Here is a 126,387-nt window from a genome sequence, read left to right as displayed (position 1 = left end):
AAGACTACATGGTTACCTAGTACTTAAGCAATCTTCAAAGACAAACTGAAGCCGGGTGCTGGTGGTGCACATCTTTAATCCCAGCAGTTGGGAGGCAGAGGCTGGCGGATCTCTGTGAGTTCGAGGCCAGCCTGGGCTACAGAGTTCCAGGAAAGGCTCCAAAGCTACACAGAGAAACCCTGTCTCGAAAAATAAAACAAACAAACAAACAAAAAAACCCCAACCCACAGACTGAAGACACAGAGCTTGTCATTCTCCCTGCCCCTCCGTGATTCCTCAGTCTTCCTACCGAGCTGTGGGCAGTTTCCCAGGGGCCTGTGAAGAGTAACAGTGGATGAAGGGCTTTGCACAAGTGTGCATGTCCCTTGGACAGTTAGTTACATAACCTTCAAATCTCACACCCTGAATTATGTTCAATCTTTTTGTTGTTGTTGTTTATTTTTGAGACAGTCTTTCCATATGTAACCCTGGCTGGCCTGGCACTCACAGTGATCCCCTTGCCTCTGCCTCCTAAGTGCTGGGATTAAACCTGTGTCACCATATTCACCTAATGGTCCTTTTAATGATAATCTACGAGCAATCAAAATGGTATATTAAATCACTCAGATACTTAAAGGTGTGACCATCCTTTAAGAAGCCCACAGTGGGCCTAAGAGATGGCTCACAAGAGTACCTGCAGCTTCTGCAGGGGACCCTGGTTCGGTTCCCAGCACCCATGCAGTGCTTACAATTGCCTGCAACACCCTCTTCTAGACTCCTCCAGCACCACCAGCCACACACACGGTGCACAGATGTACATGCAGACAAAACACATAAAACAAAAACAAAAACAAATCTGAGAGAGAGAGAGAGAGAGAGAGAGAGAGAGAGAGAGAGAGAGAGAGAGAGAGAGGCCCACCCCACACTCCCAGGTGTGCTTTACTCTTTTTTTTTTTTTTTTTTTTTTTTTGGTTTTTCGAGACAGGGTTTCTCTGTGTAGCTTTGCACCTTTCCTGGAACTCACTTGGTAGCCCAGGCTGGCCTTGAACTCACAGAGATCCGCCTGGCTCTGCCTCCCGAGTGCTGGGATTAAAGGCGTGCGCCACCACCGCCCGGCTGCCTTACTCTTTTTTAAGCACCTGCTTTACCGGTTCTGCAACCAAAGTGGGCGGCGTGGAGGTCCTGGTGGCTGGTGTCAGTTCTGAGCTGTCTCTTGCTGTGCCACAGCTGGTGGGACATGTCTGGCTACCACAGGGGCGAGTCGTCCACAGCATTCTGAGGAGCCCTGTAGTTGCCATGGTGACATAAAGACCACAGGGGCCAGCAGGAGCAAATGTAAGAATGGAGGTGGATATAAGCCACAAATACCAACAAGTCTCCAAATTCCCCTCTGTTGTTGGAAATGCCAGTCACCAACACCAGCTCTGGTTTACCTTTTCTGGCTTACTTTTAAAAAAAAGCGTACGCAGTTGTTTTGTGTACGCATATACACACCTGTGCAATGGCACACACATAGAGAGAGGTCAGAGGACAACTTGCATGGAACTGGTTCTCCTTCTACCATGTGGATTCCGGGGATTGAACTCAGGTCACGAGACTCAGAGCCACCTGACTACTTGACAAGGCTTCTCAGACTTCCTGATTTATTTCTCCAGTGCTGGGCCCTGACTCGGGGGCCCTGTGTATGCTGAGCAAATGTTCTGCTGCTGCGGCCCATTTCACAAACATCTCAGCCTACTGAGAGGCACGTGACCCCCCATTTCTCATCTGCTCCAGAATGGTGCTGCTGTGGCTGCCATCCATGCAGGGTTTTAAGTGACAAGATCTCCAGGACTTGCTGCATGCGCTGGGAGACCCTCCCCGCCACCCAACACACACACACCAGTTAACAGCTGTTAACAGAGGTTTGCTTCTCAGAGATTTATGCAACCCCGCTCCATGAAGTCAGGAACCCAGGAGGCTTCTATTGTGCTCCAGTACCACATTAGTCTGTATTCTGACCTGAACTCATTTCTATGTGGGTTTTGAACATCAGGAATGGGATAGTGGGCGGCATGCCCTTTCCTTTAAGGCCCCAATCCTAGTCATTTATTTAGAATTCGATTTCATGGCCACATTTAGTCCTAAATAGGGTGGAGAAAGATTTTTATTTTATCCATAGTTTATTCTGTGCTCCAGATACCCGCTGAAAAATTCACAAACAAGGACAAAGAATGCATATCAGGCCCGTGCCATGATATGCATTCAACTTATAACATACTCCAGAAGAGAAAGGGAAAAAAAAACCAAGCAAAAACCTATGTGGAAAACACTGTCGTATGGCAATATTGCCCCCATTTGTGATAAAAAAAACAAAACAAACAAAAAAACAAAAACAAACAACGGATTGTGTAGCCTGCAGCTGGAGTGGGTAAAATTCCAATCTAAGAACTCACTGCAGACTGGATCTTAGGACTAAAGGAGGGGCTTCCCATAGAGTTGGGATGGTGTTTACCCTTCAGGGGTCTGACAGAATGTAAGGAGACAAGAATCTGAGATTTTGAAAGGATATCTTCCAGAGCTGACTCCAAGCAAAGGGTCTCAGGGATACCCACAAGAAAGGGGAACATTTTTGCGGGAGTTTTATCTGTGCATTGTATTTAGCCATGTGTGGTAATTATGCACCTGCAATTCCAAGCTTGGGGTCAGCCTCACTTAATATCGAGACCATGTACTTAGTATTTAAGCAAAGAGCCTGGGCCCCATCCTCAACATCAAAATTTAAAAACAAAACAACAAACCCCAGCAAACCACTGGTAAACTGGTTCCTTCCCAATTACAGTCATAAACATCCCCAATGGTCAGGCCAGACGGGAGACGGGTCTCCTTGTGCTCACTGGCCTCCAGCTCTTGCTCCAGCCTGTCCCAGCCTCCAGCAGGTACCACTCTCTAGGAGAGCCACAGCTGGCCAGGACCAGACAGGGCCACTCTGTGTGGCAGTCCTAAGTCAGAGGACATTGGGAAACTTGTTTCCAGGGGTTCATTCTCTTTTCCCTTCTTTTCATGAAAGGGGCTTTTGGTTTGCTCAGCCTTTGTCTGGGGAGTTCAGCTAATAAAGGGGCCATTTTACTGCAATGAATTACTGACGAAAGCAGGCCGGGATCAGCAGGAGGGCGGCCCTCTGGCTTTTCTTCAGCAAGGTAAATGGAAACCAGGGCTGGGCGCTGGAGTCAAGGGCACTTTGGAGTTCGCTGTCGTCAGCAACTTGAAGGGTCTGGTTATTGGTTAATGTGGAAACCAGGGGAGCTGGTTACAGACAGCACCAAAGAGACTTACAATAGAAAGCCTCCCTTCATACATGAAAAGCATGAACACATGAGGGCCTGCTGGCTACGAGTCTGAAACAGTGAAATCTTTCTACCTATTAAATTACGCAATCTCTGTTACTAAAAATGGGGCCTCTGTAATGAGTTTAAGCTCACCTTCCTGAGCTGAGAGAGCTGTGCCTGGGTCAAGCCAACCAAATGTCGGGGGCAGTCACAAGAAAATCACGTTCTCTAAGGCTTTGTAGGCTCCGCTTCAACATGGAATACTTAAACATACTTTAGGGGCTGGAAGGGTGGGTAGAGTCCTCACCTAACATGCACAAAGTCTGGGTTCATCCCAGCACCGAGTGTACAGGGTGTGCTAGTGTACATGTGTAGTCCCAGCACTTAGGAGGAGACAGGAGGTTTCCAAGTTCAAGGTCATTCTTGGCTACAGTGAGATAGAAGGCAGCTCCAGCCAAGCCGACCTTGTCAGTGGCTGAGGGCAGAGCTCCATGGCGGACTGCTTACCGAGAATGCACAGGCTCTGGGTTCTATTCCTGGATGGGAGGGAGAGCTCAAGGGACTTTGGAGAAAGACAAAATACTCTTAAGCCAAACATGTCTGACTTGCTTTCCCTATGTCTCATGTGCATGACATGAACAGATCTGTGAGGACTCACAGGTTCACACTGCACGCAGGCCCACGGGTTCCTCATGTTTTACTGAGGCTCCACAGCCCAGTGCAGTTAAAGTCTTTAGATGAATCAGCGTTTTGTAGCTAGCCTCTTTCAGAATGCTGCTGTATGCAAACAGTGGCATGGAATGTGGCATTTAAACCAATTGGCCGTGAACTCTTGAGCATTCAAGGGCATTATTAAGGGCTGATAAAGTTAGAAACTGGGTAAGAGAAAAGGCACTCTCTCGATACTGTTTGAGGGCATCTAATGCCCGTCAGTTCCAAGTGACTAGGCAGCAAGTGCCTGTGGGCAGAGAGGCCAGTGCCCAGCTCCAGGCGTAGTGCTGAATACAGTCTATAGACCGGCTCTCCACTGAAAAGCAGGTGAGCCATGGCATCCTGCCCCTCCTACCGTTTTCCATCAGCATGGAGAGCTGGGCAGACCGCTCAGTCATTAAAGTGCTTGCGATGTAGCCATGAGGCCCACAGTCCAGATCCACACACCCACAGAGCTGAGCATGGTGGCACGCATGCACTTGTAATTCCGGCACTGGGGGGTGGGCAGTGACAAGGGAATCCCTGGGGTTTACTAGCCAACTAGCCGAGCCTAATGCATGAGTTACAACAGGTTCAGCACGAGGCCATGTCTCAAAAACTACTAAGCCTAGTCAGCTGCTTCATCCAGTGGAGGCACTTGCCATGTGGACCTGGTGGCCTGAGTTCTATCCTGAGACTCCACATAAAAATGGAAGGAAGAACAGAGTCCATAAAGTTGGGTCTCTGACCTCCATGTGCATGCTGTGACGGACATGTAGCCCAGCTCCCGCCATGCACACATACACAGTAAAAAACAACTTAAAAAAAATGATTAAGGAGGACACTCCATGCCAACATGTGGCCTACACACATACACCAAAAAATGTAGCATGAATGTATCCTTCATTGTGATTAATGTTTTTAATACTTAAAAGCAAAATAAAACAGGGTCTCACCATGTAGCTGGACATGGCCTGGAACTTGGTATATTGACCTCACAGATGTCCACCAGCCTCTGCCGCCCAGGTACTGGGATTAAAGACATGCATGGTCACGTCTGGCTATAGTAGATAGATGTAATGTTTATAACAGAGTGACTTAAAAGTGGCCAGTGAGATGGCTCAGGAGTTAACAATGCCTGCGTGCATGAGTGCTAAGAAGCTCAATCTCCAAAACTCAGAGTCGGAGGAAGCTCCCACTACTTCCTTACATTCACCACTCTAAGTGTGAACTCACACACATCGTGATAAAAATATCATTAGAAAAAAAGAGACAAGTTTTCTAGTTTGTGAAGGAAATATCCTAAGGCCCGCCTTGCTGATCTCACCATTAGGATTATGTGGCATCCTTTTCGAAATACCAAACCAATGAAAACAATACAAGGAATGCTCCACCAGTTTCAGACGCTTACTAAGCTGGAGAACAGCTGCAGGAGGGGATGCTGGGCAGTGAGTACACACTTTCCAGAAGGTCTTCTTTAGCAAATTCACTGTCCTCTAGCGTTGTTCCTTCACAGAGGCCTTGTGCATCCTCCAGAGAGCAGCTGCAGTCCAGCATTAGCACTGTCTGCACGTTCCCATTTCCTCCTACCTGGCTCCGGGGAAGCAGGGCCCATGTTCTCCTGTCTCAGCTAAGCACAAGCAGGCACAGCAACGCCAGTAAACAGTGAGAGAACTGGAAGACAAATGGTTTGTACCACTGTCCTGTCTGATTTCCAAGCTTGGGCATTCATAAGATCCGTACCTCAAGTCTTTATGAAGAGAATGAACAGCCAGGGTGCAGCCATTTCCTAACTCAGTGACAGCGGCGATTGTCTTTTCTATTGGGGCACTGTTTTTCGTAGTATTTCTTAGTTCTCCAATGTGCAGAGATTTACCCCTACCGGCCATACATAAGAACGCCAGAACGCCATTTTGTGGAGGAAAACGTCAGTGTGAGCCCTTCTTTCCCCAACTGTCAGAATCTTCCAAGTTACCGGAGACAGTCAGGGAGAAGCCCAGTCTCTGTGTTGAGAACCCAGCCTGACAGGAACGGACAGTGTGCCATGCAGTTCTCTTCTCTTGCCAAGTGTAGTGACCATATCTGTAATCCAGCACCATGGGGGCAGATGCAAGCCTGGAGGCAGGCCTAGGTTACCTAACCAGTTCCAGGTGAGCCAGGCTACAGAGAGTACTGGGAATGGAGTTCAGTGGACAGAGTGCTTACCTAGCACGCACAGAACCCTAGATTCAATCCTCAGTGCAGCATAAACTGGTGCACACTTGTATGCCAGCACTCAGGAGGTAGTTAAAGAGTTTGCGGCCAACCTGTGGTACCTGACACACTGTCTACAAGGAAGGAGAGAGACAGAATGGGAGAAAAAGACCCTGTCACGAAAGGAAGGAAAGAAGGAAGGAAGGGAGAAAGAGGAGGAAAAAAGGCCACCCTTGTAGGTCTGTGAACTGTCCAAGTAATATCTACTAGGAGAAGAGCCTGCCTCCCACAGGCTGATTCAGACATCCTGTAACCTACAGTAGACTCTCCACACTCTCCTGGACAACACCCTTCCTCCTCACAGACAAACGCAGGAAATACAGCTTGCCACTAAAATGCACTCGAAAGCCAGGCCCAGGCATCTTCCAGCTCAATGAATTGCAAGGCCTTTCTTTCACACACCATCTCCACCAGTCCCCCACCCCCACTGACATCACCCCGAAAAGATAGGTAACTAAATCTGTTTATATTCCAAAAGATATCAAAAGTTTGTGAATCACTACAACTTAGATAAACTTATTTTATTGTTATTAAATTTATTTTTAAAACACATTTTCTGTTTATTGGCAACCCTATCATATCGGCACAAAAGTGTACCATAAAATAACCCAAACTCCAGCCCATGGGCATAAAGTGACGACCAAAGGATGTATTATTTTATTTTTAGTATTTGTTCTTAAGAAACAATCAAAGAGCCTTGACACTCCACAGGCCATCAAGGCAGCAAGGTCTGGTGTGGGATTCTCAGAGGTACAGCATGACCAAATGCTCCAGGAAGCACTGGACGCACCTGCTTTAAATTAAAACAGTAAAGAGGTCAATATTTTAGCAAACCTAAATTTATGATTCTGGCCCCTTGTGTCTTCAGCGATCCAAGGTCAAGCAGTATTGCACCACTTAAGCAAAAGCAAATCACGACACCTCAAAAAAGGCAGTGTAGTAAGAAGAAAGTCAATTTAATCATTTACTTGAGCAAGCGATGTGTAAACATTCAGCCAGCAGCCGCATCCAACTTACAATTTAAAAAGAACTGAGATCAGTGATTATAATTTTTCCTTCCCTTTCCCCAGAAGAAGAAGAAAAATAAAATTTAAAAAAAAAAAAAGGAAAGAAAAGATTTGGAAATGACTGACTTAAAACACTACAGACAGTGAACATTCAGTTTCATCTGCTCTCAGCCTCTGTGCATCCCCGACGTGTTTTGCTTAAAGGGCGAATCTACTCCTAAAATGCATTATCTGGTGATAACTTGCGTGTGAGCATCGGCCATCCAGGAAGTTGTCCTTGTACGTGGGTGTGCCCGAGTTCGCTTAGTTTAAATCCCATTTGCGAAGGGGACATTGACGTCTTGATTCAGTGCCTCTCTGACTTCTAGTGGCAGCGTGTCAAACAGTTGGTCTTCCACCACAAGCCCGCTTTTCTTGAGCATGCGGCACTGGCCCAGCTGGGCTGGCAGGCGGTCTAGGCAGTTCCCCTTCAGCTCCAGCTGAGTGAGCTGGGAGAGCTGGCCGATTTTCTCGGGGAGGGAGGCGATACAGTTCTGCCCCAGGTTCAAAGTCCTCAACTTCACGCATTTAAACAGCTGTTTTGGCAGAACCTCCACTTTGTTCCCTGTGATGTACAAGTGCTGCAGGTTCTGGAGCAAACCTATCTCTATGGGGACCGTGGAAATGTTGTTATAGCTGACGTCTAGGCATCTGAGTTTCTGTAAACTAAACACTGCCACCGGTAAGGACTCGAGCTTGTTGTTGGAGAAATAGAGAGACTCTAAGTTCTTGACGTGGGTGATGGAGGGCGGGATGGTCACAATCTTATTGTGCCACAATTTCAAGCAAGTCAGTCGCTTCAAATGCTGGAAGCTGATGATCTCCTCGATTGTACGGATGTTGTTTGACTTTAAGTCCAGTTCCTGTAAGTTGGAGAGGCTGAAAATAGCATGTGGGATTCTCTCCAGCTCGCAGTTCTGCAGCTCCAGCTCGGCGACATTCATCATCTTCTTCAGGCTGTTCAGGACCAGGAGCTTGGTGCCGTCGTTGTGAATGACGAGCTTCGTGAGGTGCGGGGCCACATCCGTGATGTTCGAGGGAACTTTGGTCAGGTTGCTTTTCACGTGGAGGATCTTAAGGTGCCGTAGCTCCCGCAGGGATTCAAGTCCAATCATCTTATTGTTTTCTGAGTTCAAGTTGCCTATTAAATACAGCTCCCGGAGGTTTTTGAGCAAATACACCCAGGCGGGAATTTCAGCCACATCAGTGAACTTCACGTGAAGGCATCTCAAGTGATCTCGCAGGAAGCTAAAAGCAGTCTGTTCGACCTTGGCGGGGCAGTGGCAGAGGTGGAGCTCCTGAAGGTTAGTCATCTGAGAGATCTTGGCGGGAATTTTTGCTTCTGGAATCAGTTCGAGTTTTAGCACATCCAGGTCTGTGAGGTCAAAGACCGCATCGGGCACCCCCGACAGCATGAACAGGTGCAGTTCCTGCTTGTCCTGGGCGTTGCGAGACACATGCTGCCTGAGTTTCTCGAAAGTCCACTCGTGGTTCAAACTAATTTCCCTCAGTTTGTTTTCGCTGACCTCTGATAGGAACACACCAAAACGCTTGGAGTACAGCTGGTCGTACTGGTCGACCATGTGCAGAAGGAACGCAAAGTCGTTCTTGACGTCCGGGATGTCGCTGAAGCTGCTTTCTTCCCGGACTTTTTCAAAAGAGTATTCCTTCAGAGGGATCCTGAATAACCAGAAGAGGGTGTAGAGGCAGATGAAGCCGTAGACACAGATGATGGAGATATAGCTGATGAGAAGCTTCTTCAACATGTAGGCCATATTGTGTGTGCACTCGAACACCTCGTACCCCGTTAGGTGCTCGACTTTTGGCTTGCAGACATGCTCGAAGCTGATGGCGTTGACAAAGTTCGCAGTATAGCAAAGGATAAAAATGAACTTGGCAGTTTTGATAAGGGTTTGGACCACATAGAGCTTGTAGATCAAGTCACTGTCTTCTACATGGGCACGGAATTTCCTCACTTTCTCAAACAGGGCTTTGGCCTGCTCCCCGTCCTTCTTGTCCAGGATCGTCATGCTGGGAACTTCGATCACTGGTTTCTCCGCTGAGAACTTGAAGCCAGTTTTGTTGATCATGGGGGTGCTGGCGCTGGGGCTCCCCTCGTCACTGCTGGTGGACACGTGCTTTGGTAGGGTCTGGGCACCTGTTATCCTCTGTTTGTTCTCCTCAGAGTCTTCACAGGCCGTCTCAGACAATGCTTTAGTAGTCCAAGGAGACTCAAAACACTTCCCTAATATTGAAACAAAATGCTCAACCTTGGAGCACGTTTTAGGATATTTGAACCAAAAGTTGCTACTGACCATAAGGATGATGGTGTGTATAAGAGCAAGGTATGGAAAGTACTTGGAATACCAAGGAAGGGCCAGATGGTAACACATTTGATTGATAAATACATACTGCTGAAAATCCAAGTTGGTTTTTCGGCCCGTTGGGTCTCTCTTTTCCTTCTTTGCCTCCTGATTTGGAAAGGTGGACTCTGAGTGAGGATGGGTGGCTTGGAGAGGTATGTCAGGCGTCACAGCAGATGTGCTAAAGGAAATGTCATTTGTCGTCTGCCCGTTTTGGTCTTGACGCGTGGCTGTTTCCATCTTCGGGACTTCGGTGGTGACATCAGCATTTCCGGGTAGTGTGTGTGCCTTTGAATTTGCAGGTGATGGCAACACTGGCAAACAGACCACCTGATCTTTGGTAAGTTGCATGGTCCCCGCAAAGATGGCTACCATCAGCATAACAACCGCCAGGTAATCCATAAACACGTCCCACCATGGCTTCAGGATTCGGTAAGTTGGCTGAATGTCATTAAGTGAAGCAACTTCTGCAAGGGTAAACATTCCTGAAAAACACAAAGAGAACAGAAGGCATCATTACAGAGTGGCAAGTAACAGGAGGTAAGAGGGGGACGTCTTCTCACCCAGATTTTATGTTTGTATCCAAGACAGCTGTAGCAGAAAATCAACTAAAGGAAGGAAGGACTGGGTTCTGGGTAAGATGTAATGGAGGTCTACACAAAGCCTCTTGTTGGTCTAGGACCTGAGGAGAGGTGGTGGCATTTATATACTGGACTGACAAGATTAGGACTCAAGGATTAAGATGGGGATTGAGACCACATCTGTTTGCAGAAATCTAAAGTGCCGTGCTACCTTTCATCTCTACATAGCTGTGTATTCCGGATCGAGACCTGCCACTTCCCAAAGGGTGTGAGTCTCAAGACTGTGTTTATCATCTGTGTATACAGGGATGATAAGGGATGCAGTCCAAGGATGGCTACAAAGGTTAAATTGAATGAAAAGCTCTTAGTACAGCTTGGACCACAAGTTATTTGTTAGCGGTTTATGTTAGCGCGTACCGCCCTTGTAGACGGATTCCACTGACAGCTGAAATTAAGGGTCTAGAATTCGGGCAGAATTCAGGTGGAGATGCCGTTCACTTCATCGACTGCTTGCCTAGCGTGGCCTTGAACTCACGATCTTCCTGCCTCCAGCTCCTTTCTGCACCCTCCATGGCATGCATATGCTACCACATGTGGTTTATGCTGTTAGGGATTGAACCCAGGGCTTTGTGAATGTCAGGCAAGCACTACACCACAGGCCCTGTTCACTTCTCTCCCCAGGTGTGGGAATTATCAATGGTTCTAAGTGATACAGCTTTTACATAATTACGTCAACACAAACCAGAGAACGCAAAACATACAGACCACTGAGCTACACTTACGTTCTGTGAAAACATATACACCTAAACTTCAAGGATTGAGTCTGAAATGCATTCTAGTTCTCATCACACACACACACACACACACACACACACACACACACACACACACACACACACACACACGGGGGTGGGGGGGTGGTAACATGGGTGATGTCATGCCCATTTAGACCCTTTTTATTCTGAACTTCCTGTGAGTATCTTAAACCTTTCATGTCGGGCTCAGGAATCCAAGTAGGAAGAAGGGTTCCTGGAATTACAGTAAGCCAGAGTGAGAGGACACAACAGCTCATGCTTGGGTTTGAGGACTGAGTGAGGGATGAGTTCAAGTGGCCACTGTCCCAAGCGAGAGTACTGGTTGGTGGCTTGTCTTTTCCACCTCCATCGCTGCCTTGACACCCTCCAGTTTCACCCTCTACCCTGAGGCGGGTCCTTTAGTTAGACTTCTCTCCTACAGCTAGGTAATTTCCAGGGAGTTACTCCCCTCCCTCCAGTTTTCTCCTCCTGGAACTCTTCCTCCAGTCTGTTCAGCTGCTGGGTTTCTGTCTCCTTTCCCTCTCTTGTTCACACGGCGGATGTGCTCCCACAGGCCGCGGTACCTCTATCCAACAGACCCTCTCCACAGCTGGCTTGTCAGACTCCCCTCCACATTACCAATCCATTGAGGGCAGGGGCCGTGGCCATTTCCTTTCCTTGTTCTGGACGCAGCACATGACACAGCAGGTGCTCGGTCAATGAAATAACACATGAGGTTTTAACCATCGTCTTCAAAGGACGACGATTCTGAGAACATCTGCTACCCGCACCTATACAGTGTAGGGCGGGGGAATAGCTATTAAACTGAATCGCCCCTGCAAAGCAACTTGTGACTATGCAAGAATAAAAACTCCAGGGCACCTTAGCATGAAAGAAATAAACAGCCACACAAGGAAAACCGTGGGGGTTTGTGGCGCCGTTCCGCGGGCGTCCAACCTTCAGGTCTGTTTCAAGCGTCTCGTCCTAGGAACTGGACGATGCCAGGGGAGACAGAGCCTGGCCTTTTCTCAGTAGATGGAGAAAGCAGAAAGCCTGAAAGGCAGTAGCAGGGACTACGCCAAGTGCTCACCTCACACAGATTCCTACCTCTCCGGCAAGAGTGACAAAGCCAAATTAAGACCAGCATCAACCCCACGCTCAACATGACCTCCAGCAGTGTCTGCTCTGCCACCACCAAAAGGTCTGTGCCCGACATTTCCCCGTCCTCTTTCTGCTGAACTTACTCACTAGCTCCCAGCTGCAGCACAGCCCTGCCCTCCCTGATCCTAGCATGCTGACTAACAGTAACAGGCTTCTAATCAAGCTCCTTACTCACCCTGGTATCCACCATGGTCCACCCTGACCCCCGAAAGAACACAGGGGCACAGTCCACCCTGACCCTCGAAAGAACACAGGGGCACAGTCCACCCTGACCCCCGAAAGAACACAGGGGCACGGTCCACCCTGACCCCCGAAAGAACACAGGGGCACTTAGGAACAGTGACCATAGCCAGCCCTTGCCATCTTCCTTCTGCATACCAAGCACTGTCTTAGCAGAGTTACACAGGGTTTGGTCCCCACTTTCGTACAGAATTGGGGTTCGGAAAACAAACCTACTATGAGAAGTTTAGAGTTTTATGTTTTAGTTACTTTTCTATTGCTGTGACAAGAAACACCACAACCAAGGCAACTTATAATAGAAAGCATTTAATAGGGGGCTTGCTTACAGTTTCAGAGTGTCAGTCCATGACAGTCATGGCCAGGAGCACGGCAGTAGGCAGGCATGGTGCTGGAGCAGCAGCTGAGAGCTCACCTCTGATCCACAAGCATGAAGCAGAGGGATAGAGGGGTCTCACTGGGAATGGCATGGGGCTTTTGAAAACTCCAAGCCCACCCCCAGTGACACACCTCCTCCAACAAGGCCACACCTCCTAATCCTTCCCAAGCAGTCCGAGCACTCAAACACATGAGCCTATGGGAGTCATTCCCATTCAAACCACACAGGCTTCGACATCACCCTGGGCTGCTCAAGTGTTCGGCTTACTCTGCATAGAAGAAACAAGCTCACAGAGTATAAGTCATGGAAAGCTAAGGATTGATACTGGAGTCTAAGGCCAACGCAATGTTCTTTCTACCAGATGATATGGCTTCTCATGTGTGCAGTACTTTACAGTGTGCAAACGGCTTTTCCACACAAGCTCAGTCGTTCTCACAATAACCCATTGATTCAGGCATTATTACTGCCTAATACTACAGGAAAACACGAGGCACACAAAGCTTAAGCGACCTACCTCCCTGTGCTAATCAGACGAACCCAACAGAATCTTTCAACTCCAGATCTCCCTTTCTCTGCCAGTGTCAACCCTTGTTAGCAATGGTTGACTGCTGTAGGAGGGGACTTCTCACTGTTGCCCTTGGCTTTGGGGACAAAGAACACTGAAATGAGGTAATCACCATTGCCACTAGGGTAATCTTTTATGACCTTCACTCAGGATGCAAGGAACTCACACCGGCCAAGAGCCAGGTACCATGGGCCAGAGCAGGTAGAGAGGGATACAGAAGATGCAAGGCCATGGTCCTCTTGAGGAACCTCCAGCTTAATTGGGGTGGGGTGGGGGTGATAAGCAATAATAAGGGGAGAAATTGCTCTGAATGGATTAATACAAAGCACAAGAGAGGCCCAGGACAAGGCAGGTTCAAGTATATGTGCAGGACTTAGGAGCACTCCCCAGGGGGTGGCTTTTAAGGTAACAAAGAAAGGAGGGGAAGACATGGGGTATGGGGTGATGGGCTGCAGTAGAAGACACAGTTTTGGGCACAGAAACAATACAAAGGCCCAGAAGTCTCTCCACAGATGATCACTGGGTCCTGTTTATCATGCAGGACAGTGGATTTACAAATGCTTTGGTCCTCGTGGGCCCCACACAAGGTAACACTCTACCGGAAACCTCATTCACCATGTGCTGATCATTTACCATGTGCCAGATACAGGTTTGGGTGGATTAAACTGGGCAACCACGTTAAATTAACTTACACTTAAGCTATATGTAGTGATATATGCCTTAACCCAAACACTCTGGAGGCTGAGGCAGGAGGATAGCAACTCTGAGCTAAGGTGGGTTATGTATTAGTGAGACTTTGTCTCCCATATGCACACACAAAGGCAGAAAAAAAAAAAGTTGTCTGGAGAGATGGATCTAGGGTTAAGAGCACTGGCTGTTCTTCCAGAAGACACACTGTCATCTGTAACTCCAGTTCCAGGGAATCTAATGCTCACTTTTGACCTGAGGGTACCAGACACAAATATGGTACAGCGCACACACACACACACACACACACACACACACACACACACACACTAAACATTCGTACACATTAAAAAAAAAAAGGAGGTCATCATACTGAGAAAAATCCTAGTGGAAATGTAAAGATCAGGGATCTTACCTCAACAAAGGTTCCACAGAAGGATGTCACTAACTAAAGCTAAGAGGTTGGTCAAGCTTTATAACTTTAACTTTATCCAGTTCACAGTGAAAGCCTTCCTTCCTTCCTTCCTTCCTTCCTTCCTTCCTTCCTTCCTTCCTTCCTTCTTTCCTTCCTTCCCTCCCTCCCTCCCTCCCTTCCTCCCTCCCTCCCTCCCTCCCTTCCTTTCAGCAAGGGTTGTTAGACCAGTTCTCATACAGTCCAGAAGGCCTTAAGCTCCTTACCCTCCTGCTCCCCCCTCCCCCCATAAACGCTGGGATGACAGATGTGCACCACCACACCCAACAAGCATTTCTAAGGGGCTTTCTTAGGAGAGCTTGGCTTACACTTCTCATCCCGTCCATCCATCTGTAAACCAGACGCCTCAGACCCCATCTTCTGTTTCCTCTTACGTTCCTCACTTTTGAGTGTGCTCCTAGGGTAAACATGGTTTCCTGAAGCTGGACTAGAAGAACTGGACAACACAACGCCCTGCAGTTTTCCACAGTCCCAGAAATTCACAACGTTCCCTTCCAGGCATCTTTGAGACAGGAAGCCACTCTGTTCACACATCCAAGGATATCTGCTTGGATACTGACCCTTGGACCTGCCGATCCTTATCCCTAGGTGTGGGAGACTGCTAGAAAGCAATGCTTGGGTATTTCAACCAGATGCTTGTCCTGCTGGCCCTTAAAAACTTAACAGGCAGGCTAGAGAAAGGCAGGTGGGGATACAAATTTTACTCCATTGATAGGGAATTTAAGTTAAAAAGGCTCCTGGGTGGTGTGTTAGGAAACCTTAGACCCTGGGACTGAGTTGAACGCAGACCGCACACTGGCTGCTGTGACATCTGCACAGCCCTCAGTAGTGTCCTGCGGTCTCCCTCCAGTTCCTCTCCTAGCAGGTATTTCTTACATCTGCACGTCCCCAGGGCACAGCCCAGGCTGGTGGCAATAATGAACCACAGACATCCAACCGTAAGCCAGGAGCAGGCTCATTAGATACTGAATGTAAGCCCAACGCTGCCAGCAAGAAAAGGTCACCAGTAATTACACCGAGATGAAACCGATCGGCGCTGACAGGCATTTTTCAGCGCCCACATGGACAACACATTATAGATCTCCGTAACAGGCTGTTCTGAAGTTAACTCACTGTAGCCAGCCACCTGCAGGCAGCTGGAGAGACAATGACAGAAGGCAGGCATGGCCTCAACGGGAGGAAAGACCGGGTCCTGACTGCTAATAGAGTGATAAGCCCATGATCTCTGGGACCGAAGCCAACAGACTTAGCACATCAGAGGTGACACCACCTCAAAGGCCAGAGAGACACACTGCAGAAGGCAGCCTCCTGGAACTATGAATGAGGGGAGCCCCTGGGATAGTAGTACATGCCTCTCACTGTGTACGTATTTTACTCCAGTCAATAAAGCAGAACATTGTGTCAAAGTACTGTACACATGCCTGGTACATCTTAAGCACTCAACAAAACTAACGCAGATGCTGTGTTAGTTCTGCCACGCTGAAGAACACGTGTTATTTGAAGAATCCTATAAAACTTGGTACTGAGTTTGTTTTTCACAATGAATTGATATAAAGAGCCAGAGAACCCGGATGTTCTCCACTAGGCTTTGGCATCTCTCTACCAAGTTTATTTAAATGTCGTGTAGGCAACATCAGCAGCGAGAATCCATCCAATTATCCATTTACTCATTTCCCTGTCCCATCCAAGAAACATATACTGTGCATTTAAGTGTAAATACATGGAAATTCCTGGGGAAAACTCGGGGGGCAAATTCAGACCTCTCTCCCCTTTCACAGTGTACAGAGCAGGGGAAGAAAACACACATCTGGTTGGATATAGACACCCGTCGCCATTTACAAAGAGCCACCAAGAGGAATGGCAGCGGCCGATGACCCGGACAGTGGCGCAGGCTTTTCTGTCCGCTCTGCTGCCTCTGCACAGGCCCCACGCCACTTTTGTAGCTACTTGTGTTGTTCTTTTCCTTAAAGAGAGCTCCCACGTCACAGAAATTCCAATCCTAGGAAACTCTGGCCTCTTCCCTGGCTGCAAGGCAGTATGAAGGGATAATGTGGAGTTTCTTATTGTTGAGATCAGGGAGGAAGTTAAGAGTAGAGTGAGATGTGAAGAATGTAGAGCAGGCTGGCCCTGAGCATGGGAAAGCCTATAGAAAGAGGGGGTGTAGGACACCCAAGGAGCTGAAAGGTTTGGCTTGGTCTTTGAGAGTGAGCACACGGTGAGACATGCTGGGATGGGGGGGGGGGCTCTAAGACTTCATTTGATGTCATCAAACTAAGGACAGGGGAAACCACTGAAGCCTGGATTGAGGTGGAGGTGGTCCTACCTGTGTCTGTGAGATTGTTTTGGGCCTAGCGGACAGTAAGGGGAGGCGACTACTGCATTACTTCGGGTGAAAGAGACAAGTGGTACTTTAGATGAGCAGCAGGACGCGGATGAGTCGAGTGGACGGCTTCTGAGAGGAAAGGACCGAGGAGAGCAGAAGGGACTATACGGGGCAGCAAGGGAGGAAGAGGAGCGGAGCTCACTCAGATCTCTTCATTTACTGTTCCACCCCTTGCATATTTACTCTGACTCACATAGTTTCATAGTAACTGAATTATTTTCACGAGCCTTCAAATCTCCTCAGAAAGTGAGTAGGTTAAGTTCAAAGAAATGTATACCAAATGCTTAGTCACGAAATTTACCACCGCCACCCGGCTGTTTTATTTTTTTAAGTCAGTGCAAAAATGAATTTACATCAAGTAAACAGTCAACAGTGAAGAGGTGGTTGGAGGGGAGAAGAGAAGAGGGTGCGGGTATGAGAATGAAACCAAGCCCTTGAAGTCTGTGTCAGATCATAAAGAGATGGCGTGCCTGAGTCTAACTGCCCAGAGTCTGTAGTTGAGTGTGGTAGTTTGAATGTCATTGCCCCAGTGCTCATAGTGAGTGGCACTATTAGATGTGGCCTTGTTGAAGGAGGTGTGGCCTTGCTGGAGGAAGTGTGTCACTGTGGGGGCGGGGTTTAAGCTCTCCTATGCTCAAACTATGCCTAGGCTAGTTCATTTCCCGTTGCCTTCAGATCAAGAGGGAGAATTCTCAGTTCCTTCTTACCCACACACATACAAATAAATAGATGTAATTTTTAAAAAGAGGCGGGCAGTGAGGGTCATGAAAACTGAGAGGGAGGAAAATAAATCAACAAAGAAAAGAATAGAAAACAAATCAAGAAAACCAATAGACAAGGAGAAGATTTTAATAAAGATATAAAACAATCAAATAACGCAGCAATTATAAGTGGCAGACTCTTGAAAATCAATAATGACCTTGGATAAAATCATCTCCCTCATAATGGAACCCCTTCTGATAGCAGGAAACATCTCTGTGACAACTCACTATCCTTCCAATGGTTAGCCCTTTAACACCTTATTTTAGAAACAACGGTAAATTGGTAAATTTGGCTGAATGTTACTTTTGTCCTATTTCAAAGGGTTTTAACAAAACAAAGACGTGGGCGGTGGTGGCACATTCCTTTAATCCCAGCACTCGGGAGGCAGAGCCTGGTGGATCTCTGTGAGTTCGAGGCCAGCCTGGTCTAGAGAGCGAGATCCAGGACAGGCACCAAAACTACACAGAGAAACTCTGTCTCAAAAAATTAAAAAAAATAAATAAAATAAAACAAAGACGTTCCACTCTTTTTGCTTCTGAAGCATCTGTCTGCACAAGCAGCTCTCTTGAAATGACTCACCCTCTTCAAAAGTGAGTCTCGAGGGCATTTCACCTCAGTCCCTTCACAGAGTGGCCACCTCCCTGTCCCCACAGTACAGACGCTAGTAGACCAGTCTTAGAGAGGCACAGTTGAGTTAGAAAGAATAGTCCTCGGCCGGGCAGTGGTGGCGCACGTCTTTAATCCCAGCACTCGGGAGGCAGAGCCAGGTGGATCTCTGTGAGTTGGAGGCCAGCCTGGTCTCCAAAGTGAGTTCCAGGAAAGGCGCAAAGCTACACACAGAAACCCTGTCTCGAAAAAAACAAACAAACAAAAACAAAAAAAACAAGAATAGTCCTCAAGAACATGTTTTAAAGAACATTTTTGAATGATGATTTTACCACATTTTAATTTACTTTTGTGTATATGCAGTTTGTGGGGTGTGTGTGTGTGCCCACAAGTGCCACAGCTCAGATGTGGAAGTCAGAGACAATTTGTGGGAGTCTATTCTCCCCTCCACCGTGCGGACCTGAAAGGCCCAACTCTGGTCTTCAGGCTCGGCAGCAGGCCCCTTTAGCCACTGAGCCTCTCACAGGCCCATGGTGACACTGTTTTAAAACTGTTTTACCTGTGCATGTCAATGGGGTCAATGTATTTGTCCAAGCATCAATTATTTTCATTGTAGAGATCATAACAAACTGTTCCCGCTCCTTTTAGAGGAAACTCCCACGGAGGAAAGAACAGTGTTATTTATATTCTGGGATAAACTGAGGGAGGCGTGCACAGTTAAGCTCCACGAGAGGGTTTGAGGCCAGCCAGGTGACTCCATCTCAAACCAGCAATAACAACGAAAGCGGCACAAGTTACTCCCTTGCATAACTTTATACACAACGTATTAGAATATGTGTTAATGTCCTACGTTACAACAGACCAATATTTGGGGTTGCCGATGCCAAGAACCACGCAAGGTTAGTTAAAGGGCCTCACTCTTTAGTCTCAAACATCACGTGCGGGGTCCAGGACCTGGAGTTGTTATTACTTCACAAAACCCTTTTGTCATTAAGCTATCAGCTCATAAACAGCCACATTTTCTCCCTCTCTCTCTCTCTCTCTCTCTCTCTCTCTCTCTCTCTCTCTCTCTCTCTCTCTCTGAGACAGGGTTGCTCTGTGTAACTCTAGCTGTCCTGGAACTCACTCTGTAGACCAGGTTGGATTCAAACTCAGACAGAGATCTGCCTGTTTCTACCTCTCAAGTGCTGGAATTAGCACATACCTGGCTAACATTCACATTTTCAGGAAATGTTTGTGTAGGACATGTGTTTGGCATTGGGCTTATATAGATATCAAGACAGACAGAATCTCTGCCCTCCTACAGCTTAAAGGTCTGCCCATGTTTACCTTATATATTCTGGACCACCACAGTCCAGTCCAGCACTAGTTAAATGCTCTGAACGTATTTTGGGAAGCAGAAAGTCATTCTGTTACAGCGTGACTGAGCACACACTGCTCGAGAGGTTAACTAAAATCACACAGCACACTGACATTCCCTTCTGAAAGGAGAGACATGTGGCAGTGAGGAATGAACACTAATTCTTAGACTTAACGGTGGAATGACTGGGAAGACACTTGATGTAGACCTCTTGCCCTACATGTACACATGCACAGACACACAAAGAGAATAGTAAATATTATCTTCTAGAAAATATTTTGATAAACACCAAACGTGGCCAGGTGATGGTGGTGCACATCTTTAATGCCAGCACTTGGGAGGCAGAGACAGGTGGATCTCAGTGAGTTTGGGATCAGCCTGGTCTACAGAGTGAGTTCCAGGATAGACAAGGCTACACAGAGAAACCCTGTTTTGAAAAACCAAACCAAACAAACAAAAGCAACAAACGTGACTGGGGATATAGCTCAGTGGTAGAGTAATCCCCCCATGAGTGTAAGGCCCTGAATTCAAAGCTCAGCGCACACACACACACACACACACACACACACACACACACACACACCACACAAAGTCGCACTGATGTAGAAATACGAAAACGTGAGTGGTGGGGCAGAAAACACCAAAAGAAATTCTACGCCTCATGCCTGTCCATCTGCTCCTCTCTGACACACCAATCTTCACCACAAACCCACGGGCTAGAAACAGGAGCTGAATTCTTGCTGAGGCTCTGGCTTATGACCTGTGTGCAGCAGCGGCTGAAACCTACTGGGCAGGCCTAGATGGGTGTGAAACAGAACACAAGGAGACCCTCATTTCCCCCCAGGTTTGACTCTTTAATCAACACAGTTCTTCCTTCTTGTGATAAAGACCAGAAAACTGGGCTAGGGGTTTAGCTCAGTGGCATAGCCTTTGCCCAGCATGCCCTAGGTCCTGGCTTTAATCCTTAGATTTACAAATAAAATAAAATACAGACCACCAAACTCCACTACAAAACCATTCACCTTCTCTACTATTCTGGTAGGAGGCACCTGCCATCACCACCGTGCGCTTTAGCTGGGTGCATTGGTGCTACGTGACCATAACATTTCCCATCTAACATGGTGAAGCGGGGCCAATGGGATGTAAGAAGTTCAAGTTCGACTCCCTGGCTCCCTCTCTAAAGACAAGGCTCCTTGATTTGACCTTCCTTCCCCTGTTCAGTTGGCTGGAAATGAGGAGAGTGGGACAACTTCAGAAACCATGTGTGAAGCCTGCTAGAATTATCTTCCCAGTCCCCACCTACTCACATGTGCCCTGCCCTGTGGAGAGGAAATAAAGTAACGTACTCAAACCATTCTATGTGGAGTCTCTTTGTTACAGTCTAGCAACTCCTGTAATTAATAAAAAAAAAAATCTGTGACTATTAAAAAAAGTGCTTCTTAAGAAAAAGCATTTAGAAATGGATTTGGGCAGACCTGTATCCTTATCTGCAAGGCAAGTATTTTCAGTAATATGACCAAAGGCCTTAGAGAGTGGAAGATTCAAAATAATCAATAACTGACAAAATATAAAAATAAATTAATACACTATAAAATCACACTAAAACAATAAAATATGATAATAACTGTAACAAAGTTAATAAACTTGTGAGAGGCAAAAATACACTGATGGTTAAGAAGATGATTTAGCCCAGGCTCGTGTCATAAAACACTCACTAATGAGGGTTAGCTGAAAGAAAAGCCCCGTGTCTGGACCCATACAGACCTGTGGAGACCTGAGTCTCCTGGGAACCTGGAGGCAAGAGAGACGGGTCTCATCTCAGAACACCCAAGAGCAGAGTGAGTGCTCTGCTGTGCTTTCTCAGATCCCCAGAGTGAGGAGGAAAAGGTCTGGAAAGTGAAAGGATGTGGGGATATTTTCCAGGAGTTCAGCTTAGGAAAACAACTGTCAGATTGAATTTAGAAGGAGACAGCAAGAGTGAGAAGGGCTGGAGACAGGAGAATGACTAGCTTTAATTTTTCAGTTTGGATGGCCTGGATTGGATAATACACTTAAGTAGAGATAAGTTTGGGTGGGGCTAAGAACGTCAAAATGAAGTCCAGGAGTAGACCTACGAGCATGCAAGATGGGTCCGCTCCAGGAGACAAAAGCCAAGGGCGGAATCCAGAATCACCAACACTCAGGGACAGAGCGGAAGACGGGAGCCAGGAAGAGGCCAGCGCTGGGACGCTCCAGGCAGAGTCCCAGGCTACTTACTGCACGTGTGTCACACACCAGTCACGGACCGGGTAGTGTAAAGGCTCCAGCTGCATCTGCAGGTGAGAGCCTGCAGAGGGGAGGCTGGGACCGACCGGTCTCTGCAATGAGGACACCTGGCTCGGGTGGGCCAGGTGGGCCAGGTCCAAGCAGCAACTTGAATGTTTGCTTCTTTCAACTTGCCTGGACAAAAAAAAAACCCAGACTGAGGCTGCAGCAAGGAGTGAAGGCGGTCGGCAGAGGGTGAGCTCTGAGACCAGGGAAGAAGCCGACAACGGCTGGGTGAGAATGGGCAGAAGCATCAAATCATATACCACAGACACGCTCTGACTAGGAAGTAGAACGTACACACACACACACACAGAGCCATGCGTGTGGCTTGTTGCATTTTCACACCTTCATGAAGGAATACAGAGGAAAGAATTCCCATCCTGTGAAAGTTCTCTTTATAGCGTTTGTTTTCCCCTTCACTACACTGGTAAACATTAACTTTGCCAACCACCATTTTACCCAATCGTAAAACTTTGAAGGGTCCTTTTTTTTTTTCCAAGTCTGAAGGGGGAAGGGTGGGTGCATTGTAATTCTGTGTAATAACACTCCTACACACACACACACACACACACACACACACCACACTGTGAGTGAACAGCTCTGTGGATATCTCATAATGCAAACAGGGTCAGAGTTTCCCACCAGCCCAAACTCCCTGGGAAGGCTAAACATCCAAAGAACTCAAGTTAGATTTCACTGAAAGGAAGAAAGCATGAAAAGAAATATTTATTTTTCCTAAGGAGAGTGTCAGTGACCTAGCTTAATTTACTCTGCATTTCTTTGGCCACAGTATTGGGGGGAGGAGGGGGAAGGAAGGTGGTATGCAGGGCATCTTTACAGGGCAATCTTAGGTTTCTATGCCCACACTTCCTCTACCTAGAGGGGCTAAAATCAGAGCCAAGGCTGTCACCTAGAACTTGGCATACTTAAGACCTTCTTTTCAGTTCACTCTGTAAAACATTCCCTAAGTTAGTGTTTCTGCAAAGACGAACCACTGGGGCCCATACACATTCTCTGTTGCTCAGGGAACAGAAAAGAAAATGAGGAATTAGAGGAAATATTTCTACCTGTTGCTTTTAGTTACGGAGCCACTGGCTACACAAGCAGACCTTTACCAGCTGCACCTAGTCACCTCTGCCGGGACGGCTCCTTTCTGTTCACAATGCTATGTGAGGAGCCTGTGTTGCCTAAATGACTCAGGTCGCTAATTCCGCTAAAGTCATAATCACAGGCAGGAGAAAAAGCAGGCCTGGGCTGTACAAGTGGAGCCAGAGACGGTAAGGCACAGATGTCTTCCCCCAAACGCTGTCCTCGACCCCCAGGAGCTTCCTGCCCCTTCAGATCTGTGTTAACTGCTTTTCATTCTGCTGTCGAAAAGCAAAAATCCAGCAGGCTCCCGCCACCCCAGGCGGCATCATGGGAGTTTCTCTCACATATCCCTTTAAGCTCAAACAAGTACACCCAGTTTTTAAGGAAATGCCAAGAAGGAGCAGGTTGACGGTATTTTCCATTGGTTTAAAAATAAAGCATTCTACTCTTAAAAAAAAAAAAAGTGTCTCAGAATTATAGGAACAGGAAGCAGCCGCTGGACGCAGTAGCAGCCTTCATTTCCTGAGGGTCACAGCGAGGAACTCCCCGTTAAGACACATGCAATGAGGAGGTTAGCCCTTGCTGCTGGGCCGGCCCACTCCACACTCAGCTGCCAGAGCTGGTGGCCACAGCAGAGGGCAGTTAGTCACGTCAAAAATTACGACATGCTTCACTCCCACGGCTTCAGTGGCCAAGCAGGACACTGGCCCTAGAACAGACCTCTGACCAGTCTTAATCAGTCTGCCTTTCTGGCTCACTCTGGAGGCTTCCAGAGCCAGGGAGGCCGGCAGACAGTACCCCAAAGGACGTGGAAGCCTAGCCCAGAGCCTCTGCTGGAAAGAAAGGAAGGAGTTGGATGGGTGCCAGGCTTCCTTCAGCCACCTGATTATAGCTGAAGTCATCAGCCGCACTGTGCCTCAGTTCTCCCATCTGTAAAGTGGCAGCAAGGTCACCCACTTCACAGAGTGATGAAAAGTTAATGAGACAACGCCCATGAAATACTTTTTAAGTCTCACTGAAATAACAGACCAGAATAATAGCAATATGCACTCTTAATATTACAGGGGCTTCCTAGTTCCAGTACACTTCTACAAATAATATACCATTTCATTTGAGCCTTAAACTGACACAGGGATAGGAGGTAATTGTGGAGCCTCATCATCGTCATCACCACCATCACCACCTTCTTCATCATCATCATTATTATGATCATCATCATCATCATCATCTTCATGTTCACTATGGTGGGAAAATCGTGTCCTGACTCCTCAAGCCAGGGGCTTGCGAGCTGCTAAGCTAGATGGAGATTCAGTGAGAGATCCTAATTCCAGAAAAATAAGATAGAGAATGATAGCGCACAGAGTACTCAGAGTTATCCTCTGGCTTCTCACACACACACACACACACACACACACGCACACGCACACGCACACGCTGCGCGCGCGCGCGCGCACACACACACACACACACACACACACACACGCACGCGAGCACACTTGAACTCATTTGAAGCACATTTGGCAGTATGTGGCTGCCAAGCATGAGGTGGAGAATGATGGAAGTCCCTCGTATTTCAGGCCTGTTGTCACTCTGGGCAAATCCCTGCACCTCTGGAGCAACGTGATTCACCCGCTTGTCACCAGCGCCGGGCTGGTGCAGACAGAAATGGATGAGACCTGGTTCCAGCTCTTGAAGAACTCGCTCGGAGGCCAGGGTGGGGGATGGAAAGGAGTCACATATAAACCAATTAATTACAAAAAACAGTGGGCCCAGGACAGGAAGTGACTAACTCTGTCTGGTGGACTTAGGGAAGAATTACTTTAATTTGTGAACTGGGAAAAGAAGGGAACCAGACTACAAATTCCATCTACATTTGTTTTAGGCTAAACCTCAGGGGGGAAAAAAAAATCAGGCTTACAGAGATGGTCCACACTCTGCATGATCCTTATTGCTCACCTGCTTGTAAACAAGGAATACACCAAGTAAAACAACACAGACGCCACCAGTGATAATTAAAAAAAAAATTCAATACCACGAGAGTCTAAAAAAAAAGAACAGTTTCAGAGCATTTCTCAAATATGCATGATGCTTTTAAGTTACAGACTGCTGTGGAAGCTGGACCAGGTCTACCCGAACATGCCACAGTTATGGACGAATCACCAGAACCCGCATGGGTGAGTTTACAAGTAACTAGCTGAGTGAATATGGGCACTTGGTCTCTCTGCTGCTGTTTCCACACTCACTCACTGTACAGGCCTCGGCTGTAATAATCACAGTAGTAATGGCTGCCTGCCTCAAAGGGTCAATATGAGGATGAAGTGTGTTCAGACAGAGAAGCACACAGATCATTTCTTGGCACAGAGTAGGGGTGACCTGAGCTAGCTGCTACTGTAAACTGCAGAAATGAAACAATCATAGTGTTAATTTTCTGACTGGGGCTGTAGCTCAGCTGGGAGAGTATTAGTCTAACATACACAATACCTGGTCTGGTGCTTGGCGCCGGACAAAACTGGTGCGGTGATCCAGGCCTGTAATGCCAACACTCAGGAGGCAGAGGCGACTGGACCAAGCGGTCAGGGCTATCTTCAACTATACAAAGAGTTGAAGACTACGTGAGATCCTTTTTAAGAAGGAAACAAATGAAAAAACATAAAATTTAAAAAATAATGGGGTTTTTTGCTTGCTATTCACAAATGTTCCCTGAAGGTTTAAAGTTTTAGATTTTGTCTAAACCTCCATATTTCATCTTTTAGAAACAGACAGATGGTTCGTTTAGTTGATAACGGCATCACGTCATATGCTTCATACAGGCCTACACAATTTTAAGGGATTTATCCCAACATGAAAACTTATTTCCAGTTGCAGATAGCAAGTACATGTGAATACAGGCGTAAGATGATGGAATTTAAAAATCCTACTTTAGGAAATAATATACTTTTAAAGTGATTCTGCTGGAATTCTGAGTATTTTAGAACTACAAAAAAGCAAAAACAAAGGGGGAAATGTTTTTACATTTTCACGGAAACTTTTCTCCACTGCTTCAGAGTATCTTTAAAATCTGGTTTACCATCCTTCAAAATTAGAAGAATTCATGACACTATTGAGGTTGCAGGCAAGTCTGGCCACCCACCAAAAGTACAGGCAGTTCAGTAAAGTTACTTTCATTACTTTTTTTTTCGTTTTTCTGTGTTTGAGAGTTCTGCCTGCCTGCATGCATGTGTATCACGAGTGTGCAATGCTGACAGGAGCCAGAAGAGGTCCTCCGAGTTACAGGCGCTTGTGAGCCAGCATCTGTGTGCTGGGATCTGAACCCTAGTCCTCTGCAAGAGCGGCCACTGAGTGTTCTTAACCACTGAGCCATCCATCCCCCTGGACCCAATCGTTTTCATTTTTCCCTCTCTGTACTCACAAAGAAATTTAGGGAATTATTTGGACTGCTGTCAAGATTTTGTCATTATTATATGGTAACGGTCAGATGACACAGGTTGTATCCAGACCAAATTAAACTTCTATAAATCAAACTGGATGTTTTAACTGGCAGCATGAGCAGCACTCAACACACCCAAGAGTCTGTTTTTAATATTTAATGTATTAAACATCATTCACCCATTGGCTTTAAGCCAAAATCAACACTTCCTGACTCTAGGGGCCTGTGGTTTTATCTTAGTCAATAATACATAGACCTCAAAAATCCATCAGTAAAACCTGCTGCTGAGAAAGGAGTTACCAGAACTTTAAAAGAATAAAGAGAGGTGTGTGTTGGGTGGGTGGGGCATTTATCATACTCTTATTGTATTTTAGAAAGAATATATTCTTTTTTTTTTTAAATAGACAAACAAAAAAATTCTTTTACTCTTTGTTCTGTTTTGTTTTCTAGTTTGTTCTGGAATTCACTCTGTAGACCAGGCTGGCCTCGAACTCACAGAGATCCACCTGCCTCTGCCTCCCGAGTGCTGGGGTGAAAGGAGTCTGCCACCACCGCCTGGCTTGGTTACTCTTCTTAACGCTTTATAAATATGTCCATAGGAAATGAAGCAAATTAATTCAAGCCATGATTTATCATAATTCCAGTATGTGCTGGGCAGAGTGGGGGAGGGATTTTGTAAGACCAACTCATTTAATTGGTTTAAACCCTTTTCTTCCTTCCTTCCTTCCTTCCTTCCTTCCTTCCTTCCTTCCTTCCTTCCTTCCTTCCTTCCTTCCTTCCTGTGGCTTTTCAAGACAGGGTTTCAAGACAGGGTTTCTCTGTGTAGCTTTGGTGCTTATCCTGGATCTCGCTCTGTAGACCAGGTTGGCCTCGAACTCACAGAGATCCGTCCGGCTCTGCCTCCTGAGTGCTGGGATTAAAGGCCTGCGCCACCACTGCCAGGCATGGTTTAAACCCTTTAAGCAAGTTATTTCCCCAATTTTTCATGCAAAGAACAATGAAGTATAGAAATATCAAGCTGTGGCTCCTCAGCCACTTGGTTGAGATCAAGTAAAATGTTGAACGATGTCTTCATAAAGTGAGGGCTAACGCCTTAGTCCAGAAAGCAAAATGAAAGGAGAAAGGGAAAATGACATTTTTTTGGCGGTGCTGGAACTGGACCTGGGACCTTGCACACGCGAGGCTAGTGAGTGTTCTATGGCTAAACCGCAGCCCAGCACAATTGTGGATGAATAAACGACGCCAGAAGACCTGGCAGGAGTCCAGAACGGCCCCAACCTACCTAGGTTCTAAAGACAGTCACAGCAAGGTGGTAGAACTGTGTCACCGCCAAAACCCTAACCTGCTCTGAATATCTCACCCTGGTCTGAGACAGCTGCGTGTGGCATTACACACCTGTCATCCCGGCACTCAGCAAGCGGATGCAGGAGGACAGTGGTTTCAAGAGCAACCTTGGCCACACAGGGGGAGTCTATTTCAAAACCAAAACAAAGCAATACTAAAAGATCTGGACACCCTGGCACAAGCTTGTGATTTTAGAACAAGAGGCAGAGACTAGATGATCATTCACGAGTTCCAGGCCAGCCTGGGATACATAGTCAGATTCTATATCAAAAAAGAAGAAACAACAGCAAAAACGTAAGTAAACAAATTCACAAATGTTCAGTGGATAAACTTTTTAGAATACACGTACCTGTGTAAGGTCAAAAGGCCACAATGGCTCACTTTTAACCAACAGAGTGATAATGCAATTATGTATAGAGGATCAGGATAGTGTTCAACATTCGAACAGTCCAATGCAAATTATTAAGTCTGTATTGAGTGTGTCTCTGTTTAGCAAAACAGATGGAAATGATTCCTTCAGTCTTTCTATCATGTGCTTAATTATGTCGCCTGACAGTCTACTGTACGTGGTGTCTTATTAGACATCGCAGGTAGTCCATTTTCGAGAGAGTTTTAAAAGCCAAAAGATAACTAACAGTACTTGTAAGTCAGCTTCGGGTAACACAGGCCGTTCAGGAGAAGCCACACTCAAAAGCGGATCCTATCTCTCCAAAACTCTTACACGATGGACCCACCCATGGCCCCAGTTCAGTTTCTAGCAGGAGAAGGATAGTCCCTGTAGAATTCCTGTCCTTACTCCATCCTGCTGCTGGGTCCAGGCAAGGTCACCTAACATCCTCAAGTCTCAGATTCCTTATGTTCGGAGCTCAAGTCTGCTTAGATGGACCTGCAGGGGACCTTCAAGGGCTTGAACTGTAGAGTTCAGCTGCTGCTTAAAAATCCAAACTCCACTGTGTCCTACGAGCAAAGTCTCCCCTCCTGCTCCAAGGCTGAGTTAACTGGGCCGTCTCTGAGTTCTCATACCACATGATCCACAGTTCACTAGGGTAAACACTAAGATACAACTGTTGTTTACCCAATGAACAGTGCCATTTCAGAGAAGGGACTGTGTCTCACTGACCTCTGCATATCGGTCATCTGTTTCTGGCTGCCTTGGACATAAGACACATGACAAATGGTTATGAAATAAATTCTCTGGATCACACTGTCATGAATTCATGTGGTGGGGCTGGAGAGATGGCTCAGAGGTTAAAAGCACTGGCTGCTCTTCCAGAGGTCCTGAGTTCAATTCCCAGTAACCATGTGGTGGCTCATAACCATCAGTAGTGAAATCTGGTGCCCTCTTCTGGTGTGCAGGCATACATGCAGATAGAGCACTTGCATACATAAAATAAATAAATAAATAAATCTTAAAAAATTGGGAAAAATTCATTTGGCATTTCCCTTTGTTGGGGGGCCCTGCTACTATATTCTAGAGATTCACCAACATTCTCATTCACAAAACATTTTCAATTTACATGGACATTAAATGTTAATCAAAATTCAGTACATTTAAGTACTAAGTTCAAACGAGTTCCCAGTGTGTAAGATCTCCAGGACTTCTGATGTGTATGACTACTTCGTGAGTCACCCCGAAGAGCAGTTGGTCTCTTCTCAGCCCCTCTGCTCCTGGATGTGTGGGCAGGGACCCCACCATGCTCAATTACAACAACTCCACTGCTCAGAAGGAAGAGAGTTCCTTGGGGGCAGAACCCAGGAAAACTAAAACGCTTGGAGGGAGGGAAAAGAAAAAAAAGAGTCAGGAAAGATTAGAAAATTTTTTTTAACAAAGTGGTGTAATTTAAGAACGAGGCTACATCAGGCCGGGGCAAACGGAGGAGGAGTAAGGGACGTAGGTTTTTTGGCCTGAACATGTTTAGTTTTCAAGTTCTGAAACAAAGGCTCATGCGGTACTTGTCTGCTCCTTTGTATTTATTTTTCTTGTTCACGTTCATCCCTGGCGAACGGGGACAAAAGTGGTCAGAGGGCTGCGGGCTCGGGCACCTTTGTGGGCACCTTTGTGGGCATTCTCAGTGACAAGTCACAGCGGCCTGCTTGCATGAATGAATGCTGACAGGTTCGTCTGGAGGGGCGTGCAACACAACACCTGAATTCAGACGAGCAGGGCTTCCCCTCAGACCTGTTCCCTGTGACTTGAGCCCCCACGGACTTGCACAAGAGAGCTGCTGGCAGGCTGGAATGCATGGGCAGGAAAGGCAGGCTGAAGTGACTCAGCAGGTTGGGGCTGTGACCCTTACCTGGTGGGGTTCTTACCCAGGGCCTGCTATGGATGCTTGTGCACAGGCTGGTCTAAACCCCGAGCCCACCTGAGGACAGCATGCAGCGCAAGCTGGCACAGCACACGGACAGAATCAGCCCTTGGTCCTGGCTGGCAAGCAGCTCCCGAAGGTTTGGCTGAGGGCACCAGCTAAAAAGCCAACCAAGCAGACACCCAGCCAGTGGCCGCATTGTTACACTGCGGTCCTGAAGCAGACACCCAGCCAGTGGCCGCCTTGTTACACTGTGGTCCTGAAGCAGACACCCAGCCAGTGGCCGCCTTGTTATACTGCGGTCCTGAGACAGGGCTCAGATGCAGAGAATGGCGGGGTGGGGTGGGTCTATGGGGTTCTGTTGGTTAAACACAGCAGCCGGGATGCGCTTGCTCCGGTCCCAGCCGATGGCTGCCATACAATCTACTCTGCGTGCATTTAGGATAAAATTCACCTTTGGGCTCTGTTGTATTCACCTACGGATGCCTGGCAGGCGTACCCGCCTAAGCGCCTTATGAAGAATAATCATCAAATGTGGATTAATTATTAGAAGGAGCGTGAAACGCGGCAGTGGGATCAGCAGGGAAGGGGGTGGCTGTGACTGTCCGCATGTTCGTGCTCCCAGCCCTGGCTGAGTCAGTGAGCCACAGGGCTCTTCCTTCCCTTGGAGACCTGAGGCAGCAGCTGAGTTGAAAGGACCTTTAGTCACACTCCTGGTCTCTCACCTGGAGGGAATCCCCAGGGAGTCCACCTGGCCACTCCTCTGCCCCACCCTCCTCACTATCACTCCACTCCATCACCCTCTTGCCTCTTCGTAGGCCAGGCTACAGAGGCAACAAATTCTGGACTCCTAGCCTGCAGGGCGTAGGCGGCTTTGCCCTGTTAGCTGCCTGCCAGCCTCTGTTACCCTGCTGAGGCAGGGGAAGGGTAGTTAGGTCCATACAGTCCAGGGATGAGCTCTGAGGAGGGTACTCTGTCTCATTCTACAGAAAGTGTCCTCAGTGGTTAAAATGGCGGGCGGCTAACAGCCAGCCTGACCCTTTACCGTCTTCATTGGTTCTGAATGTGGAACAGGGGTCCTAACATTTTACAGTGGGCAGTGAATGTTCAAGACAGATGTGCAAAACTATGGTGAAAGGGAAGCTAAAAAATTCCTTGGTCTTATTTGAAAGTGGATAGTTAACCAAATCTCCATCAAATTCCTGGGAAGATAGTCCAAAGGTATCCAGAAATTTCTGAGCAAAAAAATTTTTGCCTTAAGAATTTTATCCATCCGTCCGTCCATCCATCCATCCATCCATCCATCCATCCATCCATCTTTCCATCTACTATCTAACGTGTATGAGTGCTTTGTCTGCATGTATATCTGTGTACTGTGTGCATGATTGTTACCTGCAGGAGAGGAGAGGCCATCCACTTGCCTGGAACTGGAGCTACAGACAGTCGTGAGCTGTCACGTGGGTGCTGAGAATTGAACCTAGGTCCTCCAGAAAAACAGCCAGTGCTCCTAATGGCTGCGACATCTCTCCAGCCCCGTGAGCAAATGCTTAAACAATGAATCTAACAACCCAATCACATGACAGAGGAGGATTCAAGGTAGAAGCGCTATTTCCTGGAGTGGAGGAGATAAACTACCACTCTTTTCAAATGAGTTATCTTAAAACTTCAATCAACAAAAAAGGCAGCTACAGGTAGAAGCCAGACCGCAAGCTGACCGTCATGTCAGGGCCCCACTGTCTTATTTTACTCTTAAACCCCACAAGGTCCCTGTGAAGTCAGTGTGAAGGGAGAACTCAGCATTGAACAGAAGTGGTCCTGAGATGCAGACCCAGGTCTTCCGACAATAAAAGCAAGTGCTCTCTGCTGAAGTCATGATTCTTCGGTGTGCATATCTGTCCCTACAGTTCTGCCATGCCAGGTGCCCAGACCTGGTCACTGCAGCAGTGACAGAGAGGGGCCAGGAAGCATGCCAGGGAGAACCAAATGAAATCACCTGGAGCCAGCATAAACTCTAGATGATTCCGGGGTTAGGGGTGATTTGAAAAATGTCTCTTAGTGCTGTCCAAGCTTCCACTCCCAACTTCGATTCCTCTTCTCTGAGGTCAGTAGAGTCAGGAAACAAATACACTGTCCAAGAAGAATCCCGGATCTGCCATTTATAAGCTGTGTAGCTTAAGTTAGGTTACTTACCAACTCTGTCCCTGTCTTTTTGTATCAATAAAGCAGACAGTAGTGAGTGTAAAGATTTACTAAGTCCAGACATGTGCACAGGTAGCTCAGTGCCAGCACAAAAGCACCACATGACTTTGACAGTGATAACATACACTCACTACACTGTGGAAATAGGGAGTTGGGGCTACTAAATGTTATGATTATTACACGAGGGGACCCCGAGGGTATCCAGCATGTGCAGGGAAACATGCTGGCATGCTGGGCAGATGCAGTGGTGGGCTGGTGGGTGACCCACTCCACGATGGCATGGTGGTGGGTGGACATTCACAACCCAGAGGCTACATCCGCGTGGAAATGGTTTATTATAATAGAGAGACAGAGAGAAGATAGGAAAGGAGAGAGAGAGAGAGAGAGAGAGAGAGAGAGAGAGAGAGAGAGAGGGAGGTTGAGGAGTGCACACCTCCTGGAAGTGGAGGGAGAGAGGGAGAAAGAGGCGGAGTTTCTCCTTAGAAGAGGCTTCTATGTCAGGAGGCAGGGCGGCCCCAAGGGGTGGGATCAGAATATTAACACTAAGGACGTATGCTAACTGTTCCCCTAGACAGCCACAACAAAGCTCTAGAAAAAGTCCTTTTATTCTGGACCCCCTGGACCACAACCTACTCATTCCTTAGCAGCCACAGGAGCTTATCAAGGGAGCCAGCCATACCGCCAAGACCCACACCAGGACTGGAGAGATATGGAGACACAAAGAGAATGCCTGAGCTTGGGCTAAACTGGTTTGGGGCAACTCTGAGAAGGGGTAGCAGCCCACAGTACACAGTTGTGGGCCTCCAAGCTTAGCAATCAAGTCCCCAATCCATCGGATCTGCACACTTGGTGAACTAATAAGTTCCCCACCACCGCCCTGTGGGCCGCTTCCCCAGAATGCTCTTCCTTGGGAACCTGCAGCACGCCTTTGAATGCTTTTATTTACTGTAGAGGAAACTTGGGCCTCAACTCACTTATGAGCTCGGAGGAGGATTTCAGGCTGGACAGCTGCCACCTCTCTCCTGTTCTGCCCCAGCACGGTGCTCAAACGCAAAGCAGAGAACTTGGCGAAGGTCTCGAGTACACCAGCGAGGAGACAGAGACGCCCGTGGCCATGCCGGTTTGTACCAAAGTCTGTGTGGCCTTGGTGAAAGAGTCAAGTCCAAGACACTGAGAAAAAGAAAATGGAGGCCCAAGTGCCAACAAGATCATATTGTATTCCTCCAAACAGGAACTCAGTGACCCAGTGAGCCACGGAATAAGCCTAAGACGACAGCCGGGATGTTTTGCTCGAAGCAAGGAGTATCGAATTCTTTTATAAACATTTTCTGGTGGTGGCTGGGCTTTCCAGGTGACCTTAAGCCATGTTTACTCTGTCTATCTGGTAACCCAGCTTGGCACCAAGGAGTCCCTCCAGACCCACAGGGGCTTGGCATGAAAGAAAAGGGTGGGCCAAGTGCAAAGGGAAACAGCGGGAACCAGGGGGTGGATGGGGCAGTGGCCAGAGCAGCTGGGGTCAGCAGTGACACGGGCTGAGAAGCCATCAAGAGGCACTGGAAGGCTTCACATGGGACCGGAACTGGATCTTCTTTTATAGGAAACCATGGTCCAGTGATGAGGGCTGATGCAAGGCCCAGCTGCCGGTTAAGCGGCAAGCAGGAACTGAAACTGGCCTTCCTGGTTCCCCGGGTGGAGCTCTTTCCACTGAGCACACCCCTTTACATGCACAGGGCGGGGGTGGGGGGTGTGGGGGGACAGCCAACCAACACCAGGACTCAGACAACCAAGGGAAGGCCCTGCAGACTGCTGGCCAACGCCACGTGCGGACAGAACCAGAAGGCAGTCATAACACCCTGGCTATCATACTGTTTCCCTGTGCATATGGTATGTATGTGTGTATTCGTGTGTGTGTGTGTGTGTGTGTGTGTGTGTGTGTGTGTGTGTGTGTGTGTGTGTATGCCTGCCTCCCCAACCGCCTAAGGACAGTTCTGCACCAGCACTGTGGTTTTGCGGTGCAGAATTGGGACCTTCACAAAACATGAACATGAGGATCCACAGAGGATATCTATAATATATACTCAATCACCTCATTCCTCTTCTTTGTCCAGACACCTACACAGAATTAGGCAAACAAAACAGGTGGCTGTGTAGCACCCATTTGCTTTTCTTATCCACCGAGTTCTACCCAATCCCAAAATAAAAACACTTCTCCCAAGGGAAAGAAAGGGCTGGACAAAGGGTCCAAGTGTCCCCAGGTCCTCCTCTACCAGCGTCTGCCTGTCTATCCCTTTACTGCCACCAGTGCCCATGGGAAGCACCCCGATCTCTAGAGCAGCACCTCTGTCCTTCTACCCTTCTTTGATGCTCCCAGACCATCAAGGGCACTTCCGCCCCCTTCCTTCCTCACTTGATTTTACAATTACTTGGTTTTCACTAAACTTAGCTTCTCCAGGGTCATGACATTCATGTTTGCTTTCCCAGGGTCCAGTTCATTGCCTAGCACATAGAATACATATGTAATGGCAAGGCATTATCACACATACACATTAGTTAGCTGGATTTAATTTTAAAGACAGGGTCTCATATATCTCAGGCTGGCCTGGAACTCACTGTGTATCCAAGAATGACTTTGAACTTCTGATCCTCCCGCCTCCACTTCCTAAATGCCAGGATTACAGGGTGCACTACCACCCCAGGCTTATACGGAACTAGAGATTGAACCCAGGGCCAAGTGTACGCTGAGCAAACACTCCACCATCTGAACCACATCCTCAGCTCTTTCTTGTTGTCTTGGTTGAATTTCTACAGTGACAATGTAAGCTAGAAATTTGTTTCATTTTATGGAGTAAGAAACTCAGAGGGGTTTTGCAGGACCCCCAGGCTATCAGTTCTGACACCAGATTTTTTTACTGGATGGCGATATCATCAATGTTGTGGTGATACTGTCCACCCTAATAAACTTATCTGGGGTCAGAGAACAGAACAGCCACTAGATATAGAGGCCAGAAAATGGTGGCACACACGCCTTTAATCCTAGCATTCCAGAGGCAGAGATCCGCCTGGATCTCTCTACGTTCAAGGCCACACTGGAAACAGCCAGGTGTGGTAACAAGAGCCTTTAATCCCAGGAAGTGATGGCAGAAGGCAGAAAGGTATTTAAGGCGTGAGAACCAAGAACTAGAGCTGGTTAAGCTTTTAGGCTTTTGAGCAGCAGTTCAGCTGAGATCTATCTGGATGAGAACACAGAGGCTTCCAGTCTGAGGAAACAGGATCAGCTGAGGAATTGGCGAGGTGAGGTGGCTGTGGCTTGTTCTGCTTCTCTGATCTTCCAGCATTCACCCCAGTACCCGGCTTCAGGTTTGTTTTTATTAATGAGACCTTTTAAGATTCGTGCAACAATCAGCTGTCTCTGGCAGTGTACACGGAGGGAAGAGAGGGCACTGAAGCTCTGATACAGACTTACGGAGACTTGCACAAGAAAAACAAGCATGCGGGACTTTCTGACAGCGGTGGGCTCGCCGTTCTACAAGCAGAGCGCTGATGAGGACGGAGACGGAGTTTACATTCATTCTTTTCCCAGGGGCCTTTCAGCCCTAAAGCTCAGCAGAACCGTCTGGTTGAAACGAACTGGATCCAAACAGAGTTTATCTGGTTATAAGGTCACAAAACAAACTTTCTGGTTAGCTGCCAACACTGCATGGGACATCTTGAAAGGGCTGGACACGGGACACCCACAGCAGCTGCCAGACTAGGTGGAACTTGGACGTGGCTGATTCCCCACGGGGGCCCACAGAAACGGCAAAGGGTTCAGCCGGCAGAACAGGGCTAGCTTGGGTCTTTGGCCTTCCACAACCCTCCAGACTATCTGAACTTTCCAGCCTAGGACAGTAGCTTTGGGGGAAGCTGCACCCCAGCTGCACCCCAAGACCACCCAACACTAGGCCTCACCCAAGAGGCGCTGCCTGTTTAGCCTAGGGTGTGTTGGTGCATGGGCACAGAAGCTGTTCGACAGCTCCTCCACAATTCTACGCAGCCACAAGTGAAGCCTCAGATGAATACACACACACACACACACACACACACACACACACACACACACACACATATTCACCTGGCTGATTAAAAGTTAAGCCGAGAAGTGCAGCTCTAAGCCCCTGACGCCTTATGTGTGCTGGGTTTAAGGCATTTAAGCAAAGACCTCAGAAATGGAAACCCCCAGAGATACGTCACATGATGTGCTGCAGTCCGTTCCTCTGTCTGGGAGACGGTCCAGCCTCTACAGACATTTTCAACCACAGGAAGCTGGCTGCCTTAAAGGCTCTTAGGAGCTGTGTGCTTAGAACAGGTGGACACCATGGCATAAAAAAAAATCTTATCTCAGGATAGTTATTTATTAAAAGTAATTTATTTCATTTAAGGAACGATAAAGTGCCCCGGGGTCATTAGTCTCTGTACACCATGTTCTGGTGGGTTCCTGGAGCCAGAGACTGAATCTGATTCTTCTGCTGGACTCTGGGTTCGGGGTGTCCAGGTCTGAATGCATTTACTGCCTGCATGACCCATGCCAGATTCAGCTTCACTCTCGTCCCCTGGCCCACAGGAAGTGAGTCTGTTTTCTTTGCAGTTTGTGAGAACTGGGAAATATTTAGAATACTCCAAGAAGCTCAATGAATAAGGCTTAGCTCCCCCCACTTCTCGTTAGTAGGCACAATCCTACCCCCCGATTCATAGTCTTGCTTCCTCCCTCCCCACCCCATCCCTCCAGACTTCCCCATGCAGCCAGTGAAGATTCCCCTGGCCTTTGACTCCTGAGGGAATGCTGGGATTACAGGCGTATACCACCAGTCTGATGCATATGGTACCGGAAATGGAACCTGAGGCTTCTTGTATGCTGGGCAAACACACTACCCTAGACCCCAAATTCTCTTCCTTCGGCTATGCTTTCTTCCAGTGAACTGCTTCAGATTTAGTAAATGTTTGGAATGGTCTCACTTCCAGAGTATCAGTGGATTTTGCTACAGTGACTGTTTTATACCAAGGCCACTTGCTAGCTCATGTTAAAATTTCAACAGTTTTTAGGAGCCCAGGATTTTCTCTGCCAATATCAGTTGCCTGCAGGCCCTGAACCAAAAATCAGAGTACATCCACATTGGAGAGACATCTTTATGTTCCTCAGGGACAGCTACAGAAGTTGATGGGAACTCCTTTTGTTATTGCGCATGCCAGGAGAGACAGCCTGATGGGGACACGGTGGCAGAGCTCTCCTCTGCTGCACCTGGCAAACACTGGCTGCCTCATCCCAGTCCCCACCTCTGCTGTTTGCACAGCCCTGCCGCCTGTGGTTTGGGCTTGACAACACGACACCACAGAAACCCAGAGAGAGACAGCTAAGGCGGACAGAGGCAAACCAGGTAACTCTGAGCAAATCCGTTAACCCCGATTAGCACCCTCCTCTGAAAAACAAAACAAAAAACCCACAAAACAGAAGCAGCACATCTCCCGTCGTCGGAGCCTCTGTAGAAATGACATGCTACAGTAAAGTACCCAGCCCACCTTCTAGTTTACAGCAAGTATTCATTAAGTGGTGGTGGTAATCCCCATCATTAGCATGGGATAGCAATTTTCTGCTTGTGCAGCGTCCTTCAGGGCTGGAAAATTTGATTCCCCTCTCCTTGGCCTGGGCATCCTCACACCTTGAGTCTCCTACCTTCTCTTTCAAAGCCCCAGGGCGTGTACTAATAAATGCATCAAAAGTCCCGGCCCTACATTCTAGATCCTGCTCAGTGACAAGCTCATGCATGGCCTTGGGATAGACAGGAAACAGGGTGGCCAGGCACACACCAGTGTGGATCTCTGCCCCCTCTCTATAAGGTGATGCATTACATGACATGATTTCTTTCTAAAACAAACAAAACCTCTTTATTATGTTTTGTGTGTGTGTGTGTGTGTGTGTGTGTGTGTGTGTGTGTGCATTTACAGGTGTGCAGGATACATGTGATGGTCAGAGGACAACTAGTGGGAACTAATTCATCCCTTTCACCAGGTAGCTCCTAGAGACTGAACTCAGGTCATAAAGGTTGGGCACAACTGCTCCTAACAGCGGAGCCATCTCAGTAGCTCTAGACCACAGGATTTCTATGGTCTCTTTCTGACCCCCATCTTCATGGTTATCTTGTATCTCCCAAGCCGTCCTCCCTGCCTTCTCCTCGCCTACAAGGGAGTTGTCTTATACTAACCTATTCCCACATCCTGACCTCTGCCTTAGGCCCTGAAATTTTACCATTTCTGTTAGAAACGGCCACACATTTCTAACAGACCACTTGAGACATGGATTTGGGGGCAGGGGCTAGGCAGAGCAGGTAGTCTGGAAATCTAAAACTCATTCTTTTAATTTAGATCTAAATGTACCCTCACCCCAAGACCCCTGTGTCCTGAGCTGTACTGATGGAGGGAGACTGACCTTTAGGGGTTGAGCCTAGCGGAAGGAAATGAGGTCCCTCGAGGCACTCCCGTAAAGGAATCACTGCGGCTTCTGCCTTTGCTTCCTCTCTTCGGCTGTCACAGCAGAGGCAGACAGGCATCTCTGCGTGGGTACATGCATGTACATGTACATGTAAACTGCCACTGGTCCAACACAACAAGGTCAAACACCAGTCATCGCAAACCTCTGAAGTCGCTTTTCTCCAGAAGTTGACCATGTAGTGCCTTTCATCACAGTCACACAAAGCTGACTAGCACACTCATGCACAGGCCGGCCCTTCAGAGGAAGGTCTTTGTAAGCTACAGTGAGATTACATTGTTAAGAACACAGTACATAGTAGTGTTTTCAACACTCAATTGGAGATCTAATGTCTACACTATGAAATATGTTTAATATAGATCTGCCAATACATCATCTGGTATTTCCCATGGGCAAGTGACATCCATAAAGCTGAGTGAGTGATAGTTTAGAGTACCAGACTTGAAGACATTCTGTCCTGAGCTTTACAAACTATACACAGACGCGTACTGCTTTAAAAGAAAAGGAAAAGAAAAGCACAATAAAGAGATTACTAGAGCCAGAAAGAATAAGGTGTGATTATTCACTTATGGAGTGCTCTTTCGAGATATCTAAAAATAATTTAGCTACAAAAGTTCAAGGTCTCACCAGCTTTTCAGAAGCCCAACTGCTACGTAAAACAAACTGTGTCATCTATAAATAGGAATTCATAGATATACAAACTTTATAGTTAGAATTATATAAGTAAAATCTGTTCACATAGAAAACTAGAAACTAAAAATAAGCTGGAAAGGAGTGAGTAGGGACAGTCTTTATGCACAATTCCATCACACCTACATTTATATCCTTTTCAGAGCCTGCTCAGAGCCACTTGCCTTAAATGTAGGCAGATGCTGGGGTGGGGTGGGGTGGGTGAGAGGCTCGGGGCATCTCACAAATCACAGGAAGTTATTTGCTTACACAATCAGTTGAAGAAAACAACTGCCAGGTCTTAAAATAAGAAAAACAAATTGCACTTAAACACCAGCTCAGAGGTCACGGTATAGTCTATGGGTATATTAATCCTTCCTTTCTTTTGGCTGCAATATAAAAGCTCACTATGTCCTCTAAGCATATTGTTATACTTTTAAAATATATAATAATTGTTTCTCAAACATGATCACTCTAGGATCAGTCAGTCATGTTATTTCTTAGTTACCCAGCACACCTCCATGCCCAGGCAAGCACACTGACTCTGAAACTATTTGCTCACTAAGAGCTGAGTGCATGGCCGGGTGGGGGGTAGGGGTAGGAGCTCAGATATCTTAATCTATAGGCACACCTGGGTGCCAAGGCTGACAATGTAAGGACACCTGTTGCTAGGAATACAATGTTTTCCTTTTCTGGCCTTGACAGGACCTCTCACACCATTTAAGTGAATAGCTTACCTGCTGTGGATATTGTTCTGTATAAATAAAACACTGATTGGCCAGTGGCCAGGCAGGAAGTATAGGCGGGACAAGGAGAGAGGAGAATTCTGGGAAGTGGAAGGCTGAGTGGGAGAGAGACACTGCCAGCTGCCGCCATGACAAGCAGCATGTGAAGATGCCGGTAAGCCGTGGCAAGGTATAGATTTATAGAAATGGATTAATTTAAGCTGTAAGAACAGTTAGCAAGAAGCCTGACATGGCCATACAGTTTGTAAGCAATATAAGTCTCTGTGTTTACTTGGTTGGGTCTGAGCGGCTGTGGGACTAGCAGGTGAGAGAGATTTGTCCTGACTGTGGGCCAGGCAGGAAAACTCCAGCTACAGCTTACCTCATCTATAATAAATATATATATACTGGTACCCAGAGGGAGGCAAGATGCAATCATTTGAGTGATTACTTAGATTGCTTTTATGAATATATTTTACAACTCACACACAAATTGTAAATATATAATACCATTAATTTTTATATAATTCCACTTACTTTATACTATGCTGGAAATTCACATTAACAATTTCTCCTTGATTTACTTTGTTTGTTCTCAATTCATTTTTAGCTAATTCTTTTTCTTGCTGTTGTTACTAACTAACTGGGTTGGCTCCATTAAGACAGTGTCTTAATCTGTAGCTCAGGCTGTCCTAGGATTTACATAGTAGCCCAGGCTGGCACTGACTTCATGATCCTCTTGCCTTAGTTTCTTGAGTGTGAGGATTATAGGCATGAGCCAGTCATCCCTGGCTCAGCCATGTCACAAGCATTGACTCTAATAATTTTTCTAAATCCAGTAGAATATGGGTTTGTCTAAAATTCCTAAAGAATTCAAAGATAGCTCACCTGTCTAAAATAATGCTTAGAGAAAGGGTGCTCCGGACTTCCTGTGTTCTGAAAGTTGACACTCAGGAGATAAACAAGAACTGAACATTCCCTGCTCATCCTAGATGCCTTCCAAGCATTTCCTCTCGTCCCTCCTGCCTCTGCTGGTGCCAAGATTGCACTTGGCTCCCTCTGAGACGACAGAAAAGTGAACGATGACCAGGAGATAGGGGCTACAGCGGCACATCACACAGTCTGGGTGACCTAACCCAAACAAACATCTGTCCCTCACAGTCCTAATGGCCAGAGTCGAGGTCAGGATGATGGCGGGGTTGGACTTTGGTGAGGACCTCTTCCTGGCTGTAACCCTGCATGGCAGGAAAGGGCAGGAGCTCTTTGGGCATCCATCCCACCTGTGAGGGCGGAGCCCCTTCTCCTAATACCAGGGCACTGGGCTTTAGACTTCAACAAAGGCATTTTATGTAGGACACAAACAAGAACAGGAACCCTCTGTTTCTAGAATGTATTATCCCAACAAGAAGTTGAGCTTATTCAGAAAATCGTCAACAACTCACAACACTAATTCTTTGCAAGTACCAAAGTAGAAGGATCCAAACTGTTAGTGACTTTACTGCTGTGGGATGGTCTGTATGTCAAATGTGTTGCTGATTGGTCAATAAATAAATCACTGATTGGCCAGTGGCCAGGCAGGAAGTATAGGCGGGACTAACAGAGAGGAGAATTGAGAGAACAGAAAGCTGGGTGAGGGAGACACTGCTAGCCGCCACCATGACAAGCCGCATGTGAAGATGCTGGTAAGCCACGAGCCATGTGGCAAGGTATAGATTAATAGAGATGGATTAATTTAAGCTGTAAGAACAGTTAACAAGAAGCCTGCCACAGCCATACAGTTTGTAAGCAATATAAGTCTCTGTGTTTACTTGGTTGGGTCTGAGTGGCTGTGGGACTGGCGGGTGAGAGAGATTTGTCCTGACTGTGGGCCAGGCAGGAAAACTCTAGCTACACATTACTTCATAAATACACCTTCTGAATGGTTACTTTCTATCATCTCCCACTAAGTCCGCAACAACAAAGTCTTAAGTCCAAAGACCAAGAGCAGACCCACGGCAACATTTCATATCAGATGTTACAGCATCTAAAATGGTAACGCATGACCTATCACAGCACAGATGATGTGTTTTCTACTGCAGAGCACTCTCGCATCTACTCCAGGGAAAGACACACTTCCGGGGACTGGATGGCTCACCTACCCTGGGAACAGCATTCCAGTGTCTTCCTTCTCTTTGTTTGCAGGTTGATACTTTGTTTCTAGGGGAATGTGCTAACTCCTTTTCTTCATCCCAGTTCTGGCTCTTTTTTTCCCAGCTATCTGAGAAAACTAGGTCAAATTTGAAGCATAAAATTAGACATTTTCTGGGGTCAAAAGGTTTGTGTGTATTTGTACAAGTACCTGGATGTTACAACCACACTCTAGGCCATGGAAAGCCCTTCTGTTCTTTAAGTGAGTAAAGCCCATGCTTGGGACCTCAGTAATGGTTCCCTCTACAGGACTTCGTCCCCAGATCTCTCACTGCCCCCTTTGACCACAGTCTCCGTCGATGGCCATCTTCCCATGGAGGCCTTTCCCAACTGGTCTCCACCCTAGTGCAATGTTTTAGACTCTTTCTATTTTGTTCATAGTATACCTTAGCATCTATGACAGTGTCTAAGTCTAAGTGTAATTCACCTTAAAAAACAAAATGAAACAAAACAACAGTCTCTACATAGCCCCGGAACTTGCAATTTAGACCAGGCAGGCCTCTAGTGCAGCGATCCTCCTGCCTCTGCCTTCCAAGTGCTAGGATTAAAGGTGTGTGCCATCACACCCTGCTGGCCTGTGTGTAAGGAGGAGTAAAGAGACGGAGTACAGGCTGCCTAGCTTAACTAGTGAAAAGAACCCAGAGCTCTTAGCATCATGGGCCAGGACCACATGACTAATACTGGGCTGGAGATGATAAGCCAGGGTGGTCAAGACCCGAACAAGAAGTTATTTTGTTCAAGGGCAGTCTTGGCGTACTTCTTAGATAACAGGCATTACAGGGAGATGCAGGTGAAGAGACCAAAGGTCAAAGGTCCACTGTAGGAGTGAGAACACAGGCCAGGGAAAGTAAGTGGAAGGGCAAATTATGTTCCAGGAACAGGGTTCTGCAAGCCCTGAGGACAGGCTAGAATGCCTGTCCAGAAACAGCTGATTCAGAGGGTTTGATGAACAGCAGGATATCAGCTCAGCATTAGACACATTGCAAGAATAATGTTGGGTACTATGATAATTATAATCGATATTACTGCTATTATGACTATTAACAAGAGATTTCTCCATCAGCTGTTTCCTGGCAAAACCCTCCAATTAACACATGAAAATAGAATGGTGAAAATACAAAATTCACCATCAGGCAAACAGTGTTGAGGTAATTGTTGAAGGCAGGCTTCATGGCTGGATGCTAAAAATCAGTCGGCAGAAGGATGATGGCGAACAAGACACCAGCCTAGACTCACCGTACTTCTCCACCACATTATTGTGGAAGGAAAACAGCAATTTTACAGTGGACTGGCAGACCCTACCGTGACCACAGACACTGTTATTTGCCGTCCCCGGTGACAAGATGCAACAACACTACAGCTACCTACGGATCTTAACATGAGAGACAGAGAAGAGAATGTCATTTCTGTGGTCTCCTAGCTAAAAATGCATGGCCTCAATCCAATCACAGGAAAACACCAGAATGCAAAACTGAAATGGTACAAAATAACCTGCTGGCTAGCAGGCTTCACTTCAAGAGAATCTGAGCAACAATTAGGACTGGAGGTTAAGGGCTCCGTGCGATCTGCACAGAACAAGGACTGATGGGGAAAAAAAAAATCGATGGAATTTGAAGTGAAAGGTCTCCCGATGGGTCAATAGTGGGTACGAACGCTACTTTCCACTTCCTCCATCGTGTGACACACATGACATTAACCTGAGGAGCAGCCGGGTAAAAGAGCCTCTGAGAATTCCATGCATCGTTTGTGTGACTTCTCCTTAAGTCTAGAAATATTTCAAAACTAAACATTAAAATAATGGATGCACCTGAGCCAGGCCTGGAGATTCTGAACAGAGGTCCAGGAGATGAGGAGGCTGACTCAGACCTCTATTTGGCTTCTGGGATTCCAGGCCAAAGGATGTAAGGAAAAGATGAGAGTACAGTGCCTGGGGTTATAAATACCAAAACCTTGGCTCTTGACAGAAAAAGAGAACTGTCCTGAGTTGAATGGTTGGCTCTAGGGTGGAGTTGATCCAGCTCTTGGTGACTCAGCTATAGAGTTAAGAGCGTTCATCAACACAAGTCCTTGCAACACCGAAGGCCCCAGGCCTGGTGACGAGGGTGTGGCGAACCTCCTCCCACAATGCCCTTGGAGCATCTGGGGTGAAGGTAGTTGAGAAAGGGGTTCAAGGAGATGGAGGAAAGGTCTCACTAAGTAGACAAGGTTGGCCTTAAATGCATAATCCTCCTGCCTCAGTTTCTTCCCTTGTGCTGTGAGCCACAACACCCAGCTTCTGAAGCCTCTTGATTAAAATAAACATTTAAGAAAATATAATGTAGTTTTAGGTCTATAGGAAAGTTATGAGTATCACCAAGGATTACAATTTACCTCATAACCAGTTCCCCCTATTATTAAGGTCTTAGATCATTGTGGCATGTTTGTCAAAATGCATCCAAGACTAACAGCCATGGCACACTAACATCCACGCTCTGCAGATTTCCTAGGGGTACTCTCTATTCAGGATCCCATACAAGGTTCCTTACATTCACTAGTGCCTTCTCCTGAGCTTCCTCTTGGGTCCCACAGTTTCTCAGCTTTCCTTGTTTGACGACCTTCACAGTTTTGAGGAGTACTGGACAGGTATTTTGTTGGATGGCCTTCCACTGGGATTTGTCTAATGTTTCTTTCACGATTTGTCTAGAATTACAGGTTTGGGGGAGAGAAAGGTTATCCTACTTTCTGCTATGAATAAATGAGTAGTTTTCGTTTCACAATAAAAGTTGTGCCGTGTATACTTATTAGTATTTGACCTGGTCAATCTTAAATGTATTTCCCTTTTGTTAAGGAGGCTGCATACATGTCATTTTATGGGCTATGAATACACCATGTTTCAAAGTAAGAGCCACAGAGGACTAGGGATGGAGTTATTGGTACCAAGTGCTTGCCAAGCATGCATGAGGCCCGAGGTTGGGTCTTTGCTGAGTAAATAGAGCAGGCATGGTGGCACACGTCTGTAATCCCGAAACTCTGCAGACACAGACAGGGAGATTAGATGGCCAGGGTTACCCTCGGTTACATATTAGGTTCCCGAGATACACAACAAAACAAGGGCCTGTAAGCCGGCTCCGTGGGTAAGGGAGCTTGCTGCCAACTCTGCTAACCCGAGTGTGATCTCCAGAAAGAAGCCACATGATGGAGCTATCCTCTGACCTCACACTCATGTCATGGCATGTAGGTGTGTGCACCCACCCTCACATGCACGCGCGCACACACACACACACACAGACACACACATACACAGTGAACAGATGAAAAGGTTTAAAAACAAAACAAAGCCAAAGAAAATACTTTTACTCACTTATTGCTAAATGCTTTTGATGCATTTTTTTGTCTGCTTGATGTCTTACCCTTATGAATGAAGGCTGAAGAAAGCAGCCATCCTCTTCATGGCTGGTGGCTTAAGAAGCAATTAGTATATAAGGAGACATTTCCCGGGGGAGCTAGCTGACCTAACCCTCCTCCTGTGCTTCTGAGACTTGAAGGACAAAGAAAGCCAAGTGTGACCTGTGACCTGGAGGCAAGGTAGAGAAGACCACCAGGACTTCTGGGAGAGGGGCGCTTCCCGCCTTAAGAGAGATGATCTGGCGCAGGAGTCCAGCACATGCTGTGGATGCCACGTCAGCCCCAGGTGTTCTGTTGTTAGCCCATCCTTTCCCTCTTCTCTTGTCTTGTTTTTGTTGTTGTTGTTTTTCCAGACAGGGTTTCTCTGTGTAGACCTGGCTGGCCTTGAACTCACAGAGATCTGCCTGCCTCTACCTCTGCTGGGATTATAGGCGTGTGCCACCTTGAGTTCTCTTGAGGAGGGAGAGCATCTCAACACACTAGATTCCACTGTGAAGACCAAGTAAGACAGAATTCGTCTAAACATCCTGGAAGCACCTGGTTATACTTCAAGAAAACCCAGGTAGCCAGGTGGTGGCGGCGGTGGCGGGCGGCAGTGGCACACACCTTTGATCCCAGCACTTGGGAGGCAGAGGCAGGCAGATCTCTGAGTTCGAGGCCAACCTGGTCTACAGAGTGACTTCCGGGACAGGCACCAAAGCTACACAGAGAAACCCTGTCTCAAAAAAACGGGGGGGGGGGGCGGCGGTGAGGGGTGAGGGGAGGAAAGAAAAAAAGAAAACCCATGTGAAGGAAACCACACAAACACAAGGACTCTTTGAAGACGGTGGGGGTTGGAGATGCAGGGTTTCCCGAGCCAGGTCCTCTGGGAAGCACAGTGAGTTTATCCCATCTAAGTAAACAGAGAAGTCCAGACAGTGCAGACCAGTGACAGCAAAAGCAGGGTCCTCAGACACAGAAAAACACGTGGTGCTACTGACTGTCACCTTCCTGTCCTTCCCCAGGGGCCACAACACAGTGACACCTTCCCAAAAGACAAACGCTCTGCTGCCAGCCCCACTAGAACACACGGAGGTAATTACCATTTCACTGTGTCCTAACAGAGGAAAGCAGAGCTGGGGAGCAGCGGACTAGCTAGCGAGGTCCAGGTCCTGGGTTCAATTCCCCGCCCAACAGTAAGAGCAAAGGAAGGAAGAGGGGATGTGCCAAGACCTGAACTTTCTTGGTCATCCTTCAGAAGAAGACGTAGCTCCCAGCTCTCACGACCAATCCTGCACGCTCATTCATGTCTGTGTGCATTTCTAGACAAAATCAACACTGCGTACAGAGCCAGGCAGGAAGGCAATCCCGACTGCCTTTTGTGTCTTCCGTCAAGATGCCCAGTGCCTGGTGTGAGTGAGGAAAGAGTCATGGGAAATGAAATAAAGGGAAGAGTTTATTTAGCCAGAGGTCAAAGCGCACAGAAACCCAAAGGGAGTTTGGTTTTATTTAGGAGGCAACGGAGAGTACAGATTCACACTGACATCAAAGACCTTTTTAGAAAGGGAAATCACTGGGAGTAGTGACCTGACGGTCACCCTAACAACGGGGGAAGCAGGAGCCGGGTCTTGAGTTCAAGGCCAGCAGGCAGGAGAAGGAAGGAGGGGCGTGGGGCAGACGGAGAGGATTGTAGCTAGAATTCTGCTGCCACCGGTGGGGCTGGGGCGGAAGCGGCAAGGGTTATGTTTAAACGGAGCAGCCTAAGTAGGAGCTACGAGAGCTCCATATGGAAACGAAGTCAATGGCACCGAGGTCTGACAGAGAGCAACACCAGGATCTGAGGGCGCGATCCAGCCATTCATTCGAGGACTCTGCACTTCTCTGGGTCAGGCTGTGAGGGTTTCACCAGCCTCCCTCAACTTGAGGAGTAATTATCATTCTAGTTCCTGAGAGCGGTTTGCGGGAGCTGCTCTGCGTACGACCAGAACTCATGTTTGTCAGACTCATGGCTCCCCAGTGTCAAGCACGAAAAAGCAGAAACAGCTCACCACTACAAGCCGTTCCCTAAACAAAGGCTCCCCTCCCTTTGGCTGGCCCCTACCCCTGTTTTTACTAGTGTATAGCATCGTAGATTTGGCTTCTGACATTTGGACATGAATAAACACAGCACTTAAGAGTGCTAAGCAGGTGTTTGGTATTATTTTTAATTACTAAGTGGGAGTTTTCCTTCAATGATTAATATCAGGAAATAGAAAGGGCCCCACCTCACCCAGACTACATCTTCTGCAGCCCACCCACAGATGAACTTATTAAGACTTACTATAAGAACATTTTCCTTCAAAGCAAGATTTTTAAAAAAAATTCAAGTGAGGAATCCGTGTTCACACCTCTGGGATCTGATAGAAAACCCCTTCTGTAGTTGTAGGGGTAGGCTGTGGCCTGGCAGATGTTCCTCCAACACCATGACCTACTTTCCCAGCAGTGAGAAAGGAAGAAAAGGTTAACACACTCAGCTAGCGGCTTTGTCTCCCTGAAACCCATACCTGGAGAATGTGAGCAGTAATGGCTAAACAAGAAACGCTGAGGTCTCTAGCCTCTGCTGGGGCAGGGCGTCTGTCCTGAGCGGGATGCTAACAGGAGGTGGCACTTAGCTTTTCTAAAGTCCCTCTGTCTCCACTGACAGCCACACACTGCCAGCAGAACAGTTACGGAAGAATTATTTTACAAAGGAAGTAATTAAGGTCCCTAGAGATCCGCATCTTCGACATGATCACCATGCCAACCATACCACTTGGACTACATGTAAGATGCTGTGGAGCTGCCATTAGCCCCCTCTGATTTCCTACATCCCTTCCAGCCAAACCCCACAGCCCAGAATTCACAGCAGAGGCCAGCACTCCAAGGCTTCTCTCTAGCAAAGACTTGGCCAAGGAAATTCTACAACTCCCGCTCAGCATCTCAGATGACCAAGAGCCCCCTGGCCTCTTTCCCATCTTGACTGCTGTGTGGCTTTCTTTTCATTCTAAAAGCTGAACTCCTACATTGACCCCACAACTTCTCCAACTTGAGCGTCACACTACCATCAGAAGTGGTTTCTGGAAGTGTGCTCTGGGATGGCCCCTTACAAACTCCATCCAGTACTTTCTAAGGAAAGTCTAAACCCTGGTCACTGGCAGCCATAACCCGACCCACTTCTGTTTCAACCTCCTCTGTCACTCTACACTTCTCCATGCGCCTTCGGGGCAGCTACAGGCAGAAGCCCAGGGCATTTCTTAGGCTTCATCAGTAACTTGTGACATGCTTGGCCTACCTCCACCTTGCTCCTGTGGACTACTTTTCCAGACCTGGATCAAATGTCACTCTTTATACAAGAAGCACACACTGATTTCTGTATTGCAAATCAATAGTTATTGGTCCATTAACTCGACCAACACTTATGAAGCTGCTGATACCAATATTCTGCTGAGAATACACAGACAGGGGATATTTTGCTGAAATAGAAATTACCATATAGTGAAAAGTTTACATCACAGAACGTGCATCTGCCATGACAGTCTCCTGAGGACACGAAATGAATGTGTGTGTGTGTGTGTGTGTGTGTGTGTGTACACGTGTACTTGTTCCTGTGGGTGTGTAGACATGTGTGCAGGTGTGTATGCACCTGTGGATAGAGTCTGGAGTTGAATGTCCCCCTGAATTACTCTCCACCCTATTTTTTGAGCTGGGGTCTCTCACGGGGCTCATCCACTTGGCTAGGCTGGCTGCCAGTGAGCTGCTGGGGTCCACTGGTCTCCACCCTCCCTCAACACTGGGATTAGAGATGCATTTGCCACTGCGTCTAGCTTTTAAGTGGGTGCTGGGGGTCTGAGTTCAGGTCCTCGCGTTTCTGCAATAGGCACTTTACTACAAATTTGTCCCACATGACTCATGTGGGACTCACGGAACTTTGAAGACTTCTCAGTTAAACACTAGGCACAGATGGACTTGTGATGCTGCTGCTGATTGTTGGCTGGATTAAGAAACACCTAACGGATTACTGAAACACACTTCATGCCTGTCTGTGAGGAGATTTCAGACGCTCTAAGGGCTCTGAACTGACCCATGGGAGTTCAGACTGACCCTTGATGGGTCCATAGGATGGAATTATTAGGAGGTGTGTAATGGCAGGGTGCTGTGGGATGTCTTTCTGTATGTTGACAATATGTGTTGCTCTAATTGGTTTTAAATGAAGCTTTTTGGCCAATGGCGAGGCAGAATAAGATGAGGCGGGACATTCCAACTGGAGAGAGAGGAGAAAAGGAGTGAGAGACGCCAGCCCACCACCCAAAGGGCAACATGATGCCAGCAGACCGGTAACACCATGGCCACTTAGCAACATATCGATTAATAGAAATGGGTTAAGTTATAAGAGCAAGAAGCTGTGGAAACTGGTTGTTTCCTGTCTAACTTTCTCAGATGCCACCATTATACCTCCCTAAAAGAACAGCTGTGGGGTGCTTTCCACAGCCAGTGACCCCACAGCTTTACCAGGTGGGCCCCCCACATCAGGGAGGTATACATCTGGGGGTCAACTTGTCAAACACCAGTAGTTGTCACCTGCTGTATACTCCCACGGCACTCAGCAAATGAATATAAACAATAATCCACCATGAACTCAGGGAAGTCTCCTCCGCTCTCCTTCACGTCTGTGAGCCCTACACAGGCCTCATACACAATGGAATACAACATGCATCTGCCCACAGTCCCAGCCACTGCTCTAGATGAACCCGTCTCTCAACTGTGGGGTTTAGTCTCTGGTTCCAGTGTGGGCTGCAAAGCCCTGTGAACTAGCTTATAACAACACACAGTGGTCCTGGATCTGGCTCCAATATGAGCAAGGCCTGTCTCCACCCTTCCAGGCAACTGCTCCTCCACACAGGACTTGACTTTCCAAGCCCTCCCAACAGGTTACCCAATCACTCAGGCCCAGAGTGAACCGCTTCCTGAATAAGACTCAACAATAGCTCACAGAAAGGCTTAACACAAGCAAGGCCAACTCTCTCAATGCATGGCCAAGGGCCCCCTCGGAGTGGCCTTGCTGCCCTGCCACAGTTGATAAGACCAGCAGTCACTTCGCTCAGCCTTCCACTGGGAAGGAAAACAGCACAGTGATCTCAGGGTAGCTGCACTTCTGACGTCCCTCATGTCCTTTCCCAGAACTCCCTGGGGCCTGGGGCCTGGACAGATGACTCAGCGCCTGGCTTCATGCTCTTCTTCTGTCTGTCACGGCCTTGCCTACCCATCTGTCTGTATGTGCACATGTGAAGATCTGTACCCATAATCTGACAGAACTAGAATTGCCCGGGGGAACAACTTTCTGGGTGTGCCTGGGAGGCACTGTCCCCTGGGCTGGGATCCGGGATGGAATAAAAAGGAGAAAGTCAGCTGACCCCCTCCTTTCCAGTATGGATATGATGCCTCAGGTTCCAGCCCCCATGATGGATGGCACCCCTCGATCTGTGAGCCCAAAGGCATCCCTCCTCATATTGCTTCTGTCAGGTGTGCTGTGGCAGCTGTCGACCCCCGCCATGTCTTCCCTTCTTCCCACCCACCCCCATTGCATCTCCTCCTCCGCCCACAGCTTCCCCAACACCTCTCTTCATCTTACCGCTATAGTCTGGACCTGGGTTGTCTCCCAAAGGCTCATTATTAAGGCTTGGTCCCCTGCTTGGCACACAGATGTTGAAAACTTGTAACTGTGGGTCCTACTGCTAAGTCTTCCAGTCTTCTATGCATGCACTTATTGAGAATACAGGGGACCATTCCCCCTGTCTTCCCCCTCTCATTTCCAGCTGAGGCAAGTGGGCATCCCCCACCATTCACCCAAAGCAACGGGACCCAAACCTCCAAAACTGTGAGCAGAAATAAACCTTCATTTAAGTTTATGTCTTAGGTATTTTGGTACGTTAACGAAAACTGACTGACACATTTGTGTAGATGCAACCAACCTTCTTATTAAATAAGAGACACAGAACCAATGCAAAGAAGAAAGCCAAGAGGTCAGAGCTAAGAGCTAAAACCTTACCCGTCCTCCTGCAGTGGTCCTACCTCTCAATAAATAAATAAAACACTGATTGGCCGTTGGCTAGGCAGGAAGTATAGGCGGGGCAAGGAGGAGAATAAAGCTGGGAAGTGGAAGGCTGAGTCAGAGAGACATTGCCAGCCGCCACGATGAGAAATAGCCTGGGAAGATGCCGGTAAGCCACGAGCCACGTGACAAGGTATAGATTTATAGAAATGGATTAATTTAAGCTATAAGAACAGTTAGCAAGAAGTCTGCCATGGCCATACAGTTTGAAAGCAACATAAGTCTCTGTGTTTACTTGGTCGGGTCTGAGTGGCTGTGGGACTGGCAGGTGAGAGAGATTTGTCCTGACTGTGGGCCAGGCAGGAAAGCTCTAGCTACACATTTGCATCTGGCAAGCTACATTTTTGTTGTTGTTGGTCAATTCAAAACACGCATACCTCTTTCTTTAAAAACTTCTCCCATCTTTATCCCAAAATCCCTTGCATTTATATTTCCCCCCCCAAAAAAAAAGGAAATAATGGAGAATTTCTATACCCTCACTTCATTCTACCAATGTCCCTTCACTGATGCCTATTCTTCTTTCTGTGGACAACTGCTCCACCCAATCTAAAGAAACTCATGCTAAGTCCCAGCCTTACTGCCAAAGAGGCCATCATTTCTCCAGCAACTGTCTCTCCTAAGTCACCAATATTCCCCGCTCTCCCTACTAGTCATTTCTCACCTGGCAAACACCCTTTTTTCACGTCCTATCTTTCTCCAGGTTCAACATCAGGCCTCTGTTCCCTTCTTAGGAAAATTCCTCCTAAGGGAGGCTACACACGTTAACACTCTCCCGAGAACCCAGTCTATGCAGGACCGCACCACCTCTGGCACACAACCAGAATACCCTACTCCAGCTACCCAACATCCTCGCTAGTCTTCCAACACACTAGCATCCTCCTCCCTGGAGGCCACGTGGAGGCTGTGCTGTTCCCTGGGCCACAGCCACATAGTTTACGCCATTGCTCTCCTTTCAAATACAGTTGGACACCCCCAGGCCTCTTCTCTTCCAGAGTTTTACTTCTCCCCACAGCAAGCTCTGCTATGTGACGTATCAGAAATACATTTATACCCATCTTGCCCTCCCTCATTGGGTTTTTAATTAGTGAAGTTTTAATGTCATTATTGTGGAAGGTATTTATTTCATAGGATTTATGGATCGTCTAGGGTCACAGGATACTTCAGGATTGCTATGAAACTGATAACTGAAAATGTCTGGGCCAGTGAGACGGCTCCGTGGGTAGAAGCACTCGTTGAATGAGCCAGGTGACCTGAGTTGGATCCATGGAAGCCACATGAAAAAGCCAGATGTGGCCGCACACACCCAGCACTCTTACAGAGATGGGAGATAGGAACATGCCCGGGAGCTTGAGGGTCAACTAGGCTGAAGGATGCAGCAGAACAGAATAGTAAGAGAGACTCTGCCTCAAAACAAGGCGAAGGTGAGACCACACTCCTCAAAGTTGTCCTCTGACTTCCAGACACATCGTGGAATGAGTCTAACAATACACACTACACACACTACACACACATACATACCACAACCACACAATTATACACATTTTTTAAACACACACACACACACACACACAAAATTTACACTTGTTTATGATCTCCTTTCTGTAGGAGACACAGCTGTAGCTGGGAAAGCTATGAAGCCTTTCAATCACGTCACTCCAAGGTGGTGAACACCACCTGCATGGTCCACACGTGTGATGCGAACTTGCTGGAGACCAACCACATCAACTGCTGCACAGAACACTCTTTGGTCAAATGTGCCAACTGTCCTCGATCCTTCCCATGCTACAGTCATTTGAACAGCTGGAATTCTTTTCTTCCCCGAGTCACTCAAGCAGCAGTACATTCAAACTACTGTCTGGGTAACTTGAAGCATTGCAATGATTAAATAAATGCTCTGCACACGGCAGCACTACCTAAATCATAGAAACGGAAGGAAAGAGATCAAGACATTAGTAGTGGCTGGGATAGGATTTTAAATTTTACTTTGCAAAACCTACCATAATGATCCTATAATTTAAATGTGTAGATAAACTTCAAATTCAAGAAACATAGACTTAACACATCATATTAACACTAAAATGCTCAACTGCATACTCCTACCTTGTAAACTATTTGAGATCTGAGGTTATCTACTGATCTAAGTCCCTACTCTCTCTCTCTCCTGCTTGCTTTTCAGATAATCTGAAACAATATTCTGTTGGTGGCTATGCTTTCATTTCTAAACAGGTTAAATTTCTACAACAAAAGCTAATGACTTAAATATACACAGAAAATAACAGGTGCCTTCAAACGTCATTTCTCTCAACACAGCAGATTATATATAAATGCCTGTCTTTTCTGTGTTAGCAATCCAAAGGATAGTTGTTGGTTTTTTTTTATTATTTCCCAAGATGTTTTCATCACAGAGGGATGGTAACTTCACTTCATAATGAAGTGAGTGACTCACTTACTTTCTGAAAAATTCCACAGCACACCTAGACTAAGATGAGGTAACAGCATAAAACTATGAAGTACTCAACCACTTATTTATATATCACAGATGCAAAGTATCTGAGGCTCCGTAGAACGGTATAAATACGTAATTCTAGTCCTCAAAAGCTTATGGTCTAGCAGTGAGAAGACATACACACCTGTAACTCTAGGTGGGTAGGTAAGTGAGAGTATGCATCCAGCCCAGGGGACGCCACATGAGTGTGGGGTGAATGGAGAAAAGGATAAAACACATCAAGAGATACAAGGAGCAACAAAGGAAGGGGTCTGACTGGACTAGGAGGTCAGGGGTAGAGAGAGCTGGAGACGAGAAGAGCTGGAGCTAGGAGGTTAGAATCTGTCACCCCATGGAATGACTTCAGATGGCCACTGAAGGTCTTCTGGAAATAACAAACTGCACACTATACGTGCAAAGAACTAACCTGACATTCTACAGTCAGAACAGTCACGCATAAACACACCGGGAGACTAACACCCCAAAAAAGAGAAAGAAATAAGATAATGAACTCAGACTGATGGGCATAGGAAAGAAGTGTATATACATTAGGGCACCTAGCAAGCCAGGCAAGAGCCGATGCTCCGCTTTCCGACTTGCTTACTAAGCCCTTCCTAGATGCACATAAGACATCAAGCCTGAAAACTTCACATACTCAGTGCAAGTCAGAGCCCTTAGTGTTGTGGATGGGAGATTAAGTCTCCATAAAACAGTCAAAGTACAGGAAGAAAATCAAACCTGGGTCTCTTCATATTTGACTGGTTTATGACAAACGTCCAACCTGCTGAGACTTAACTACAACCTAGCAGAGGGATTTAAAGTATATCAGTCTAACAAAGTACTTGGCATTGAACATTTGCCTCTGAATGGTCCTGGAAGTAACACTGTGAGGTCAACTTTTCAATTTGAATTAGAGAATTTGACCCAAACTAGCTTTTCCATTTTCATTTTTATCCAATTCCCTCCCTACAAACCCTACACCTAGCCATGCCAGACTACAACATCCCTGTCCTTACACACCCTAACTAAACATGTTCCTTATTCCTGATCCATTTTTTCAACTGCAAAATGAAAATAACACTCCACTCCTTTGCAGACATTAAAGTATTATGCAGGTAGGGTGGCACACGGGAAGCAGAGAGGAGGATCACCCACCAGTGTGAGGCCAGCCTGGTCTCGAGTTCCAGGTCAGCCAGGGCTACACGACGTGACCTTAAAACAAACAGGGGCTGGAGAGATGGCTCGGCGGTGAAGAGCACTGGTTGCTCTTCCAGAGGTCCTGGTTCAATCCTCAGCATCCACATGGCAGCTCACAACTGTCTATAACTTCACTCCCCAGGGATCTAATACCCTTTTCTGGTATTGGATTCTGTAGTTACTGCACACACATGATGCATAGACATACACACAGGCAGAATTCAGAGAAATCACAACAACAACAACAAAACGTTCAAAGCACACAGAAGTTTGCAAATTACAGGCAAAAATAGTAATTAGTATTATTATTTTTCTCCCCAACCTTACTTGATTTTTGTTTTGCTGTTACTGTTGACACAACATCTCACTCTGTAGCCCAAGCTGACCCCAAACTCATAGTTCCTGTGCTCAGTTTCCAGAGTGCAGGAATCACAGTAGAAACCACTTTAAATATCTAGAGCCTGGCCTGGCGGTGGTGGCGTACACCTTTAATCCCAGCACTGAGGAGGCAGAGGCAGGCAGATCTCTGTGAGTTCGAGGCCAGCCTGGTCTACAGAGAGAGTTCCAGGACAGCTCCAAAGCTGCACAGAGAAACCCTGTCTCGAAAAAAAAAAACAAACAAAAAAGATCTAGAGCCTGGTGGTGGTGGCGAATGCCTTTAATCCCAGCACTCCAGGGGGAAGAGGCAGGTGGATCTCTGTGAGTTTGAGGCCAGTCTGGTCTACAGAGGGAGTTCCAGGACAGCCATCGCGGTTACAAAGAGAAACCCTGTTTCAAAAAACCAAAACCAAACAAACCATCAAACATCTGTCCACACCACCTCTGGATTGCTCTGGGAAATATACTGCTTGTTATTCAGCCGTTTTGTAGTTGGATTTTAATACCTGGAACCATCTCATTTAAATCCAGGCTCTTATGCACATGTCTACCCCTCCAGGAAGAAGCGACACCACCTTATATTCGATCCCGATCCTGATGAGGCTAGCAGAGTAATGGACTATAGGACTATAAGGACCAGATACAACTCACTGCCGAAGACAGTAAGGTCCATCATAACCAGTAGGTCTTTGACTTTAAAATGAGTTTAATACGATCAATCAACACCCACCATTAGACCAATGACAGCTGTGTACTAGAGTGCCACATCTGATGCCTCGTGATTAAGAAAAACGGAAGTGGCTAAGCCAACCTCACAGATTTAACAAGGACATATTTACTGTCATTACAGTTCTCTCAGGTGACCAAAGCCACAGCCTACAGGAAGACCATCTCGACAGCTTCCACCACGACCCGATCCTAGCAGAGCCTCCCCACTGCACATGCGCGAAGTCCTTTTCCAGCAGGCCACTGGCCAGCTCTAATTCTTAGCAAATGTCTCCTTACATTCGGCACCAGCCAGTCTTCTCAGAATGTCTAATGATTAATCCAAGCTCTGCAATTTATAAGCTTTACACCCCCAGGAAACTGATAATTGGAACCACAGATTTCTCAACTGTAAGATGCAAAAGCCCCTTCAAACAAAGGGAAAAGGAAAACACACAAACACACACACATACACACACACACCCCCCAAAATTACAGCAGGAGAAATGTTTCTGTTCTTGACTCTCCTTCAGCTGAAGTGGTCAGAGGGTTGTCGGCGGTGTTAGACAAGAGTACTCTAGAGAAGAAGTAGGTGAGTCTAGCAGGCAATGGAACTGAGATGCCAGGCAGGGAGCTGTGCTGGTGAACAGGGAGAAACCAGGCACACAGCTGTGCTTACCGACATTCCAATCGGCCGGAGCGCTGGAGGGCCACAGAACAGTAGACTCGCTCCCGCCTCTCCTCGGGAGACCCAAGTTTCTGGTTCTTCGTGCTTTTAAACCAGGGGATATAAAGAGCTGGCCATTTTCTCATTCTTCCAGCTTTATGTAAAATGAATTCATAAACCTCTCAGCAGGTTTAATAATCAAATATACTATAACCAGTTTAAGTCCTTAATTATAAAATGAATTTAAAGCAGTCATACCCATCACTAGAACAAAGACAGCAACATACCAGAGTGCATATTTGATGTCTCGATCACCCACAACCCAGGAAAAAAAGGAATAAATAATCTCAGATAAATCTCAGAGTTATAAAATAGTTAAGAAACAGAGCACTATGGCTAAAAGACGGGGCTTGTTGGTAATCAACAGCCCAACCATGCAGGCAAGGCTTTTTCTCCCCTGCCCCTTTTTTTTGGTGGAATGGGGGGGAGGATTTCGAGACAGGGTTTCTCTGTGTAGTCTTGGCTGTTCTGGAACTCGCTCTGTAGACGAGGCTGGCCAAGAACTCACAGAGATCCACCTGCTTCTGCCTCTCACATTCTGGGATTAAAGGCGTGTGTCACCACCGCCAGGCTGCAAAACTTTTTCTTAATATTATTTGCTTATCAGTGGGTCTTACAGATAAAAAAAAAAAAAAGTTTTGGAGCTGGGGTAGCAGCACATACGGCAATTCTAGCACTTGGGAGATAAAAGTAAAAGGACGATGGGGGAGTGGGGTTGTTCAGGGCCAGCAACAATTACACAGCATGTTCAAGACCCGCCTAGGCCTATGTAAAAAACAAAACAGCAACACCACCCCTCCTCCCAAAAGGCACATCAGGAGCAACTGTCGGGTACAGAGTGTCTATGACACCATAGTGATCCAACCTCAGAGACCAGATGTGAGACCTACAAGTCTTATCACTGCAGTATCAGAAAGCCTGTACGTAGATTTTTAAAAAGATTTCATTTACTCGTGTGTGTGTGTGTGTGTGTGTGTGTGTGTGTGTGTGTGTGTGTAGCATGTGTGAGGACGTATACACTTTTACAGGCTAGCTGGAAGTTAGCAAGCCCCAGAAACCATCCCCTCTCTGCCATACTTTGAACTGGGTGACAGGCATGGATGCCCAGTGCTGGGGATCCAAACTCTGCTCCTCATGACTAAGCAGTAAGCACTCCAGTCCTGCAAAAGTGGACTTTTAGGAACTGCATTCATGGGCTGTGTGAAGTCTTTAGGTGATGCTCTTCTTCTGTGGTACAGCGCTAGGTGATCAGTACTCACTACCGATGAGGAAAAGTCAGGGGACCCTTTACTACAAAACACAAAATGACAGTTGAACACCTTTCACTTTTTCATTGTAAGCATTTGCACAAACAATTGAGCTAGCGTATCTAAGCATTCCCGGCCAGTCCTGCTCACCTTCTAGAAGGGAAGACATGAGGCCTGCCTGGTGAGGAGCTCAAGGCAAGTCTCAGATGAAACAAGAGCCTGTTTGCTTTTAGATATTATTAGGATTCTCATGCCCGGGAATAAGTACTTACACTAAGTTCTGCTTCTAATTAAATATGTCTATTTTATTTCTGAAGCATTCTTACAGAATAATTTATCCATCTACCAGGACATGCCATAACTATCTAGTAAAAACCAAACATGCTCCACGACACCTATGTCATATGCTGGGCCCAAGAGGAGCCATTATCAGGAGCCTACACAGGACACCACACAGCTGGTCTCCACACTGGGTATACACGACACCAGCCAGGTCCATGTACAAATCGCCCTGGAATGCAGAGTCCCTTTCCATAACACAGGGGGGAAAGGAACGAGGGTAAGTACACAAGGATTACCAGACCACAAGCAAACCTCTAGAATAACAGGAGTAAACCTTTACAAAGATTTAACTATATGCAAAGCAAAATTGAAGCATTCATACACATAGAGTGCCTGGCAATCTTAGCAGGTAGATACTATAAAGACCCTTGTTTGACCGACATTGACGTGACCAATATAAAAAAACTGAAGCAACAAAGCCCAGGTCTCGCACTGGGAACTCTTCATCACCGAAAGAATTCTCACCCAGATACAGTGGTAAGCACCTTTAAACCCAGCACTAGGTGAGGCAGAAGCAGCAGATATCTTAGAAACTGTTAAATAACAATGAAAATTTCAATGGCTCAGTCACAATACCCGTATTTCAAGTATTCAGCAGTCAGACTTCAAGTTCAGTAGCTATCATACTGGAGAGAGTTTGAGGCCAGCCTGGTCTACAGAGTGAATTCCAGGATGGCCCAGGGCTGAGACCCTGTCTAAAATAAAATAGAAAAAGAGATGAATTATGACTGAGTGAAGAACACTTGGATCCCTTTTACGGCATCTGTGAAGGCCAGGCATAAAATATTTTATGGCTCTCATTTTTTAACCATGTGCACACTTAAACACTTGTGATCTAGTACACTCCTATATTAAAAAAAAAAAATCAAAGGGCATTTCCAAAACTGGCATATCCGAATCAAGTCCAAAGATTCCAACGAGATACCTGACCTACATAAAACTAGATTATAGCTTCATTTACATATCCTCTTTGTCCGGAAGATAACCTTTCTTTTCTTTTTTCTCGAGACAGAGTTTCTCTGTGTAACAGCCCTGGCTGTCCTGGAACTCCCTCTGCCAATCCCCCCTAAATGAAGTGTCTGTGGATTACTGCAGAAGGCACTCTTCATGTTTTATCTAGGAACAGGACCTTCTGCCTATAACCAAACTCTGCATCTTCAATTCACACTATTGCACCCTTCACCACAGAGAAGAGACTGGCCATCTTTTCGTAGAGAGTGGAGAGGAAGGGAGGGGCCAAAGGGCAAGGACTCCAATCTCCACTGAGCTGTGAGGGTTTTCACTTTTATTAAAGGAGTAAAGTCAATTAACGAGCAATACATCCTCTTCACTCCTGTTACAGGATACAGCCACACTATACCTCTCAGTACATACACATAGTTTCTGGGCTGGCAAGATGGTTCAGTGGGTAAAGGCATTCCTGATGACCCTCAGAACCCACATGCTGGAGGGAGAGACAACTCCTAGGTTGTCTTCTGGCCTACACAAGTCTACCACGTCATATACATATACACAACAGACAAATTAATGAAATAGTTCCCCTGCTCCCGAATTAGGGGTCAACACTGACAGACTCCACACTGGAAGCAAACTGGCACCTCTTTCTGCGAGCTCTTCCTCGTTAATGATGGGCTTGGCTTTGTGTAAGTGAAATTTAGTCATTAAACAAATCACCACAGAGGAACAGATGGTAAGTGCCCTGTAACGAGTGAGTGAGCCCCGAGTGAACAAAACCAAAGCTGAATTCTACTTGTCCCCCTAAGAAGCAGAATGCTCAACACTTAAGATGATCCTCTTGTGATTTCTGGTTTCCATGGTGATAAATAACATTTGCTGCTACGTGTGGTCTGGCTTACATCTATGAACAAGCATTTCCTGATGAATGGCAATTCCCACAAGATAGAACTGCCCAAATATTTTCGGCAGATGATGAGGAAAAAACATTCTACACAGAAAAGATTAATAACTGGTTAGGTCACCAGGCAAGAAAAGCTACGACGAGGCTGACACTTTGGTCCTCAAACTCATTTTAGCAACACCGTCTCTGGCTGGTAGTTTAGCATTTCTGTAAGAACTACACTCAGTAAAATAACCACGGTGTATTTATCATGAAACGCACAGGGAGAACCTACGGATTTCTATGTTAAGAACACTCAGGCTGGGCGTGGTAGCCACAACTTTAATCCAGGCAAGAAGGCAAAGTACAAGAGCTCTTTGAGTTCCAGGCCAGCCATGGCTACACAGTGAGACCCTGTCTCAAAAGAACAAAACAAAACAAAACAAAATGAAGAGGAAGAGGAGTAGAAGGAGAGAGAAGAGGAGGAGGAGGGAGAGGAGGAGGAGGGGTGGAGGAGGAGGGAGAGGAGGAGGAAAAGTGGAGGAGGAAGAGGAGGAGGAAAAGTGGAGGAGGAAGAGGAGGAGGGTAGGAGGGGGAGGGGGAGGAGGGAAAGTGGAGGAGGAAGAAGTGGAAGATGAAGAGGAGGAGGAGGAGGAGAAGACGATGACTACTCAGGCTTTGTGAGCAAACTTAACAGAATTATACACCTAGAGATTTTTGAGGACTGTGCCAAAATTTTTATCAATTGCTTAAATCATGAGAACTTTAAATCATGTGTTATAACAAGGGCATATTTCATATTTTAATTTTTCAGCTGTAATTTTCAGCTTTTCAAGAAGCCTTATTTGTAAAATAGAGGAAAGCTGAACATTAGGTTCTGTGTCATAGCCTTCTTTCTGGGAAGGCTGATCAAGGTCCTGACCATAGATGGGCTCTCACAAGGAAGGAACTCACCCCACACTTGCTCACTCTCCTCCCCAATCCTACACTGCAATCTCAGGTCCCAGTCTCAGTACTGGGTAGTAGCATATGATGGCAGCATTCCATGGATGCTGCTTCCAGAGGCTGTTTGGAAGCTATCCACACTGTCAGCTCATCGTGGACACACACATGGAGCCTGGTACGTGCAAAGAAGACCAGCGCTGGGAGGAAGCCACGAACTTTAAACCCAGCTTGACCTTCACTACTTCCATCTGGCTTTGCTGGCCAGCAGTTGGGTGTTCCATATTCAAGGCACTTGGTCATGAGATAGCCAAGGAGCACATATATAATCATATATGAAAACAGCTCCCCCTTCCACCCTCTTCCCATGAGGCAAGAATGCAGAACCTGAGTTTGAATTCCTTCTCTGTATGCAGTCTGCACAGTTCTGTGGAGCTGTGGCATTTGAAGAGAGCAGTAAGAATTTTCCAAAGAGGACTGGTTGAGACAGTATCTTCATGTTCCTTGAGCCTCGTCCTCGTCCTCACTGTAAAAGCCTGTACACACTGTTTCTAAGAACATTTCAACACCGTTGCCTTTGCTGAGAACAAGACAACTGTTCACAGTCTGGACAGAGGAAGTAAATCTTTTGAGTTGGTAGTCTAAAAAATCAGTCTTTAAAAAAAAATCCTTATTCTTTTTGGGTCATGATTAATCCCATCTACAATTCCCAATATTTCACCCCAATTCAACCTGGCACAAATCTGCTCCCAAGGAGATGAAAAAGAGACAAAATGTATTTTAATTACTTAAAAGTATTCCCAGAAGCTCTGCACACAGCTTACTATTTACTAACTGCATGGCCCAATACAGGAGGCTTAAGGTGCGAGGCATAAGCCTGGATGTGCAGGGTCATCTAAAAGGCGGGAAAGGGACAAAATGGGATGAGATAACGAAAGCACAACCTTCTACAGAATTCAGAACATCGTCAACTTTCACTTCAGGGAAATGAAGTTGCATTAAGTAAACGCAGCCCATAGGAAAGACAAACAGCTAAGTACAGATTATATTGGACACATTTCTGACATTTCTTTATCCTCAGGGACACTGTCTTGGAGATGTGGGTACAGAAACAGACACTGGAGAAAGCAGGGCAAGTGACAAAGAGGACAAGTGACAAGGGTGCTCTGGGTCGAGGTGTCTGCAGGTCATGACCCTAGGTCCACGACCACAGGAGTCCCAGCAAGAGTGAAGTGGCTGCCATGCAGCATGCAGATCCCCAGCACCGATGTCCAAAAGCCCGGCATGGTAGTGCTGGGGGCAGATGGAAGGACAGACAGGAAGACGCCTGAAGCTTGTGGGCCAGTCGGTATGACCAAAACGTGGGCTCCAGCTTCAGTGAGACCGGGTCTTAAAAATAAAGTGGAAAAGCCAACAGAAGGAAGATAGCCAGTATCAGCTTTGGCCTTCACACACACACACACACACACACACACACACACACACACACACACTCCCATATGAATGCATACACAGCAAACAACACACACAAATAAATACAAACTTTAAAACAAACAGCAAAGAAGCCAGGCCTGGTTAGAGGCAGACAGAGATCTGTTAGTTCGAGGCCAGCCAAGGTTATACAGTGAGACCTTGACCAAAAAGAGAGAGAGAGAGGAAGGAAGGAAGGAAGGAAGGAAAGAAGGAAGGAAGGAAGGAAGGAAGGAAGGAAGGAAGGAAGGAAGGAAGGCAGGCACCAAGAGTAAAGAACATGTCAGCAGCTCACTGACGGGCAGTGTCGACCCCTGACCCCAGTCATGGCAATTTTAGATCTCATGTCTCAGCACTGAGCGGTGTGGCCTGGAAGGATCTGGAACGTCTCAAACAACAGCTGGCAGGTCAGTCTACGCTCCACTTGCAGATCATGAGCACAGGAGGGAAGCGCAAATCACTGAGCATGTTCTGAGTAAGCACTCATGGTTGGTACCCCACTAGCAGCTGTGAGTGGAGAGCTGCTGTTTACACTGTGGCCCTTGTACCAATACACTCTCAGACATGTGGTGTCCCAATTTATAATGCCTAGATTATGGTGATATTTTATTTGTACTAAAATGTGATTTATATGTTCATAAATAAAGTTGCCCGGGGGTCAGAGCTATTAGAGCCATAGCAAAAGCTGGGCAGTGGTGGTGCACGCCTTTAATCCCAGCACTTGGTAGGCAGAGCTAGGTAGATCTCTGTGTGTTCAAGGATACAGCCAGCATTGGAGACACATGCCTTTAATCTCAATACCAACCATAGAAGACCTGGAGGTCTGTACAGACAGGCAGTGACGAGGCGGTCATGTGGTTGGGTTTACAACCAATGAGAAGGCAGAACAGAAAGTCTATATAAAGACAAACACACAGGAAGTAGGTCTCTCTTGGCTGAAGAGGCTAGCTGCAGCAGGCAGGTAAGGCTCTTAGCTCTGATCTCTTGGCTTTCTTCTTTGCATTGGTTCTGTTTCTTATTTTAATAAGACGGTTGGTTACATCTACACTAGATTTCAAATTCTGCAAGATTCCTGATGCTATGCAAGAGATCAGTCATGCCCCCCAGTAATATTAGGTCAGCAGGAACACGTCAGCTCCAATGCCAAAGGCGGCAAAAAGCTCCAAGTGTTCACAGCAAAACCGAAGAGACAGAAAGCAGAGTATGAAATCAAACAGACCAAAACGATGGCAGAAAAAGAATTAAAAACCACTTCCTAGAATGTTCAACGGAATTTTACCACCGAAGAGAGACAAGGTATTGAAGGATTTTTCAAAGTTGTATTTATTTATTTTATGTATATAGGTGGTTTGCCCGTACCAATATCTACGCATCGTATGTGTGGTTGGCGCCCTGGGTTGTGAGAAGAGGGCACTGGATCCCCTGGGACTGGAGTCACAGATGCTGTGAGCCATCGTGCAGGCATGGGGAAACTGTCTCTGGAAGAGCCAGTGCTCTTAACAGCTAAGCCATCTCCAGTCCCGGTATTAAAACAAGTGTATCTATGGTCTGTGCCAAGCCACAGGGTGAGGGTGATCTTCACTGTCACTTTGGTAGGATTCAGAGCCACCTAGGAGACACCTCTGGGTGTGTCGGAAAGCGCTGGCTGGGGTTCCAGGCGGAATCCACTTTCTGACTGCAGACACGGGTGACCGGCCATCTCACGGTCCTGTCACCGAGCCTTCCACACCACATCCCCCACAAGCCACGCCATTCCCTCTCCAAGTGGCTTTTGGCAAGTGTTTTGTGACAGCATCAGGAAGAGAAACTCACACATAGGTAAAAATGTTCAAAGACTGTCAATACTTTCGTACTGTGAATCACTTAAGTTTAGGAATTATGTTTAGTCACATAAACTATTCTGAGATGATGGTTAAAGCCATCTGGTAAATAAGCCTCTAAGTAGCAGAAACAAGACTTTGCTGGAAAAAAAACAAACTATTGTCATCAGAAATCTAACAGTAATTATGCCCTCTGTAAATTAAACTAAATACAAACACTAATTCATAAGTTTTGTGTTCTGTTAAATTTTAAGCTTTAAATACACGCACATATACACACACACACACACACAACACTAACACATACACAAGCATATACATAGAGAAAATAGTATATGGCAGTATTTTCCTGGGTATTCAAATCACAAAAGTCCACCATGGTTGGGATACAGTGGCACATGCCAGTAACTGCAGCACTTGGGAGGCTGAGGCAGGAGGATCCAGGGTTCAAAGTCATCCTCATATATACATAGCAAGTCTGATGCCAGTGTGAGCTACTTAAAAAACAAAAAGAAAAAGAAAGAGAAAAGAAAATCTGAAACCTAAGTAAAGACTGCTCTATACAGGCCCTTAGCAAGGAAAGTGCTTCTGTGTTTTCAATCAATGATTAATGAAAGGCCAGACAGCAGCCAAACCCAGGTAATCATCTACTCACTTTCTTCAACAAAGCACGAAAGACAAACTCTGTTGCATGACATTACCCAGGAGCCTGTGACACTTAACCCTAGATAGACATGAGATAATTTCACTCTGTAAACATCAGACATCTGCAAGAAAAAGCCAGTGATAGCCATCACACCAAATGCTTGGGGGTCCGTCCCTCCCAGTGGCTAATGAACTTGCCTTCACTAGTGCCTTGCTGTAAACAGCTTACATAACTCTGCGACCTCCAGGCATGGACCTAACAGCACAGGAATCAGCCCTTCTATAATATATCACCAAGCTTTTCATCCCAGAAGCAGCCTTGGAAGTACATCTAAAGTTGCATTTTATGCCTACGTTGAAGGTCTAGAGTGTCCTATAGAAATTACTCAGTTTTAAATGAACCAAGAATAAAATGCCCAGAATACTACTAGTTTCCTTTAAAAAATTACCAAGGTGAACATACGCTCATGATCTGAATTGAGAGTGCTACCTTGGTTCTGGGCTGCCTCCGGTTCTGACACAGTCCATTTTGCTTACAATAAAGTTAGGTAGTGAGGAATCTCATGGCCAAGGTTAGGACCAGACATGTGTGAAATGATCTGGATACCCAGGCTGAGTCCCTTGGGCATAAGGGCAAGGGTGTGTAAAATGACTCTCACTACCTGAGTGATAGAATGCTTTTGTGTTTCCCTTCTAAATATACCTAAAGAGAAAACTTGTCAAAAACAAAGAAAACTGTAGTAGAATCTCTCATGGTTTAATGAAACCTGCTTCCTGACTTTGAAAATTACCTGAGGCCAACAGACACTTTGGTGTCCATTAATTTTCAAGAAAGCCTCAAGGCATGCAAATGCAATGAGATGTATCCTCCAGAGGAAGCCAACAAAGCAGTGGTGGTGAAGAGCCGAGCTCTGAAGCCTACCACCGGCTCCTGCGTCTCTTCTCCAACCCCACAGCTTCATATCAAAGACTGCATCTTCCACAGCGCCCAAGCTACAATGCCTGAAGGCATCTTCCAGTCTTTGTCTCACCAACGACACGTTACCAAGTCCTTATGACGTCCCCTTGGAAACCTTTCATCATGGTTCTCTCTCCTACCCACTGCCTAGATCTAGACTTTAACTCCAAAGCGAGTTCCCTGTTACCCACCTCCACCCGCTCCCATCCAACCTCCACGGTGCCACCACACGTTGTACTCTGTTAGAGAAAAAGAAAATCTAATCATGACTCAAAAACTTCTGCTGAGTCTAGGAGTACGTCCAACTTTCCAAGGCATGGGCAAGACTGTCACCATGACTTCCGTGCCAGCTACATATCCTGGGGAGGTCCCCGCCACAGCCACTGCACTTCTGTAAGCAGGCCATGGTGGTACCTACGAAGCCTCAAACAGCACAGCATCAGTATGAAGACCAGATTCTTTCGATAGCAACTGAATCCCCAGTGCAAAGACTAAGCAGGACATAGGGAACCTACAGAGTCCAATGGCTCAACACGCTGGAAGCCTAGAGGCTCAAATGCTGCTATTGGTGGAGTATACAATACGGGGTAAACAACTCAGGGTGCTTAGACTCCGTTTCTCTTCCAGGAATATGGCTCTCACATAGGAACTGTTTCTCTGCATTATAAATTAGTACCAATTAAATAGCCATGCAAATGGTTTAGTACAGGCATAGTGCATGACCAGAATGAGACAATTAGTTCCTAGTTATTATTACAGTGATGGAGATGGGTGATGACTCCAAGGACACAGTGTTTCCTAGTCACAACAGGACTGGTACATACATGAATTCAGAGACTGTGGCAGCATGCACAAAACCTACACAGGTTCAAGCCAGACGGGGTCCCAGAGCTGAGAGGGGCAAGTAGACACGGGGTCCCACCCTATTGATAGCTGCTGGCAAAGGTAAAGTAACTTTTCTGCGATGGAGTGTCAGCAGGTGTATCAACCACACTCCAGGGCTACAGTGGAGTAGGCTCTGAAAGGTGAGATTGTCAAACTGCTTCTACTCAACTCCCGGCCTGCCGATGGTCAGCTCCCACAAACGTGGTGGCCGTGCGGCGGCCTTTCCCTCTCCATCTTCCAAGGGTTTGGTTTTTTTTGGTTTTTGGTTTTTTGGAGACAGGGCTTCTCTGTGTAGCCCTGACTGTCCCGGAACTCACCCTGCAAATCAGGATAGCCTACAGAGATCCGCCTGCCTCTGCCTCCCAAGTGCTAGGATTAAAGGTGTGCGCCACCACCACCCAGCTCCATCTTCCAATTCTTATAAACTGACTTTATCTCCTTTAAGAATCCCCAAAGGATTTCTTTATCTTAAATTGTAATTCGAGATTCTAGAAAAATTTCAATTCAAGAAGAAAAAATAAATTTTAACTAAAATTGTCTCCACGTGAATGGATGCTTGGTCATTAGAAAAATATAAATCAAACCCACAGTGAGGCACCATTTCATACCTGCGGATGTGCCTCTATGGTCAAAAAGCGTTGACAAGAATGAATGAAACCCAAACCTTCGCACATTGCTAGTGGGAATGAAAATGGTTTCTGAGTTCCTCAAAATGTTGAATGACTAAGATCTGACCTATCAATCATATCCCTGGGACACACCAAGAAAAGTGAAAACCACATTGCCTCAAAACTTCTTCATAAGGTATTACAGGTACCAGCCCGAACAGGAAGCGTCCCACCAACACCTGTTAACCAGTCACTATGGACAAAATGTGGTGTATCTAGTCTCAGTTTTACACAACAAAACAACCTCAAGAGCTATCTTACAATTTGGAATACTGAACACTATTTACATAGTGGGATGTTCTGCGGCAATGAAGGAATGGTGTATTGAGCCAGGCAGGCATTGTTGAACCGTAAGAGCGTCATATTCAGTGAACAAAGCCAGACACTTATACGAGTCCATGTACTTTCAATATCCATAATTGGCAAGCTGACAAAGATTGATGTTTGCCAGAGGCCAGTGGGGTTGAGAGGGGAGAATAATTTCTAATGAGTAGTCTCCTTTTAAGTGACAAAATGTATAAAAAACGTGGTGATGGTTGCGCAACTCCACAAATGTACTGATACTGGATTGTACACTTTAAGTGGCCAATAGTTCGGGGTGAGCATTATCAATAAAGTGATTCGTGTATATAAAAAACAACCTTATATGACTGCTTGCTGTAGACCCACAGGTTAAAAATCACAGTTGTATTAGGTTGATAATGTGCCTTCAACTCTGAGATCCACATCAGCCCCCCTCCACTTGCTGTAGACCCACAGGTTAAAATCACAGTTGTATTAGGTTGATAATGTGCCTTCAACTCTGAGATCCACATCAGCCCCCTCCACTTGACATGGTCACTCTCTCCCTTAACTGGCTTTGGCTGCTCTGCTGGGCTGTGAGTCCCTCCTCCAGCAGGTATTTCCTGGCTACTGTGGGAGAAGAGCTGCAGGTTACTGAGGGAACCAGAAAGAGCCCACGAGGGACATTCACAGAGAACTACGTGGTCTCAGTGACACCGGGAAGCAAAGCTTCATCATTTCTCTCTCTACGAGGGGGCTTTGTAAAATACAAGGACAGCCAAGGCTGCAGGGTAGAGAAGATCCATAAAACAAAACATTTCCAGGAACACAAGGATCCGGCTGCTCTGAGTGCCGGCACCAAGTGTTCTCGAGCAGGGAATAAGGGTTTGTTAAGAGACTCATTTAGTTATTACTTGTGTGTATTTCTATGCATCTGTGCACATTTGTGTGCACCATGTGTGGTGGTCTGAATAAGAACGGCCCTCACAGGCTCACATATTGGAATGCTTACTCACTAGGGAGTGGCATTATTTGAGAAGGATTAGGACATGTGGCTTTGTTGGAGGAAGTGTGTCACTGGGGGTGGGATTTGAGGTTTCAAAACCCCACACTAGTTCCAGTGTTGATCTCTCTGCCTAGAGATCAGGATGTAGACCTCAGCTACTGCTCCAGCACCATGTCTGCCTGCATGCTGCCCATGCTCCCCACCATGAGGACAATGGACCAAACCTCTGAAGTAAGCCCCCAATGATTAAATGCTCTCTTTCATAAGAGTTGCCTAGAGCATGGTGTCTCTTCACAGCAATAGAGCACTGACTGAAGTACCATGTGAAGCGCAGGTGTCCAAGGAAGATCCTCTGGAACTGGAATTACAGAAGGCTGTGAGCTACCTGATGTGGGTGCCAGGAACCCAACCCTGGTCCTCTGCAATGGCAGTAAGCACCCTGGGCTATCTCTCCAGCCAAGCAGAAAGTGCTTTTAACCCCTAGGCCATCTCTCCAGCCCCAGGAACAAGGACCTTCCGGACATACTCAAGAGTCTATGACTGCTCCACAGTTGCCCTTCAAATCTGTGGTTTCATTTCAATGTTAACCCCAAAGAATCTGGTCTAAATGCACAATGAGCCCCGGAAACAAACGGTTCTTTTCCCTTTTTTACAGACAGGGTATCATGTAGCCCAGGCTGACTTTGAACTCACTGTAGCTGCGGATGGCCTTGAACTTCTGATTCTCCATCTCTAGCATGCTAGGATTACAGGCATGTGCCATCACAATTCACTTATGGGATGCTGAGGATGGACCTGGGCCTCACAGCTGCTAGGGAAATACTCTGCCAACTGAGCCACGTCCCCAGCCCTGGCAGTTCTTATCAATATGTCTCCAGATTTGTGTTTATGACAGTAAACATGCTGGGGTCCCTTGTCCTCCACGGCACACACGCTATGGAGGGAAGCACGACAATGAAGTGCCGCTTACCTACGGCACTTTCCCCAAGCAAGATCATTTCACATGACCACGAAATGAAAGGCAGTAAACTGAGCCACAGTACAGACGATAAGGAAAAGACACTCAGAAACACACCCAATCACACAGCCACCTTCAACGAAGTCCAAAGGAGAAGGAATTACGAACACTCGATTCTAGCAGTTCGATGTTTCAGCAGAGGCAACGGCAGGAAAAGGGAGAATGTCTGAGCTGTTTTTAAAGCGGCGTGGGTATGTTCTCTCACCTGCTGACTTCCGCCAACACTCTGATGCTTGGTTACAGGCTAAAACCTGTAGCGTGTGTCTATTCTCGTAAGAATTAAGACTAACAAATTATTACATTTCTGTTCCTAGTTCTAACAATAACTGAATTTTATACCTTGGATCAGTGTTTTGTTTTGCTTTTGAGAGACAATGTTTTATTACACAGCCCAAGCTATCCTCAAATTCACCATTCCCCTGCGTGATGGGATTGCAAACGTGTGCCACCTTACCCGGTTTTATTGCTACCTTGGAATGAACAAAACCACTGGATCACTATCCAGAAAGTTATCAGCCATTCAACTCACCAAAATTGACAAGTCAAGGACATTCACGGGCAGCACTGTAGTCTGATGGAGTCGAGCAGTCCTCAGTGAGGAAGCAGCCTTCCAGACTACAGTGTTTGATTCTGAATTTATGAAAACAAGCATTATCCATAGTTCTATTATCAAGGGCAAAGGATTCTCATGTACCAAGTGTGTACTGGTGACCAAGGCAGCAACTTTCTGTTTAAAAAAAAAAAAAAAAATCAACCCTGGTGACTCTGCCTGGCAAAGCAAATTTGTCACATTAACATTTGCTTCAATTTGAATGGTTTAAATTGTCTGCATTTCTTTTGGTTTTCCATATGTTTTAAAATACATTAAGATCTCATTTATTCTTTTTATTACATTCACTTATTCTATGTGTATGTGCATGCATGGGCCTGCCTACTTGCCTGTGACAACATGGGTGATGTAGAGGTAAGAGGACAACTTACAGTAGAAGGGTCTCCCCTTTCATGATATAGAAACATCTCAACACACACACACACACACACACACACACACACTCTGAGGGAAGTAGAACTCATCAGGCTTCTCAGCAGGAACTTTTTAATCTGCTGAGCCCTTTTTTGGGCGGCAGGAGGTAGGGTCTTATTATGGAGTCCAGGCTGGCCTTGAACTCATCATCTTCCTCCTCCTACCTCAGTCTCCCAAGGGCTGAAATACAGGTATACGCCACATGCCTGGCTTCAAATGTTTTAACAACTGCACAGGCTACAAGCACATATTTGTACATATTTAGTACAATAAGCAAAATTAAAGTCAACAAAAGAAGCTGGCTGAATATATGTTTTTTAAAAACTCCTTTTAAAGGGAAGTTGTTCCTAGGCCATTATGGTAAGTACCTGCTACACAAAACTGGGGAAGGGTTTGGATTGTGTTCAATCACTCCAAGAACAGTCGAGATCCTACTGTGTGCTCAACTTCAGAACACAACGTGGGCACAAGACAAACATAGTTAAGGTCTTGTGGAGCTTGACATCTATTAGAAAGGATGAAGAGAACGCATGCAATATGGAGACATCGTCTAGTTTAGGAGTTAAGGAAGGTTGGTTGAAGAAGAGGACATTCAAGTTAGGACAAAAGGAAGATACAGGAGAAAGCTAGATGAAAAGTAACAGAGGGAGGCACAAAGCCTGTCAGGTGGGAGGTGCTGTAAGGTTGTGGGTGAGCATGTGTGGAGGGAAGGGGGCGGGGCAACGGCTTTGGACTAGAGAGGTAGGCAGGGCCTTCCTCATACAAGGCCTTATGTGAGGACACTGTTTTCTTAAGAAACCCGAGAACAAAGAAAAGCACTGAGGGTATCAGCAGGTGGCAGGCAGATTGGCTCCAGTGTATAGGGATCCCAGGAGGTCAGAGGTCAGAGGCAGGGAGGCTGTAGACACGGCAGCTGTGGGAGGACTTGATGGCGGCCTTAAATGGAGTTAGCACACAGGGAACATCCAAGGCTATCGGATGAAATTTAAAATTTCCAGGACTGGGGAGACGGCTTCATCAGAGTGCTTCAGACCTGATCCCAGAGCAACACAAAAAGCTGGCCTGGCTTAGTCCCCATGCTGGGCAGGCCGAGACAACAGATCCCTGGCATTCACTGGCTGTCTGAAAGCCAGTGAAAGACCCTGTCTCAAAAACCAAGGTGGACTCCACTTGAAGAATGACACCTGAAAATTGTCCTCGGACCTCCATACACATGTATGATCCACATACAAGTGTACACACGTGCCTGTGCCCCCTGCCCAACACACAGAGTATACTCATATACTCAGTTAAATGGCAGATTTAAGTAGACTGAAATTCATTGCAGGTGGGATGTAAATGAGAAAAAAAACTATGTCATCCATGGTGAAGAACTACAACCCTTGTAAACCAAAGACCACCCGCACGCAAAGACGGCTTTGTACAAATTGTTTGGGGGGAGGGGAGGTATTTTTGTTTTCCTTGCAATTTCATACTTCTGCAACTATTATGAAAGGGGGTTTTAAAAATCCAAAATACTACTGACTTGCATAATCGCACCCAGAGGCGGCAATATTCAAAACAAGTCTGTGTTCTTTCTGGAAAGTCCTGGTTCAAAGACAAAAAAACAGAGAACAGAAGAATCTTTTGATCCTCATTTATTGACATGCGGCTCCAACACAAACCCGGGCTTTCCTTCAGACCTTCCTTTGATGGGACAATGGGGAGGACTCAAGGCAGTTACTTGAAGAGGCTCTGTCTCCCACTTTATACCCTGAAAACAGAATAAATACCAAACAAGCTCGGTAGCCATGCACCTGGTAGACTTGAACCCTGCATAAAACCTCTCCATGCAAATTTACAGTTTTCTAAGAACAAACAACCCTGGGAAACTTTTCCCATGACCCACCCCCTCAAGAACATTTTTAATATTTCAAAAATGCGCAAAAACCGGAACAAAGCAATTTTAAAATCTCAAAGGGTCAGAGCCGACTCGGGTTAGTTTAAGAATGCATTATACTTGAAAGACACCAAGGCTTTCTTTATAAACACGACATCCTCACACCAAAGTGCAGAAAAACAAAGGCAGACACAGAAAATACCAGAGGAACGCAGGTTCATGTCTGGCCTGGTCTGTAACAGGAAAATCTCAAACTTAGTCTTTGTGGGCTAAAAAGCAAGAAAAAAGGAAAACGCAGGGCCATTTTCAATACCACGGAAGCAAGAGATGGGAGTGCTCCAGCAATATTCCAGGTGTTGGAGAGACGGCTCAGTGGTGAGCAGCACTTTTTTTTTGGTTTTTCGAGACAGGGTTTCTCTGTGTAGCTTTGTGCCTTTCCTGGAACTCACTTGGTAGCCCAGGCTGGCCTCTAACTCAGAGATCCACCTGCCTCTGCCTCCCGAGTGCTGGGATTAAAGGCGTGCGCCACCACTGCCCGGCAATATTCCAGGTGTTAGGATTACAAATTAGGCAAACAGGCAAGGGCTCCAGGCCATTCCCTCCACCTACTTCCACCCAGCTCAGCCGTCCACAGCCCACCGCACGGCCTGTCCGTCCACAGCCCACCGCACGGCCTGTCCGTCCACAGCCCACCGCACGGCCTGTCCGTCCACAGCCCACCGCACCGCCTGTCCGTCCACAGCCCACCGCACCGCCTGTCCGTCCACTGCCCACCGCACCGCCTGTCCGTCCACAGCCCACCGCACCGCCTGTCCGTCCACAGCCCACTGCACCGCCTGAGCGTCCACAGCCCACTGCACCGCCTGAGCGTCCACAGCCCACTGCACCGCCTGTCCGTCCACAGCCCACTGCACCGCCTGTCCGTCCACTGCCCACTGCACCGCCTGAGCGTCCACAGCCCACTGCACCGCCTGAGCGTCCACAGCCCACTGCACCGCCTGAGCGTCCACAGCCCACTGCACCGCCTGTCCGTCCACAGCCCACTGCACCGCCTGAGCGTCCACAGCCCACTGCACCGCCTGTCCGTCCACAGCCCACTGCACCGCCTGAGCGTCCACAGCCCACTGCACCGCCTGAGCGTCCACAGCCCACTGCACCGCCTGTCCGTCCACAGCCCACTGCACCGCCTGTCCGTCCACAGCCCACTGCACCGCCTGTCCGTCCACTGCCCACTGCACCGCCTGAGCGTCCACAGCCCACTGCACCGCCTGAGCATCCACAGCCCACTGCACCGCCTGTCTGTCCACTGCCCACTGCACCGCCTGTCCATCCACAGCCCACTGCACTGCCTGTCCGTCCACAGCCCACTGCACCGCCTGAGCATCCACAGCCCACTGCACCGCCTGAGCATCCACAGCCCACTGCACCGCCTGTCCGTCCACAGCCCACTGCACCGCCTGAGCATCCACAGCCCACTGCACCGCCTGAGCATCCACAGCCCACTGCACCGCCTGTCCGTCCACTGCCCACTGCACCGCCTGAGCGTCCACAGCCCACTGCACCGCCTGTCCATGCACAGCCCACTGCACCGCCTGAGCATCCACAGCCCACTGCACCACCTGTCCGTCCACTGCCCACTGCACCGCCTGTCCGTCCACAGCCCACTGCACCACCTGTCCGTCCACAGCCCACTGCACCGCCTGTGCACATGGTGAGCACCTGATCTACTTAATCAACACTCTATTGCACTCATGCAGTATGAATGTAGTCCCCAAAGGTCTCCAGGTAAGCCACGTGAGGCCACTTCTGCTGGGGCTCTTGTTTTACACTCAGGGAACAGACCTGCAGAGAGGTGTGCAGCTGCCACACGAAACAGTCAGGAAGCAATGCAGAGACCCGAATCCACTCTCAATCAGCTGAGGGCCTGCCCGCGGAGGCGCATTTCAATTGCTCCCTTTATTTCCTATATTTTCATTAAATGAGGATTTTTTTTTTTTTTTTTTTTTTTTTTTTTTTTTGGTTTTTCGAGACAGGGTTTCTCTGTGTAGCTTTGCGCCTTTCCTGGAACTCGCTTTGGAGACCAGGCTGGCCTCGAACTCACAGAGATCCACCTGGCTCTGCCTCCCGAGTGCTGGGACTAAAGGCGTGAGCCACCACCGCCCGGCTAAATGAGGATTTATTATCATACCATAACAAAGAGCCAGACGAAAGTTTTTACTTCTAAACAGCCAACTTTTATAAAAAAAAAAAAACCAAATAGGAACAAGATCTCAAATACGTCACCCATGAAATCATAGGAAAAAACAGCTTGTCCAGTGTCAGGCAAGAGCAGGACGGTGGCTCAAAAGCTCTCCAAGCCTTCACCGACAGTTTTCCCCATGACAGGCAGTAAGGGCCCAGAGACCATGAGGAGGAGCAGAAATGACAACCCAGCTCAAGCTCTGGAACTCTCCCTGGTCCCCAGATCTCCTTCAAGTCTATCTTCAGCAACAACTTGCTACAATGTACACGTTTGTGTTTCTTCTTACACAGCTTCTAAAACTGAGTCCACCCCCACCGTGGGGCCACATAAGTAAATGTAGGGGGTCAGAGAACTGAGTCCACCCCCACCGTGGGGCCACATAAGTAAATGTAGGGGCTCACAAGAAATTTACCATGAACAATGATAGAAAATTAATTCAAAATCAAAAATACGTCAAATCCAGGGTACTTCAGGCAGCACAGGCTGACTCTGCTGGAGCCTTGGCTCTGAACACACACCACACACGTTCTGTATGACGTTTGTAATTCCTGTGCTGTCACACTGTGTAACATCAGCAAACACCTCCTGGAAGACCTCCCCTCACAGACGATCACGTGTGAACTGCAGAGTTCCTACTGTGCATACAAGAAGTTGTCTGCCCCTCAGAGAAAGGACAGCTTAATCACAGAAGACGTATTTTCCCCCAGTCCTCAGCACGTGTCTCCTTTGTCTGTCTTTGAATGTTACTGTGTTAGAACGTCTGGTTTTCAAAATTGCTATTTGAGCTGGTGGCTTTAGTTTCACAAAAATCGTCACATGAAGTTTTGTTTGAGGTAAGGACAGAATTTCCAACAATTCTTGAAATGTCCTTAAGCACACTTCTGCCTCTGTGCTACATAGTCAAGAGGAGTGAACAGTAATCTCAAAATAGTAATAGATTCTGAAAAAACAATCAAGGAGAGGGGTGTAGAATGAGAAACTTCAGAAGCACAAAGCCGTGTGGAAGGAGGAACTGAATGGAGCTTTACAAATGCGTAATAAGCCACATGTCACTGAATCCCTCTTTTAAAGAGAAATAATAAGAATCAACCTTACTTTCTGACGGAGACACAGCTAGTGCCAGAGGTGTGTCTTCCTGGGCTGTTCCAGCATGAAGCTGTGACAGTCAGTGGTCTGTACATACTCCATGACATGGAGTCCCGGGTGGACACTCTTCCTCCTGAAGTTTCGATTCTCTCTACTGCTGGGCAGAATGGGCCCCCCAGCAGTGTTCTGAAGCCCAGCTTTGGAGATCTGCTCCTTGTCAGAAGCTAGTGTCCATACTGCATCCGCCTTATCCCAGAAGATCATCTTTGGCAAATGAGGTTTCCCAAAGTAACTTCAAAATGGAAAATGAGGAATGTTGAAAGAATTACAAAAAAAAAAAAAAAAAAAAAAAAAATCTAAACAAACCATTGGGGGCAGGGAAAGGCAGACACCTGCTGTGGGATGGTCTGTATGTCAAGTGTGTTGCTGATTGGTCAGTAAATAAATCACTGATTGGCCATTGGCTAGGCAGGAAGTATAGGCGGGACAAGGAAAAGAATTCTGGGAAGTGGAAGGCTGAGAGAGAGACACTGCCATCCGCCATCAGGACAAGGAAGATGTAAGGTACCAGTAAGCCATGAGCCATGTGGCAAAGTAAAGATTAATAGAAATGGGCTAAATATAAGAGTAAGAGCTAGACAATAACAGGCCTGAGCTAATGGCCAAGCAGTTTAAATAATGTAAGAGTCTGTGTGTTTTTTATAAATGGGCTCTGGGAATGGCGTGATTTGGTGGAGGGAGCTGGAGAGAAATTCTCCAGCTACAAATGGCGCCCAACGTGGGGCAAGAGTTTCCACCTAAAAACTTAGAAAAAAGATTCTAAAACGGACCTAAAACAGCTTCCTAATTGTCTCTCTCAAATAAGCGGCAGCTGCCGGTTTGAGCTACTGGCGGGTTCCTAGCGTGCGCTCTCGACCTGCAGTATGATGGGAATGAGGCCTCTGCAAGTAGCACATTAAACTGTGTGGTGAATTTAGCCTTTGCTAGTACAAAACAAAAAAAGAGGTTTCTGGGCTACACGCTACTTTGATAAAAATGTAGACCCACTATTTCTGAGAGTTATGGCTCCCAGAGCTGGCGGAAAGCGGCCCGCCGCCATGTTGGGAAGCTGAAGTGGGCGGAGCCAGCAGCCACTGCGCCATTTCAGGCTTAGAAGGCTGCAGTTTAAAGCAATAGGCTCACGCTAATATAAAAAAATAAGCCACGTAAAGATGGCTACCACACAAAGAATCTGGATTATGTTCTCTTTGATATTCGTAACTGCAGAAAAACATTTGATTGTAAAAGCTGTTGAATTATGCCAAAATGTATATTTTAAAGGTACCTTGACTTCAAAATTTGGATATAAGGATATGTTGCTTTGGAAAAGAGTCTCTGCTCTTGTTTCCACAGAAAGCCAGAGACTATGGATTTGTTCCAGATTAAGATACATCAGGTTTGACCAGCCAAGACCCCCTGAAAGGTCTCCAATGACACCATGGCCCAGATGATTCAACATCCAGAATGGTTTCAAGTCAACTGGCTCAGATATACAGCCTCACGAACTACTCCATGATCCTAAAATTTTCTTTCTGTCCCCATAAGATACAGCGCCCCCCTCCAGCAGGAAGTAGTAAGAGAAGCTACGCCCAAATTCCCAAATATACCAAGCTGGCTTTAGAGATGGAATTGGCTCACTCCCCCTCTAAACCCAGACATATTGCTCAAAGAAAAAAAAAATGGTTAAGAGATTCTTGTGTCCCAAATCAGAAGAGCCCTCTGGTGTGGGACAGAGAAAAAACAATATTTTTATTTAAATCAGGTTGATTATAAATACAATCTCTTTCTAAAGAAAAAAAGGGGATAGTTTAGATATGATAGGATGAAAGGGTAGATTAATGAACCTACTTTTAAAGAGTAACAACTTGTTTAAAATGTTTTACATTGCTACAGATTTTAGTTTATTGATACAAGTTTAAACTTAATTTTGTTATACTGTATATATATTTCTATTCTTGTTTGAGGTATTATGTTTATGTAACTCATTTAAAATTGTAATGGATAATTAAAAAATAGATTAATAGTTAGTCATCTATGATAATATTTGTAGCCATGTTAGTTAAGTCTTCTAGGTATACATAGTTATATTTCAGATAGATAGGTAGTCTTCAAACACTTCAAAGACCTACAGAATATGGCATTTAAAATGTTTTAAAAATTTAGACTTTCTGGACAGTGAGACATGACTGCTCCTGACAGCACCGATTTACTTCAGAGAGGAGGATGGGCATCGAAGACACTTTATATGGAGTTTATCTTCACCTTGACAAAAATAGCCATTTGGGCAAGAAACTGTTCTTGCCTGGACTGTCTGATCAACTGGACATGCAGGACCCATACAAAGGTGACCACTGAACTTTGCTTGACAAAATGGTCCTTCAGGTTCCTGCTTTGCAGAGAAAACTGCCAGACATTCTACAGGACACAGAGAAAAGTGAATAAGAGACTCTAGGCCTGTGGGCTGAAGACAGATGCCCCAACTTTACAAGAGAACTTTGAATGACTGTCCAGGCTGCCAGCTGTCTCTGTCTACCCTACAAGACTCCTAAAAGTTGCTTATATCCTTCTCCATTTCTCAGGTAGTAGTATATCCTTCTGAGGTCTTTGATGTGGTTAAAGACTAGATACTTACAATTTTCCTTAGTTATAATAAAAGATAAGTTAGATATAAAACCTTAAACTTACAAATATAAGATAGATAGGATCTCTTCTTTAATATTGTAACTGTAATTCTTGCTTGATAATTGTTTTGTTATATGTAATTTTACTATGTTAAAGTTAAAACCTTCCTTTTTAAGAAAAGAAAAGGGGAAGTGCTGTGGGATGGTCTGTATGTCAAGTGTGTTGCTGATTGGTCAGTAAATAAATCACTGATTGGCCATTGGCTAGGCAGGAAGTATAGGCGGGACAAGGAAAAGAATTCTGGGAAGTGGAAGGCTGAGAGAGAGACACTGCCATCCGCCATCAGGACAAGGAAGATGTAAGGTACCAGTAAGCCATGAGCCATGTGGCAAAGTAAAGATTAATAGAAATGGGCTAAATATAAGAGTAAGAGCTAGACAATAACAGGCCTGAGCTAATGGCCAAGCAGTTTAAATAATGTAAGAGTCTGTGTGTTTTTTATAAATGGGCTCTGGGAATGGCGTGATTTGGTGGAGGGAGCTGGAGAGAAATTCTCCAGCTACAGACACCTTAATCCTGCACTCAGGAGGCAGAGGCAGGTGGATCCCTAAATTTGAGGCTAGCCTGGTCTACATAGTAAAACCCTGTCTCAAAAATAAAAGCCAAATAACTGGACTTGTCCAGAAAAATAAAGAGCTCTGGGGTTAGAAAACTCACAGAAGGAGAGAAAGATGAAGTCAGGCAAGTCTGTCTTGTTAATCATTTCACGAGGGACGAGCTATGGCCAAATTTGTGTTAATCTTTTAAGTTTTACCATAAAAGGCTTAATCCATAATGTTACTGATTAAAGAGAAATCAGAGAGGGCAGAGGTTTTGATGTCATCTACAAAAGCTTAATCTGCACCTTTTCTGTACCTTGGAATGGTGAAGGGTACATCTTCCTGGAGTAGGACATCTGTAGGAGTGCCCGCCCAACATTGTGCCCAAATGGGAAGGAAGTTCACCTAATGAGCGACATTCAACTCAAACTCTTGGGCTCCATCCATAAAGTAAGAATAAAACTTGGGTGACTATATTTTGAAATTGTAAAATGTTCTGCTCTCCCAAATACACAAATTACCTACAAATTGACACTGAAAATGGAAAAGAACTTTAATCCAGAAAATATCTAAAATAGCTTATTTTATTACACTGGATGTAAATAAAGGCTTATAATGAGCACATTAAGCTTACAATTGTGAGTATGATTTTGAGGCTCCTGCCAAAGTCATTTTTGTCATTTTAAAATTTTCACTCCAGTTTTCATAATGCACCATTTTAGTATCTGGAGTCCATACTGGGCCTCTGTGGCAACACAGACCACAAGCTCTCCTCCTTCAAAGAGCGAATGATTAGAACAGGCAGGGGAGCCACCGTGTAATAATGGATGAAAAGGTAAGCAGAAATGGTGCCCGCCAACCTTTCCCCAAGGGCGGTCATTAGAGCATTATGCTTCACACACACAAGAGCAAGGGTGGGAGCCTGCCCCAGGCAGCTGCTCTCTGCGGGTGAGCGCACAGCCTGTAGATTACCCTGCTCCTCTGCACTGGACACAACAACAGGTTACTTCCCCCACACACACACACCTCACGCCCTTAGCCCCAGCCTGGTTCTCACTGATTTTCACAGCTGCAAACAGCAGGTTTCTGAAGACCAGGGAGAAAGCAATGAGAGCAAGGTCCCAGGGCCCCATGGGTAAGGCTGGCAGTCCCCAGAACCTGTGCCCGTGTTCTTCTGCCAACGCGACCCTCCGACTGTCACATCGCTGTGCAGAAATGAGTATGAAGTCAAATTCGCTACCCTCACTCCCAGCCACTGAACAGTGTGATAGGATTTTACTACAAATAACAAAAACCTCATTAACATTTCAATATTCTCTTAAAGTACCCCACTTGTAAAATATCTACTATGAAATTATAATAAAGAAAAATTGCTACGTTCTGTTCATAATCCCTTAAATAGCAATTATTCATATATGTGAGCTCAGGCAATAGCTGTAGTACATGCTTGTCTATCATACATGAGGTCTTAGTCAATCTGGAATCCTTCAAAAGTAGTAACAATAACAATAGACAGTCAGCATTTGTCTGTTTGCATTAAGTATTGCTATTTTTCCTAAACCTTAGTTGGATCTGCTTTATATTAGAAACCCAAATAAATTCAGAAAATATAATGAATAATATCAGAACAACAGTAATCACAATCTTCTCAGACATATCCTCTTCCTGATCTCTAGACAGCGTCACATCAGTCATTACTACGCCCACACCATTCACAAGTGATCTCCCACACCTGACTCCCTCACCAGGTTCATGCCAGCAAACCACCAGCTAGCTGCATTTTTATAAACAAAACCAAACAGCTCAAAGTTGTATTTGAAGAGCTGTGCTTTGCCGGGCGGCGGTGATACATGCCTTTAATCCCAGCACTCAGGAGGCAGAGGCAGGCGGATCTCTGTGAGTTCAAGGCCAGCCTGGTCTACAGAGTGAAATCCAGGACAGGCACCAAAACTACACTGAGAAACCCTGTCTTGAACCCCCCCCCCCCAAAAAAAGGCTGTGTTTTCAGGTGGTAGCTTTGGAACACTCTCATTCGGCTCATTATTTTTCAAAAGAAGCACAAAGCAGCTCTGTACAGGGGGGAAAAAATCTCAATTATGCAGAAAGAGAGAGAGCCAGTGAACTCAGTTAAGAAATCTTCTCCTAATGCCTTGGAGCAGACTGATTCCCAAGTCACGCTTAGGATCCTTCTTGCTATATAGGCTGAGAAGGAACAGGACAGATAAAACAAAAGGCAGCCAACTCTGTCTTCTTCCTGCCCAAAAAGTGGAGGTGATGTGAGCCTGTGTGCTCATCCCAAACTCCAAACTGGCTGGGTGCAAATTTAGAACGCAGTCGATTCTTCTCAGTTCGCTTCCTCATGGTTTACCTCGTCTCTTCAAGATGAAAAGAAGTGGGTTCATTTTGATAATAAATGTAACTGCTGGGTATTTTTAAAGCTCAGATAATACAGAAAGCTATATTTAAAAAAAAAAAAAAGCAAAAATGATCCATAGGGCCTGAGAGAAGACTCAGCTCTTAAGAGAGCATATTGCTCTGGCCAAGGAACAGGGCTCAGTTCCCAGCACCCATTTGGGGCAGCTCACAATTACCTATGACTTCAGCTCTGAGGATCTGACACCTCTGACCTCCTGGGGCACCAGCACTCACATGCACACGCACAAACACACACACACACACACACAATTAAGAGCAAATCTTTCTAAAAATCATCTATAATTTTACCCCTGAGCAATGACTACTCTTAATGTATTCATGGATATCCCTTCCAAACTCTATTCTGTGCGTATCACATATGGGTAATTATCTTTCCATTTAAAAAGCAGAAGTTGGTGGCCAGCAGGATGGTTCAATGGGAAAGACAGCACTTGCTGTCTAAGCCTGACGATCTGATTTTGATTCCCAGAACCTGTGTGAGGTGTAAGAGGAGAACTGATCCTACAGGATTACCCCCGAACTCCATACATGCTCCATGACATTCATGAGTGATGTACACACACACACACACACACACACACACACACACACACACACACACAGAGAGAGAGAGAGGAATGAACGTGCCCCTATAAGAATCAACATTCACACTGGGTGGCGGTGGCACACGCCTTTAATCCCAGCACTCAGGAGGCAGAGCCAGTCAGATCTCTGAGTTTGAGGGCAGCCTGGTCTACAGAGCAAGTTGCAGGACAGGCACCAAAACTACACAGAGACACCCTATCTTGAAAAACCAAAAGAAGAAAAAGAAGAAGAAGAAGAAGAAGAAGAAGAAGAAGAAGAAGAAGAAGAAGAAGAGAAGAAGAAGAAGAAGAAGAACAAGAAGAAGAAGAAGAACAAGAACAAGAACAAGAACAAGAAGAACAAGAAAAAGAAGAACAAGAAGAAGAAGAACAAGAAGAAGAAGAACAAGAACAAGAAGAACAAGAACAAGAAGAACAAGAACAAGAAGAAGAACAAGAACAAGAAGAAGAACAAGAAGAACAAGGAAAAAAAAAAAAGAATCAACACCTCACAACATGAGTATGGCCATGTCAAAGACCCTAAGGCCTCAAACCTATGGAACAAGCTCTTCCCTTAATCAGGCTCGGCGGAATTGCAAGGCCTTCCCCTGGTCCAAATCTGGATGCTGACAGTGTGTGTAGAAAACATCAACCACAGCTTCCTCCTCCAGCATGATGACAGCTTACGATGGCTCCCTACAGGGACCCTACTGAGAGGAGCTAACTGATCCTCCATCAGCTTATTTAATAAAACCGCTGACTTTCCAGGGTGCCAGTATGTCTCTGTCAGAGTGCACGGCCCACCCGATCCCAGCTTTTCTGTATCATGAGTCCATTATTTCTTCATTTCCCTTGTCCCAGGCAGTTCAACCCTAAAGCTGTGCAAGTCAATAATAATAATAATAATAATAATAATAATAATAATAATAAATAAAATTGAGGTGGGGGTCAATCAAAAACTCTAAGGCCACCACTCAACACTTTTAAAAGAAAGTATGGCAATACGTGTTTGTAATTCCAGAGGCAGAGAGAACAAAGGACTGTCTGAACAATACAGTGAGAAACGACAAAACAAATAAACAAAAAACACCTAAGGCAGAAAATGCGTAGCCAACATCAAACGCAACAGCTGGAGAGCAACCGCAAACACAGTAAGCGCTAACCCTTCACTACTGACCTCGCTGGATGTGAACGACTTGCATATACTTACATATATACGGTATTGGTCAAGTAGGAAAAAAACTCTGTCCACAAGAAACATACTAAATAGAAAGACTTGGGTCAAAAAGAAAGAGATTGAGAAATGGACGACAGCCCTGGCCGCTTTGATCTCTGCTGTTACCTTTCTTCTCCTTTGCTTTCCAGGCTAGGGATGGACCAGAGCCTCGTGCATGCCACTCACGTGCTGAGCTGCATCCTGCTCTCTCTATCCTTTCTTGAGAGACAATGCAAGGCGGGAATTTAGTCTCTTGAGGGCATAATCGTACAAGGGTGCCAATTATACGTAATATTCCCAGTATAAACTGTCTGACCTGTTACACACCATGGACAGAACAGAGCACCACACATTATGAGATGAATGATAATGATCATGAAATCTTGTCTCTGGAAATGAATATTAATAAACACCCTATTCTTATATAAAGATAAATAAATATACATACAGACTCACATATAATTACTGTCACCAACTCCATTTTTCAGTGGAGCTGAGGGTTTAAGCTGCTAACGGTTTCCTCCTGGAACATCCATGAAACAGTTTACTGGGCTATCTAGAGTTTAAGTTCAAAGAGAGCCATGTCTCAGTTGCTGTTCTGTTCCTATGGAGAGACACCATGACCAAAGCAACTCTTGTAAAAGGGTATTTAATCAGGGGCTTGCTGATAGTTTCGGATGACCGTCATGGCAGGGAGCACAGCAGCAGGCACGGTGCTGAAGGGGGAGCAGACAGCTGCGTTCTCATCCCTAAGACAGACAGAGACCAAGAGACAGAAAGCGAGGGGGGCGGGGGGGGGGGGGGGAATGGGGCCTGGCATGGGCTGTTGAAACCTCAAAGTCTACCCCTAGTGAACTACTTCTTCCAACACCACCATACCTCCTAATCCTTCTAATCCTATCAAAGGTTTCTACAACCCAGGGACCAAGCATTCAAATGAGTCTATGGGGACCGTTCTTAGTCAAACCACCGCCACACAGGAAGTCAGATGATGGTCTGTTCTTCTTAAATGCCATGGCTAAGAAGGATATTTCCCCACTGAGGTATGCCACCCTCATCAGCTACATCTTAGGAACAGATTCCAGGACAGAGACAGCCATTGATGCCAAGACCATCTCAAGCACACTCAAGGCATGCTCCCAAGTTACACATACATTCTCATACTTCATGCCAAACCAATAGATAAACAACAACACTAGCATTAGACTTGTCTTTCTGAGATTATAGAAATGACTGGAAAACTCCCATTGGGTGACCACGCTGGAATCTTTGATCCCCACTACCCTGAGTTCACACTCAGGCTGCTTAGTTTATTTAGAGAAAGCATCTCCTTCCTGCTGTTTCTCAGGAAATGGGAGAACACATTTAGAGACAACGATTTAAGTTCAAGATGAAATGGTTTTCATTTTTAGACTATGCCTCACTTTGAAGAATATTTAATTATGGGGGAAAAATATGAGTTTCAGACTCTAGATAACTGGAGTGGAGACAGAATAGTATCCCCAGCCTTAAAAGAGTGAATTTCGGAAAAACATTTTACTAAGTCTGTTACACCCTGTTTCTTCCTGTGAAGAATTTTCCAGGCACTCGGTTGTCTAACGGCAGAACGCGGGGGGAAGGAAGTGCCCAGGTTTCTGGGATCTCTGACAGCCTAAAGATTAGAGGCTTAATTGTGAAGAGAGTGTCCTGTCACCTTTGTAGCTTGTTAAGTTATTACAGTAATCTCAACAGCCACTTACCTGACCTGGACTCACCCCCTAATGCCAGCCCCACCCCTGGGGTGAGCTCCATTCTTAAAAGGTGGCTGCACAGTGAACCATGCCACACAAGACGGGCACAAACAGCCATGGCTTCACCCTCCTGTCTGTCTCCTTTCCTGGCTGTGACCTCTCCCCAGCTGACATCCAGGGCCACAAATTACCCCACAGCTGACCCCATCTTAAGCTGCCAACCCCCTAAGGACAGGGGCCTAAGAGCTACTGTGAGCAGGGGCTTGATTTGCTCTGATCCATTAGTTTTTTTTCTAATGGTGTACAAGTCTCCCCGGACTCCTTAGAGCTATAGGAGACGAGAAGACATAAAATCTAACTTCCTCCACCACCAGACAGGAAAACTGAAGCCTCATGAGGTAAGTGATTTCCCTGCAGCTAGCACTCAAATTCCTTAACATTCGGTCTTTGGCTCCCCATCTTCTTGGTCCACCTTAGGTTCCTCCACATCACTAAACTCGACGCTCAGGCAGGGCCACAGTGTTCTGTTGAGAAGTTCACATGTTATCATAACACGCTGTCATCCAGGAAAGCCAGCCTTACAGAACTGACAGGACCTTAAAGAACGGACTACTTGGGTGGGCAAGATGGCTCCGTGGGTAGAGGCAATCACCGCCAAGTCTGAAGACCTCAACCAGAGAGACACATGGAGGGTGGGGAGAACCGGCTCCCTCAGGCTGTACCCTGACCTCCACAACACACACAATAAATAAATATTATAAAACAAATGCACAACTCTTGATCCTCCCTGACCCAGCGGCTCCTTTTCCTGAGGTAACTTCTGAATGTCTGTCTCAAGGCCCCTGGCAGCAGACTTCATCTGTTCCCTTGCTAATACTCTCCCAGCCACAGGAGTGGATTTCTCAGCTTCCTTCCCCACCCACCTGCACATTCACCTACATTCACACAGAACCCTCGTCCTCTCTCCAGAGAACGGCTGTCCCGACTTCCTTCTAGGATAACCCCACCGTATGCTACTGAGCATGCCCCCAGTATACCTCAAACTTTTTCTGTAAATTATCCCCTCTCCTGCCCTTAATCACATTTCTCAATCAACCAATCCACCATAAATGTTAACCACCCATGCTTTTAATCCCAGCTCTCAGGAGGCAGAGGAAAGCACATCTCTGTGAGTTAGACCTAGCCTGGTCTACAGAGTGAGTTCTAGGCCATCTAGAAATACATACTGAGCTCCTGCCTCAAAAAAACCAAAAGGGAAAAAAAGTAGCAGTCATCACCATCATGTGCATCATAAACAAGGATGGACATGTACACACACACTCAACCTCGGCTCTCTCGACCCTGCTTCTCATCTCCTATTTTTCTTCACCTGAGTTAACTTTACAGGTAACTCTTCTAACGACCAACTAAATACGTGACCAAATCTAGTCACCTCTGTTCTCTTCACTAATGACGTTGCCGTGTCCCCTGATGACCCAGCAGCTGGCTGCTCCCTATTCCCAACCTGGGTGACCTGGCTGCTTACCGAGCTTCAGACACCGTGTACGGACAGGACAGTAAGTAATTCTTTCACGGAGGTTATTGTAAGGATTACATGACTAAGAGCTCTCTGCTTGTTCACTTAGTCTTTGATCCTTTGGCCATGCCTGGAGGATGTCAATTACGTTTGTGGCTACGCCGGTCTGTTCCAGCCATGGGTACCTGGCCCGTCTTCACATTCTTCCCAGGGCCCACACTTGTGAATGCTCTACAGACACCCCAGCTTCACGACAAACAGGACCAGGGAGGGGATGGCTCAGTAGGTCAGACCACATGCTGCCAAGCGGCCTAACCTGAGTGCAGGCCCCTGGCACACGGAAGACGGAAGAGAACTGACACCTGCAAGCTGCCCCTTGACCTCCACACAGACGCTGTGGAACACGAGACCCTACCTCCCACCCACTCAATAAATACGTGTAAAAAGGGGTTTAAACAAACTCACCATGCTCTCCCAACTTGTCCTCCTTTGCTTTTCTGTCCTCACTAGTGACACCTCAGTGACCATTTCCAATCAGAAAACTCTCTTTGCTCTTCTTCCTTCCTTCCTTCCTTCCTCCTCTTCCATTTTCTACCTAACCAGAAATCAATTCTTTCTCCTAAATATTTCTCCAGTCTGCCCTCTCCTTTCTGTTCCCATCACTTCAGCTGAAGACCACATTATCTCTGCTGCATCACCTTGGACCACTGCAGCACCCCTGGACCTCTGCTTCGATCCCACACCTTAAAAAAATAAACTGAGCATTTCTTTAAGGTCTGAGATTCCACAATGCTGTTGGGATGAAGCCCACACGTCTAGAACGGCATGGAGGACCCTAGGCACTAACACAGAGCCTCTCTGCTCTCCTCAGCATGCCCATCTGATCCCAGCCACTGCTGTGTCACACGGGGGTCTGTGTCTCTAAACTACGGCTGCTCCATCAGGACAGCTCTGTCCTGCTCAGCCTGGGAACTCGCCTCCTCTTTGAAGGATTCTCTTCCTCACAAACAGGAACGCACAAAATCAGTTTCTTTGTGTCCTGCTCTGTCACCCTTCAAGGTGTCCTGTCCTCTGTCACCCGTCACAATGTCCTATCCTGTCACCCGTCACAGTGTCCTGTCCTCTGTCACCTGTCACGGTGTCCTGTCCTCTGTCACCTGTCACGGTGTCCTGTCCTCTGTCACCTGTCACAGTGTCCTGTTCTCCGTTACCTGTCACAGTGCATTCTAGTCACACATGTGTCTTAAACTCTTCAGTCTGGTCACTGGTGCATGTGTCTATCTTGTGAGCTAAATTTTAGATAGTGGTTTATGTGCCTGTTCCTGTTTTCTGAGTTCAGGTGCTTTTAGATTCTCTATTTTATACTCCAAACTTAAGACAATGTCGGGTACACAAGAGCTAAAAAGAAGGTAGAGAAGGAAATGAGATTTAATGGTTTGGAACTTGGCAAATACCTGCAGAATGATGAGTAGTTTGGATGCCGATTACATTAGGATAATGAATACGAGAGGGGGTTAGTAGGAAAGGTGGGTCTGGTGACTGATGAGGGTAGCAGAGAAGAATCTGAACACGAAATGGGAATACCGATGTTGACGAAGTCCTCCATAAGTGCTAAGGGTCATTATAATCACTCAGGCAAATAGATAACAAATCCGGTTCAAAGCACATTAGTGGGGAGAACAATTCTAACAGAGGGCTGGCTTTCTCTGTCCAAGCAGGTTCTGGAGTCAGAACATTCACTGTTATAATTTTATCATGCTTAATACAAGCTTCGTCATTGTCAGTAATTAAATAAAAACTGAAACTCTCTCTTATATTACCTTTAGAAGTACAGACACAGGGTTGGGTGCAGGTTGGTTGGTAAAGCCCTGTGTTCAAACCCTGGCACAGCACTAACTGGGTATGATGGCTCACACTTTTAGCCCCACCTCTTGAGCAATGGAGGCGTAAGGACCAAAAGTTCAAGGTCATCTTCTGATACATCAGGAGTTTGAGGACAGCCTGGGCTACATGAGATCCTATTTCAAAAGAAAAAATTAGGGCCAGGAGTGGAGGCACAAGCCTCTAATCCCAGCACTTGGTAGGCAGAGGCAGGCAGATCTCTGAGTTTGAGGCCAACCTGGTCTACATACTGAGTTCCAGGACAGCCAGAGCTACACAGTAAGATCATATCTCAAACTATCAAACAAACGATTAAACAAAAACTATGACCTATAATTCATATAACCCTAGAACAGATGGAAAAGGACACCACCATCTTTGGCCTATAGTATCCTGTCAGGCAATATTCAGCAAGATCAGATTTATTTATTTAGTGATCTCCAATTTATTTATATTAAAAAACCCAAGCAATGTACATTGTACTTTGTCCTGGAATGCAAAAGCTTACTTATCAAATAAAATAATGTACTATTCTGTGTGATATAAAATGGAGAAATGAGACCCTGTGAACTGAGAACACACCAGAGCAGGAGGAACCTGGAGCAAACCGAGCTGAAATGGATGCTGTTTCCCCAGTCATAAAGAGACATCTATAATTAACAGGCTTTCAAGGGTATGCACCCAAGTATTACCACATCGTACCTCATAAAACATTCAAAACCACCCAAGCTACACAAGCTCACAAACAGCACTGAAGAAGAAAGAGAACCCTCCAAAGTGAGCCACCACTGCCCTGCCACGAGGACCAGCGTGAAAGAAGGTCACCGCCGCCAACAGGCAAGCAGGGACACAGAGAGGTAATGCTCAAAGGAAGCTGCCATCAAACTAGAGAACGTTCCATTTCAGTAGATCCATCTAGAAAATGTACTGATCTGTGCAAAGAATTAAGACGCCAGCTGTGGCTACAGCTTAACTGGTAGCGTGTTTGCCTGGCCTGCACAAAGCCCTGGGTTTGATCCCCGGCACTACATGGGCCAGGCATGGTGGAACATGTCTGTAATCCCAGCACTCAGGAGGTGGGAACAGGAGAATTAAAAGTCCAAATTTATCGCTGGCTACAAGCTGGAGGCCAGCTGTGGATACAGTAGAGCCTGCCACAGATAAAATAAAATAAAGACGCACAGACAAAAGCCAGAAGACTGCTTTAAAACAGTCTGGGTATAGTTCGGAGGGAGGAGGCTTGCTGTCACGTGGAGAGTCCTTGGTTTAATCCCCAGTATCACAAAAATCTAAAATAACAAACTTAAACCATGTGTGACCTTCTTAACTTACATCAATATGTCAATTATGCTAACAAGATTAAGTTATATAAATGTACCTGTAACAATGAAACAGTGTATTGAAGGCCCAAGAACACACAAATAAGTGAACAGAATCCATGCTTCTACAATGGCCACAGGACCAGCGTGTAGAATGGATTCCATGATAAAGAATTTTGAGGGAAATTATTCAAAATACGACCCTTTAGAATAAAAACGGGTTCGTGATAAACTGGGCCAGGTGGCACCCATCTGTAACCCTAGCACTCCAGAGGTATGGGCAGTAGCATCAGAAGTTCAAGGACATACCCAGCTACATGCCAAGTCTGAGGCTAGCCTAAGCCAAGGGAGCCTCTGCCCCTCCCCAACACCTTTTTTTTTGGTTTTTCCTGAGACAGGGTTTCTCTGTGTTTGGGCTGTCCTGGAACTCACTCTGTGGACCAAACTGGCCTCAAATTCAGAAAGATTTGCCTGCCTCTGCCTCTTGAGTGCTGGGATTAAAGGTGCGTAACACTACCACCGGGCTGAGACCGTGTGTGTGTGTGTGTGTGTGTGTGTGTGTGTGTGTGTGTGCATATAAGTAGATGCACTTCTACAAAGTAATGAGACATATGCACATACCTAGCCACAGATACAAACACACATTATTAAATACAATAAAATATTTTTAAGGAGCAACACAGGATTAATTTATAGAACATATAAGATACTCTAAAAATTCTTTCAAGGAAAGGGAGGATGCAGCAGAGAAAAAGGAGATGCCAAAGACATGAAAAGATACTCAGGGCAGTTAATTAATGAAGAAATCTCAAAAATCTCACAAAAAGGCAAAATTAAACTATGAGGTCCAATTAAAGCCCGTTAGTAACCACAGGATATTTGTTAGTAAAATAAGTCATTATGGTTCCTAGATTTTATAGACATAAAATCATTTGTTTATTTATGATATGGAAAAAGTGGCCCTATCTAGAAAGATAAACGGTGCTAATGGGGAGGGGCAAGAAAAGGGAGGATGGTGGTGAGGAGGAAATGCTCAACAGACAGTCTTGTAGATGACTCTCTGAATCTCTGAGTCCAAGGCCAGCATGCCCTACAGAACAAATGAGACCACTCACCAAAAAACAAAACAAAACAAAAAAAACCCAAGTCATTATGGGGCATTGATGGAGATAAAAACCTGACATTTATACAATCCCTAATAACATTAGCATAACCATGTGTAATACCACTTGCACACAACTGTATCAAAAAACTCACCCAGCTGGACAGATGGCTCAGCATTTAAGAGCAGCACCCACAGGGTGGCACACAGTCACCTGTAACTGCAGTTCCGGGGCATCCAATGCTCACTACTGGCCTCCGTGAGCACACGCACAAGTGGGACACACTCAACCGGACACACACACACACACAAAAGTAGTGAGTCTTTAAAACAATGAGGCCAATACCTCTACACACCCTGGTTCATTAGAGAAAATAGAAATACATCTATGAAAGTCAAAACGATGTACAAAAACATCCCTCACAAGTCTCTCCCTAACATCTGCACACAAGGGTCGAACTTAACCTTCACAGAAAAGGCAGGTCAGATGAGACAAACCAGGATTACTGCTTTCTATAGGTCAGGGTAAGGAGAGAGGGAGAGGGAGAGAGACAGACAGACAGACAGCAGGAGGCAGGGAGGAAGATGTTTAAGACTGGGACCTGAGGGCCGGGCGGTGGTGGCGCACGCCTTTAATCCCAGCACTCGGGAGGCAGAGCCAGGCGGATCTCTGTGAGTTCGAGGCCAGCCTGGGCTACAGAGTGAGTTCCAGGAAAGGCACAAAGCTACACAGAGAAACCCTGTCTCGAAAAACCAAAAAAAAAAAAAAAAGACTGGGACCTGCACAAATCTGGAATAGGCCAGGGCTTGTCTATATAAGTCACAATCTAAGCCTGCCTCCGTTTCTTTTTATAAACAGGGTCATTACCCAGCATGCATAGTACCAAGAGAACTACAGAGCATCCACAAGTGTCTGGAAAGTATATGAGATATTAAATAAATAGGGAACAGACACAGACAGACACACACACACACACACCAAGGTCCCAGTGTGTAGTCCAGGCCAGCACCAAACTCTTATTCTCCTGGGTAGTGGCACTGCTGTCACCATGCCTGGCCTCACAAATGTTTTGTTTTTTAACTAGATAAAGAACTTCATGTACTAACCCTAGCAGACTTCACTGACCCACTAGGTACTGACAGAATCGTCCTAACAGCCAGAGAGACTGATTCAAAACAAATGTCCACGTTTTCCCCACTGCAGAAGACACAAATAGCAGGACCTTCTCCACATGCTTTTCACACACTGTAAAGACTAAGGGTGAGACAGACGCTCTTGGTTTGTGGGAAATGAATACAAGGCTGGTATGGAGGCAGCACCAGCCAAAACAGCAGTGATGATGTGTGTCCGAGTCCTGGCAAATGCAAGGAAGAGAAGCTCCTGGGGCCTGGGGATAAGAAGAAATCCATTACCTATGGCTGAGTAACTACAAAGATTTCAAAATTAGGCAACAAGATTAGACCCGAAGTCAGGACTTTGCACATCACCATTCTCATGGCCAACGATGAGGGAAAATCGCACCCAGGAACCCTTACGGTTTGAGGGGCAGTGTACTACGGACGCTGGCCACCTCCTCACCATTTTCAGTCCAGAGCAGTTTTACTTTGGCCCTGAATTGGATTAAGGTCCTGGCAGGATCCCATGCCCTGAATCCCTGCCCCATACTCAGAAGTACAACTATGTCACAAACACACACAGCTCGTGGTCACTACTCCACGCCTAGTTGAGTAATATTAAGTAACTTTCTTACCAGAGATGCAAAAATAAAACTCTAAATAATCAAGACCTCTGAAATCTATTAGTAAATTAAAAGTATCCTGATTTTTTTTTTTAAGAGTTGAGAACCGCCAGGCGGTGGTGGCACACGCCTTTAATCCCAGCACTCGGGAGGCAGAGGCAGGCAGATCTCTGTGAGTTCGAGGCCAGCCTGGTCTCCAAAGCAAGTTCCAGGAAAGGCGCAAAGCTACACAGAGAAACCCTGTCTTGAAAAACCAAAAAAAAAAAAAAAAAAAAAAAAAAAAAGAGTTGAGAACCAATGCAGTACAATTTCCAACAGAGACAATAATTTTTACTTTATAATCTACATGAAGAAAAGTAAGAGGGTTTTGAAACAACAAAAACCTTAGCTTGCACTGATTTCCACTGCAAATCTCCTCTTGATCACTAACTTCTCCTTGGCATTTAACATCAAAGCCAGTCACCCTTCACTCTCGGCCTCTGCTGCAGGAGACAGACCCGCTTCTCGAACAAGTCCTCCACACAGACAGAAATGGCAGTGCCTGGCCCTAAGGAAACCTGGATTTATCGATTCATTTTTCCCTTAAGAAAGAAACAAAAACCTCACATTTCCTCTACTGCCCTTTCCCATCTTGCCCTGACGTTCTGACGAAGTATCAGAGTCGGGACTTTAGTCTGCTAAAGATACCAGTAACTGAAAGGAGGACAAGTTGTTCCTGTAGCATTTCCCAAAGAAAATGGACCACAAATTCTAATTAGTATCTTTCTAGATATAATATAAAAACTCCAGCAAAGCCTCAAATTTGAGGAATGCCAAGATAATAAAATAAACGTATTTCCACATAGGAACTTTTGTTTTTGAACAGATGTTTTCATGTATCCCAGGTTGGCCTCAAACTCACTATGTAGCTTAGACAGTCTCTACCTCTCCAATGCTGGAATTATAGCCGTGCACCACCACACACACGCTACACAGAACTGGGAATCAACCCTAGGGCTTCTTGGACAGTATACAAGCACTCTGTCAACTAAGCAGCCCCTTCTAGGGACTATTAAAAAAAATTCATGTCCTTTTTTTTTGTTGTTGTTTTGGTTTTTTTTTTTGAGACAGGGTTTCTCTGTGTAGCTTTGGAGCCTTTCCCTCTGTAGCCCAGGCTGGCCTCGAACTCACAGAGATCAGCCTGCCTCTGCCTCCTGAGTGCTGGGATTAAAGGCATGAGCCACTCCTGCCTGGCTTAAAACTTCATGTCTTACCTTATGCTGGAGAGGATGTGGAGCTAGGGGAACTCTCCTCCACTGCTGGTGGGAATGCAAGTTTGTACAACCACTTTGGAAATCAATATGGCGCTTTCTTAGAAAATTGGGAATCCATCTCCCCCAAGATCCGGCTATACCACTCTTGGGCATATACCCAAGGAATGCTCAACCACAGCACAAGAGCACTTGTTCAGCTATGTTCATATCAGCATTGTTTGTAATAGCCAGAACGTGGAAAAAAACCTAGATGCCCTTCAACTGAAGAATGGATAAACAAAATGTGGTACATATACACAATGGAATACTACTCAGCAGAGAAAAACAATGACATCATGAGGTTTGCAGACAAATGGATGGATCTAGAAAAAATCATCCTGAGTGAGGTAACCCAGACTCAGAAAGACAAACATGGTATGTACTCACTCATAACAGGATACTAGATGTGGAACAAGGATGACTGGACTGCTACTCACATCACCAGGCAGGCTACCTGGAAAACAGGACTCGAAGAAAGACACAGGGATCGCCCAATGACAGAGAAACGGAATGAGATCTACATGAACAGCCTGGACATGAGTGGGGGTGGTGAAGGGCGAGGGTCGAGGGAAAGAGAGCTTGGGTGAGTGGGAGATCCCAGCTGGATCAACAACAGAGAGGGAGAACAAGGAATAGGAGACCATGGTAAATGAAGACCACATGAGAATAGGAAGAAGCAAAGTGCTAGAGAGGCCCACAGAAATCCACAAAGATACCCCCACAACAGACTGCTGGCAATGGTCGAGATACAGCCCGAACTGACCTACTCTGGTGATGGGATGGCCAAACACCCTAATTGTCGTGCTAAAAACCTCATCCAACTACTGAGGGATCTGGATGCAGAGTTCCATGACTAGGCCCCGGGTGGATCTCTGGGAGTCCAATTAGCGAGAATTGTTGAGACCAAGGTTGGATAAAGCACAGGGACAAATAGCCAAACGAATGGAAACACGTGAACTATGAACCAATGGCTGAGGGTCACCAACTGGATCAGGCCCTCTGAATGGGTGAGACAGTTGATTGGCCTGATCTGTTTGGGAGGCATCCAGGCAGTGGGACCGGGTCCTGTGCTCATTGCATGAGTTGGCTGTTTGAAACCTGGGGCCTATGCAGGGTCGCTTGGCTCGGCCTGGGAGGAGGGGACTGGACCTACCTGGACTGAGTCTACCAGGTTGATCTCAGTCCACGGGGGAGGCTTTGCCCTGGAGGAGGTGGGAATGGGAGGTGGGCTGGGGGGAAGGTGAGGGGAGCCGGAGGGGGGAGAACAAGGGAATCTGTGGCTGATATGTAGAACTGAATTGTATTGCAAAATAAAAATAAAAAAAAATTAAAAAAAAAAACAACAAAAAACTTCATGTCTTAATGTAAAGTTCGGTGAGTTTACCCTTGGTTTTCTGTAATGTGAACTTCTCAGCGGAGAGTCGGGAAACATGTCACGCCCAATGGGCTGCAGGAAGAAGCACACACACACCAGGTATGAACTGACTGACTTCTGGAGATAGGAAGAGAGGGTTCTCTGTAATCCTGAAAGGTTGCAGAGAGCTGACCTAACTGCCCGAAGGGGTGAACACTCACTGACACCTGAGAGGAGACGCTGCAGATGAAAACACACCATGTGAACACGCTCATGTGAACACAACCAGACCTAGTGACAGACACAGAAGAGGCGATGCCTCAAGCTGTAAGCCACGTCTAAACAGAGAAGGAGAAAGACGAACTGGGGGACAGCTGACCCTGGGTGCGGGCTCCTCTTTTGGACTAACTAAGGCCCACCTGATTTAGCACCACTCTCTCTGAGGCAGCAACTTCCCAGACTACCAAAGAGTTGAGGGCCATACACCCAAGACCCTGTCTAAGACCCAGCATCACCACTGACTAACACGGCCACTGAACCTTCACTCTCTCTCTGAGAATGACTGCTTCACCTCGCTGTTGCCGGAACCCGCTGATTACACGTAAGACACAGAAAGGAGCCCTGCAAACGGCGAAGGACGTCTAAAGGCTGTATTACTTCTAAGTTTAAACTCTACTGAGGGGGACTGCAGAGATAGCTCTTCCAGAGGACCCGGGTTCAATTCCCAGCACCCACATGATGACTCACAATCATCTCTACTAACTCCAGTTCCAGGGGATCTGAGGTCTTCTGCTGACCTCCACAGGCACCTGGCATACACACGGTGTACATACATACACGCATGAAATAAAATAAATCTAAAACCAAAAAACTCTACTGAGGTAGGAATATACCCTGCTCGAACAGATTGGGAGGTTCAGAAAAACTAGCCCACCGTATCTTAAAGCAGAGTGACCGAGAGATGGCAAGCAAAGTCCTCAAGCAGTTAATAAACCTGAAGACAATGCATATACCTGGATATAAAAATATGAAAAATAATATAGCCATATGGATCCTTCAGAAATATCTTTTTATGAAATCATGTGTAGCTGAATGAAGGTTTGCTTAGCACACACAAGGTCCTGAGTCCACTCCTCAGCAGAACTTAAAAAAAAGGAGAGCCAGGCGGTGGTGGCGCACGCCTTTAATCCCAGCACTCGGGAGGCAGAGCCAGGCGGATCTCTGTGAGTTCGAGGCCAGCCTGGGCTACCAAGTGAGTTCCAGGAAAAGGCGCAAAGCTACACAGAGAAACCCTGTCTCGAAAAAAAAAAAAAAAAAAAAGAGAGAGAGAAAGAGAAGAGGTGGGGGCTTCTTGGATGGCTTATTTTTATTCTTAAGGTGTATCTGGAAAAAGAAGAGGCATAAATACAGATAATATACAATTCAATTCAAACCTAAGTCAAGGCATATCTATCTAACAAGGAGGAAATTAACTGCTCAGTCCATTAAAAAATATTTTGGCTACTGCTACTATGTTGTACCAATTGCCGACATTTTTAAGGTGCTCAAAATATCTACATTTAAGGAGATTAATGTTCTGGGACTGGCTAAGTGGCTCAGCACGTAAAGGCACTTGCCACCAAGGCTGATGACCTGAGTTGATTCCTTGGACCCACACAGTGGAAAAGAGAAATAACTCCTGCAAATGTGTGCTATGCTGGGTGTGAGCACGCACACACACACACACACACACACACACACACACACACAAATAAATAAATAAATAAATAAATAAATAAATAAATAAATAAAAACTATTAAAATGTTTAATCGTTGAATGTTCTGAAGAATCACTGAAACGAGGCGATATTATCATTAAATTGTCTCCCAACTGTTGATATGAAAAAGAAGTTGGGCACAAACTTACTGGCCTTTCTGGGAGTTTTCTTTAAAGCAAAATGAATTATGCAAAAATATATTTTGCTATAACAATTTCAGGATTAGAATGATATAGCTATTAGAATGATATAATTAGGCTGGGTGTGAAATTGCAAGCCTTTGATTCCAGCATTTGGAAGGCAGAGGCAAGCAAATCTCTGGGCTCTGGGCCACTGGATGCTACATGGTGAGACCCTGGTCCCCACTGTGTGGCATGGATTTAAACTCAGTCATCAGCCCGCCTCTTGAGGAAGCATGGTTGCCCAAAAAGATGAAGGACTGGAGTGTGCGCAGAAAACAACCCTCCGTCTGGCAGAGTCCCACTTCCCTCGTGCCATTTGCTCACACTGCAGCCTCCAAAAGAAGTAAGAAGTTGAGACCGACTTCTACACTGCGCAAACATTTAACTTGTCATAATACCATCCCATCAAACAGTCTTCCAGCCCAGGTGGTTCCCTAGTGCCCCTCCTCAACACAGCCACCTCCCTCCCGTGGATAAATAAAGGCAGTCAACTGAGGCCAGGCTGCCTCCTCCAGGGAAGAGCATCTTCAGAAAAGAAGGTACAAAGGCTATGGCATAAACCCACCTGTTCCCCAGCATTTTATTAACACCTGGATCCAAACAAGGCAAGGTTAGGGAGTTATAGCTACCTGGTGAGTTTGGGAAAAGGCAGCCTCTAGTTGAGTTTGGTGACAACTGGAATTTAATAAATTTAAAATGTCTGGCTCATATTTATAAAGCACCATGTTTCCACACAGTGAAACCACAGCAGAGGTAACAAGCCAGACACCAGACTAAACACCTCAGAACTCACTGCTGTCGTTCATTTGTGGTCCCTACTTTTCCGGTGTGTGTCTGCACTACCAATCCCCTCAATTTGTGAAGGGCCTGGCTCTACCGGCAACCCACCCCCTCAGCTTCCCAGCCTAGCTGCCAAGCCTCTCTTACTCTCCGCCCAGAGCTCAGCAGCTTCCTCCTTCCTTCTCCACTTTTCCCCCCTCACACCAACTTCAGCAACACCCAACAGTCCCAAGCTTCCCAGAACGGTATTTAGACAGCCTCGGGCCAGGGAGTGAGGGACAAAGAGCAGCTGCTCCGGGCAGCAGCTGGAGAGGGTGGTGAGGGCAGCTGGGGACTCCAGGAGGCGGCCCAGGCAGCCCCAGGGCAGCCCAGGGACCAGCCCAGCCCGGAGAGCGCCAATCTAGGGGAGCGCGTCCACAGGTCCCCCAACCGCGCAGCCCGGAACCTTCCTGGCCTGTCCCACACACCTGGGCGGTGGCGACAAAGTGCTAGAGACTCCTGGAGGAGGACATAGTGGCAGGGACAGGCGATCAAGAAAGTCGAGCAAAGACCCCTGGCCTTCCCGCCCCAGCCCGCACACCTGGACCAGGTGGCCACCCTGCTCCCTCAGGGCGCTCTCGAGGACTCGGCGGCTGCGGGCGGGCTCCGGGGGCTGGAACCGCGGCGACGCGAGACTTCACTCCTCCATCCTGGGAGCCGGCAGCACGTTACAGTCAGCAGTGCACTTCCTGTTTCAAAAAGAGCGAGAGAGTGTGTTGGCCGAGGGGGGCGCGGAGCAGCCGCCGAGCAAGCGAGCGTGCGAGCGAGCGAGGGGCAGCGGTTTGCATAACCGGCCATCTAGCCTGCGATTGCCCCGCCGGGGTCCGCACCACCCGGCCGGCTTCCCCGGGCCCGGCCTCCCCCTGCCGGCCGCGGCTCCAGTCCTCGGTTCCAGTCCGAGCTGCAGGACGCACCTCCCTGCCTACCGCGGACTCCACCGCTCTGGGCTCCCCCGGGGTGGGCAGCCGGCACTTGGCCTTCGCTTCCCTCCAGCCTCGCCTCCCCTACCCTGCCTCCGCCTCCCAAGAGAAGAATCACCTCCGGGAAGGTGTAAAGACAAAACCCGAGCTTTGCCCGGGGAGAGGGAGGCTGCGAGTATGCAAATCTGGGAAGTTCGGCTCTACATCCCAGCAGATCCCCGCGCAGCAGGGAGCTAGCTTCAGGATGGGAAATTACTTGTCTTGTGCTGACTCAAGAGAGAAGCGTGTGCACAGCAGCCGCAGCAGAGCTGTCACGAACTGGGGGTGGGGGGAGCACCCCGCAAATAGGCTGAGTTCCTCCTGGGGTCTCCATTCAGATCAAGGGGATCGTCAGTCCATTTACCAGATACCACCCCCCACCCCCACCGCCAACATAACCCTAAACTTTTCTTCTATGTGATTACGAATCACAGAAAAGTTCTGAGACCACGTTCATTTTGGTCGAACTCCGACTTGATTTCCTTTTCTGTTAGTTTTTAAATGTATTTATGGCGGGGGAGGTGGGCGGCGCATGCGTGCCACAATGCACGTGTGGCGGTCGGAGGACAACACTCAAGGGGCAGCTCTCTCCTCCTTCCACCACGTGGGTCCTGGGGCTCTACCTTAGGTGACAGTTAGGCTCGGTGGCAAGTGTCTTTACAGGCTGGCCCTGACTTAAAGGAACGTCAGAGTAGTAAAACTAAGGTACACGTGGAGGGTGGGGGTGGGGGTGGGGTCGCGGCGGGAAGTGACTCGGCAGTAAAGGCACTTGCCACCAAGCTGGAGACCTACTTGGTGGAAGGATAGAACCAGTTTCCATAACTGTGTGCCATGGCGCACAAGTGCTCACATGCATAGAAATAAATAACTGTAATTTTTTTTTAGTTTGTAGAAATGTAAAAAGGTGGCTCAAAATCTACCAGAGTCAAGGGTTTGCCAGTTTGGGAAACTGGCCAGAGTTTGCAACCTGCCTGCCCCTGGAACCTCTCAAGCAGTGGGCATTTAACAGATGGTTGTGGCATCAGCCTGTTGGTCTCAGTAAGCTGGCCTTGTTTCCAAACCCCAAACAGAACAGAAACAATACATTTGTTTCCAAACCCAAAACAGAACAGAAACAATAAACTCTTGATTATTCTGTATCAAAAGCTAAGCTCTGGCAGTAGTAAGAAACTGGTGCAAACTGAAGTCCTACTCAGTGCTCAACGGATCTCATCTTACTCCCTTCTAGGTCCTAAGATCTCCCAGCAGATCTGTAAAAACCTTGCTCCCATATTCCCAGAGGAGGAAGTAGGGTCAAGAAGTTAAGTAACCCACCCGATGTCTCGGTTACAGAGTGGTCCACTGGAGAGTTGGATACAGGTTTTTGCTAAGTATAAAATCTGGGTCATTTCCTCTACACTCTAAATTCCTAAGACAATAGTGAGTTCTAGGGGAAAAGTCAAGCCAAGACCATCTGGGATCCATCCCTTGTCTCAGAACGATGCTGTAATTCTGTGCTCCCACTGTGGAGTGCGCTGGGTTTTTCACCCACCTGATTTTGCAAGTACCTTGGTGACTCGAGCAGGGGACATGGTCTGTGCTGGCTCTGTGAGCCTTTTCAGAGTTACTTGGTAGCAGAGGTTCAAGAGGTTCTGATGGCCACTCACGTGCCAAGGTACAAAGTCTGTCCAGTGCAGAACCCAACTTGCTAATATTTGTCCCGTGAATTCCTTTTTGTCTAATGGGGCAGTTTTTAAAAAGCCAAATGCTGCCTTTCAAAACTGAATCCCTGCCTGAAATTCTTAGGAAAATAGCTGTCCGTGTCCCACTGTCCATTTCCTTCCGCGTTAGCACTTACTTCGGGCTCATCTGTCCACAGCATGTAGCTGTCACTCTCCAGGCACAGGCTAAGAAATGAAACATCCCTTTAAAAGTGTCCTGGCAACAATGGCATTCCAGACACCTACTAAGAACACAAACTGCGCCGGGTAGTGACAGTGGCGCACATCTTTAATCCCAGCACTCGGGAGGCAGAGCCAGGAGGATCTCTGTGAGTTCGAGGCCAGCCTGGTCTACAGAGTGAGTTCCAGGAAAGGCTCCAAAAGGCACGGAGAAACCCTGTCTCAAAAAAACAAAAACAAAACAAAACAAAAGAACACAAATTGCATCTCTCCGGCCCCGCCCTTCCCCTTCACACACTACAACAGCACAGACTGGAGCTGTAGGGAACACAAATGAATTCAAATATGGCAGAGACTGGGCAGAGGGGCCATAGGAATGCCTCAAGCAGTCAGTCTAGGGAGGGCTTATTACTGAAATTTTCCGAGCAGAATTCTTTTAGGCCCTGCTCTGCCCACCAGCTTCCCATTGCTGAAGCTGACACATCCCAGCTCTTCAATGCTTTTGACAAACTTAATGCTTCTTCCCAAAGGGCTACCCACCACTTCTCTGCCCCAAAGTCCCCAGTGAGGGGGGAATTCGGAAGGCATTTGCTCAACATTTCCTGCAGCTTAAAAACCTGTCAATAATCATCAGCTAAAGGCATGGTGGCACATTCCTTTGATCCCTGCATTAGGCAGAGGCAGGCAGATCTCTGTGTGTTCAAGGCCAGCCTGATCTACAGAGTGAGTTCCAGGACACCCAGGAACCCTGTCTGGAAAAACGAGAAAACACAAACCATTAGCAGCAGCAGCTTTAAAGGATATAATTTCACTTTTCAAACATCTTCTCCAGTCACTCACTGTAACTCTGAGAGTCCATAGGGTAATCGCTGAAGAAAAACAACTTTTGTTGTTGTTGTTGTTGTTGACAGGGTTTCTCTGTGTAGCCCTAGCTGGCCTGGAACTCACTCTGTAGACCAGGCTGGCCTGAAACTTGCAGATCTGGCTGCCTCAGTCTCCCAAGTGCTGGGATTAAAGGAGTTCATCACCGCTCCTGAAGAAAAACATAACTCTGAGAAAAAGGCAAGGAGGGCCTGGAGAGATGGTTCATCAGGGGGAGAGCACTGGATGTTCTTGCAGAGGACACAGGTTCAATTCCCAGCGCTCACACCGCAGCTCTCAACCACCTGTAACTCCAGGGGCTCCACTGCCCTCTGCTGGCCTCCTCGGGCACGAGGCATGAACATGATACAGGAAGATATATGTAGACAAAACACACATATAAAATAAAACTTAAAAATATTTTTTAACAATTCACACACACACACTCTCTTAAAGGAAGACTAGGTAGATATTTTGGTCAGTACAATGTTTACTGTGTAAGCATGAGCACTGAGTTCCAGTCTCAGTACCATGTAAAAAGCCAGGCATGGTGATATAATCCCATGAGCTGGTGAGTTGTAGACAGGAAGATACTCGGGACTCCCAAGTCACCCAGCCTGACAGAGTCAGTAAACCCCAAGTCCCTTGAAAAACTTTCTCAAAAAGCAAGGTGGACGCCCAGTTGACCTCTGACCCCCACACGTACGTACCTGCATGCCAAAGAGAAACAAACGGCAAGGAAACATAACCATATTGCCTCACAGAGCCTTAATTTCTATGTGAGCTCACGAGATCACACCGTCTTGCTTTTCAAAATCTCCCCTAGTTGTGAGACATTTAGTCATTAATGTAAGAACAGTAGCCACACCTCCCCTAGAGCTGAGACATTCAGTAATCAGTGTAAGAAGTCAACAGTAAGCCACACCTCCCTTAGTTCTGAGACATTCAGTCATTAATGTAAGAAGTCAATAGTAAGCGCTGGGTGATAACACTACGATACACAGATCCCACTGAATACAAGATACACAGATCCCACTGAATACAACCGTCATCAATGTGCTGCTAAACCTCCACATGCACCAGGCTTATGCACATCGTATCCCACACCCCAGGCCCAGCTGTCCTTCAGCTCCTTCTGTGATGCACAGAACAGTGTTTCCTCTTCTACTGTCCAAAGGGGAAAAAACTGAAATCACAGTGTGCGCAGAAGAGAAAAAAGCGTGCTTCTAGGTGGGTAGAAACTGAAAGTGGAAATGGTCCCGGCAGCACACTCCTGTAACAGCCCTGCATGTTGGAGGTGTGAGAGGAGAATCAGAATGAGAGCCATCAAGACACGGAAGCTTGGGGCCTTCTGTACACGTCTCAAAACTAAGAAACTAAGAACTAACAACACAGCTAGGCGGCGGTGGCACACACCTTTAATCCCAGCACTCAGGAGGCAGAACTGTGAGTTCTAGGCCAGCCTGGTCTACAGAGCGAGATCCAGGACAGCCTAGGGCTCTTACACAGAGAAACCCTGTCTGGGGGGGGGGGGGGGAAGTATAGCATGAATCTTAAAAGTTCTTATTAATGAAATCAAACCTGAGCCAGTTATTGAGGTGAACACTGGAAGATCAGAGAGACAGAACAAGCCACAGCTAACCTCACCTGGCCAACTTCTCAGCTGATCTTGTTTCCTCAGACTGCAAGCCTCTGTGTCCTCATATCCGAATGGCTCTCAGCTGAACTGTGCTGCTAGAAGCCTGAAAGCTTAACCAGCCAAATGCTTCTAGTTCCTGGTCCTCACGCCTTATATATCTTTCTGCTATCTGCCATCACTCCCTGGGATTAAAGGCTCACTTCTTGGGATTAAAGGCATGTGTCACCATGCCTGGCTGTTTCCAGTGTGGCCTTGAACTCACAGGGATTTCTACCTCTGGAATGCTAGGATTAAAGGTGTGAGTGCCACCATTTTCTAGCCTTTGTATCTAGTGGCTGTTCTGTCTCTGACCCCAGATAAGTTTATTAGGGTACACAATATTTTGGGGAACACAATACCACCACAAAAAGGCTGCAAAAAAGAACTAATAACACTGATTTTAGAAGAATTAAGGGAGAGGTGAGGTCTTTGAAAGCCTCTTCTCCCTCAGAACCATTACCCAGGGCATTGCAAGAGCCATTTTACAGGCTGTAAATAAAGTTACCTTCTCTCCAAAGCAATGCTGTTCGCTCTTCATCTTAAGCGAGGCATCGCTTTGAAGGTTGGAACTTTTCTCTGTGTGGCTATCAGTATGAATGTCAGACAGATGTGGAGACGTGAGAAAGAAAACCAAGAGGCTGTCTGGTTCCCAAAGAGATGCCCTCTGTACCCTCAGCCTTCATGGCAGATGTTGCCGCCTAAGCTCTCCCTTCAGGAGAACACGGGCAGCAGTACCTTCTGGGAAGGTGGACCCTAGCACTGAAGCCAAGTCCTGCCCTTTCTAAAACCTGGCCTACGGCTTTCAAAGAAGCTGTTCTCGAGCCAACTGGCTGGTTCAACTGGCATGTCCCCCAGAGAGCTATTACCATCTTCACGGAGGCAGGACGAGTGTCCCTTCCCAGGCAAAGTGTGTAACACGGGGCTGCAAATCATCTATTGAGAGTTAGGTATTCTCAGCTTCCAAATACAGGAGTCATGAATCTCCTCACTTCAAAGAAAATTAATATCCCACAGGCCTCACCATCCCAGACCAACCTACCCCACAGAAGTCTCCCAACAGCCTGGGCAGGAGGAGGTCAGCAGAAGCGGGGGGAACCACAGATGTTGATTTTCTTTTCTTTTTAACTTATTTGTGTGTGTGAGTGTTCGCCTGCAGGTGTGTGTGTGTGTGTGTGTGTGCACCACGTGCACACAGTGCTCAGTGGTCCTAAAGCAGAGGTAAATGGGCTAACACTCATTTGGGGTCTGTTCTTCCTCCTTTTAAATGGACAGTGTACGCTTTGTCTGCAGCTATGTGCGATGTATCTTTTACTCAGGGGAAAAAAACAAAAAGAAAACCACCTCACTTTTACAACATAATTGGGGGCTGGCTTGGAGGCACCCAGGAGGTAAAGCCAGAAGGACCACTGAAAGTTCCCCCAGCCTGGGCCGCAGGGCAAGACCTCATCTCGAAAAATAAACAAAACTGAAAATAAATCAACCATAACTTGTAGTGCTTGTCTCAACTACTCATTGTTTTCCCAAATTCTGGTAAACATGAAAGCGTAACCGTTTATTTTACAACTGACAAGTGATTTTAGGATGTCACAGGACCAGCAGATGCAAGTAAGGTTCAGTATGCTCATGGGCTACAGTCAAGCACTGTTTTATCTAATTAACAAGACTTGTCCTGCAGTGAACTGTGATGGACAAAATTATAATATATGCTGTGCACGTCCTCTCTGATTCTTTAGTTCGCAGGTCAATGTCTGTGATTTTGAGGCTCACACACAAGAAGGATAAAAGTTAGACAGGGTGTGGTGGCTCATGCCTGTAATCCCAGTGCTCGGGAGACGGAGACAAGAGAAGCAGAAGTTCAAGATCATTCTGTACTACATATCAAGTCTGAGGCCAGTGTGGGCTGCATGAGACCCTGTTTCAAAAACAAAACAAAAAAAAACCAGTAATAACCAAAAAAAGATGTCGCGCAAGTTTTGCCAAATCCAAATACCTTCAAACAAAATGCTCCCAGCAAAGACATCACAGGGAACACTGGCTCATCTGCTGACAGCTGACCACGTGCGCTGAGCATTTTTCTTCAGAACGCATGTTTTATCCATTCACCTTCTACGCTGGGTATCTCAGCTTCCTTCTGTAAAGAATTGTTTTTATTTTCTTGGTACAGTCTCACTTCTAATGTGATTTATTGAAACCCAAGCAACTTAAAAATAATTCATCCTAACAAGCCCAGTAGACACCAGGATTATTACTGAGGCAACAACACTCTTAAAATGACTTTTTAATAAAGCAGCCAGTGCATGCCTTGATCTCAGCTCAGGAGACAGAGACAGGAAGGTCACAAGTTCTGAAGGCTGGAGGCATTGCACAGAAACAGATTAGCAATCCCCAGGAAAAAATAAAAATAAAAAGACTGGGTTTACGTGCACACAAGCAGCTAACCTAGACAACCACACATTGAGAGGTGGGAGCAGCAAGATGCTGAGTCGACAAGGAATAACACTACCCTGACGATGTCCGTTCTCAATCACGGACGACTGGAAAGACTACAGGAAGAAACACGGGCTGTGAAGACCGCATGGGACAGTTAAGTAGTTTGGTTTTCATCCCTTTTACTTCCGATGAACAGCCATGGTAAATGGCATGAAATAAAAATAAAAGCACCCAGAAATTATAAACTTTTGAAAGCCGATGGTCCAAGTTTGATTTATTTGTTTGTTTGTTTGCTTCTGGTTTTTTGAGACAGGGCTTCTCTGTGTAGCTCTGGGATGTCCTGGAACTCACTATGTAGAGCAGGCTGGCCTCGAACTTACAGAGATCTGCCTGCCTCTGCCTCCCAAGTACCAAGATTAAAGACATGTGCCACCACACCCACTGTAATGATCAATTTTTTAAACACCAACTCTGGCTCAAAAATGTCTATCACGTCACATGTATTACTTCATTACAGCCTCCAACAGCCCTACAAAGTTATCTTGATAAAGTGTCAGGAAACAGAAAGAACTACACACCCTGGCTGGCCACAGTAGCTGCGTTTTGTTTTGTTTTGTTTCTATCTTCTTGAAACAAGATCTCACTGGGTAACTCCAGCTGCCTGGAACTCGCTATGTAGACCAGGCTACTGTTCAACTCATCCAACTCAGAGAGATTCTCCTGCCTCTGCCTGCCTACCTCCAGTGTTGAGATAAAGGCCTGATCAGGGTGTTTACATTTTAACAAAGTACCAACAGGGCACCCTGAGGGCGTGTTTCCCCAGATGAGGGAGTCCAGTGTCATGGTTACGAGTAGGGTGAAAGCCCCTGACTTTCCTTTCTGCCGAAACAATGGAACCACTGGTCACAGGGTGCTGCAAAGAAAGCTTCTGAAGGGCAGAAATCCTGAGTCTGATAAAAGTTGCAGAATAAAAGAACACTGAAAAGAAAGTGATATTCACAGCAAGACCGGCTGATTCCTCAGCCTGACAGAACCTTAGTTTTCCAGACTGTAGGATGACAGGTTCAGAGGCAACTGGACTAGTTAACTGCAGGGAGCCAGACCAACTATATACTGCACGTCCTCAGATCTTGGTAAAGCAGCTGATACAGGTCCTAGGAAGTCAGGACCCCTGACCGACTGCAACTTCTGTGGCCCCAAGAACGACAGAGCAATGAGGCAGCCTACAGAGGCAGTGGAATCATTTACTAGACAGAGAAAGAAAGGGGCCAGAAGGAATATCATTTAATCTCTATTCAGAAGTAACTTAGAAATTATTCACACTGGTGTAATCAAATTAGCACATAACACTAATTTGGGAGGTGTGGGAGGGGCAAATGAGGGCGAGTGATGGGTTTCGTTAAATCAACAGGGACTGTAGAGAAAACACATTGACGAACTGTTGTGCTGCCCTGAATTTGCAAAGGAGAGGCTGAAGATGTCCATGCACGGTAACTGCTTAGCCCTAGACTCGAGATGTCAAGACGGAGGGAATGGACAGGAATAGTTTAAAGGGGCCGAGGCCGATCACCATCCAAAACAACCCTGTTCACCGCCCATCCCCAGGAACGTTCTAGACAAATGACATATCCCTTCAGGGAAAAGGAGGTGCTTAGCAAAACCCTAGGAAAAGAAGGGCTCAGAGACCGAACGAAGATCAGATGAAGTCAGTGGTGTGTGCGTAATCTGGCTGCGGTACAAACGTGCCTGGAACTGGAGGTCATGAGAACAGTTTCTGGATACATGTTGGGACAGATGAAGGGCAGCAGAGATGGGGGGAGGGGTGGAAAGCTAAAACTTGGACTAATCTTGTTTTTTTAAGCATAAATTATCATTTCTAGTTTCTTGAATGCAGAAAAATAGCTTCTCCATCGATAGAACTGTTTACCTTCCCAGCAAAAATTATACTTCAAAACTTAGCAGTTGAGGGAGCTGGAGCTGTTTGTGGTGTATCTGCCTAGCATGCATGAGGCCCTGGCTCTGGTCCCCAGCAGAGTATAGACTGGGGGTGGTGGTCACCCTTGGCTACATACGAGGTTCAAGGCCACACTGAGCTACAACCTTGCCTCAAATGTTAGCAGTTGCTACAAAGTTCAAGAGAGAAGAGTGGCCCAGTTACAGAGATGCCGTTAGCCCAGGCATTTAGGAAACCCAGGCGGACCTATGTGAGTCTGCAGCCAGCCTGGAAAGAGGAAGGGAGGGAGGGGGAGGGAGGGGGTAAGAAAAGTCTCCAAATGGCCTGTGCTCAGTGGGTCACAGGAAATGTCCAAGTGAGCATCTTGGAGCTCCTAAGAAAATGAAGAATGAACTGATAACTAAGAACAGGTAGGGAAAGCCCCCACCCGAGATATGGGCTCCAGCTGTATCCCAGCAGGCTTGCTGACGTAAGCAAGGCAAACGTCTAGAAAATAAAAAGCCCTGAAGGAGGGGCACTGCAATTGAAACTTCCTAGGTCAGTCACTCTCCGCACCTCAAATGTGGTTTATGCAGCTGTTTTCAAAAGGAGAGGTCTCGCCAAGGAAGGAAATCGGGAAGGAGTATCTTTCAGCTGCTGTTACTGACAATCACAGCAGCAGCTACCTTTGACGAGGACCGTGATTTGTAAATTATCCTCATCACGAACCACACACTCACATCTTCATGTTAGAGGAAGCCATGTCAGTTTGCCTTGGTCCACGATCAATCAGCTAGTTACACAGAAGGGCTGAAATGTGGGCAGGACTCCAGAAGACAGACAGCCAACAGCAAACCTCACATCTTCCACTTCCTTCCAATAAACAACGAAGGAGAGAAATTTAACACAATGGTATGAAAAGCAGAACCCTGATAGATTCTAGACAGGAGTGGGAAAACAGATGTGAAAAACAGCTGTCCAATGACAATGCTCTGAAATTACTACTTAGGGTTACGTTTACAGGGAATAAAAAAAAAAAAACACACACACACTATGGGCCTGGGAGGTGACTCAGTTACTGAAGTGCCTCTCGTGGGGCTGGAGGGATGACACAGTGGTCTTCTATAGGACCTTGGTTCGATTCCCAGTACCCACATGTCGGTTTATAATTGTCTGTAACTCCAGTTCCAGGGGATCTAATGCCCCCTCTTCTGGTCTCTTTGGGCACCAGGCATGCATGCACAGACATACATGCAGAAAAAACACCCATACACATAAAGTGCCTCTTGTATAAGCAGGAGGACTAGAGTTTAGTTCCCTGGCATCCACACTGGGAGGGGGAATAAAAGCCAGGCATAGCCACACATCTGTAATCTGAGGGTGGGAGGGAGGCAGACACAACAGCTGGACCCCCAGAACTCAATGGCATAACCAGTCTAGTCTAGTCTGTTTATGAGCAACAAGTCCAGTTAGAATCCCTATCTTAAGAGGTGAGGTGGAGATCAATGGAGAAAAATGCCTCACAAAGACACACACACACACACACACACACACACACACACACACACACACGCAATTTCCCAGCCCTTCCCCCAGATCTGCAGCCTCAGAATGACAGCAGAGGCACTGTGGAGTCTTCACTCACTGGCTGCTCTAGCCATTCTGTCCACACACTACCACTTTCTCTCTCCTACGTAAATGACAACGGCAGACACCAGAGTAAGTTAGTTCCCGTCTCAAGAACCTTGAGTGGAGAGGGGCATGGTGCACGCCTGGAATCCCAGCACATAAGAGGCAGAAGTAGAAGGATCGGGAGTTCAAGGCCAGCCTGAGCTACATGAGACTCTGTCTCACAGAACTAAAAGGTGACTCAGCAGGTAAAAATGCTTTGTCACACAGACCTGAGGACCTGAGTCCAATCCCCAGAACGCACAGCAGAAGGAGAGGGCTGGTTCCCCAAAGCTGTCTTCTGACCACACACTGACAGTGACTGGCATGTGCATGCATGAGTACACATGCACCCATGATCTCCAATAATTAATTACATTTTTAAATTTATTTTTCTTAGGATTTATTTTTATTTTATGTACATTGGTGTCTCGCCTGTATTGTGTGTCTGTGTGAGGGTGTCAGATCCCCTGGAACTGGAGTTACAAACAGTTGGGAGTTGCCATGTGGGTGCTGGGAATTGAACCTGAGTTCTCTGGAAGAGCAGCCAGTGCTCTTAATGGCTTAGCCATTTCTCCAGCCCCAGTTAAAGGTTTTCAAAAAAAAAAAAAAAAGAAAAGAACCTCCCATGGAATGACTTTTGTTGAAAAGTCCATTGCCCCAGCAGGACATGCTGGCCCTCAGTCTCTGCCCCACACCTCTTACGGCCTCTGTCACAGAACCAGGTTACAGACTTTTCCAATGTCCTTCCGTTCTCTGACCAAGTCTCTGCCTGTCACCATCTCCTTTACCGGTCAGCTCCTGCTCAAGTGACTTCCAGTCTTTACAATCAAAATCAGTCTCTCCTCCCTTGGAGAAACTGCCCCAAGCTGCAGCTCATGGAGAAGACAGCCTAGACGGCCCTGTGCTGAGTTACACACAGCGCTCACATGCTGGCTCTCCTCCTGCAGCAGGGGCATGCTTGACTTTCATACTGTGAACGACACAGGCTGGAGGGGAAAGCTTCATCCTAGCTTCATCGAGTTAAGAGTCTAGCATGGTAATGCTGACACATCATTTGGACGCACTGAACCTCAGTTTTAGACTCTCTGATATGGGACAGTAACAGCACAGACCTTCATGACCGAGGGGAGGAACCATGGAAAATCTGGACAAAATGCATTACGGTGGTGACAGCTGTCATTAGTATTCCTGTTGACTTCCTTTCCTGCTGAGCGCATTGTACACACAGTGACCCTCAAAAAGTTTATCTTGTCTCAAAATAAAAAGGAAGGGAAGGAGGAAGAGGCGGAGGAAGAGAAGACGGCTTTCTAAGCCATCAACATCAGGGACTTCTGAAAACCCTTTCTCCTCACTCAGTTTTGTTATGAAGGGCACTTCATAATATTTCTATTGAGAAACCGTTCCCTCCTCTCCTTCAAGGGGGGAAAAAAATCAATGTCCCAAGTTTTAAGGAACAAGCCCCATCAGTTCCCTCCCACTCTGGCTTGGCTTTTCACTCTGATCTACAGTAACTGCCCGCAGCCAGTGCTGCGGCCCAGAGAATCGCCTGCTTCACCCGTAAAACAAACAGCACTTTGTGGGGAAACTGGAGGCCAGCCCAAAGAAGGAGGGGGAGAGAAACCAAGAAAAAAAAGAGTTGAGGCCAGAAATGGAGTCAACGCCCACACTCCAGTCCACACTAACTCAGGTAAGAAGGGACTGAAAGAAACACGTTCAGGTCAGCATATGACCCACCCAACAAGCCACCCACCTCCGCAATCACTGCGGAAAAACGAATTCCAAGGCTCACAAAGGCTGCGCTGGGCACCTCACCGTCCGACCCATGTGGCTTTTGTTGTTAATAAAATACTGTTATGTACAGAAGCACCTACCCTCACCAAGCCAGCCACACCGCCGTGAGGACCTCCCACCCCCACTCACGGGGAAGGAAGTTCAAGTTTTGAGAAAGCCAAGGTCACAGAGGGCCAGAGAAGAGACAGCGGCAAGCTCAGAACTCCCGTTCTCTGGGCTCCAAAGCCCAGGTCTTCGCCACAGCTCACGTCGATTGTAAAGGGCAATTTTAAAATACTCTTGGAAGCTCACCAAACGCACTCTTGTGAAGGACAGGTACAACAAGGCAGGTTTTGTGTTCTTGAAAATAATTCGGTGCCGGGGATGAGGGTTGTCGCAGCAACCAGGCTCTCAATACAGCCTTATATGATCAGCCCACTGTCTGGGACAGGGCTCCAGGACGGCTGGAACTGAACTCTCCGGGCTACTCTACTTCATTTGTTTGCTGGTCTGGGGAAGAAGTATGAGGGGAGGCATATGATTTTCTTCTTTTCAATCAAACTCTGACGCTGCCTTCAGGACTGAGGTGATATGGAAAGTCCAAGAAATGTCTAGAGCAAATTCAAAAGCAAAGCATGGCAACCCACACCTGTAATCCCAGTACTCAGGAGGCCAAGGCAGCAGACTCACTGTGAGTTCGAGGACAGCTGAGCTACACAACAGCCTAAGGAGAGTGAGAGCCTACCAAAAAATAATAACAATAATAATAAAATAAACAATGACAAAATAAATAAAGCCAGCCTGCTCGGGTTCAAATCGCAGCTCTGCCACTTAACTATAATCCAAACTATGTGACCTTGAATGACTTGGCCGTTCATGGTGACTGGGCGGAGCAGCCCGAATGAACGGCTGACCTTGGTTTCCTCTGCTACAAAACAGGGCTGTTGTGCAGAATAAATGAGTTTGTACATGTACAAAGTGCTCCACGCCACAGCGGGCACCCGAAGAACTGCACAGCGTTTCCTCTTGGTACTTCCAGGTTAGGCTGGAACGAACCACTGGGGGTGGGTTCTTTTTCACTTTTCACAATTCCACTTTATAAGGAGCTTAAAGGGGGTTTCTTATACAGCTTTTTAGTCTACACTGTCCCAAACCACTGCCAAGGTCAGTTACAAGTTTCCCTTCCTGAGAGTGAAGAATGCTCCCATTCTCCCGAAACCACAAATTGGTTTCCTAATGAGGGGGGAAAATCCCCACCCCAAATCCTGACTGCACCATCCCTGTGCGGAGGCACCTGTGAATGTGGCCGTTCTAAAGCCATCAGAACACTGGGAATGTAAAGCTCAGATGCTGGAGCGCCTGCCTGGGAAATGCACAAGATCCATCCCAGCACCACACAAACAGGGTGTGCTAGCACACACCTGTAACTCCAGCCCTTGGGAGGTGGAGGCAGAAGGATCCTAAGTCTCAAAGTTCATGGTTAGGGCTGGAAAGATGGCTCGGTGGTTATGAGTACTTGCTGCTCTTCCAGTGGACCAAGGTTCAAGTCCCAGCACCCACATGGCAGCTCACAACCATCTGTTGTTCCAGTTCCAAGAGATCCAACGCCCTCTTGCCCTCTTCTGACCTCAGAGGGCATCAGGCACGCACGTGACATATTTGCATGCAAAACATTTATAAAATAAAAATCTTTTCCAATAGGTTTTTTGTTTTTAATTCAAGGTTACCCTCAGCTACATTGTGATTTGGGGGCCAGTTAGAGTTACATGAGAATGTCTCAAAAAAAAAAAAAAAGGAAGGAAGGAAGGAAGAAAAAAAGAAAGTTAGTTAGTTAAAGTTATTCTACTTGGAAAGTATAGATTTAACTCACATTGCGGTATTACTGCTAAGGTTTAGGAATACAGACTGCTGATGAATACAGGGTTCTCTTCCCAGAAAGCAGTGAAGTTCCAGAACAGTACATTAGTCATTGGGGATGACTGAGATTTAAGAAAAAGAAAAAAGTTCCCTGAGAAATCCTTGCACTAACCAGGATTCTGAACTTGGCTAGGAACAGAGATCTCCCAAAATACTTCCGCCCTTTTTTCTTCCGGAGGGTGTGTGTACAGCTAAGTATAATCCAACCACGTTAGGATTCCCAGAAGAGATAAAACTGAAGACAGGAGCACCAAGCTAGCCACAACACAGACCTGAGGACGATGTGTCTGTCTTGCACAGAGGCACCCAGTGAGCAGGAAGGGCTGGGCTCTTCTCTCCTTTAAGTTCACAACTAGTGTCTAGGGATTTCCCCCTGGACCTTCAGGCCAGCCCCAGCAAAAGGACACATGTCCAAATGTCAGGACAGAAACTCACATGACAAGTTTGTTCAACTGTCTGTGTGTGTGTGTGTGTGTGTGTGTGTGTGTGTGTGTGTGTGTGAACGGTGGTGAAACCAAGGGAGGATTACCAGGTTGGCTGGATTTTTAAGTCAGCCAGGTGTGCCGGTGGAAGCCTGTACTCCAGGATTCGGGAGGCAGAAGGACTGCTCCAATTTCAAGGCCATCCTGGTCTGCACAGGGAGGTCCAGGCTAGCCAGATCTACGAAGTGATTGATACTCTGCCTTCGGAAGCTAAAGACAAGTGTACTGTGCTCTAATTCCAATCCTATGCCCCCAGTTCATCTGGCCACAAGGGCAGGCTATCCACTACTACGGCTTCTATGCCCAGACTCTCTCCAGCCCACATCACTATTTTTGTTTAGTCTGCAGGAAGTTCTTATTTGAAATGTTGAATTAGCTAACCTTTTAAAATCAGATTTTACAAAAGAATCCAGATTTTTGGCTTCCAGTGAAAAAATTAAAACTTTGGCTCATTTTCAAACGGGGCAAACAGCTGTAAACAGACCCTCTTTAGCGAGGCCTCCTCCTCCCTCTGCTCAGCCTTCCCCACCTCCCTCCAGATCACCCCCTACCACAAAGCATCACCAGAAGATGCTCCCCCAGGCACTCCTTGGTATTTGCCTGAGACACCTCTTGCCCCACCCTCCCACACAGACCACAGTGTCTCTCTCTTTCTCATGCAAAAATTACCAATGCAATTATGAGGCTCCTACTTGGCAAATAATCTACCCAGAAAAAAAATCATATGGAAAGTAATTTAGAACTAGGCAAAGGAAAATTGTTTTTGTCAGAAAAACAGTTTAAAAGAATTGAGCTAAAAGGGCCAGTGATATGGCTCAGTGGGTTAAGGGCTTGCTGAAAAAAGCCTGACAGCATGAGTTTGATGCCACAATAAAGTGGAAGGAGAGAACTAACTCCACAAGGCTGTCCTCTGACCTCCACATGCACCTGAGTTTGTGTGTGCGCATGCCTTTAAAACCAGCCCTGGTGCCGGGCGGTGGTGGCGCACGCCTTTAATCCCAGCACTCGGGAGGCAGAGGCAGGTGGATCCCTGTGAGTTCGAGGCCAGCCTGGGATACAGAGTGAGATCCAGGACAGCCAGAGATGCACAGAGAAACCCTGTCACAAAAAAACAAACAAACAAACAAAAACAAACAAACAAACAAAAAAAAACAAAAAACAAGAAAAGGAGAAAAAAAAAGAGCTTAAAGAGAAAAGCATGTGATGTGTCTGTATATGTCTGTGTCTGCGTGTCTCTGAAAAGGGCACATATTTCTGCAAGATATATAACCATCCAATTTCCAATTGTACCACATCATCAGTGGCTAAATGTGAGTCTGAAAACTAAAACTGTTGAGATACCAAATTTAATGGTATGAATTCACTCCACTCAAACTATATTTGAACACAATGAATACAAATAACCTGGACATGCTGACACAGGTCTGTGAGCCCAGCAACTGAGAGGCAGACACAGGAGGATCAGGGTTCAAAGCCAGCCTCAACAAACACATAAGTAAATAATTTTAAAGAGGAAGAAAAAAGGAAACAAACAACAAAAATCCAGGAGGTAGGAATAAGGGCTCATTAGGTAAAAGGCCTGCCACACAAGCCTGTGGGTCTGAGTCGGACACACAGGCCCACACGTACAATAACACATAAAACTGCGACCACAACACAATAAGACCTAAACAACAGACTGTAAGTATGATATAGATGTATCTATTATTTTTTGCTTTGGGGATGTAGTAAATTATGTTGTAATACACCTGTTTGTTACAGCATTTATTCAACAAAGACACGCCACCCACCACCCCCACCCACCCCCACCCCCACCCCCACCCCCACCCCCGGCAAACAGCCGCACTGTTCTGTAATACAGTTCTTACAGTGGTTACTGTGAGGGCAGGCCTAATTATGAGGAACATGTTTAATATGTCCTAGTGTGGCATCCCACCGTGAATAAAGAAAAAAAAAAAACGGCTAGAGAAAACATCAGAACAATTAAGTGGTTTAAAACTACTCACTGGGGGCTGGGGGAGATGGCTCCATTGATAAAGAGTCTACTGAGCATGCATGAGGACCTGCTGGATCCCCAGCTCACAGAAAAGCCAGGTGTGACAGCGCCCATCTGCTATCCCAGCACAGACAGAGGAGTGCAGAGTCAGGTTCGCCCCTGAAGTTCAACTGCCAGCCAGTCTAGCAAACCTGTAAACTCCCGTCTCAAAACATAAGGCGGAAGGTGAGGAGGGCAGCTGACACGGACCTCTAGCCCCCACAAGCACACCTTACACACACACACACATACACACACACACACACACACACACACAATATTACTCTCTGAATTCTAGGACAAGCACTCACCCCTATGAAAATGACCATGGGATGAAGAGTGGTACGTGACCCACAGGAGCCACACCGCTCAAATGAATTGTACACACAGCATGGCCCACTACACCCTCAACTCTGAACCTCCCTTTCACAGAAACATTACCAGGTTTCTAAGATGAATACAGAGTTTCAGAAGAAAAAAGAGACTGAAGCCTGCCGGGCATATGAGAACGGTGCAGTAAGTGAACCCGACTTCAGTCTCCGCCTCCCTGACATGGGTGGTGTACAAATCACACGTGCCCCCCCCCACAACTTACTACCTCACCTGTCACATGGGAGTCAGCCTGCAGTGAACTTCAGATTGGACAAAGAATTAAACAAGAATATTTCAGGGCACAGAGCTAGACAATTCGTCAAGGCTGATTAAGTAGTAGTGGTGATCATCAAGAATTCTAGAAACTGGAAATATATCTTGGTAGAAGAGTTCTTGCCTCGTATGCGCAAGGCCCCAGGTTCAATTCCCATCACAAAAACAATAACAACAAGCAAACAAAAACACACTTCAGGCATTCGATAAGGTGTCCAATTACTCCCTGTCTACTAAATGGGAAAAAGTTACATCTGAGAACAAACTGATTTCTAATACATTGTTTGTTGTTTGCACGTTGGGTGGGGGGAGCATGCGCATCACAGCATATACAGAGGTCATGAAGGACCTGAGACCATTTTCTCCTTCCACCGCGGAGGTCAGTCAGGCCTGACAGCAGGTCCTCTCCCTGATGAGCCGTCTCACCAGCCCTAAACTGAGTTCCAAGAGACTCCCACTGCAAATATCATGAAGACAGTTTCCCCAAGAGCTTGAATTGTCCACCAACTCTTTAAAATTTCGTTGTGAACAGTCAGTGAAGAGAATGTTGACTGACAGAATTACTTTTGTTGTTATTTTGGACTGACCTGAGGGCCTCGTGAATGCTGGCCAAGAACTTTACCACCGAGCTACATCCCACAGCGGCTGACAGCTTGTTCATACCCCACCCGACGACTCCGTCTTGTCCCCACAGTGAGGGGAAAAGCAGGTCTCCAGCAGCCAACAGCCTCCAGAGAGAAGGGTGTCCCCACATCTTTTCTTCTCTTCACCCTGCAAGGCTCAGATCCAGCAGTGAGTTTCTGGGTTGTGGGGAGCGGAGACCTCTATGGTGCTGTTCCTAACTGTGGTGGTCTGAATAGAAATATCCCCACAGGCTCATACATTTGTGGAACTGTTTGAAAGGATTAGAAGGATTAGAAGGTGTGGCCTTGTTGGAGCCCATGCCAGGCCCAGTGTCTGCTTCTGTCTCTCTCTGCAGATCAGGATGTAGCCCTCAGCTACTCCAGCACCACACCTGCCTGCATGCCCCCATGCTCCCCACCATGAGGATAATGGACTCAGCTTCTGAAACTGTAACCAATCCCCCATTAAACGCTTTCTTTTATGAGTTGTCGTGGTCACGGTGTCTCTTCACAGCAGCGGAACAGTGACTAAGACACAACAACTATTAGCAGCAAACACGAGTGTGGAGTCTTCAGGGAAAGACTTACTGGAGACCATCACCACATTTAGGAGAGTAGCACCCGTCAGGGAAGGGTGTACATTTTGAAAACTGTGTAATTCTCAGATCTTTGATTTCATGTCAGTAAGAGTTCAGAAGACCAATGGGACACGGCCAGAATAAAATCTGACCAAAGGTCAAGTATGGTGGAGAGCTTGAGACAGGAGTATGCTGGGTTTGAGGCCAGCCTGTACTAATATACACAGTAAGACCCTGATCAAAAGAAGAAGAAAAAGGCAGGGATGTACCTCAGTTGCCCGAGTTTGATCTCCAGCACTGAACAGAAGTGAGTATAGTTGTAATCCCAATACTTGGAAAACGGAAATGGGAAGACCACAGGTTCAAGGCCATCCTTTGGCTACTGGTGACTTGGAGGCCTGCATGGGCTGCATGACATACACTCAAAAAAAAACAAACAAACAGCTATGGAACATCAAGAAACAAACCCCACTATAATCCTTTCACCAAGGAGAAAAAAAAAACAACAGCAACAACGCAGTGGCACAGGAAAGACAACCCGAGAAATAAAAACATCACCTAAAACAAAGCCCTCTCAGGACTGAACACACTCAGCAGTAAAATTAAAATGAAGAGCTTCCTGCATCCTCTGTTCTCACTCTCCCACAGGTCGGGCACACTGCAGTCTCACTACGGAAACAACTGTTCAAGAAGGGACCACAAGGCACTGTCTTGCCCAGGACTTCCATCTCACAGCAGCACTAAGAGCCAAGCTGAGGAGATGCGCCGTCCTGCTCCTCACCGCACGAGGAATCCAACGCTTCCTGCAAGATGGTTCTTTCCATCTTGTAAGAACCCAGATGGGCTCACCAGCCACACCTTTCTAAAGTGTCTTCAGCTGATCGCTGCATGGCTCTGTGAGGTGGTGGATCTCAGCCTTGGCTACACACCACAGCTACTCAGGGGCCAGGAGGGTTTTCATCTGAAATCAGACCTCCATGAAATAATAGCATAAAAACTGAAAGTAGTCCACTCTACCTCCAGAGTGTCTGACTCACCAGACATGGTGAAGGATACGGACACGTCTTTTGTATGTGTGCATGTTTGTGTCCTGTGTATACATGTGTGTGCACATGCATGTGTAGCCTAGAAGTCAACCTATGTGTCATTCCTTTAAAAAAAACTGTTATTATTATTAGTGTGTGTGTGTGTGTGTGTGTGTGTGTGTGTGTGTGTGTGTGAAGTGTGGGGGATGCATGGATATGGGGATCAAAGAACACCTTTGTGTAGCTGATTTTCCTCCTCTACCATGGGGGGTTTCGGGGGTCAAACGCTGGTCACCAGGCATGCACAGCAAGTTCCATTACCAACTGAGCTGTGTCTCCAGATCCTGGTACATATTTAAGAGAATAATATTCTCCAGGCTAAGGGGAACTGAAACCATATTTCTTAACATTTGATCTGAATTCATGTCTTTTTTTTTTTTTTTTTTTTTTTGGTTTTTGGGCCAGGGTTTCTCTGTGTGACAGCTCTGGCTGTCCTGGAACTCACTTTGTAGGCCAGGCTGGCCTCGAACTCTGAATTCATGTCTTCATTATGAAGCTCGAAGGTAAACCTCTCCATCCACCCTTTCAGGTGACAAATGGTGTTTGAGGGGCTCTCAGGTACATGGTACTGAGAAAAAAAGTCAGCAGGACACAAGACAGAGATGTCCCGTCTGTCCTCTTGTGACAGACTTCCCAGAGCTTGGTGACAAAGAGGCAAACAGCTGAAATGCCACAAGTCAGACTCCCTGGAATGAAGTGGTCACTTCTTCCTACATCCTTACACTAGTGGTTCCCCGGCTTAGGCAGCACCTCTCAACTTTGCAGACTGTAAATGTTAAATATTTTTGTCAGAAAAACAGCTGTCCAAGAAGCCTGTCCCCCATGGGGCTTCTGCTCCAACAGGAACTCCCAGTCTTTCTGAGAATCACACCTTTGTGTTTCCTAAGGCAGAGTGGCCATGACCCTGAAGAAAGCATCGTGGGAACAAAATTCAAACTTCATTTTCTGGGCTGGCCTTGGTGGTGCACACCAGTAATTCTATCACTTGGAAGTTGGAGGCAAGGGGATGAGGAGTTCAAAGTCAACCTCCAAAACAGAGTTTGCGGCCAGCTTGTGCTATGCAACTCTGTCTCGAAGGTTTATTAAAAAAATAATAATAATAAAATAAAGACGACAGTGTTTTCTCAAAATCTCTTTCCTAAAAGGGGCATTCCTTGTCCTCTTTGCCTGGAAGGACAGTGCTGTGCAGTTCTTTCCAGATTTCTTCCTGGTTTTCCAAAAATAAAAAACAAACCACCACCCTATCATAGCTCCTTCGTTCCCCCAGAAACACCCGTTTGCAACCTAAAATCACCTACAAGCATTCTGACGACTCACACAACCTTGTACGGTTTCCCCGGAGCAAATCCCTGCTGGTTAGAGATTTCATAATCCAGAAGAGCTTTGTGTCGCCTGTAAAGGTAGAAATCCCACCGTGCGCTCCCTCTTTTGGTTCAATTATATAAATAAGACCCGAGGGACCTCAACTGTTTACACACCTCCAGGCAGAGGAGAAATCTTTCCTCTGAGCCTTTGTATCCAGAGGCCTGTACCTGCGCGTGCAAGCTTAAATCAAACCACCTTCCCATGGCTCGATATTCTCACCCATAACATCCAAAGGTTGGTCCACTCCAATTCCTCCCTTCCTTTGGGGAATTGAGTCGAGGGTCTCAAACATGTCAACCAAGTGTCCCGACCCTGAGTGACAGCCCCAGCAAGGCAGGACAATGTCAAAGGGGTTTCACTACCCTATATCATATGTTCACCAAATACACCTTCTTACAGGATTATCCCTGATCTCCAGAAGGTACACACAGGTTACGCATGTGGACCAGAACAGAAGCGAGACTCGGCTAATTACGCCATTTGGATAGATACGAGCAGAGTAAGGGACAGAACTCACTGGACACGCATAATGAAAGGGCTACATATATGGGCCATCATAGCTGGGATTTTGCTCCTTCAATACTATGGGATGGCTACCACCCAATTTAGGGGCTGGGGATTTAGTTTGGTTGGTAGAGTGCTTGTCTAGCATGCACAAAGCCCTGGGTTCAATTCCCAGCACCGCATTTACCTGGCATAGTGACGCAGGCCTGTAATGCTAGCGCCGGGAAAATGGAAACCAGGACGGTCAGGGGTTCAAGGTTATCCTCCGGCTACATAATGAATTTGACAGACCAGTCTGGGATACATGAATCTATCTCCATTAATCCATGAGTCAATCAATATTGCTGGGGAGAGCTAAAATATCTGAAGAGCCTGGCACTAAGTTCCCAGAACTTCCGACCTGTTTTCTACAAAGCACATCTAGGAATAATTCCTAATATTCTCACAAAATCGAAGTGACACACGAAATCATCCCGGCGCACCAGAAAGCGTGGCGACAGAAGTCTGATTCCAAACCCCAGGTCTCTTCTATCAGGGTGTGAAGCTGTCAGCCAGTGTTCTGGGCACATGGGCAGAGAGAAGACAACACAGAGCTGGAGTGGGAACCAAGTTCACACTGCCTACCCCCTCACAAGTTCAAAGGCGACTCTGGTCTGGCCAGCTTCCAATTTGTAAAGAACATCAGCACCTCTCTTCCAGATGTCTACACAGAATGAAAAGAATCCCAGAGACACTTTTGGCACTCCAGCACCAGCAACCCGGCGCCGAGGTGCCCGGCCTCTACAACAGCCCTCCATCCCCAGCACACTCAGCAGCACCCCAAATCTGAGGGTCCCACTACAACCAGCATCTCAGCAAAACCATCGCTGCCTATTTTTTTAACCCTGACAGGATGACAAGACGGAACCAAAAATCAAAAAGCTCGATAAGGTTAACAGAAAGTTCAACTCGACCTCTCAAGAGGAGGGGGAAAAAATGCTGCCCCATCACACAAACACAGAAGCTCCAGCAACAAATCCCTGCAGAGTTTTGACGACCTATGACCAGAGTCTGTGGTAGGTGCTGCTTAAAAATAAAGTCAGCAAGGCAGCAGTTAGCAAGGCCATCTAAGCAACAATAGGAATTTAGGCGTAGTAAGTCTCTGGGAGGCCACTTTCCTGTTGTTGCTTTCTGGCCACACCTATCTCAATTACCATATGGAATTCCAGGCTCCTCAGGAGCAAGGCTGACAAGATATGAAGGTCTACACTGGAGAGACTACATGGTAAAAATTATTTGGGGGAAAGGAGACCTCTTTCTGTCCCGAGAACGGAACAGTTCCAGAGCAGGGCAGCCAGGGAAACTGCTGGAACAATAACCAGACAGACAGTTTAAAGACTGTCTTCATGTGGGGAGGACCCTGCTCCTTAGGACATTTAAACTAGCTACTTATGGAGTATAAGAATTTGTTAACAGGTCAGATTGGGCCTCTCTAAAATACCAGTTCTGTGACACTCCACTTACCTAATACTATCCAGCCCCCAGGCCACCGATCGCCCTCAAAATTATCTGTCTCCTGATGGCATCTGTGCAGACCCTAAACGCTTCAGACCTACTCAGAGCCACTCTGCTAATGTTATCCTTCACACACCAAGAACTACCTCCCTTGCCAGGCGCGGTGGAGCACATCTTTAATCCCAGCACTCGGGAAGCAGAAGCAGGCGGATCACTGAGTTCGAGGCCAGCCTCACTACAGAGTGAGTTTAGAACAAAAAACAAACAACAACAAAAAAAAACCACCGCCCTCTATTCAGAAATGTAACTTCACTTCTGGGAAGGCCACCACCACACTCCCGCTGCTCACTGCAGAAGGGAAGCAGTGTCAGCTACTTTTGAGTGTGTAAATGTGCACGTGCCTACAGCAACCTGGGTAGAAGCCGGAGGTCTACATACTCTATTCCTCTCCACTTTGGACTTCAAGATAGGGTCTCCCATAGAAACTGGGGCCCACATCTCAGCTTGGCTGGCCTGTGAGCCCCAGGACTCTTCCCCTTCCCCAGCACTGGGGCTAAACACAGCTCACTCTCACGAAGGTGCTGGGAATCTGAAGCAAGGAAGCCCTTTATCCACTCAACTTCCCCCCAGGCCCAGCTTAGGCACTGCTGACACCGTGGACAAGCTCATCCTTTGGGCTGGGAGCATTGCCCTGTGCATTCAAGGCTTATCTGTTGTTTTACATTATTTATTTAGGGGGAAGGGTATGCATTCAACATCAACTTGTGGAGGTCAGTCTCTCAGTTCACTGTGTGGATTCCAGGGATGAAAGGCCCTTCCCTGCTGAGCTATCTCCAGGGCTCTGAAGGCTGTTTAAATGGCATCGATACCCAACAGAGGCCAGCAGCTCCTGCCCTGGGGCTAAGATAAGCACACATTCTCCACAGGTTGCCAACTGCCTGCTGGGAGGTCCTCAGGTTGATTCACTGACTCATTGGTAGCTAACTTTCCCACTAACCAGGTTAGGATTTTCTATTTACTTCTCAAAGCCTCCACTGAACTGTGTGGCCGATTCCTTCCTTCCACACAACCACACCCCTCACTACTGTCAGGAGTCCACTCTGGTCCCTGCTCCTGTTCTCTCTCTCTCTCTCTCTCTCTCTCTCTCTCTCTCTCTCTCTCTCTCTCTCTCTCTCTTTCTCTCTCTCTCTCTCTCCTGTTCTCTCTCTCTCCTGTTCTCTCTCTCTCTCTCTCTCTCTCTCTCTCTCTCTCTCTCCTGTTCTCTCTCTCTCTCTCTCTCTCTCTCTCTCTCTCTCTCTCTCTCACACACACACACACACACACACACACACACACTCGCACTGCCACCCTGAACTATTGGACTTCTGCATGTTTATCTGCTCTCATGAGCACAGCAATCCTCTCCAAGTTCACACGGCATCCGCTCTGCTCCCTGCTCACTGCCTGTACTCAATACTATCTGGTGTTTCTCAGGCCAAACACCAGTAGTAAGGTGAAATCCTTTCATATTACCACTTCAAGAACCTACGTGGCAGTGTGTGGCAGGTCACACTAGTAATCCTAGCACCAGGAGAAAGTATAAAGAGGACAGTCCTGAGTTCCAGGCCAACCTGGGCTATAGTGTGAGACCCTCCCCATATCAAAAAACAAAACAAAATAAAAACTAACATAGATGATGATAAATACAAAGATCCATCAAAACTTTAGCCTTACGGTCTGAGCCAATTTATCTACAACTCACCCACAATACCAGGAAAGTCCAATTTCCAAAACAGAGAGCTCCCAAAACAATTTAACTATTTAGACAAGTCAAACACATATGGATTGTTGAAAAAATAAAAAAATATATAAAAAACTCAGAAAAACTTAACAGACTATACAACTCATGGGGGGGAGGCATTTGTTGACCAAGGCTTTTCAATGCTGTCGGGGAAAAGCAGGCAAAGAAAGCTGTGGCCAGGACTCTTGCATCAGGAGCACTGGGTGCTGAGCCGGGGGAGGGACGCTGGGTCCCCTGAGGACTGCTCACTCTGACCTCTTACTTTGTCAGGCTTCAGCCAACAAAGTTTACACGCCTTCAATAAAAACTAGAGGACTCTAAGACCGTGTGCTCGCGTGGACAGAGCTGGGAGCTCTCCATTTTGGAATCCTGTCCAGCAGCACTGTGGGTTACTTCCTTTCACACAGAGGGCGACCTAAGGAACGAGCAGAAGTCAACGCTTCCAAGTTTTCCGCCTCGTTTCAATCTTCAATTCTTTTTCATGTCGAGATGTTGGGTTTTAACTTCAGCTGGCGTCAGGACAACTCTGCCCCTGACCTAACTGATAATATATATAGTCTCGGTGTTCATGAGATATAAAAACAGATGGTGTCTGAAGGCATCGGTGCTTACAAGGCAGGATGACTCCCCCAGGTCTGTAAGACCCCGCTGTCCCAGCAGCTTTGGGGACGAAGGTCTGAACCATGTTCTCCTTGGCATACGGATGGGCCCTTGGTTGTTTATTAAGTAAACAGCCCTCACCCGCACAGCAGACGGGAATTCCCGGCTTATCCAGGCCTCTTCCTACGCTCCAGCACCGCGAGTGTACTAGGTGCTCAGTAAACGCTGCCTGGGTGGGATTTTATTATTTAAACTGCCAAGGAAAGTTTCCAGAAGTCATCTACATCTCTTCCAAAACCACGTCTTCACAGCTGTCTTGCCCAATACAAAAATAAAAACTAAAAAAAAAAAAAAAAACAACTTTCAAAGTCAAGGAGAAGAAAATCTTGGGAGGAAACGCAAACCAAACAGGCGCCCCAAGAGTCTCAAGCTGGGGCTCCAGTCCGGCTAGGACGCCCAGCACTTGGTCTCTTTGCCTCCCTCTTCCTGCTCCCATTTCTTCGCTCGCTTTTTCCTTCCAGCAATCCCACTTGACCACTTTCAGCCACAACAAACCCCAGCTGCGTGGGAACCGCTGTGACCCTATAACACCCCACCCCTCTCCAGAGGGGACCTACCTCTCCTCCCCTGGACCCGAAGCAGTTCTCCTTCACTGCGGATGGCTTAAAAAAAGAAAGAAAAAAAATCAAAGAACAACAACAAAAAAATCTCATTTCCTTATCTGTTAGGGATACCCCACATGAAGGGGGACAGGAAGAGGGAGACCCCCATCGACACTCCAGTAACTGGAGGCGACAGTCCTCTGGGCAAGCACCCCCGTTTTCCTCTTTTCCAAGCCCCTAAGCTAGAATCAAACAGAAGTCCGGCTCCCAGGAGCCCACGCTTCCAAACAAGCTAGAAGCGGATTATACCGGTACCCAACCCGGAGATGGCCCGCGGCGCGCTGGGTGCACCTGCGGCCCCAGTGCCCTCCCCCCTGGGCGCGGGAGGCGGGGCGCAGGGCCTCCCCTCCCCGCCCCAGCCCGCGGGCTCCCGGCTCGGCCCACCCGGAGCGGGACGGAGGCGGATGGGGAAGCGTTTCTGGAGAAGTTCAAGGGCTCCTCTCGCCGGCACCCGGCCAACCAGGCCAGACACCAGACACCCACCTCCGGGAAGACTCGGAGCCGCCGCGATGGGCAATCTCCGCCCCTACAATC

The 126,387-nt window shown here is 46.7% G+C and overlaps 1 protein-coding gene across 1 annotated transcript; it reads right to left on the bottom strand.

The window, feature by feature from the left end:
- Positions 1-6,807: 6,807 nt before the first annotated feature.
- Positions 6,808-99,586, bottom strand: Lrrc8d (leucine rich repeat containing 8 VRAC subunit D). The gene is made up of 2 exons (XM_059275324.1): positions 99,443-99,586; positions 6,808-10,124 (listed from the first exon to the last, which is right to left on the bottom strand). Exon 2 carries the CDS (start codon positions 10,120-10,122, stop codon positions 7,546-7,548), a length of 2,577 nt encoding a protein of 858 aa, XP_059131307.1. The 5' UTR covers positions 10,123-10,124; positions 99,443-99,586; the 3' UTR covers positions 6,808-7,545.
- Positions 99,587-126,387: the final 26,801 nt, after the last annotated feature.

Source organism: Peromyscus eremicus, chromosome 10 (assembly GCF_949786415.1).
Source record: "Peromyscus eremicus chromosome 10, PerEre_H2_v1, whole genome shotgun sequence".
NCBI classification, from domain to species: domain Eukaryota; kingdom Metazoa; phylum Chordata; class Mammalia; order Rodentia; family Cricetidae; genus Peromyscus; species Peromyscus eremicus.
The sequence above is the reverse complement of the archived record's forward strand: the minus strand, read 5'-3'. Positions and strand labels throughout refer to the sequence as shown.

Excerpts from the sequence above, each read along its gene's own strand:
- Lrrc8d (XM_059275324.1), bottom strand. The coding sequence starts at position 10,122 with ATGTTTACCCTTGCAGAAGTTGCTTCACTTAATGACATTCAGCCAACT.